The sequence below is a fragment of the Tenrec ecaudatus genome, chromosome 4, assembly GCF_050624435.1.
Source record: "Tenrec ecaudatus isolate mTenEca1 chromosome 4, mTenEca1.hap1, whole genome shotgun sequence".
Lineage (NCBI taxonomy): Eukaryota > Metazoa > Chordata > Mammalia > Afrosoricida > Tenrecidae > Tenrec > Tenrec ecaudatus.
The window spans coordinates 199,855,151-199,975,611 of NC_134533.1; the positions used below are offsets into that span (position 1 = coordinate 199,855,151).

The window sequence follows — 120,461 nt, forward strand, 5'->3', positions numbered from 1 at the left end:
GGGAAAATGAGGAGCTGATACCAAGGACTCAACTAGAAAGAAAATGTTCTGAGAATGATGATAGCAACAAATGTGCAAATATGCTTGACACAATGGATGGATGCATGGATTGTGATAAGAGTTGTACAAGCCCCCAACAAAACGATTTAAATATATATAAATATATATATATATATCTTCAGCAAAATTTACTTGTGTGTGATATTAATATGATTATAATATGACATTAATGATAGGGTTTAATAATTTACACATTCTGTGGGTCCCTTTTCTTTGGACTGAGAACACCCACGGATTCCTTGTCGATCGGCCAGGTCTTGGAAATTGCTCGGCATAGAGAGTGAGCACCCGGAACACCCCGTCAGTGTGTTGAAACTTTCTCCTCAGCACCTGGTCAGCGTCCAAGTCTTGGGTTTTTCGAATGCCTTCCTTGTCGCTTGGCCTTCTTCCTTCAGCACCGTTGGTCCGTGGTCACGTGGCCTTTGGTGGGAGGGGTGCGGAGAGGAGGGCTGCCCTCCAGGCCTTTGGGTGCAGGGCCTGCCCGTCATCTTCCTTTGATGATCAGGCTGGGCTCATCTCACACTTTATCAGACAACGTTCCACTGCTTTTCAGAAAGGCTTTCAGTGGGGTTTGTTTGTTTTCAAAAGTAGCCCACCTTTCCCGTCTTCCTACTCTGTCTCCGCCTGGAAGCTCAGCTGAAACCTCCCACCATGGACGACGCTGCTAGTACGTAAAACACCTGGGGCCCTGCTTCAAGTAGTGCGGCAACACGCAAGCCACAATGAAACGGCGGAGCAGTGGAGAGAAGGGACCTTGAAATTTTCCTTTCACAGATGAAGACAAGGCCGGACAGAGGCAGAGTCACATCTTAGCTTCACCTCCAGGGTCCCTTGCTTCCTTGCCCCCTCGACCCCTCAGGAGTAAAATTCACCCCCAAGATACACAACCAGGAGGGGGCTGGCATCAGAATCAGCATTCTGCAAGAAAGGAGGCCCTTACGTCTCATGATGGGCATCACCATGGTCCAGCAGTAGCCCCAGCTGGATGGCCCGGTCACACACACATTGCTGTTCAGCCCAGTTACAGGGTGGTGGCCCCATTGTGAGCTGTGTGGGTTTGCTCACTCTCTGCATCCTGGACAGCAGAGTGGAAGAGGAGTCCATCCCCACTGACCCTCACTCTAGCCCTTTCTCCATGAAGCCAGCCTCCAAGGACTGGCCGCAGGCAGCCTCCACCCTTCCTGAGCCATGTGTATCCCTTGAAGCCTACGGACATGCCTGGCCAGACATGACTGGACTCAGTAGCCTCTTTCTTAATATGTGTGTAAGGAGCCCCCCAAAAAGTCTGGCCCCAAAGTATCTTCCCTCTGGCACTGCCAGGGTACCTTCTCCATGCCCATTTTCCTCCAGAGAATGACAGGGAAGGTTCTGGTAGAGTGCCAGTGTAAGCTGGGTGACTCACTGACCGCTGCCCATCTCAGCAGCCAGCACCCAGATCAGGTGCAGACAGGGGATGCAAACGGGCCGACTCAGAAAGACGCAGGCCCAGCCCCAGCCAGCATCGTGTCCCATCGTGCACAGTTGTAAACGAGGCTCCTGAAGAGGAATCGCCAGGGAGGGTATACTTGCTACCATCTACAGATCCATGTCTTACCACGTGGCTCAGGCTCCCAACACACTGAGCAAATACTCCCAGAAGCTGGGCCAAACAACGAAGACACGGCATCCAGATCGGAGGAAGACTCACTGCAAGACTGACGCAACCTTGCTTGAATGCCAACAGGAGTTAAAACACCTATGGACAAAGAGCCCTGGAACTGGAGGAGCCCCGTGGAGACCAACACCAGCACTGAGAGGCTTCCACTGCCACTGGATCCACAAGACTTTCCACCCACTGGTCTGTGATCCTCCTGCATTCAGCATCATTGCATGGCTGGGTGAGTCTAAAGAATTTATGGACTACTATTGACATATGGGATAATATTGGGCTTATGGACTTGATCTGGACTGGGCTGGGATGTTTTCTTAATGTACAATTGCTCTCTGATATAAAGTTCTCTCTTACACTTACAAGTCTCCCTGAATTTCTCCAGTCAACTCAGACTAACACAGTCACGGTTCGGAAGTACAGCCAGAGCTTCCTTAGAAGTTAGGACCGATAGGGAGACATCATCTCAGGTACTTTGGACATGCTGTCAGGATGGACCAGCGTCTGGAGAAGGGTATCATATTTGATAAAGTAGAAGGCCAGCCAAAATGTCAAAGACCCTCCCTCCGTGAGGCGGTTTGACACAGCGGCCATATCAATGTACTCCGGCACCACGACGTCTGTGAAGACAGCACAGGACCAGGTAGGGGTTCCTTCTCTTTCCCGTGGGGTCGCTGTGAGATGGAACCAGTTCAGTGGTACCTAAAACAACACCATGCCCTTCACAGAAGTGGATCTTCGAGTCTTCTCTCATGGAATCCCACTGAGGAGGTTCGACTAGCCAACCTCCTGGGAGCAGCTGAGCACTCAATCACTGCACCACCAAGGCTCCTCCGCACTACGTGCTGCCACATACATAACACAGATCCACCGCTGGTCTGTCAGTGGATTGCCCGCGGTGGCTTGTGTGCTGCTGTCATGCTGAAAGGGATGCCAGCAATACTTAGTAACTTTTTATTTCTTCTTCTTCAATCATTTTTATCGGGAGCTCTTACAGATGTTGTGACCATTCCTAATTCTAAGAAATACTTCAAATACCAGCAGGGTCACCCTAGGGGAACAGGTTTCAGCAGCGCTCCTAGATGGAGAACAGACTGCCCATTTCTGAGGGATCAGCCACTGGGGAGCTTTATGAATAACAGTGACAGGTTATCAGAGATAGAGCCAAATGATGGGATAGACTGTCCACTTCTGAGCAATTAGCCGCTGGAGACCGTACGACCAAGTAAAACATTGTCCAAGATAGTGCCCAAATATGAGCCCCTCAAAGCAAGCAAACCTGAGGAAGAGCTGCCTCCGCAAGGTAGAGCTGACCATAGTGACGGGGCTGGAGTCAAGCCAGTGGTGATTTCAAATAATTTAACAACTGATTTGCAGCCCTAATGGCCATTTTAAGTAGAAAACAAAAGATATCAAAAGGTTGTTTATTATTTCATACAGGTAATACTTAAAGAAGAACAAAAAACAGAGGTAGGCAAACGAGATTATTTTATAAGAAAGAGTTTTGAAATATTAATGAAAAACATTAACTAATACCTCACAAAAATCAATAAAGCTGCTATTTTCTGTAGACAACTGGACATCCCCTTACATAAGGGTCGTGGGGAGGAGCCAGTTGGGGTGTAACGTAGCAATGATGAAACATACAACTTTCCTCTAGTTCCTAAATGCTTCCTCCCCACCCACTATCATGATCCCAATTCTACCTTACAAATCTGGCTACACCAGAGGATGTACACTGGTACAGATAGGAACTGGAAACACAGGGAATCCAGGACGGATGAACCCTTCAGGACCAGTGCCAAGAGTGGTGATACCAGGAGGGTGGAGGGAAGGTGGAGTAGAAAGGGGGAATGGATTACAAGGATCTACATATAACCCCCTCGCTGGGGGACAGACAACAGAAAAGTGGGTGAAGGGAGACATTGGACAGTGTATGACAAAATAATAATGATTTATAAATTATCAAGGGTTCAAGAGTGAAGGGGCAATGGAGAGGGAGGGGGAAAATGAGGAGCTGATACCAAGGGCTCAAGTAGAAAGCAAATGTTTTGAGAATGATGAGGGCAATAAATACACAAATGTGCTTGACACAATGGATGGATGTATGGATTGTGATAAGTGTTATATGAGCCCCCAATAATGATTAAAATAAAAAGCTGCTATTTATTTCCATATTGCTTCTTTTTTGTGATTAATCACTATGCTTTAATTATGTTTAATTTGTAACAATGAAAATGCATCCTGCATATCAGATATTTACATTATGATTCATACCAGTACCAAAATTACAGTTATGAAGTAGCAACAAAAAATAATTTAAAAAATCATTTTACTGGGGGCTCGTACAACTCTTATCACAATCCATACATACATTCATTGTGTCAAGCACATCAGGCTTGCTGGAAAACAGTCCTAAAGACGAAAAAACAGACATGGAACTATTTATAGGCTTTTCCTTTTTTGTTACTGACTCTTTTTGTTGTTATTTTTTAATGTTTTTTGTTGTTGTTGGCTTTGTCTTTCTTTGTTGTTTGTTTGGCTTTGCCTTGTTTTTGCACTTATTAATATCTCTGTATGTCTATCTAGATAAGATGGGTGGGATAAACAATTCAGAGAAGAAAGCAATGGAACCAATGGTTCCAGGGTGACATGGGAGAAGGGAAAGTGGGAGAAAGGAAGGGGAGGGGGGTAGTATAGCAACCCAGGGACAAGGGAACAACAAGTGAACTAAAGTCAAAGGAGAGAAGGGCATAGGATGCCTAGTGGGGCTTAATCAAGGGCAATGTAACAGGGAGGAATTACTGAAACCTGAATGAAGGCCAAACATGATAGTCGGACAAGAGGGGAGTAAAAGGAAATAGAGGAAATAACTAGGAGGCAAAGGACATTTATAGAGGTCTAAATACAGGCATGTACATATGTAAACATATTTATATATAAAATAGGGAAGTGGGTCTATGTACTTATATTTATATGTTAAGAATTAAGGTAGCAGATGGACATTGGACCTTGACTCAAGTACTCCCTCAATGCAAGAACACTTTGTTCAAGAATCAGTATTTTGTGATGCTCACCTTCCCGACACGATCGCTGAAGACAAATGGGTACATAAGGAAATGTGGTGAAGAAAGCTGATGGTGCCTGGCTATCAAAAGTATAGTATCTGGGGTCTTGAAGGCTTGAAGATAAACAAGCAGCCATCTAGCTGAGAAGGAACAAAGCCCACATGGAGGAAGCACACCAGCCTGTGTGATCACGAGGTGCCAATAACGCCAGGTATCAGTCATCAAAGACCCAGAACAAAAAATCACACCAATATGAATGGGGGGGTACGGAGTGGAAACCCAAAACCCATCTGTAGACAATCGGACATCCCCTTACAGAAGGGTCACAAGGAAGAGACAAGCCATTCAGAGCACAGTATAGCAATACAACTTTCCTGTAGTCCTTTACTGCTTCCTACCCCCACTATCATGACCTCAACTCTAATCTACCTTACAAATTTGACTAGACCAGAACATGCACACTGCTACAGATAAGAGCCTGAAACACAGGGAATCCAGGACAGATAAACCCTCAGGACCAATAATGAGAACAGAGATACCAGGAGGGGAAAGGGAAAGTGGGGGAGAACAAGGGAATCGATCACAAGCACCCCCTCCCAGGGGGAAGTACAACAGAAAAGTGGTGAAGGGAGAGAGCAGACGATGTAAGATATGAAAATAATCACTTATAATTTATCAAGGGTTCATGAGGGAGGGAGGCTGGGGAGGAAGGGATAAAAACGAGGAGCTGATACCAAGAACTCAAGTAGAAAGAAAATATTTTGAAAATGGTGATGGCAGCATATGTCCAAATGTACTTGACACAATGGATGAATGTATGGATTGTGACAAGCGCGGTAAGAGCCCCCAATAAAAGTATTAAAATAAGGAAGGAATGTAACTTTGTGACTTCCGAATTGGGCCAATTAGAGATCGGCCCACCTTAGACTCCCGCCTGGTGGTAAGTGCCATTTTAACAACTTGTTTGCCAAACTTTCTGAACCGGTTGGTGGCAGTTCTGCGGAACTGGTGCAAACCGGCTGAATCCCTCCACTGCGTAAAGCTCTTCCAAACCCTCACCTGCCGATGGGGCACAACATCTAACGAGAAGAAACAGCCGCAAATGCACGTTCCTGACCAATCAGAATGTCGAATCTATGAAAGGGGCATCTAAGACAATCGGAAGCCATCAAAAATGAAGTGGAGCAAATAAAAATCTATATCATAGGCAGGTGTGAGCAGGAGCCCTGGTGGTAGAGTGGTTATGTGTGGACCGCCATCCGAAAGGTCAGCAGTTCGATACCACCAGCTGCTCACAATCTTGGAAACCCCCAGGTGGTCACTATGAGTGAGCTGAAACAGACCAATGTGGGCCATTTTGAATCAGACAATCACAGGGTTTGCTATGCCCAGAAGAAGCCATTTTGAAGTACAACGTGGTCTGTGATCAGATCATCGCTCTACGCCTACCAGGAAGTACAATTAACACAACTATTATTCAATTTTCTGCATCAACTGCAAAAACTCTTCCTGTCTTGGAATTAATTCCAACTCACAGTAACCCTGTGGGACAGAGGAGAAAAGCTCCTTTGGATTTCTAAGGCTATAAAACGTCCCAGGAATAGAAAGCCTCGTGTTTCCCCTAAGGAGCTGCTGGGGGGTTCAAACTGCCGACCTTCCAGTGAGCAGCTGAATAGACAACCCACTCTGCCACCTGGCAGCTCCACAAAAGCTAGCGATGAAGACACTGAGGCATTCTGTGAACTGCTTCAGAAAATGGTCAAACACGCCGTCGAGGTGCATGGATCCTTATTGACTGGAATTAGAAGGTTGGAAACAAAGAGGAAGGGGCAGTGGTTAAAAGACATGCCCTGGGTGATAGACCCTCAAACCTTCGGTTAGCAGCCAACCACACCCCCTTGGATCCCTCCTCTAGGGGAAGGGCCTGTCTTTCCGAAGGAACTTGTTGTGAGGTTCATTAAATACCCAGCACATCTTCTTCCTCTCTGCCCGTGTTGTCTGTGAGCCCCAAGCCTGAGGGGCTTTTCTGGGGGCTGGTTCACAGAAGCCCCCTTGGATAGGGAGGCCCCCACTTTCAGAACCCACTGGGGGCCCTCAAAGAGACTTGGCAGTGGTCTTTGATGTCTTCTTAACCTTCCCAGGATAGATCTGCAGAGAGCAGGCATTCAGGGCACATTTTCATTCTAAACAGAACCCAAGGCTTTATCCTGATTGGGCTTTTTGGGGCTCAGTCAGAACCCTGTAGGAGTCTCTGTGCATTACATTAGCATGAACACAGAATGAAATGTGGGGAAAGTCACAGAGGTCACTTTCCAATCCAGTCCAATGAGGAACGCCATCCATGTGTGTCCTCCAAGTTACAGAGGCTGTGAAATTCCAAACTAGTGGATTAGGCAGGTTTTCTCGGCTTCGGCTCCACCTCCGGGGTGAGTCCACAGGGAGCAGTAACATTTAAGAAGTGTAATCGGATAAGCTTTTTCTTGGAGGCCGGCTAATGGCTTCGATATAGTTTGAAGAGTCTCATGAAACCCGAAGGGCCTTTGCCACATTTAGAGCATCAGTGGAAGGAGGAGGAGAAGATAACCTTTCTATTCAGTTCCACTGTGGATTCTTTTTCGTTTTGTTTTTTAAATTCTTAAGAGGAAAAGGGTATTGGAAAGCTTATAGTAAAAAAATGCTACTATTGCTTTTTATCCTATCTCCTCTGTTTGCCTGTCAGCAGAAAAACACTAAAAGCAAAATGTTAGGTATTTTTATATCCAAATAAAATATACATCAGGGATATGTCAGTCTCCCCTTGGGCATTGTTTCAACAAGTTACAATCTCTTAAAAAATTTTATGAAGAAATCATTTTATTGGGGACTCTTAGCCAATTGTATTCTCCTGAGAGGTGGCCTTTGAACCTAGCAGTGACTCCGCAGGACAAAGATAAGGCTGTTGACGCCTGTAAAGATGTAACGTTTCAGAAACCACTGGGGCCAGTCTGTCCTGTTCTATTGGTTTTCTATGAATGGGAGTCCGCTGGACAGCCGTGAGCTCGTTTCTGAGTTGAAGGGATGGGGTTTTGAAGAGCATCTTCACTTCAGGCCCCCACCATCCCGGTGGGAAAACCTCAGCGGCCTGAGGTGCCTTCCACTGTGGGTGATTACCACGCCTTCCCAGAAGACCTTCCATCAGCTACCCCTCCTGGTCCCCTGGCCCTGGGCCTTTCCGATGGAGATTGAAGCCTGGACTCTGCCACTCCCGTCACTGGAGTTCTCATGGGTGACTATTAGTAGTCTGGCACAGGTTGATGAAGGAGGCCTGGCGGGCCGACACTGTTGCTGACCTACAGCTGCTGGTTCGAACCCACCCGGCATGTCCGAGGAAGAAAGACCTGGCCATCTATCTGTTCCTGTAGAGATTGACCCACTGCTGCCAAGTCAATTCCAACGCACAGCCACCCTAGAGGACCCTGTAGAAATGCCCCACAGGGTGCCCATCAAGGCGGTTCATCTACAGAAGCAGACTGCTACCTCTTTGGCCCAAGGAGCGAGCGGCTGGCTGGTGGGTTTGAACTGTTGACTTTTCAGTTAGTACCGGAGTGCATGTGTTACAGCTCACCTAAGAGCCTTACAAACCTTATGGGGCACTTTGACCTTTCACTACAGAGTCACTGTGAGAAAGAGCCCTGGCAGCAGCGTGAGTTATGTGTCGGGATGTTAGCCACAAGGTCAGCCTTTGAACCCACCAGCCCCTCCTTGGGAGGGAGACAGAGCTTTCTGCTCACAGAAAGGCTGACAGTCTTGGAAATCCACAGGGGGCAGTTCAGCCCGGTCCTGTAGGGCCACGATGCGTCAGGCTCGACTGGGTGGAGGTGAGTCTGGAGAAATCGACTGGGCGTTAGGCAACAGCCACCCAGGTGTGATGATGGCCTGAGCGGCTTGTTCTCCAACAAGGGACCACCCCTGGCGTCTGGCCCACGCACTCAGGGTGCCCCTGGAAAGGACCGGGACTGCTTGCACCTGAGAAAGCTTCTCGGTTTGACATCTTCTACTGGGAAACATCACTGGCGGCCTGTCCCCGGTTCCCGCCTGGAGAGGACTGGGCACTTTGTGACATGTCATCACTGAGCCACCGGAGGCTTAGAGGCTCCAGACAAACAACACCCCTCTCTAAGTCATCCTGTAAGGTGACCCCCAAGTGTGACTTGTCACACCGCCCTGGTTCCGTTACCCTGAGGGCTAAGGATTCATGTTCACACATAATCCTGAGCAGGTTCTAAACACTAACTCCCAGAGCCAGCCAAGTCATGGTCCCGGCAGGGTCTGCCAGAGCAGAAGCTGGTTGGGCGAGGGTGGGGGGGGGTGGAAGCAGGGTTGGGAGCCATCCCTGGACCCCCTCACCAGGAGGTCTCTTGTCTGCCCTGGAAAGAATCCTGCCACTGATCTGGTGCGTGGAGCCCTGGAAGGTGGTGGCATTCTGTAACCCCTGCGCGCCTATAAAAGGCTGAGGCCCTGAGCTTGGCAGGACCCGGCGGGGGGACCTTCCCAGCTGCAAAAAGAGCAGAGGAACGCAGGGCTGCCTTGCTGCCCTCCTTGACATCCGATTGAGAAGGCAGCCGATTCATCTCCCAGGTATAGAATGCTGCCCTTGAGGGGTGCCGGGTGGGAGCAAGCCTGTCTGCCCTCGAAGGGGGTGGGAAATGCCTGCACTCTGGGGCAGCGGGGCCTTTTGCTCGGCCGGGTGCCCTCGGCAGCCCCAGACTTAGCAGCCGCTTGGGGAGGACTTAGGACTAGGAATGGGGCTTTCAATATCTACTTGGTCGGCTTCAATGACGCACCACAAACCAGCTAAACTCTGTGACTACATCGGAAAACAGGGCGCGTGTCCCTGGCGAAGGCCCAGATGAGAGGAAAGGCAGGGAAGTGAAACACACATGTGTATCCCTGAGGGAGGGTAGGGACGGAGATGCTGCTGCTAAGGCAGGCCCTTGCCTTTGTGTAGGTTGTTGTCCTCAGCTACAGTGGACGGTGGAGTAAGTCCCGGACTTGTGGCCCCCACATGATCTCCAGGGTCACTGACTGGCTCTGGGGAGTAGATAGCCAGGCCTCTCTTCCTGGTCTTAGCCTGGAAGCACCACCGAAACTGGTTCAGCATCCCAGAGCCACGCAAGCCTGCACTGGCAGAGGGTCCGGTGACCATGCTTGAGAGTCATAGGCTGAGAATCGAACCTGGGTCTCCCGCCTGGGTGGTAAGAACTTTGCCACCGAACCACAGCTGCCTCACTTGTCTGAGAGCAAATCAAAACCTATTGCTACTCTGGGTGCAGTTCATACAGGCACAGGTTAGGCCAAGCAAAATGTGCTCACGCTGTTAGGTTTCTAGAGTGACCTTGCCGGTATGGGGAGGGAGACCCCCACCCTCGGCCTGCCGCTGACGAGAGCAAAGAGAGAGACTTGACCTTCCCACACCTGTGGCTGGGAAGCATGGTTCAAAGTATTGGCTGATCTTATTGGCTGCGTTTAAACGCACCTGGGTGGTGTCATGGTTCTTGGTAGAGGCTACGCTTTAGGCTTCACCTGTGCTAGGGGGTCCTAGTCTGTGCATGCTCAGTTTGGGTTTTCTCAGAGGTGTCCACAGGCCGCCTGATTTCTTTCCAACCCCTCCACGTGGACCTTTGCAAGCATTGGGGAGACAACCCCCCTTACCCCAAAATCTGTTAGGTTTCTCGGGTGGGAAATACCTCAGTCCTTGGCTTCACATGAGAAAAAAATTCACGCTGAAGCCTGGTTTGTGAGCCAACGGGGTTTTTATCAAGCACAGAAGTTTCAGGCTTTACATTAATGCACGTGCCTTAGTCTCGTTAGCGTGCCTTCAAGGGGGGTAAAAAATGAAATTCAATCAAACAGTGGCTTCAAGGGGGTCAGAGGAAACCAGCCTCCAACAAATGAAGGTCCAGAGGGCACAAATGTGCGGCGATCGTATAGAAAGATGATAGTACAGTCATAGGGGATAAGAAAGGTAGGAGAGAGGGTGAGATAAAGGAGTGAGACCCATTTCATGGGAGCGTGCTCACTTCAGCTCCTCTTGATGGTCCAGGTGGAACTGGGAGGAGGGAGAGCGAGCCTTTCCTGTCTTGGGACATTTATAGGTAGCCTTAAGACATGCATATTCAGTAGTCACATGCGTCACGAGGTGGGCGGTATCTACATTAAGGTCCCTGAGCTCACAGGTGAGAAGACCCAATACCTGTGTGGGGGAAGGTGTGAGGAGGGCTGGGTAGCACTGCTGGGAGGAAGGACCAAAGGATAATGTCTGCTTCTCATCACCCAGGTGCTCACGTGAAGGCAGCATCGCTGTGAGGGGAGAATCTGTGGGAATGGCATTTAAAGCAGGATAATCTACTTGGACTTCACCTCTAACTTACCAAAGCAGAGGCTTTCCTACTCTGGAATACCAGCTTCCCAGATTCCCTCTGTCATAAGTTAGGGAATATAGTTCTCATATTTTCCTCAGGGTTAGTTTCCCTTAAGGGACTCTCCCAGGTCAGTTAGATTCCAAGCAGAAAGGCCAGCTCAGATATTTTTGGCAATCTTTTTATGGGACTCCAAGGGGGACAATATTAATAGATTTTCTCAGAGGACAAAGGGTGATCATGGAACTTATGAGGAAGAAGTTTTAAGAAAACGGACAACAGCCCTGGAGGGAAAAGGGTCCGTCAGGTGACCTTGCTGAACTGGCTTCCATCAGGCAAGGCACCTGCTCATTCCTTGAGCGCAGCGAGGCCTGTCCTCGGACTTTCCTCGGGGCACCTTCCTCGCCCACCCCACAGCGCTGATCTCGAACCTCCACTCTCCTCTCTGTTCCCCAAGAACACAGTTTGAGTCTCAAGAGAAAGCCCAAACTGGCGTTTGGGGAGGGGTCGATTGCAGAGCACAAAAAGGGAAAGCGACGGGGACGCGGCTTCCGAAGTGTCCGAGCTCGCTCTGATCTTTTCATTTGGCAGCAGCGTCTAGGACTTTGTGGTGGTGCTCGCTGACGCGCCCTCAGTGTACGTTAGCCCGCGTGACTCCGAAGCAGAGTTTCTCAAATTTAGTAGCCATGGGAGTCATCTGCAGTCAACTCACTGCATCAAGTCCCTGCCTGCTCATAGCAGCCTGGGAAGACAGTGTAGAACTGTTCCCCCCGCCGCAACTGTGGGTTTCCATGGCTGCAGATCTTTACAGGAGGGAGCAGAGAGCCTCATCTTTTGCCCATCGAGCAGCTGGTGGGTTCAAACTGCCAACCATGTGGTTGGCAGCCCAAAGTGTAACCCACTACACCAGAGACTCTGCTGCTGCTGCTGCTGCTGCTGCTGCTGCTTTTTCTTGACAAGTCCCCAGGGGATGCCAATGCTGCTGGTCTATGGACTGAGTAGCATTCCAGTGGTGTTTCTGTGACACTAATTAATCTTTGACACTTTTCCGTGATTTGAACCTTGTCAGATCCGCAAAAAGTAAAAAGAAAAAACAAACCCACGTTCCTAAAACGGGCGTCATTTCCACTTCTGTGACAGTTAACGCAGGAGTGGAGATTCACCATCTCCATCAGGATACCGAGCAGTTCCATCCTCCTCCAAAAATTCTCTCCTGCTCCGGTGGCAATGTGGGTTATGTGCTGAGGCGCTCACCACAAGTTTGGTGGTTCAAACACACCAGCTGCTCCACAGGAGAAAGATGAGGCTTTCTGCTCCCGTCTAGAATGACAGTCTCAGAAAGTCACGGGGGCAGTTCTAGCCTTGGGAGTTTGAATTTTTGGAGTCCTTTGTAGGAGGTCCTGGGCAACGCAAAGGGTTCGCATGCTTAGCTACTAGCAAGAAGGTTGGAGGGTCAAGGTTCAAGTCCATACAAAAGTGCTTCAGAAGACAAAGTCTGGCCATGTCCTTCGGAAAAAGATCAACCATGGAAACTCGCTGTATGTTCCTGGGATGGCGAATAAGCCACATGAAACCATGAAGCACGTGCGTGTGAGCTATTGAACAGAAAGGAAATTATCTCATGAGCCTGCATTCACTTTGGCATAAAGCTGAAAGATAATTTTTCATAATGACCGACCGAATTCAACTCGGTGACGTGCATGAGGTTGACGTGTGACAGAGAGGACCCCCAGAATCTATTTTCAGTCCTCGGGCATCATAAGCTCCCCCGACTCCCACTCCATCCCATCGCTGCGTGTCTGTTTGAGACTACGGTCTGGAGGCAACCTACAGCTCATCGCTCTGAGACGCGCTCTTCCACTGGGCACGACGCCAAGATTCAGCCAAGCGTGCGTTCCTCATGGTTAAATACATACACAGGGTAGGGCATTTAGTAAAAAAGTCAGATAGTGGATAGATGGTTTTATATATATAATTTTTTTTTTCTAAATGGCCGAGTTGTTTCCCAGAATACCTGTGCTGCTTTGTAGGCCAACGATGTAAGGAGGTTCATCTGCGTCTAGAACTTCCTGTTGCTAACAGTCTTGAATTGGCCGTTTTCTCAGGGGATCCCGTGGTTTTAATTTGTACTGCCACAACGGTTAATGATGGTCGACACTTTCCTGCGCTTATTTGCTATCCGTTGTGTCCTGTTGGGTGAAGTGTCCATTTGGATATTTATTTGGCCCATCTTTTGATTGTTTTCTTATTGTTGAGTTTTGAGAATTCCTTATATACTTTGGCTTCTAGTCCTCTGTCTTACATGTGATTTGCAAAAAAAAAAAAAAAAAAGAATTTCTAACAGCTTGTAGCTTGCCTTTCATTTCCTCTACACAATCTTTTGCAGAGCAAACCATTTAAAATTTTGAAGTCAGCTTTATTCACCAGTTTCTTTTATGGAGGATGCATTTGGTGTCCTGTTTGCTTAGCCCTAAGCCTGGGAAAAGACGTTCTCTTCTGTTTTTATGACTGTAGCTTAAAAACAAGTTTTAAAGTCAGTGTGATTCCTCCATCCCAAGTCTTCCTTTAAAGGTTATTCCAGTTCCTTTGCTTTTCTGCCTTTGTTTTAGAATCCGTGGGGGTTTATCTGCAGTGATAATTAATTGATTGGTGCACCAATGTTTTTCAGCATAATTAGTTGGAATTGTACCTAAGGAATTCACTTTTTGGAGCTGTTGTACATGGGAGTGTAAGTGTGAAATTTTTGTTTCCAATTGGTTGTTGCTGGGATAAAGACACCCAATTAACACATGTCCTGATCTGGTAAAGTAGAGGGGTAGCGAAAAAGAGGAAGATCCTCAACAGGTGGGATGGACGCAATGACAGAACAATGGGCTCACACATAAGGACCACCTTGAAGGGGGTGCAGGACCAGGCAGTGTTGTGTCTTGCTGTACATAGTGGGGTGGGGGGTCGCTATGGGTTGGAACTGACTCTACAGAACTGAACAGCAACGTGGAACCTTCGCTCCAAATCAACACACCCACTGCCATTGAGTCCATGCTGATGCACAGTGAGCCCAGGGGGGGAGTTGCTGAGAACATCACTGTTGACGGGAGTAGAGAGCCCAGTCTTCCTCCCTTGGAGCTACTGGTGGTTTCGAACTGCCGACCATGGGGATCACCGCCCAACATGTAACCAACCACCACATCACTAGGGCTCCTTGCTACACTTCATTGATTCGTTCTAGGAATTTTTTTTAAAATGGCCTTTTAATGATTGATGACACAGAATATAGTCTATCTTGGTGATTTTTTTATGGTTTGTTTTATGATGCGGAATGTAGACTCGGTGAATATGTGTCCTGGACGCTCCTGCTGATGGGTACAGTGTGTAAATGACACAGAGATCCAGTTGGCTGACAGTGCTGCTCGGCTTCCCAAGCCCATAACGACCGTCTTTCTACTCGTTCTATTCATTGCAAAAGGGGGTGTTGACGTCTCCAACTCTGCGAGTCTGTCTGTTTCTCAAGTCCATCTGTTTTCCCTGCTTATAGTTTGAAAGTCTGAATGCTTACAATATTTGTCTTTCTTTGTCTTCATGTCCGGCAGTTTGGTGACCATGGGGTCTGGGTATGCATTTCTTTGGGCCTATCCTGCTTGAGGTAAACTCGCCTTCTTGAATCAATAGAATTGTCCCATTTTTGCCAAATCTGGAGACATTTCAGCCATCCCTTGTTTGTTTCTGCTCAGCTTTCTCTCTCTCCTCTCCTTCCGGGTCTCCAGTGATACCAGACCTTTGGGTGCTGCTCGGTGGTCCCTGAGGCTGTTTGTCCATCTTTTCTACCTGTTGCTAAGATCAGGTCATTTAGACTGGTATTTCTCTCTCCTCGGCCATCTCCATTCTCCTATTGAGCTTATCAGTAACATGCTTTTCCCCCCCATTTTCTCCCCACCATGCTATTTTTCTATTCTAAAAATGCCATTTTGTTATGTCTTAATATCTTCAATTTCTTTGCGGGGATTTGTTCCCTTTCTATCCACTTTAAGAGGGTCGCCCTTCTTGCAAACACATTATTAGTAGTATTTTAGTTTTTCCTCAAGAAAATATTTATTGCATATTAGTAGTGATTCTAGCTTACAGTAAAATCTACCGACATAGAATAGGAATCAAGGCTCCTACCAAATGCACATGCCGAGCCAAAGTCCTGACTCTGAAAATCCAACAGTCAATCATCTTCTACAGCGGAGGGTGATGAGCCCAGGATTTCAATCGTTGAGAACTTCCCGGGAACTGCAGCCAAGGCTGCCTTGTATGTGGCCCTAAGCCCTCTCTGGGGAGTAGATATGCCCATTGTTGGAAAGACCTTTTGCCCTCTCATCTCCAACAGTATCGCCCCTTTTCCAGATGGAGAAATAGAAGCGCTCTGCAGGATTGGGGGCTCCACGGTGCAGCGTTTGGACATCTGCTGGTATCAGGTTGTGCCCGTGTCTGAGAAAGACCCCCAGCCTCAGGAGCCACCACTTTTAGATTCACTTTTTAAAGCCTTTGTCCGCTCACCACAACACCAGTGCCACCTCAGCGTCGGTATGTGTTGATGGTTCTCTTTCACGCTTGGGGAGATTTTTCTGCTTCTTCGTTTGCTGGGTGATTTTGAGTTCTAGCCTAGACATTTTGGGTACTGTGTTCTCACCCTCTGGGTCTTTGTTTACGTCCTTTGGGGAAGGATGACATTTTTGTTCCAATAGGCAACCTATGTGGCTGGATTCAGACCTCCAGTTCCAATCAATGCTCTATGGGTTGCGATTTCAATGTCCATTTCATTCTGGAAGCTTCTGCAGTGCTATTCCCATAGTAGGCATTTCTCCCAGGGTCCACTCTGGGACATCGCAGTGGTCTGTCCCTCAGTTCAGCTCTACAGATAGTGGGTACATTGTCTGACATCAGATGCACACAGGGAACGCTTAGAGCAGTGTCTCTCAAATGCACTGTCATTGAGTCAATCCCAACACAGAGACCCTGAAGGACAGAGCGGAGCTGCCCGTGTTGCCCGTGTTAGACTGTGAATCTTTGTGGGAGTAGAAAGCCTCCTCTTTCCCTGGAGTAGCATCTGATGGTTCTCGAACTGCTGACCTTGCCATTAGCAGCCCAATTCTCAACCACTCTACCACCGGGGCTCTCGAGTAGTGCTTAGGCAGTTCTTTCGCTGAGATACCCACATCTCTGTGATCGCCCCAGGCTTTTCCAGTTCCTTGAACTCACCCTTTCATTTCTTGGACCCCAAGCTTGAGGAGTCCATCCCCAGCCCTGCTCTCTGTACACTTCCCACGACTGCAGCCATGTCTAGGGCCAAGTAGCAAGCGTTCTGGGTGAGGAAAAAGCCAATGGCATTCCCAGCTCCTCCAATGGATGGGAATGTGAGCTTTCAGACCCTGGTGGTTTTGTTTCCGCAGGACCCGCTGCTTCCCGCCCTGGGATTGCCTGGAAGCATGAAGGAGTAGAGAAGGGAAAACAGATCATTTCCTACTCTCCCTGAGTGGGAATCACCCTTCCTGCTCTTCACCCAGAACAAGACAAGACTTCTCCTAGAACTCTCCCTGTCCATGGCCCCACACTTGTCTTGGGCTGCCTTGAGTTCAGCCCAGGTAGTTAAAAATACACCGATTCAAGCAAGTTGCCATCAAGTCGATTCTGACTCACGGCCTCCCCATGTATTTCAGAGCAGAACTCTGCTCCGTAGGGTTCTCCAGTGCCTGGCACCTGCCAGAAGCACAGTGCCACGTCTTTCATTCGGACAGCCTCTAGGTGGATTTGAACCACCAACCTTTCGATGACCAACCAAGGATTTGACGGTTGGAGCCTCCCTACCTCGCCAACTCACTCACCACCATCAAGTCAATTCCAACTCATAATAACCCTGTAGGACAGGGGAGAGCTGCCCCTGGGGGTTTCTGAGACTGTGAATATGTTTTTTGCCAACAAATGTTTAACCATCTGTTTATATGTTCTATTTCCATTATTCCGTGTTTGTAACATTTCATGGAGGACTCTGACAGCTCGTGTAGCAATCCAGACAGCAATTGTATCAAGCACATTGGCACATCTCTTGTCATCACCATTTTATTTCTTTTCTATTGAGCCCTGGGTGTCAGCTCCTCTTCCCCTCCTCCCCCCCCCCACCCGCTCCCCGTCCTCCACCCGGCTGTTAACTCTTCACAGGAGTAGAAAGCCCCGTCTTTCTCCTGAGGAGTGGCTGGTGGGTTCCATTTGCTGACCTGGGCAGTTAGCAGCCCAACACGTACCCCGATACGCCACCAGGCCTCAGAGACTCCCAACCCAGGGAGTCCCCAAGGGACAATGGGGCAAGGGGCAATGGGACTTTGGACTCTGATCTTCTTCCTCACCCCACAATTGGCTTTGCCACGTCTTCGGAGGGCTGCCACCTGCATCCCTTCCAGGCCTGAGAGCTACAGTCTTTGAAAGAGACAAGGTGTCCAGTGTGTCCATGCCTGGACACTGGCCACAGCTGGAGCCCCGTGCTCTGTTTCCAGCGATGCTTATAAAGACCAAATATATAAATATATGTATAGTGATTCAACAGTACTTTTAGAAATGTGGTGAGAAAATCTCACAAAATAGTTGCTTTGATGAAATGTTAGACACATAAGAGGTGCCTCGGGAGCATGCACAGCGTCGTGAGCCATGCCAGCCAAGAAGCCGACAAATGGTCCGTGTAAGTCAGCCCTCCGAACAAAAAGCACCCACATTCCTCGATTTGGGCTCCATGCTCTGAGCAGCCTGAGACTAGGGGAAGTGAAATGGTTGGCACAGCCCTCAGGGCTCGTGAAGGACAAAGGGGCCTTTGTGCGCGATGGACGTTAGCCGACCCCGTGGACAGCCACGTTCCACAAAGATTATTGAACTGAACTGTCGTGACGACGTTACACACGGCGGCTCTCTTAAGCATTCGCTTGGCGAACTGAAGTTCATAACTGGCCTGGAAATGGATGTGGTGGCACGGACTCCCTCTCCAGAAATGTGACCTGGTGGATAAGCGGGTTTTGCTGAGGAGATGCAGCGCATTAGAGTCCCTGCGACTCCGCTGGCTCTCCCACCTGCTGGCACTCTCTTCGTCACACCTGGGCCAGGTGGAGCAGTTGGCCTCATTTTAGAAGTGAGGAAATAGAAGCATAGATATTCCAAGATATTCCCAGGAGCATAGATATTCCCAGTGCAGGAAGCAGCAACTAACCCCTTAAGCGACGCCGACAGAGCCTCCCAGAAGGTTAGCGTCAGAAGGAGCCTGGATGAAGTGCATTCCAACATGGGGCGCCCCCGCGTGCGGAAGGTAGAGGGGCTCCGCTAGGATTTCACGGCTGCGTGACCTATCAGGAGCAGACTGTCCCAGCTGCCTTCCCCGGTACCCCCAAGTGGTTTGACCAACTAACTTTTGGCCGGTGGTTGAGCACCTCCATGCTAATGCTCCCCGGGGATTCAAGTCACCCATTTTCAGTGTGCCTCTGGATCAGCCTTGACAACCGTGCCCAGCTGTGCAAACCATCCTCTCAATACAAGATGGAACATTTCCCTACCTGAGAGGCCCAAAAGGGGCCCTGGTGGCACAGTGGTTAAGCACTTGGATGCTGGCAGAGAAATCGGCAGTTTTAAGTCACTCGCTGCTCTCAGGGCATCATGGTTAAGTGCTGGGTTGCTAACTGCAAGGTCAGCAGTTTGAAACCACCAGCCGCTCCTTGGGTGGAAGACAGCTTTCTACTCCTGTAAAGAGTTAATATAGATAGGTGGGTAGGTAGGTAGGTAGATAAGGGGTGACCGCCTTGGAAGCTCAGGAGGCAGGTCTACCCTGTCCTGCAGGGGCATCGGCTGGATGCCAGTGAGTTGCTAGTCAGCCCTTCAGAGGAGAACTGGCAATGGGCTCAGCCTCGGGCATCCACGCTGTGCTCTTGGTCTCCGCGAGGCGGCTTCGTCTGGACAGCAATAAGGAAAGTTTCTCAGCCCACACCTTTATTCACCCCTCCCCCCTTGAGCATAATTTTTTTTACTATGAATGAGGTAGTGGTTTACGTATCAGATCATGGTTTTACTGATCAGGCCATCACTTTTATATTCACTCTTGTAAACAATTGATCCAACCTCCCGATGGCTGCCTCTGTTTCCCTGCCCTCTGCCCCCCTTTCCACAGTACAGGATCTTCCCCTTCACCCAGGTGAACCCCTGTCTGCCCACTCCCCTGTGGCTTCTCCTCCCACCCCCGTGACCATCAAAGTCTGTTTCCTTGGAGGGCATCTGGTGTGTCAAGTGCCTGCCGACACACCGACGATCCCAAGGGGCAGAGCAGAGCTGCTGCAGGGCCCTGCTCCCACAGCCTTGGTAACGCACCACAGGGCCGCCATGAGTCGGGATCCACTCGACATTGGGGGCTTTAATCCTCACAGAAGCAGGCCGTCAGGTCTGTCACCCATGGAGCCGCTGCCAGGTGGGGCCCAACCATCAACCGGTCCATTCGTAGGTGAGCCTGGAACCCTGGCACCACCAGGGGCCTCCTTCCAGTTCGATCCCTTTAGAACCCAGTTGCCGGGGAGCAGTGGCTCTCAACCTTCCTAATGCCGAGACCCTTTCATACAGTTCCTCATGTGAAGACCACCCCCAAGCAAAACATTATTTTCGTGGCTACTTCATCACTGTCATTTTGCTACTGCTATGAATTAGGCGACGACAAAGAGGTCGCGACCCACAAGGTTGAGAACCGCTGCCATAGAGTCAACTCTAATTCGTGGAAACCCGTATGTGCCAAGTAGATCGGTGCTGCAGACGGTTTCAAGCGCTGGGAAAGAGCTCTCTAGGGTTTTTCCCAAGGCCCCCAGTGAATTTGAACTGCCAATCTTTTGGTGACCTGCCAATTTGCTGTATCCGGAGACTCGCCCCGCCATATGTCGAAAAACCAACTCCAGGACAACCGTTAACCCTTCTAGCATCTTGCAAAATGCAAATCCAGACCCATCACTCACTCACCTGTAGGATCCTCTCCTGGTGCCCTCGGGATATGCTCCAAGCTCCTTTGAGGTCAGACTCCTCTCTTCAGTCTCCTCTGCAGAGGTGGCCCCAGCAGAGGGCGGTTCCTGCCTCTGCCTGTCTGCCAGCCCCACTGTTGGAGTTGGGAGGCGCAGGCAGTCCCTGCAGGTCAAAGTGTGAGCACTGTTGGGTGTGTGACGTGAACACACGTGCCCCTACAAGTGCACATACCGCACGGGTGCTTTGGGTGTCAGACTTCAGGACCATCTCGGTGCTTGTTGTTAGGTGCTGTCGGGTTGGCTGGACTCATAGTGACCCGCCCCCCCCTTAACAGAGAGAACCCCATGGGGGTCTGGGACTGTGGTCTTCACCAGAGCAGATTTCCATGCCTCCCTCCCAAGGAGGCTCTGGGTCAGTTCGAACCGCCAACCTTTCCATTAGCAGCCAAGTGCTTAGCCATTGGCGCCAGGATTCCTTCTCTGTGAGTCATTCCTTTCAAAAGGGCTGGCAAGCTTGGGAAGTTGGCAGCCTGTGTGTGGCTTTCGGTCTGTGCTCCGCCGGGCGAGGCAACCTCGGGCAGGGCCTTCACCTCCTCCAATTCCTCACCTACACAAGGAGGGAAGTGAGGGCCATCTGTCCAGATTATCTCCCTAACTAGAGGGACCCAGGGCGCACCCAGCACAGGCCATGTGCTTCCGACAAAGCTGAGGAGGAGGGTGGAACAGAGCCCCAGGGGACTGCTGTCCATGTGTGTCAACAAGCAAAGAGACCCTCAGAGGTCTGTGGCTGGCCGGGGCCTCCCTCGTGTGCGTGGCAGACTACTCTAGAGGGAAACATCTGTACCCTCTGAGTCTGAGGGATCCTGGGTCTTCCATGGCTTCCTTGCCCTCTTCTACCCCTCCCGCTCCTCTCCCTCCCCCTCCCCCTCCTTTCCCTCCTCCTCCTCCTCCTTCCTTGATGCTTTGAATCTAAAGGATTTTTTAAAAAGTTTTATTAGCATATAATTAGCTAGTTTGATCCAATTAAGAAGAATTGCACAATCATCGCCACAATCAACTTAGAACGTCTTCTCTTTTCTTGTTCTCCTTGTTGGTAGCCCCCCGCCCCTACCAGCTTCCCTTGCCGTCGTGACCCAAGGAAATTATTAATCCAGTTATTGTCTCTGTAGATTTACCTATCCCAGATTTCACATGCAGAAAAGCAAAACACAGACCCCAAAAATGGACAATGACAAACTAAAACAGAGAAACCCCAAGATAGGAAATATTAACAACTGGGACAAATTGAAAATGGGTCCAAAGGGAGCTCAAACGATAAGGTGCTACCTTTCAACCCAGCTACACCTGCCTCCATCACCTTTTTGGGGCTCTGTCAGACAGCAAGACTATTCACCCCCTGGACTGTGGACAGAGGGGACTCACTGGAGGCCTCACCCACAGGGGGACCTTGAAAATGGACTTGCGGCCTTCCGCGGTCATCCATAGCCTTCTGCAAATGAGGCGTTCAGAATTTAAGCTTTAATCCAGTCCCTCCTCTAGATTTGGATTTTATTGTTTATAGTCCGAGGATCACACAAGCTGGTGTGCTTCCTCTGTGTGGACTTAGCTGATTCCTCGCTTAGTAGGCAGACTTTTAAGACCAACCTTTAAGGCTCCAGACACTATTCTTTCTCATAACCCGGCACCACCTGATTTTTTCACACTTTGCTGCATCCAGCCGCTATTTTCTTTTCCAGAGGATGAACAGTCAGTACGTCCGCCGGGAGGTCTTCTGCCGGGACACCTGTAAGGAGCTCAAACGCTTCTGGGAAAGGGAAATTGGCAAACAGACTTACTACCGAGAATCAGAGGAATATCGTCTCGGAAGGAGTGCACTGAGGAAGTATGTAGCTTGTTTGTCTGAATTTTTTTAAAGCAAAATTGTCTTCTGAAGAAGAAATACCAGATTTTTTTCCTTGGTGTTTTAGAGGACAGCTTAGAGGGCTAAGTCATGTTACATTTCCATGCACACTGGGAGTTCCACGACCTATTCCAGGTGCAGGCGGCAATCTGTCCTCACCCCCTCGGTAACAAGTGTATTCTCTATTTAGCTTTATAAATCTCTCTCCTCTCCTTGTGGCCGTTTCTAGCACATGAGGGTTGCACCACTGCCACGACCACCACCACCTCTACCTCCACCACCACCTCCACCATTACTGCCTGTGCCAGCCCACCTGTTCTTCCACCATCAACACCTCTACCTCCACCACCACCACCACCACTAATGTGCCAGCCCACCTGTTCTTCCACAGCACCTCATCTACCACCACCAGCATCGGAACCTTAACCACCCCACCACCAGCAGCACGACCACCCCTACCAATACCACTGCCACCAGCACCAGCACCTTAACTACCACCACCACCACCACCACCACCACCACCACCACCACTATTACCACCATCTCAATCACCACCAGCACCCCAAACACCACCTCCACCACCCACTGCTAACTGTGCCACCCCACCTGTACTTCCACAGCACCTCATTTACCACTACCACCACCTCTACCAACACCAACACTTCAACCACTACCAGCACCTCTACCAACACCACCCCCACTCCCCAAACGTGGGGTAAGAGATGTGTCTGTGGGAAGCAGCTGAGCAAGGGAAACCATGACCAAATGTCAGTGCTTATTGGGCTGAAGACAGAGGATGCCCGGCACGGTCCTTGGAGGAGGGCAGATGGGCATCTCTTCCCGTTGGGTGAGGACTTGGCCAACCTGTCTGTCAAGAGGAGAGCAGTCACTCAGGGTGGGAAATGGAGTCAGACCCTGCCCCTCACGCAGCCTGCCTTGATGAAATCACCACGTTGCAGGCCCCGGGTGACTGGGCTGAGTGTGGGCACTCACACACGCAGGGTTTCAACCCATGGCTGCCGCCCAGCACCTCCTCCTGAGCCCCAATGAGGAGCCAGCCCCTCCCATGTGCACAATCCTACCCAGGTGGACCGGCAAGCCAAAGCGGGCTGTTGCATCTGCTGGAACATTGTGTCGGGGGGTGGGTACCGGCTCGGGAGTCTCAGAAAACCCATGGGTGGTCAGTCATTTTTCCAGCTCCCCCATCTCCTCTCTCCTAGACCAGGCTAAGCGGCTGCATGCTGCAGGACAGTGGGCGCTGTCCCCTGCGCTCCCCTGGGGAGCTGGCAAAAGGCTCCAGCGGTGTCACAGGCCAGGGGGTTAAACGGGTGGGACCTCAGCCAAACTGTGCACGGCATTGAGGCATTAAAGCAGCGGGTCCGTGTTCACGGTTCCTGGGAATCTCTGCCCTATAAATCCTCACCCCGAAGGGAAATATGGGGCTAGGCTCCTAAGGGCCTCGAATCACCACACTGTCCTGACATGATCAACACACAGCCTTGTTTTCTATTCGTTTCTGTTTGTAAAACACCTTAATTTCTTGACCGACTATTTCAAGCCCAAACTGCTCTAATATACTGTGTTCAGGCTTACCAACGGCACACGCTCACTTAAGGGCAAACACGAATTGTCTCTGACCTGGTAGCAGCCTCAGGAATGGACACCGAGTATGCAGTGCATATCCTTCTTAGGACTACTGATCCACTGACATGCACAGAAACCTGGCTGACAGACAGCCTCTTCTTTCTCCCTTGGAGGGGCTGGCGGGTCTAGACCACCATTCTTGCAGTTAGCAGCCCAAGACCTCCCCCACCACAGGGCTGGCTGATTCATCAGTGCTGAGCACCTGACCAGCAGCGCTGTAATTCAGGCCTGAGGAAGCACGGCTAGAAACCCAAACCAAACTGACTGCCGTTGAGTCGATTCTAACCCATAGCGATCCTGTAGGACAGAGTAGAACTGCCCCTGTGGTTTCTGAGCCTGGACCTCTTTACTGCAAGACTAAAGCCTTGTCCTTCTCCCTCTGGTGGTTTCAAACTGCATGACTCCACCAGGGTTCTCAACAAGCCCACCCAGCACATGCCTTTCTCCCTGAGGCCCATCACACCTTCTCAGGCATAGGAGGCAGCAGTTAGGCACCATGCTAGGGGGCTGTCTTTTCCATTTTTAAAATGAACAGTTTTATTGGCATATGATTCACAACCTATACACTTCAGTAGGTCGATCATATTAACAAGAGTTGCCCAATCAGCACAATCAATTTTAGAACATTTTCTTCATTTTTATACCCATTCTTAGCTCCCAGGTTCCCCCAACCTCCCCTGCCATGACTCAAGAAGCCATTCATCCGGTTACTGTCTCTATAGATCTACCCCTCCCTCCAGGAGTCCATATGCAGAAAAACATTTTTTTAAAGAAAACAGCAATGTACTAACATAAATAACAGAGTAAAAAGAGAAAAATCCCAACCAGAAAGAAATCAGAAAATACTAAAAACCAGAACAAATTTAAAATGGGTCTAAAGGGATGTCACAGGGTAAGGTGTTAAGGGTTCACCTAGGTGCGACAGTAATAATCCCCTTTCCAGTGCATTCTGCAGGATAGCCACGCTATGCACCTCTCTCAACTAGGGCAGAGGAGACTCACCCAAGGCTTAATCCAGGTGTTCACCCAGCAAATGGCTGTTGAGCTTCCACTGTTATCCACAGCCTTCTGCAAACCAGGTGTGCACTATTCCCTCCTTTGGGTGTTATCATTTACAACCCTGGGATCACACAGGCTGCTTGCTTCTTCCATGTGAAACTCACTGGGTGCCTCCTTTAGAAGGCTGCTGGTTGGAAAACAAGCCTGCAAGACCCCAAATGTTGTTCTTTCTGATAGCAGTCTCGTTTCCTCACCACTCTCGAGGTGGCCATATTTTCAGCGATCTCTTCAGGAGGATGAGCACCAAACCAGGTCCATGTCATAAAAACTAAGTGCTCCTTGATTGGGGTTGGAATTAAGTGCAAGCCCCCAATCCATTCATATATCAATGACTTATCTAGATCTCTGGGCCACCTTAGAGACTTCGTCGTTTTATGTTAGAGAATACGATCAATCACCCCTCTGGGGCATAAGGTAATTCTATTAGTATTAATGACATGAGATTGTGCCATTATTTAGGCAACGATATGGGATCTAAAATGCTGCCGAGAAAAGGAAATTATGTAAGGTTAGGCCAGCGATGAACCACAATACATGGATTGTTGATTTGTACAGACCTAACACCACTGGATACTATGTACACAAAAACAGGGTTTGGTGACAGGTCAGATCTAATATTTATTCACAACAGCAGCTCCACACCTGCCAGATTACTACATGTCATAATTAAGCAAAGAGAGCATTACAATCGTAAGTAGATGGTAGTTCGGGGCCACCTTTCATTGAGCACCCTCAAGGCAAGAGATCCCGAGTTAACTCAGGAACCAGGACAATTCCACTGGCTGTTAGCCAAGCGATGGCTCAGCTGCCCCCACTTTAATGTTTAGGACTCGTCTAGTGCTCTCCTGGGAGAGAGACGAAGCTTTCTACTCCAGTGTGCGTGGCAGTCTCAGAACCCCACACGGCAATTCTACAGTCTACAGGGTTGCTCCACTTGACGGCAGTGGGGGAGGAAGGAGCCCTGACTGCAGGATGGATCAAGCATTGGGCTGCTAACTGAAAAGTCATCAGTTGAACTCCCCCCCAGCTGCTCTCCAGGGGAAAGATGAGTCACTGCGAGTCAGAAGCTACTCGATGGCAGTGGGTTTCGTTTTGGGTGCCCTGGATTATCTGAGAGTTTAATCTACACACAGGGGTCCTTGTGCTCGGCTTGAAGGACTTCCTTTGACTCATCTGATACTGCCGGTCTGCCGGGGAGTCCTGCTTTTATTTATTTATTAACAAGCAACTTCTCTAATGTCTGGCAGACCTCAAAGAGTGTTGTTGACATGCAATTCCCAAGCGATGCAATCCAATACCTCAGTCCCGTCAGAGGAGCTATCAGCATCGCCACCATCGGCTTCCCCACACTTGCTCTGTCCTTGTACTCTGCTATTCGCTCCTCCTTTCCATTGTGTTTGCAGTTTATTTTTAAGACTGTAGGTCAACAGCTGGTTTTGTTAGCTTCCTCGATTGAGAAATACCTCGCTCCTTGGCTTCGCATGAGAAGGAATTCACGTGGAAGCCTAGTTTGTGATCCGAGTAGGTTTTTATCAAGGATAGAAGCAGTAGAGAGAGAGAGAGAGAAGAGGGAGATGGGGAGAAGGGGTGGGGTGCGGGGAGAGAGAGAGAAGAGGGGGGCAGGGGATGGAGAGAGAGAAGGGTAGGGAGAGAGAGAGAGAGAGAGAGAGAGAGAGAGAGAGAGAGAGAGAGAGAGGAGAGGAGAGGAGAGGAGAGGAGAGGAGAGGAGAGGAGAGGAGAGGAGAGGAGAGGAGAGGAGAGGAGAGGAGAGGAGAGGAGAGGAGAGGAGAGGAGAGGAGAGAGAGAAAGAGAGAGAGAGAGAGAGACCAGTCTGTGAGGAGCAGCTGGAAAAGAGCACGGTGGTCTCAAAGTCCCAGTCTTGTGAGGACCTCCCACTGGTGCTGGCTGACTGGTGCAGCCCCATTGGCAGAATTAAGCCCACCAGGCCTAGATGGGGCCCATTAGGTGGGGCCTTCCTAGCTCCAGGGCCTGAGGTGGCGCATGCCCTTTAGCCTTTTTCAGCTCCAACTTCACATCGGGGGTCCCCTAGGCTTGGAGAGGAACAACCCTCTATCCAGCTACCTAACAGTTTTTTTGGTTGTGTTTTAAAATTCGTAGGAGCACTTTAAAGGTACTGCACTTCCAAAGGAGAGTTCGGAGCACTTGAGCCAGAGTATGAGTCCCCACAGAGACCCAAGACATGACGTCTGTATTTCAATCTGCAAGTCCTCTGCGTATCTTTTCCAGTCTCAATACAGGCTCGGTCTTAAGAAGAATGGGCGAGGGCGGTAGGGAAGCTGCTTCAGAAGCAGGGTACCAGGTCTTTCCTCCAAGGCGTCTCGGGCCAGTTTGAACCACCAACGTTCTGCCTGGTGGTTAAGCACATACCTGTCCCTGTCACCCTCTCTGGATGAAACAAAGCTCAGGCTGCGTGTTTGGTTTCTCGTCCCAGGCTCCGAGAAGAGTGGAGGCAGAGGCTGGAAACGAAGCTGAGGCTGCGGAGTAACCCCGATGTGGCAGCAAAGGGGACGAGAGTTGGCTGAGCTCTTCTTGCGCTGGCACAAGAGGACCTGAAGCCCCAGGCTGCTCTGCTAGAAGTCAATGCAAACCCTGAAATCCCTCTGCTTAGCCAATAAGATCCGGCGCTATTGTTTCCCCACCTGTGAAAGGATTTTCCTAGGCACCCTTCCCCAAGGCTCAATGGGAATTACTATTCAAGTCAGTCCTCTTGCACACCTGGTACAGTGGATTACGGGTTGGGCTGGTAACCACAAGGTCAGCTGTTTGAATCTACCAGCCCCTTCGAGGGAGAAAGATGAGGCAGGGGCAGTTCTACTCTGTCCATTCTCTGTCACTGTGAGTCAGAATTGTCTCCATGGCAGTGAGTTTGTTTTTTTGGGTAAAGGCAAAGTTTCTTCATATCAAAGCTTCATGGAGTAGACTTTATTTACTTTCATATCTTAAAATGTTTAAGTCCATTCTAACAGACCCCAATAAAAGGATTAATTTTTTAAATGGTATAAAAGAAAGAAATATTTAAATTCAAATAGCTTAACTTCTAAGTAACTTAGCCATTTTGCAGTCATTACTTGCTTCACTATTTCTCCTGGTTTCATGTATTTCTTGTGTGGGAGGGGGGATGGGGGAGGAGAGAAAGGCATCTACCTGCATAAAAAGAAATGTAAATAGTCCTCAGAATAAAGTTTGGAAACAAGTTGAGCTCAGGCTAACATTCATTGGCCTTCACGTGAATTTATTTGACTTCTTCAAAAACATAACCGCCTAGAACTATCCAATAAAAGTAAGTCTCTGGGTGGCACAAACAGGTGTTTGACTTTGAGTCAAACGCCCACCCAGGTTGTGCCCTGGAAATCTGTTTCTGAAAGTTCACGGTCTTGAAAACCCAATGGTGTGCACCATCCTGAAACAGATGTTGTTTCCAGGAACTGGAATCAAGAACAATGGTGCTGAGAACTGCTAGACCCAGGGGAGTGGTGCCAAGATCCGTGGAGAACGACAAAGAACGTAGGGCCCACACCTACTGAGGGGAGGCAAGGACCTTCCTTCAGGGTTGGCATGGAGAGGAAGCCTTCCCCAAGAGTCGGGGCTCTGGATTTGAACTTCTAAGCCAGCAGTTCTCAACCTGTGTGTCGAGACCCCTTAGGGGGTCAAACGGCCCTTTCACAGGGGTCGCCCGATTCATCACAGTAGCAAAATGACAGTGATGAAGTAGCAATGAAAATAACTTTATGGTTGGGGGGGTCACCACCATATGAGGAACTATATGAAAGGGTTGTGGCATGAGGAAGGTTGAGAACCACTGTTCTAACCCATGTGACTGCTCACCACAAAGTCTGCAGTTCGAGACCACCAGCCACTCCTTGAGAGAAAAAATGAGGCTTTCTACTTCCAGTGACTGTCTTGGAAACCTACAGGGGTAGTTGTACTTTGTCCTTCACTACCAGTCAGAAGTGACTCTAAGGCAGTGAAATCTATGAAAGAATAAGTTTCTACTCCATAAAAGCCAAAATAGACAAACTATAGCTGGCTTGGGGCAACAGTTTCCAAGCGGGGAAAATAATGGAGAGATGTGTGGTGAAACTCTGGCCATTTGCCTGGTGCAGGTAGGGGCTCTAAGTCCTGACGTACAGGAGATGCGGAGAACTGGTGGGGTGCTTCTGGCACACTGGTAGGTGTGGCTTTCTAGACCTCTCTCTATAAAAAGCAAAAACTCACTGCCCTCGAGTCAATTCTGACTCAGGGTAACCCCACAGGACGGAGTAGAACTGTCCCTGGGGGTTTCTGAGACTGTCATTCTTTATTGAAGGAGATCAATGTTTGATCAATTTCAGATTGTAGGAGTCGGTAAAAATCTTTACTTGTCTCCTTCTTGGCTTTAGTGGGTACTGTGTAAATCTGATCAGTGATCATATTACCTGGCCGTTCGTGTAGGTATGTGGAGATGATCCTATCACAGACAGCACTGTATTTCAGCAATAATTACACTGAATGTAAATGGCCTAACCGGGCTCACTGAAGGACAGAGACTGTGAAAGGATAGACGGTCAGATGAACACTCTCTAGGTAGCAAAGTCGGGATTTGACTCCTGGACTAAATTATTACAAAATCCCTTGTCTATCAACAGCATCATCTTGTCGATGATATTTGACACACAAAAATGTTGGAGGCAAAAAACTAAAAACAAAGACATCTTCCAAGCTCTGAGAGATGCACATTAGAGGCGCTGAGGGAAACCAGAGGACACAAACTGTTGGCAGCCTCACTGGAGGCTCAGAGGAGGCGATGCAGGCGCAGGCGCAGGCGTGCAGACTGACAAGGAGAATTGAGTCCATTCAAGGGGAAAGATGGGAGCGGGGTATTGCACCTTCTCCCATTGGCTGGGTTTCCCTGGAAGCCGTCGTCTCGACACCAACAGACTCGCTTGATTGTTGGCCTGCAGTTGGGTTCAGCCTACAGAGGAGGGAAGGAGCCTGGAGCATGTGGGTCATTGCCAGTCAATTCACAAGGCAGGACCATAGCTTGTAAGGCGGAATAAGTGCTAGGGAGCTGAGGGTGGGGAGGAGGGTGACAGACAATCTCTAAGATGCCTCTTCTCTGTGCGAGCAGAAACTTGTAACTTTTTTTTTTTTTTGCTAGAAAGTTCTCTTTCCGGGATCCCCACAACCCACACAGTCTGGACAGGAAGCCAAGGGGAAAGGCATTTGTAGGAGAGAAGACAGGAAGTGAGGGGAGCGGGTAAGGAAGGGTTGCTTAGAAGACGTACGTCATGATTGAGCCATACGGAGTTAAGAAAGCCTGCAAGCACAGGGACTGAATATTGGGCATTGGCGGAAGCTTGGACCTCCGCAGCGCGCCTGGCAGATGCCCAACGGAGGACTACCGCACGGTGTGCTTTTAACGTCAGTCATGCTTGGATTTGGAGCTCTGGAATGAGTTAATGATGTTCAACTGAAGTTAAAATGACATTGATCACTTGGGCGAATGTGTCCAAAGAAGTTGTTTGTTTGTTTTCCCGGCCCTGACATGCATACTATGGAGATTGTCTAATTTGTAGGAGAATGGGAGTATCGTGACCGAATGATCCAGATTGGTCATTGCCAGTCTTGCCATGTTTGCTTCATCAGCTACTGTCCTGTGTGAGTTTTCAGACGACAGCCCCGCTGACATTCCATCCCTTATGATCTCCAGCAGCGGACGGGGTGTGGTCCAGTATAACCAACCAACGGGTGGCACTCAGACAGCACCGGTCATTTGCTTCTGGCGCATCTCAGTGAGGAGTCATTTCCCAAGAATAAAACACCTCCCTACGGTGTGCTTTGGCTCAGCTCTTTAGAGAAACCACCTTGTTCTCTGGTGTGTGTGCTTGCTAGATAGCTAGCTAGCTAGATAGATAGATATCAAGGAAATGGCTCTAGACTTCTGCTGACTCACGTAGCTGCAGGGGCAGGTAAGCCCACAATCAGCGTCAGCTGGCAGCCTCCAAGGTTAGCAGGTAAAATGACGGGCTGATGACAACTCCCAGGATCGCCAAGCTCAAGTTCAAGGAATCAGAAAGCAGCTGACTACCCAGATGCAGAGTCTAGACTCAGCCAAAAGCAAGCAAGCTGTTTTGGAGCAGACATATTTCGTGGAAGCAGGCCACATCTCCAAGGAAGCTTGCAGTCAATGGACTGACTGTTCCTAGCGCATTTCATTCATGGGAGTGATCACATTGTACTACATCCCATCATGGGATGATATCTCATCCTGTCTCATCATGGATCGCATCTCACTCATCATGAGGAATGTCTACAGCTTAACCGCGAACCCACTGAGAATCCTCCTCCGATCTATCACAGTGGGGGAGCGGGCTATCACAGGAGATGACCCGGAGATGCCACATTGATAGACGCACCCCCGACCATGGAGTGAATTCCAGTTTGCAGCAACCCGCTAAGATCGGATAGAACTGCTCCTAAGAATCCATCATCATTTTCATGGGAAAGAAGACAAAATTGCCCCCCTACAAAGGAAACCTATGTTTAAAAGAAATCATTTTGTCAGGGGAAAAAAACCCCAAGCCGTTAGGCAGTGACAACATAAAATCACTCATTGCATGCTGGCATCTGTGTGGCATCATCACGGCCACTGTGTCCACCTACCCACAGGTGACTGTGGCTCTCTTGGGATCTGTAAGTGTTCCTGGACTGGAGAGCGCACAGCTCTGCCCTCCTCAACTGATGCAGACCAGTGTGGGGAGTGTCCAGATTCTCGGTAAGCGAGCACACCCTGGGGTCACTTCCTACCCCCAGAGATGCCTCTGGCCTACACAACTCTGTGCCTCTCTGCCCTCGGGCTGTGGCGCTGGGCATCTTTGGGAAGCACCTCACGAGACACTACTGTTGTCCACAACTGGACTCTCCCACCATCTTTCCCTTGTTCCTTACTGTCCCAACACAGCTCCGTGCATCCTTCAACAAATGGGTCTGCCATTGTATTTGCTGTGGCTGTGTTCCCTGTGGTCTTGCCTTCTAAGACTACTGTACCAGGAGAAAGCACGAGAAAGTGGGCGAGAACGGGGGTCGTCAGCTCTGGTTGTTCCTTCCGTGCCTTGATTCGAGTCATTATCTGTGGAACCTGGCCGGGCACCTTCCCTTCACTAAAACGGGCGCAGGCTCTGAGCCTCTGCACATTATGAGCATCCGTAGACGCAACAAGAGCTCTGTGTCACTGCCCTCTACTCTACTGAGTCCTAGCATGCCCGGGATCCTCGGATCTGGGACCTTCATTAAGACTTGGCTGGCCAAGAATCTGCCAGCACCTGCATCGAAGCCAAGTTCCTGACATTCAGCAGGCTGGTGTTCTGCTGCGTTGGGGTCACCTTACTTCTTGTGTACCACAGCATCCACGGAAGGTCATTGTGGCGGCAGGGACACTTCCTTCACCTTGGCCTCCAGCCTAGGGCAATGAGGCTGTAGCTTTGTGCTAACGTGCTGTGTTATTCTGGGAAGGCCTGAGAAACACACTCCACAAAGAATACAGAGGAAAACAGGTCCTGGAGTCAAGAAGCAGTCCAAAGATTTATCTCCAACAAAGGCATGACAACCACGGGAACATTAACCAACTTTTTTGGGCAAAGAGCTAGTGGGCCAACACAAAATTGAGCATTTACCTTTGTCAATGAACAAGGGTTTTATGCTGTTGTCTAGCGCACCAGGAGCACAGTTACCCTCAACAAACAGCTCCAGGTTATCTTAACTACACTGTCTCTCACATGAAAGTCAGTGGATAAACTCTATGTGTAAAATTTCATTTTATGCTTTGTCTTCACTTCTTGGGGCCATGGTCACAGAAATAGCAAGAGCGATGGCTTCCCCACGGAGAATTTTACTCCCTCACCGTTTAGGAGGTGAAAATTCTGAATTCAGGGCGTCAACTCCGAGGGGAAGGCTTTCCCTGGAGGCTCCGGGGGAAGGTCATTGTGTCCTTCAGCTTGTTTCTTGGCTTCTCCGTGGTCTTCTTGTGGCCTGGCACCTCTCTGCCCCATCTCTGCTTGTTGCTTTAGCGTCTCTGCCTGAGGTTCTCCTCTTATGTCTTAAGGGTGGTTGGTTGAAGACACAGCCAACACTGATAAGGCCTCATCAACCTAACCAAGATGACCCTGCTCCCAAGGTCAAGGGGCGAGGGTTGGAGGACACGTTTTTGTGGACCATGGACTCCATTTCTCACAGCTGTCTTCAGGCAGAGGTACTGAGGGGTGAGCAGCCTGCTTCCTCAAAACTCCACTCAAACCCACCGCCACGAACTTAGATCAACCTGATAGGGTCGAGTGAGAACTGACCCCGTGGGTCTCCCACACCGTGACTCCTTAGGGGAGTAGAAACCCTCGTCTCGCTCCAGTGGAGCAGCTGGTGGCTTTGAATAGTTGATCTCGGGGTTAGGAACTTGAGCCGTAACCCACTGTGCCACCAGGTTCCTTGGCCCCTTTAAATACAATTCTAATGCTGGGACTTAGTTCGGTGTCTTTTCTTCATATCTATCTATATATATATTTCTTTATATTTAACATTTTTTGATGTCTTATGGAGACTTATTTATTCGGGTGTAAATCTTACTCCATGATCACTCGTTCCGATGTTCGTCAAACAGAGACGCTTGGTTGAGTGACCCATCGAGATGTCCCCTTCAAAGCGACTGTCCCATTCACCAGATCCTCCTTTGGCTGACTGGTGTGGGGGCAGCCTGGAGGGGCGTGGCTTGTCCCCAAGACTTAAGCTCTGCATGCTGTATGTAGGTCCACAGACCCCCACGGAGCAGGGGAGCAAATGGAACGGGGCCTCTGGTTTTGTTGTTTCCAGATGGGCTTGGGCAGCACTGGCGTGTTCACCACATTAAGCTTTCTTGTGCGTCACCATGGGCTCTTCTTCCACGTGTGCTGGGCTCTCTCGATCGCCGGTACTAGGGTGCCATGGTTAAACTTCGTGCAAGGCAAGGCGCCCCTGCCGTTTGAACTCAGCAGCTGCCTGACAAAAATGCTAAAACACAGACCAGTGGACGCCTGCTTTTGGTGACCCTATAGGACAGGGCAGAACTGACCCGGGGGTTTCTGAGACGGTCACTCTTCACAGAAGTAGAAACATCCTTCTGTCCCCGGTACCTAAGCAATGAAAACCCACACCTGCAGGTGGAGTGGATTCCTCAGGTGGAATGGCTTCTTCGGATGGAGTGGATTCCTCAGGTGGCATGGACTCATGCCCACCCTACAGGACAGAATAGAGGGTCCCACTCGTGTTTCCAAGGCTGTAGTCCTACGAGTCGGCATCGAGAAAGAAAAAGCCTCTTCCCAGATGCCGGCTGATATGCCTTTCTCTCTTGGAGCGGCGGGTGGGTTCACACCGCCGACCTAACAGCAAGAGTAACTAAGTGTCAGAGTGCCGATCCGTCGCACCCCCGGGGACTCCAGGCTGTGTTATTGTCCTCTTGGTGACTATGTCTCTCCTACTCCAATGCTGGCACTTAAGAGCGGGCCGGGTGTCTGGGTCCCTTCACAGCCTGGGCCCAGGGTTGGCGCTCCCAGTAAGCACTGTTCCAAAACCCGTGGGACACCAATCCCAGCAGACTTGTAAGTGCACACGTAGGTAAGCCTCGGCAGGTGCATCGCAGCAGTGGGGGAGTTGGGGATGGGGTCGCCCCAACCGCAGGGAGCTGGCTCCATGAGCCCCGGGGCATGGCCACCCGGCTCCAGCTGTCCTCTCTCAGGTGTCCATGTCGACAATCTGACGTAAAGGACCTCTATCCTGCGGGTTGGCTTCCTGGGCTCCGTGCTGCCCGAGGCTCTGCACAGAGGTCCCAGCTCAACGGGAATGGGGTGGGAGGGCCCTGGCCAATCTGACCTGCAGCAAGGGATCCTCGCCCCAGAAGCAGTGGGGCGTAGCTGGGCCCCTGGAGTGTGGGCCATGGCCCTGCACAGGCTTGGGGCTGCCTCTGATGTTGGGGTCAGACTGTTGTCATGCTTTGAGGGACAAGAGTCAGACGGTGGCAAGTGGCACGGGGGCCCAGGTAATCGTCAGTACCCAGGGCATCTCTTGGGGCCTCACTTCATCAGTTCATGCCCCTTTGGAGGATCTTCATGGGACTGCCACATTGGGGGGTGGCCAGAGGCAGCAAACAGAGGCACCCACGATCTGTGCCTCCCCCCACCCCCACCCCTGCTACTCAGTGTCACTGCGGCATGGTGGTGCCACCTGAGACTCAGCCACGGACTCAGGCATGACCAGACTTCTCAGTCTTCCTCATGGGCTGAGGTACAGCTTCCTTATGGAAGAGATACCTGGAGCCAAGAGCGGTGGCACGGTTTGCTTTGCTTATGGTCCAGAGCATGTGGGTGACAGGAGGGGGCTCAGCTCTGGGGCGGGTAGGTGACGCCACCTACCATCACATCTCCAGTGGGTCCTGAGGAGACCTTGCAGGCCACCTGGCCCAAGCCCTTTGGTGTGCAGAGGAGAAACTGAGGCCTGGTGGGGTCAGAACTGTCCCAAGTTCCAGCCCCAGAATCTCTCAACCCCACACTAGCACCCGGCCTGGGCCTCAGGTGAGCTCGTTCCCTTGCACAGGTGCACAAAGGTCCCAGGTGTGTGATTCTCGCACCAATCAGGCCTTGCCGGCAGCAGGTGAAGCAAGGCTGTTTATTCCCCTCCTGCGCCCCGTTTACATGATGGGCAGTGAACAGCAGTTCAGGGACTGTCCCCCACATCCCACCCCCTCAACTGAAGGTCACCCCACGGCTTGTCAGCGTCAAGGACTCTTTGGGACGAATACCCTAGAGGGTGGTCCTCAGGAGACCATTCACAGTAAACAGACGTGGTCAGTGGAGCAGTCCTCAGCTGCCTGGAAGCTTCACGCAAGGGCGGAGAAGCAGGGAGCCAGACCTATGGTGTCTCAAGAGGTCCCGTCAGTCCCCCTTTCTCTGCTCCCCCCAGATCCAAGTTGGACCTCAGGAATTCAGCCAGGTGCACACAAAGCCTGGAAAGGCCCAGACTGTCCAGTCCAGCATCTGCATGTGGTGACACCGAGGTGCAGAGGAGCTCTGTGCCCCAAGAGCAAAGCTTGGGCAAGAGAAGCCAGTCCTGCGCCCCCACTCCCCACCTCCCCCCCAACCCCCCACTGCCAGGGAAGAAGAGTAACTGCTTCACACCCACAGTAATCTGGCCAGCTCCTCCCGGGGTCCGGCCTGCCCTCTGCACTGTCCTGGGCAGCACAGAGTCCGGCCTGCCAGGCTTGCTCCCAGGGGGAGTCTCACGGTCAGTGTGAGAGGGGCCAGGTTACCAGGCAGTCCAGCGCCTGGGCACGCGGTGTAGCTGCATGTCTTCCTTCCTGATGTGTTTGTAGCAGGACTGGTGGGAAACAGGCAGGCAGGGGTCAAGCAGGCCTGACCCCAGCCGGCCAGACACACAGGCTCTGGGGCCACCCCCAGCCTGGACCAGCCACGTCTCCAGCTCACCCCTCAGTCACTGTCTACAGCCCCTGTGTCTGCACTCAAGACCCCCCTCCCCAGGCAACAGCCAGGAGCTGGGTGTGTGAGGGCCCCTCCCACAGAGCGAAAGTGAGCTGGGCCCGCCCCACCTCCATCAAGGCCTCGGCCCCTCACCTCCAGGGCTGTGAGCAGGAAGTCGTACAGGCCTCCTGTGTACGTGGGGTCCATCATGTCCCGGATCAGGTGGATCTCTGCCCCCAGGTGCTGGATTCTGGGGATCATCCCCCCTCCCAGAGGGAGAGGGAGAGATGTCAGGGGCAAGGAGAGGGGCTGGACCCTGGGGGTAGAACCCCACAGGACCAAATAGAGTGCCCCTCTCTGGGCCTTAGCTTTCCCATCTGTCTCCATACTCCCATCTAAGACCCCACCAAACCCCGGAGCTGCGAGTCGCCCAATTCACCAAGCGAACAAAATGACAGTGATGAAGTAGCAACGAAAATAATGTGATGGTTGGGGGTCACCACCACATGAGAACCTGTATGAAAGGGTCGCGGCATGAGGAAGGCTGAGAACCACTGGCCCCAGACGGTAAGCTGGAAGGGCGTGGGGTAAGTGGGAGGGCCCAACCTGCACACTCCGCCTCTCACCTGGCCCGAGACACCACGTAGATGAGCAGGGGCAGCAGGTCGTCCATGGGCAGCTTGTGCTCCTGGCCCAGCACGCGAGACACAGTGGCCTCGATTTCTCCATATGTCCTCTCCAGCACCTCCAGCTTCTCTCGAGGGTCCACTGTGGTGCTGCAGAAGCCGGGGCTCCGGTCAAAGTTCTGTTTCAACACTGCTGCCCGCTCCCCCCCACTCCCCAGGGGGGACTCACATCATCTTCTGCAGGCACTCAATGGCAGACAGGAAGCACTTGTCCCTAACCAGGGAGTCTCTCTGCATGAGGAGGAGAGCTGGGTAGGGCAGGGGCAGGGCCCACATAACTCCTGTCACCCCTTCCTGAACCCCCAGCTACCCACCCTCTACCCTGTCACTTAGCTCCGGCCCTGCCAGCCAAGGCCATGCTGCCACACCTTCAGCACAGCCCTGACCCTCATGGCCAAGGGCAATGGGCCTCAGTTTACTCCAGGGTAAAATGGGGTGAGTGATCTTACCTCGCCCACCATCGCGCAGCCCAGGCAGGCCTGCAACCGTGTGCCCCAGCCCCTCCCCTCCTGCATTTCCACTCCCAGCAGTCAGTAGGCAGGGGGTCCCTGGAAGCCTTGGGCCCTCTCTCAAGACTCAGGGGTCTCTGGCCAGCTGGAGGACCTACTCGGGGCCTCGGCCTCCACTCTTGGAGAGACATGGTGGGCCCACCTGCTCACCTGATTAGTGGTCAGTGTGAGGTCCTTGAGGGGCCACAGGTGCCTAAAAGGCAAAGCAAGACAAGGAAGCCTTACAAGTGATAGGGCAGGGCCTGTGCTCAGGAGGGAAGGCGGGATATGGGGGTGACAGGGCGGGGCCTGTGCTCAGAAGGGAAGCTAGGGCATGGGGGCATGGGGGGAAATGCCTGCCCCTGCTCTGCAGTGCTGCACCAGCAATGGAAGGAGCTGCAAACTCAGGCGGTGATACTGGCTGCCAGGGGAGGAAGGGGACTGTGATGTAAAGTGGGGGCAGAGGGTGGGCAGTCGGAGGGTACAGTAAGCCACACCACCAGTGATCAGGCTGAGGGACTGCACTCAGCGGCTGCAGCAGGACAGGACAGGCAGCAGCCAGCTGGTGCAGCCCTGGCACAAGCTTGGCCAATGTGTGCAGATGGAAGGGAAAGGGGGTTGGGAGTGTGGGCAGGCGGGTGCCACCCGCAAGGAGCGACAGGGGGCCCTGTGTGGGAGTGGTGAGGCGGGCATCAGTCGGGGGCTGGGTGAACAGAGGGCCTGGGGTGTCTGCGCTTCCCCAGGAGCGGGGACTGCCCAACACCTCTCCTTTCTTGGGGCAGCGGTGGGGGGGGGGCTTCTCCACTCCTGACTCAGTCTAAGAGCAGAGTGGTGACCCTGCCCCAGAGGTAGGTACTGCAGCAGGCCTGGCAACTGAGCCACAGCCAGGGCAAGGGCCGACTGGAGTCCCATCCAGAGCTCTGCTGGAGCTGTGGAGTAGGAGGAGGCCCAGTGGAAGCAGCTGGGGTGCGGGATGCCAGCCAAGCAGGAAGAGTGGGAACACTGCTTCCCACCATGAGGAGGTGCCAGAGAGAGACTGAAGCATCCTCTGGTTATGAGTTTAAGCTCCCCAGACTCAGCCTCCCCTGAATGCGCCACCCCTAGAACTTCCCAGGTACACGGACCCGTTTACCCCACCTCCTCCATCCCACCTTTTTGTGGAAGGGAGCCTGCATGGGGCTTGCAAGGCCTGGAAAGGGGGCGGGGCTCACTTCTGCACGTCCAGGAACTCCAGCAGCCTGGTGTCGGGGAAGAGGCTCAGGCAGGTGATGCCCTGGCTGTACAGACTGTCCTCCCGCTCATGGAGAAGCAGGTAGAGGGTGAAGAGCTCTGGGTAGAGGCTGGGCAGCAGGAGAGGCAGCATCAGCCCGTGCACCTGCAGGTCCCTGAAAAAGAGAGAGGTGGAGGGTGTTAGAATGGGCAGGGCGGGCCTGGGGGATCACTACGTGGGGGCCACCCTTCTAGGAGCCCATCGAACCTCTCCCCCCACAACAGATGGGATCCCAGTCTTGCCAGAATGCCCCTTCTAGTGCCTGTCCCCATCCATTCATTGGCTCATCCAATCGGCTGCCTCCTCTGGGGACACAGATGGGGCTGTCTGTGCGCCCCAAGATCACTGGGCGGCCATGGCTTTGGCTTGGCTGTCTCACCCTCTCACTTGCCTTTCAGAACCAACATGGCAGGTGGGACTTCGATGCCTGTTTGCCTGGCTCCCAATGCCTAGCTTTCAGGCTACTAGCCATGGCCAGCTAGTGCCATCTTCCCCCCGGATTGCTGTGCTTCCTGGAATACTGGAGGGATACTCCTGGCATTCAAACCCCTCCCCTCCATGACCTCTCAGTGTACCCTGCAGGGCCTCACCAGAGAGGGTCTCTGACCAGAGCATCGCAGCCCGGAACCTGAAGGCCTATTTTCCCTCAGTCTCCAGATCTTGGGGTGGGGGTGGGGGAGTGCGCAGATGGAATGGCCCACCCAACTCCTGATCTCTCTGTGGGACCTCAGACCCATTCCTCCCTGGCCTCAGTTTTCCCTTGTGTGTGCAGGGAGGAGGTGGGTGCCTGGGAGTCACTCACTCTTCGTGCACATGAGGCTGGGGTGATGCACTTAGAGCCGAGATGCGGTCCACATTCTGGGGCAGTGTGCCCTCCCCGGAGACCAGTGGGGCAGGGGCCCCGGGGCATTCTGACCTAATGCTCCGGGAACAGTGTCTGACCAATAGCAAGAACTTCCTGTAACACTCCCCCTAGAAGCAGCCCTGTGCCCTGAGGTTCAAGGCCTGCTGGGAGGGATCCAGGATGCACCAGGGGAGAGAACCAGTGAGTGCCTGGGCCAATCACCTGGTTTGGGCATCTTCATCCTCCAGGGCCTGGCCCCTTTGCTGTAAGGCGACCTGCAGCAGACCCCTGGGAACCAGGGAGAGAGGGATGGCAGGGCTGGGGCACACAGCTGCCCTATGCCATTGACGCAGGAGTGCCGCCCCGTCAACCACATGCTGCAGAGTCCGGTTTCCCGAGACCTGGGACCACACCCATCAGTGTGGAAACCCAGGAACCCCCGGGGCTGTGGCATACAGCCCGCAGTAGGGCTCAGCCCACAGTAGGGCTGCAGGTCCCTAGGACTCTGGATGAGGACTGCAGTCTGAATGAGGCTATCACTCCCCCTCTTTAATCCTCAGGCCACTCCCATCTAGAGCTCCAGGCAGAGTGGATACCTGGAAAGGGGTGAGCCTGTGCCAACCCACTCCCCGCCCCGGCTCACCGGTAGGCAGCCCAGAGCTCCCGGGCATGCTGCTTCACCTCCTCCTGGGCCAAGCCCTGCAGGTGCTTGTTGGCACCCACGCCCGCGTAGGTGGCCTGGAAGGTCAGCGTCAGGGTCCGGAGCAGCTTCCCCAGGGGGTGCAGGGAGTTGCTCAGAGCCTGCCAGGGTGAAGGTCGCGGGGAGACACTCAGCCCTGCTGGGGCTGAGCACGGCAGGCCAGAGAAGACTGCCCCCATCCATGGACAAGAACCCGCAGGCCCTCGGCAGAGGAACCCCCAGGCTGCTCTCTCAGTCTGCACCCTCCCCAACCCCCAGGTGGGTTTGCCCCTTGGCCCCTGCATGGGGCCGCACCTTCTTGAGGTATTGCTGCAGGGCCCCGGGTTCGCGGTGCTGCAGCAGCTGCTCCAGGATGTCGGCGATACTGTCCATGCTGTCCTCAGGGGGGGTCCTGGACACCACACACAGACATCATCCCTCACCCACGTCCGGCCCAGGCCTGTCCCTTCCAGAAAGCCTTTCTCCCCCCGGCTCTCTTAGACCCCAGTCACCGCGACACAGCCCCTTGGAAGCCCCTGGGAGACCTCACCTCTCACAGCACAGGTACTCCTGGTACCTGCGCAGCTCCTTGGAGCTCTGCACGTGGAAGCCCAGCAGTGCCTCCTGCAGGTCCCCCGGGCAGCCAGCCTGCACAAAGTCCTGGAAGGGGCCGTAGACGCCCTGCCAGCGGCTCTCCACAGGGAAGGCGCCCAGGCCCAGCTGCCTGTGAGGACAGAGATGGAGCTGAGGAGAGCAGGACCCTGCCTGGGCCCTTGGAAGCCAGACAGTGGAGCCAGGGAAGGGGGAGGGATTGGGGGAGGCAGACAGAGTTGGCCTTAAGAGGGAAAGGCAGAGGCAGAGAGGGACAGAGAGCATACAGAGACAGAGAGACAACACAGAAGCCCTGGGATGATGGAGAGCTGGTGCCCGAAGTGCAGATAGTGGGCCAAACGTGGCCCGTGTCCAAAGCCCGGGAGAGCTCAGCCTCAAGGCCCTGCTGCACCTTCCTGCCACACCGCTCTTTCCAGACCCAGGGGCGGAGGGGGGTGGGGGGCGTGCTGCCCAGTGGAGGACTGGTACTCCTCTGGTCCACTCAATTATTGCCCACCTGCCCCCAGAGTTTTCACTCCCACCTCCTGTCTTCAGGGTGGAAAAGCACACTGGGTCGACATGGGAAGTTTGTCTGATGGTGGAATTAAAAAATGCCTCCCTCCGCACATACCAGGTCTTTGTCTACAAGGCAAGTCACCACGGGACTACAGTTCTCTGAGGAAGGACTCTCCCCACAGGGGAACAGAAGCCTGTTCCCCACCCGCCAATTCCACCTGACAGCTAGCAAGTTTTCATCTTCACCTTGGCTGCCAGGGAACTCAGGGCCAAGCTAATGCTCCATCCTAAGCGCCGTGTGGCCTATCTGCATCTCTCTTTCTTTGAAACCCAACTCGCACCTTTACTTTCTATTCTGTCCTTATTGTGTCCATGGCTGTGGACCCTTCCTGGGACAGAGAAAGAAGGAATGGGAGAAAGAGCAGAGTCTATAAGCCACGTCCAATGAACAGGGTTTCGCTCGTTCTGTGGCATGGTAGTTGTCGCCACTCAGTCCAGGGTTCCAAGGGTCAGTTTCCAACTGGGCGGTTGTTTGCCCCGGGCTCTCCGAACCCACTAACATGGTAAGAGGGGTCTAGGAGCAGAGCCAATGAGATGGGAACATAAGACACGTCCTCACAGACACAGGAGTGGGGGCGCATGGCCAGCCAGGCCGGGCTCTCACCGCTGATGGATGCTGCTCGGGTCTGGCGGGAGGCCAGCTGTGTCTAGCACCCCCTGAGTCTGCAGTCCTCTCCCCGTCCCACTGCTGAAGGAGCCCTCCAAGGTGAAGCCATTGGCGAATGTGATCTTGCCCTGGAAGCAGGAACAGCTCTCTGTCCACCCGCGTGTCTGTCCAGCTGCCCTTCCACGCAGCCACAGCAGGCCTCATGGTCCACCGTGGGGTGGGTCACAGCGGCGAGGGTTTGGCAGATGGGCTTCCACCGTCCACCCCTATCTGGCCCATCTGAGGGGCGCAGAACCCTCCACCCACCAATAGCTGTGCCCACTGCCCGGGACCTCAGCTCTGAGGTGGGAGAAGGAAAGGGTCAGGGAGAAGACCGAGTGGGAGGAGCAGCCATGGGTGGGTTTGGCTCGTCCAGAGGTGGGCAGAGGCGTGGGGAGGGACGCTGCCTTGCTACAGGGGCTGCCCCATGCAGAGCAGCCCGGCCTCCACTAGACAGCAGTCTTGTTCCGCTACCCCAGCGTTCGGACACCTTAACAGTCCCCACATTTCCAAAGGCCCCAGAGTGGGCACAGCTGACTCCTCCTTGGTCAGCCAGGGGAGGGGTACACCTGAAGGCAGTGATTCCTGGGACCCCTGCCCAGGCACTCACTGAGGGAGGGGGGCCCTCCAAATGAGGTGGCCAGTGTGAGGAGCATAGCAGGGGGACCAACAGCATTTGCTGGGCCCGGGGGTGGGAACGGGCCGGGGGGGGGCGCGAAGCCCACCCACCTGTCAGCTCTCTGCTCAAAGGGGAACCCTGAGGTGGGGGTGGTAGCAAAGGCCCTGCCCCAGCCTCCCCCTACCCCCACAAGTCAGCCTAGTCTCCCCCAGGGAGATCACCAACCCTAGCAGGGGGCTCGACAGGCTGTTGCAGAAGCCCAGGGCCCTCACCTTGCCCACAAGGCTCAGGTCCTGGGTAAAGGTGCCCTCATAGACGGAGTCATCTTCAAAGAGCAGGACCCCTGGGCCCTGCAGGAGGAGGGGGCCAGAGGTAAGAAGAGGGCAGCAGGAGAGGGGTCCGGAGGCCTGTCCTACCTCCCACGACTGTTCTGAAGTGGGACGCCAGCCCCACACAGAGCTCACCCCTTGGGTCCCCAAAAACTATACCCTCACCACAGGCACCTCACCACAGCGGAGTCTCAAGGAGCCTGGAGCATGTGGTGCTTCTCCCAAACCGCCCCGCTTTGCCACCCCTGCCTCTGGGGACAGCTGAGCCGGCCAGGCTCCCTCCTGCACAGGCTGCCTAGCAGCTCAGTGCCAACTGGGAGGCGAGCAGTGCATGGCTCCTTTCTGAGTTTCTATCCCGAGCCCCCTCCCGCCTTCTCTGCCACTTTCTTTCAACCTCCCCAGAGCCCAGTGGAGCATAAGCCATCATGTCAGTGACACAGCCTGACTCTGCCCCAAGCACCTGGCTCAGATACAGGTGCAACAGAAGGCGGGTGCTGAACAGCCAGGGGGCAGGGCACCCCCTCTGCAACTCGGCAAGGTGGCATCGGGCAGTATGGTAGTGATATCGGTTTGTGTCAACTTGAAGATAATAAACGTGCGGGGGGGGGGGGGGAGGAGGTGGTATTCAACCTATCAATCAGGTCACACACTGATGGTGCCTCCTTGTGGGTGTGGCTTTCTCATGAGGGCCCATGAAGCCCCCACCCCACCCCACCCCTGCCTCTCTGCCTTCACCTTACTGCTGGCAGACCCTGGTGGCTGCCTGAACCCTGAGATGTTACCAGGGCCATGGGGATCCACATGGCTTTGCACCCACCGGCCTGTGATCCTCCTGCATCCTCCAACCCTGCCTGTGGCTGTGTGAGTCTGAAGAGAGACTTACAGACCAGTATCGGGTTTACGGACTTGAGTTGGACTGGGCTGGGATGTTTTCCTGACAGACCCTGCGTTCTTGATATAAAGTTCTTTCTTGCACATAGAGGACACAGAATCCCTGGCCCTGTTACCCTAGTCAACACAGCCTCACACAGGCAGGTCTGTCATTCACACAGTAGGGACAAGGGGGATGACATGAGATAACCCCAGGAGGGGGTCGGCTCAGGCAGGAGTTTGCTGGAAACCAGGGACACCAGGGGTGTGTGTTCCACATGAGGGTCCCAACAGGGGGAGCACAGCTAGCCTGCCAGCACCTGCTGGGCTAGGGGCAGCATGTCGCTGTACCCCTGATTCTTCCTACTTCCCAGGTCTCTATGGCGAGCACTGCCACCCCGAGTCTCCCATGGGGAAACTGAGGCAGGGAGGAGCAGGAGCTTGGCCAGGGCCAGCATAAGGGGAGGTGGATGGTGGAAATGGATGTCTGCCTAGGTGGCAGTTTCTCCCAACACCCAGGAACCCAGTTTCCTGCCCCATCCACCCAGCCTCAGCTTGGCCTTCCAGGACCCGGAGAAGGAAAGTTCCAGAACCTCAGCTTAGGCAGCCCAGGACACAGGCAGGTCACCCCACTCACCACCATCTTGTCCACCTGGAAGCAGCCCTGGTAGCAGACGCCTGCCTGGGTGACCAGGACGCCCAGGCCATGGCGCCGGTCAGCCTGCCACATGCCGATGTAGTGCTCGCCCCTGGAGGTGTGGCCAGAGTGGGTCAGGGTCAGCCCTGCGGGCCTGCTGCGTGTTCAGGTGGCCCAGGGTGGAGTGCGGAGAGCAGGGAAGGGGCTTTGCCACATCTGAACCACTCGACTCAGACACGGGATGTGTGCGGCTGAGGCCCCAGACGGAAGAGGAGGGGGAGATGGACACCCCAAAAGCTTCCTTGGGGAGGTGGCCAGGAGGACAGTCAAGAATGCATGTGGGATGCTTGCTCACGTGGGCCATGATGTGGAGTGGGGAGGGTGTGAGGCAGATGGGCGGGTCTAGAAAGGCTAGAAGGATGCATGCAGATCCTTCAGGGCTGAGGTCACAGGAAAGGCCCCAAGGACCCGGCTTTGTCTCAAGGCCAAAAGAGCCTACAAGGGCCGAAACCCTCGGAGGGGACCGACTGGCTCAGAGACTTGAAGGGGGCTGGAGGGGAGGGTAAGCCCTGCAGGTCGGGGGGCCAGGGCTCCCTTGGTCTGTACCGCAGCAACCAATGAGGGAGTGGAGGGGATGTGGGGAGCTGAAGGGATTCTGGTCCATGGTCAGTGAGGGTCCTGTCTGCCCCTCAGGCCACCAGAATAGGCCCCTGTCCTCTCAGACCCTATCACGAGGCCATAGCCCCGCAGATCCCATTGCAGGGCTATATCCTCTTAGACCCCAGGACAGGGAGTGGCCCCTCTCTGCTGACCGAGGTGCTGACCTGTCTCTGTCCTCCCCGATGCCGTAGCCGCTCCTCTGCCCGAACTCCCAGTGACCCGTGTACTTGCAGGGCTGGGAGGCCATCAGGGAGCTCTCAAAAACCCCAAATCCATGCCGGAGGCCCTCCTGGAAGTAGCCCTTGTACACATCGCCAGTGCTGTACCTGCAGAGTCCAGAGAGCAGGGCCTGCCTCACAGAACGTGGCCGGGAGGACAGGCCCAGCCCGGACTCGGACCCGCCCACCGGGCCGCGGGGGCACTTACTCACAGACGCCGTAGCCGCACATGCTGCCCTCCCACCAGTGGCACTTGTAACAGTCGAACTTGTCCTCATCGGCCTGGGGCACCAGGCAGATGCCAAAGCTGGCCAGGTGGGGCAGGACAGGGTGGAAGTCATCTCCCTGGCCTGAGATCCCATCCCACCTCCTCCTCCCTGCCACTGCAGTGGCCCTGTCCCCAAGGACCCTTCTCAGATGACAGGACAAACCTCAAAGGTGCTCAGCCCCTCTCTTCTTCCCAAGAGCGCCTCTCAGGATACCCCACCCTTCCTCCTGCCCCCTGGCAACCCCAGGAGCAGTTTCTGGGGCCTACACCACCCCCATTCAGCTCCTTTTGTACAACGAGGGAGCTGGCCCTGGGGTCTGGAAACTTAGGGTGGGACCAGGCTGGGGCCCACAGCCGGGGAGAGCCAGCCCCCTGTGCATGCACCTGCTCCTGCAGGAGCCCCAGCCTGCCTTACCCATGCTCCAGGCCCTGGGAGAAATTCCCCACGTGGTTCCGCCCATCCGGCCACTTCAGGGTGCCCCTAGAAGACAAGACAAGGTCCCCATCCATCAGGTTTGTCAGATCCATGCCTCCACCCACCAAGAACCCCAGCCAACCTTAGCCTCGGACTTCCTTAAGTCCCAAGAACCTCCTGGACTGGACTCCCCTCTTTTCAGCAAGGCCTGTGCCTCAATCTCAAGCCACCATGAAGAGCTCTGCACTCCACTCAGCCCAAGGCCAGTGAGTCTAGTCACTGGGACTCTAGGTCCAGCTTTCCGACACTTTCAGCTTGACAGGAGCCAACAGCTTCATGTTTCTCCAGCAGAGTGTCTAGTGGGTTTGAACCAGCGACCTACGGTCTTCTTTACTGCCATCTGCAGCCACTCCAAGTCCATCCACCATACCCCACAGGGAGAGCCCTGGAAACCCCTAGGTCGCCCCTTTCCCTTGACCAGGAAGACGCTCATAGCTCAACTTGGAGCTCCAGTCAAACGCTACTACCCTCATCCCCTCGCAGAAAGCACTATATTTTTTCTTTTTATCCAAGAACCTTCTCAAGGTATTTCTGGAAGTAAGTATAGGAATATCAGACACTATTATCAGGAGCTTCTTCTGGTCTCTGGGCCAGTTTCATCAGGTGGGGCATGGAGCGGGCCCTGGGGGCCTTTGAAAGCCTGCTTCCTTTGTGGGGTTCACGTGTACCCGCCACCACTGAGACGGGTGAGCAAGGCTCGCCCTCCAACCTGCCCGGAGACCTCAGAAAAGGCACGCCGGCCTCTGGGCTTCAGTTTCTACATCTACGAAATGGAATGCCAACCACCCTCCACCCCCCACTGCCCCCTGGCTCCCCCCCGCCACCGGCTGAGGGTCTTCCTGAGGATCAATATGTGGACTCCACAGACAAAGCTCTGTATGATCTAATTATTCTCCATCTGCCGCACCTGAAGTGGCACCTGCGGGCCCGGGCCCTGAGGTGGGCCCCAGGTGTCCTGGCATCACCGTCAGGAAGACTCCCCTGTTGGCAGGACTAGGTAGCGCCCAGCTACCATGACTGAAGCATCGGGTCAAAGAGTCCCAAGAGGAATCCTGATCAAAAGGGAGGAAATCTAGGACCGATTCCCAAGTGCTTCTTAAACCCAGAATCTCTGGATCCACAGGGACATGATGAACCCCTGAGACTCTTGTCTCAGGATAACCTTTGAACCCTACACCAGAAGCGCCCTCTGAAAGCCTCTTGAAACCAGAGTGTAGTGTTCGCTCCGTTCGGGTTGGATGCCTGCCCTGCACACTGTGCTCTTTCCAGAACTGCCGACAGGGACCCAGCAGCCGGGTGGACAGCGACTCAAAAGGTTCGATGAGCGTGTAGACGCAGCCAGTGCGCAGTGGGTCCGTGGGAAGGAACAGGTCCAGCGAGGAGAGTGAGGATTGTTGCCTAACCAGAAGGGTGGTACCACTGTCACTGGATTGTGGGCGGAGACACGGAAGCGGCTGGTGCTCTGCCGGGCATATACTCAATCACACTGAGAAGTCATTTTTTTTTAGGAAGAACAGGGAGCCCCAGACACTCACTTGCCATGCGGCCTGCCCCAGCGCCACTCGCCCTCGTAGGTGGCCTGGCAAAGCCGGCCCTCCTCTTGGAAGGTGTACGCCTCGCAGCGGCGGGTGGGAGGCTCAGGCAGCTCCGGGTCTTCCCCCAGCACCGGGAAGTCCTTCTTTCCGCACAGGGCTTGGCGCACGGCCTGGGTCACCTTCCTTTGCCAGACCACCTGGTGGGGACGGGAGAGACACAGGGAGTCACTGGTGCTGGATGCGTCCCTCCAGGAAGGGAGGGGTTGGCCCCCGGTTGCTGAGGGCCGCAGGAGCCTGAGATCCCCACCTGCAGCTTCAGGGCTGTCCAGAGCGGCTGGACAAGCCCACCAGGAGGTGATCAACACAGGTCCTCGGCCTGCTTCCTATAGCAAAATGCCCAGTTCCCTACAGCATCCTGATGCCTGCCCCCAGGCTGACCCCTAACTTCAAGCTGACCTAGCCCCTGCCCCAAGCCCAGCCACTGACCCCAGGAGGACCACTGGCTCACATTGACCATGGCCCCAGAGTCCTGGCAGCCTCTCTCCCTGCACTCCCATAGAGCCCCCACCACACACACATAACGAACGCCCTGGGATCTCGACACTCCAGTCCTGGCCCCTTCCCTCCTTCTCCCATTTCACAACCTCACTCACCTGGCCCTGTGGGTCCTTGGCACAGAAGGAGAACTCCTCTTCAGGTGTGAGGATGTGAAATGTGTCCCTAGACAGACATGGAGGAGTTGACCAAGCTCCTGTGAAGAAGGGGGTGGGGAGGGCCCCAGGGATTGGGGTGAAGGCAGCGAGGAACCCGAAGTGACCACCATGGAGGGGGCTGCTCACCTGTCCTGCCCAGGATCCACCCACACCAGCTTCAGATCAAAGGAGTGGACATGATGGCCCTAGAAGAGGTCAGGGCACAGCTGACTTCTGGATCCCCAGCCAGATGTTCACCTAGACCTGGGGCCCAGGCTGGTCCCCAAGCACCGGCCCCACCAGCACCCCTTGAGAACCTCCCCAGGCTGCTCAGGCCAGCATCCCACCATGGAGTACCTCCCAGCGAGTTCCTTTGTCACCTGCTCCTAGTCTCTGAGTGGGGCAGCTGCTCCTTCCCCTCCCACCCAAGATCAAGAACCAGGTCAAAGTACCCTTCCTGCCTTCAATCCTGCTGGCCACCTCTCTAGGGCTCCCAGCACCTGCAGACAGAGCCTCACATTCAAGGCCCCCACGGGCCACTCCGGGCTCACATACCCCACACCCCCAACTTGGCCGGTGCATACCTGTGCACACCTGCCCACAACTCCCTGCCCCTTTGCTCATCCACACCTTCTAGTTGAAGCGCCACCCCTGTCCCAAGAGACATCACCCCTCTCTTCCCGGAGGTGAGCCTTGTTGCCCAGCCTCGGCAGCTTTAGGGGGAAGTACCAGACTTAGGCCTGGAGGGTGAGGAGGAGCTTGGCAGAGTCAGACCAGGGGCAAGAGGGGCTCAGGCAGAGAGAAGTGTGTGCGTGGAGACAGGAGCCTGAGCTGCGCAGGGCTTCCCCGCTGGGCTGTTGTGTTTTCCACTGGGGCCTCCCAAACTAGGTGTCGATTTGGCTGGGCCATGGTTGTGCTCCAATGTCATGGTCCTCCACGCTGTGATGCGTTGTCAACCTTAACCTCTATGTGCGGAGGAGGCAAGATCAGTGTGGGGCATTGCCTGGCGTCTCAGGAGTCGCCACTACTGTCTGATTAGCTCACAAACAAACACCACCACCACCACCAAAAAAAAACCCCAAACCAGACTCAATTCTGCCTCAGGGCAACCCTCTCGGGCAGGGCAAAAAGCCCATGGGGGTTTTCAAGACTACATCTTTCATCTTTACTCTGGGAGAGGGAAGAAAGTCTTGTCCTTCTCCCGTGGAAGGGCTGGTGGTTTTGAACTGCTGACCTTCTGGGTAGCAGCCCAACGAATAACCACTACACGAAGGAGAAAGACGTGAGCAGAGAGGAGAGGGGCCTCTCTTCCACCACGAGAGCCAGGAGCAGAGCTCATCCTTGGCACCCAAGGGTCCCGTATTGGAAACCTCCTAGATCCAGGGGAAGATGGATACCCCAACCCACAGGGATCTCCAGGGAGTCCTGGGCCCACCCACAGATATTAAAAGATGATGAGCCTTCCCTTAGAGACGACACCCACCCTGGATTCAGATTCCCAGCCTCCTAAACTGGGGGAGTCCAGATGTCTGTTTAGAAGGCACCCACTTGATTTCATGAAGCAGCGCCGTATAACTACAGCAGAAGTGGGCACTACCACCCCTCCCCGGCCTCAGTCTCCTCGTCAGCAACATAAAGGACTTCCAGGCTGGCCTTCTGCCTGGGCAGAGAAGACGGTGCTGTGAATACCACAGAGGCAGTGAGGCCCTGGGTGGGCGGAGTCTGAGCACAGTCACCCCACACACACACACACACACTCCCAAGCCAGACTCCCTCCTGCCTGGTAATGCCGAGGTGCTGACTTCCACAAGGCACTTTTCTCTGGGAGCTCTGTGCCTGCCTGCCCTGAGAGGCTCACCCACCCCTGCTCTGCCTGCAGGCCACCTGTGCCTTCCTGAAGGGAAGAAGAAGGGGACTGATGGCAGGCCTCCGCCGGGCTGTAGACCAAGCTCACTCACAACGCCCAATGGGGAATGGAGGCAACCACACAGAACCAAGGACACGCATGTGCAGCCTGGGAGGGCTGCCACCAGGGTGCGTCTTGGGCCACCCTTCCAGCAGCACTGCCAGGAAGGGCCTGTGGGCAACAGCCCCACGCTGGCCACGCGTCCTAGTGGACTGGCCCCTGGGCCCCAGCACTTGGCCTAGGTGTCCCCACCAGCGCCCCAAGGCAGGCTCCTGCTCCCAGCCCCACCGACCTGCAGCAGCACAAGGCTGTCTCGGAACAGCAGCACGCGATCTGCCCGCAGCGGGGAGACCTTTACAGGGATGTCCCGGCTGTCCTGCAGGAGCCGCCGGTCAGCCGGTTTGCAGAGCTTATCCTGCAGGTGGGGGGCGTGGAGTAGCGAGGGAAATGGTGGGGGGCAGTGCTCAGGCAGCTGCTGTGCCACCTGCCCTGCCCACCGTGCTGGGGTACCTCCTGGAGGCTCCTTCAGAGGAACCCCAATACCTTGCTGGGTCAGTGGGTAGCACAGCCCTTAAGATATGGGTCTGTGGTCTGGGTGCAGGGCGGGGCAGGGGGAGCTCATTCTTGGCCACCCACAGCAGGGCAGCACCCATTCTCTCTTGAAGCTGCACAATATCCATCAGCACCCCACCCTCACCCCCACACCACGCCCCTAGCCGCGCACCCCCAGGAATCTTCACCCTTCAACCTGCCCTCCCTACTTCTCTACCCTGAGTCTCTTCTGCCCTCTTGGGACACGGAAGCCTCCTGTCCTGCAGGGAGGACATGGGCCACAGTGGACAGGGGCAGCCCATCCCACCCCAGTGGGAGCCTCAGGGGCGAGAGTCAGTCTGGCTGACCGCTGCTTCCCCCGAGCCAGACAGTGCTCGGGAAGGCCACCTGAGGACAAATGCAGCCACCCGGCGAGGGAAGCTGAGTAAAGCAAGGAGCTGGGCTACCCAGAAGCCCATGGGCAATGCGGACCCCCGTTCCAAGACTACCCGAGGGCCCCACACTCACCCTCAGCCGGCTGCTCAGGGTGGGCCAGAGGGCCTGCGTGGCCTTTGCCTCATCCAGCGCCTGGCTCATGAAGGACTGCAGGTTCCCAAAGAGGGTGGCTGCGTGCACCACCAGCTCCCGGGCGGGGTGATTCTGCTCGGGACAGGCAGCCAGTGAGTACGTACCCTGTGCTGGCTGCCCCCGCCCTGTCTGGGTCAGGCGGTTTCAGATGAGGCCAACGGTAACCCCTCTCTGGTTAATAACCCTGTGGGGAAGTTCTACCCTGTCTTAGAGGCTCCAAGAAGGGGTCCTGATGGTAGTGGACTGTCAGACTGCTAACCACAAGGTCAGCAGTTCGGACCCACCCATGACTACTCAGGAAAAGATGAGGCTTTACACTCCCGTAAAGATTTACAGCCTCGAAGACCCACAGGGCCAGCTCTACCCTGTCCACAGGTTGCTGTGAGCCAGAATGAACTTTGGTTTCCTTTCTTCAGCAAAGGGGTGGGGCTTCTAGGGGAGTCAGGACTCTCAGATGGGGCAGAGCAGTGATCCACTAAGACCCCTGAGCAGACATGACCCCCTTTGCCCCTCAGGACAAGGCCAGGTCCCCTCAGGCTCTCCTCTGGCTCCCCTGTGTAGGGTTATAGCCTTTCCCGGCTCAAAGCAGGGCTATAACTCTTAAGAGGCACCATGCCCCCTGGTACCCACCTCCAAGATGGTGTCCCCGAGGCTCAGCAGGAGGAGCACATACTGCTGCACGTGATGGGTGAGGGGCTGGCAGAAGGTCTGGACCAGCAGGGGGCCCACCGCACCCTCAGAGCTCACGGAGCCCACATCCGACAGGAGCCGCTGCAGCACCTTCCGCTGGTCTCGCCAGTATGCCCTGAGAGAGGGTCCACACGTCACCTTCGCTCCCGGGGCCCAGGGCCAGCACAGGGCTGGAGTCGCCCCCGGGGACACTGAGCGGCGATGTATCTGAGTCTGGGGGATGCAGTGGGAGACACCTTCCTTCCCTGCCCCCCAGTCATCTGGAACGCTGCATCCTGCCCTCAAGCCCCAAGAAACGTCTCCTCTTCCTCTTCCTCTTCCTGTGGAAGAGAGCTCTCAGGGTTCCCATCAGGGTTCTCAGACAGAGGCCGAAGTACTCCGGGCCTTCTCTGGGGACTGGGCTTCCCAGACACACACACACACACACACATGTACATACATGCATACACACAGAGACAGACACACACATACACACATACATACAGAGACAGATGCACACAGACACACACAGACAGGGATAGACATACAAACACACATACACACACAACACATATACATACACACAGAGACATACACATACACACAGATAGATATACACACATACATATAAACAGATATGCACACAGACACACACACACAAAGACAGATGCACACATATACACACAGACACACAGAGAGACAGACACACAGACACACACAGATACATACATACACACACAGACTTACAGACACGCACACATACACACAGAGACAGACAGACACACACAGACATGCAGTTATGCTTCGGGGCCCCCGCAGGACCCCACGCTCACCTTCTCCGCTTCGCTGCCTTCTGGAAAGCCTGCGCCACCACGCAGCTTGTGTAGCACTCAAGGTACCTGTGGGCATCATGAAGGGCGCCTCTGAAGCCCCGCCCCTTTCCTACTCTGAGCCCTGAGCCCTGGGGACCAAGACACTGCCTGGTGACCAGGTTGGCTTGAGCCCTACCCCAACTAGACAGTGCCAACTACAAAGTCTCCTTTCTGTGGAGGCCGGGGACCGGGAGGGGGAGGGGGGGCACAGCATGAGGGTCTGTGTGGACCACGGAGCCCACCACCAAGCTGACTCCTAACCTCCGGCGGGGCCAATGCCAGGCAAACCTGACCTCAGGATGAGTTCCCCAGCTGAGATAACCCAGGCCCCTCCACTGAACCCTGACCTTGGCCTAAGTTCTGACCTAGCTGAGTGCCAACCCAAGGTGAACCCTGACGCCAAGGGCAACCCCCAGACCCGCTTGGCCAGCCTTACTCAATGTGGGCCTGCACCACACGCTCAGCTCCATGAAGCAGCAGGAGGGACTCCAGCCCCGTGGAGGAGGAGTCCTGGTGGTGCATCCTCTCCCGCAGAGAGTGCAGGCTCTCCTCAGTCACCCTCCACAGCCACTGGGAGCTCTCGTGCAGCTGTTGCAGGAGCTGCAGGCACTCTCGGGTCCAGGCACCGGAGGGCTCTGGGGCAGGGGGCAGGGGGCAAAGCCACAGATCAGGAAGGAGCACCGGGGTGGGGGTCGAGCACCAGCACCCCACAGTCCTGGGGCCCCAGCCTGATGCCTGCACCCCTGGAATCCTTGGAAAGGGTTGGAAGCAGATAAAAGCATTTATGTCCCCCGGAGCTTTGCAGGGGACCGGCAGGCTGGAGCAGTGGGGTAAGAAGAGACAAGGGTCGGCCTGTCCACTAAGCAGGGCCAGTGCCGACCATCCTGAGCAGCGCAGTGTGGATGAAGCACACACCCCTGCCCACCAACATCAACACTTAGATCAAGGGGTTTCTTTACCCTGGACTCCTAAGAAGGTGGCCTGGTGGCTCAGTGAGTTAAGCCAGGACCATGGACCCCAAGGGTGGCAGTTCAAACCCACCAGCTGCTCTCTGGGAGAAAGATGAATCCATCCACTCCCATCCAGATGGACAGTCTCAGGGACCTACGGAGCAGCTTGGCCCTGTCACTCTGAGTTGGAATCAACTCAGTGTCAGTGTTTTGGGGGCTGGACGCCTAAGATCCTATTGGGCCCACACGGACAGTCAGCCCTCTGCCACATCTGCGGTATAAGCAGAGGCCCAGGAGGCAGGCGCCTGCCCCTTCCAACTATACGTCCACGCTGGAAGCATGACTTAGGCCACCTGCCTTCCAGCCAGGCTTGTGTCGAAGCACCACCAAATGCCAGGGCAGTGCAGGGAACAAGAGGAAAACTCAGGCCGAGGGTCAAATCCAGGCCTGTTACCAGGCAAGGTGGAATGCAGTGTCAGTCGGGTCTGGGCTGGGCTGTGGGTTCAAGGGGCCCTTGGAGGGGAAAACAGCCAACAGTGGGCACAGGGGCCCCTGTCCCATCAGAGGACACCAATGCCAGGAATTACCACTGGACATTGAGAAAGCCTCAACTTCCCAGGAGGCTAGCCACCTGTCCAAGGAACCCAGCAGGCTGGGACTCCTGGCCCTGGGACTGCTGCTGGACACCACCACCCCCCTCCCCAAGGGAGAGCCTGCACTCACCGGTCAAGAGCAGGGGCTGGAGGACCAGGCTGTTGATGCCGGCAAGAGTGGCAGAGAAGATCTCCTCTAGCCGCAGCAGGGATGCCTCCTCGTAGGTCCACATGACCAGGGCGCCGGGTGCAGAGCCTCCTGGATGGGCACCGGGTTAGAGGCAGACAGCACCAGCCCTTAGTGGGCAGGGTCAGTGTCATCCCTTCCAGGGCAGGTGCCCAGAAGCAAGGACCATGACCGTCCCATGTCAGAACAACCGAATGAGCATAGGATGTCTCAAGGGGAGGCCCCAGAACTAGCCCCTGAGCCCCCACCCCCCGCCAACCCTCCACCACTACCATCTTGCTCTCCACCTAGACCAGCTGAAGGAGTGGGAAGCACGCAGCTGCCCATCGAATCCAGTTCTGGTCTGCTTACTGTTCTACTCAGACACCCCCATGGCTCCCCAGTGCCCAGAGAAATAGCTAGTGGTCTAACCCCTTCCCCATCAAGCCTCTCTGTTCAGCCTCTGCAGTCTCTGGAGACAGGGCTATGTGGTCAGATGGACAAGCCCTCCCCCGGCTGTGGCTCTGGGCTCCTTGCCACCCAACAAACAGAACTATATCAACAAGGGGAGAGGTTGGGGAAGGGGTACCTGGAGGCTTCCTGCTGGGTGTGGAAGACAGGCAAGAAACAAAAGGGCAGGAAGGAGGCCCCAGCACAGGGGTAGGGGCCCTGAGAGGAAATGGCCCAGCCTGTGGGCTAGGGTCCCCATGCAGTGCTCCACAGGGAGCCATGGAAGACTATTGAGTAAAGGAGAGGTTGGGTCCCAAACTGGGACTGGGTGACAGGTACAGAGAAGTTGGCAGAGCAGTAAGAGGGAGAGGCCAGCACGGGGGAAGCCTAGACACCCCCCCATGCCCACTGCCAACCTGGCTGAACCTCCACAGGTGTGGGGGGGGGGTGTTCCCTGGGGCTGTGCAGGTGGGCTCGGGCCTGTGGAATTCCTGGCTTGGAGTGAGAGAACCTATGAGCTGGCAGGGACCACCTGGGGAGGAGCTGCCAGGGTCTTGAGAGTTCAAACCTGCCCAGACCTCCAAGGGGTGAAAGTCAGAGTCTTTCCTCCCAGCACCCCCAGCCTGCCTATCTTTCTGGCAGGGGGCAGGGGGAGACATCAGGCAGCCTAGGCCAAACCCTAAGGATGAGCAGATGGCCCAAGAAGACCCAATAAGGTCGCCTGAGCCCATATAGCATCTAGACCCCTGGCAGAACCTATGTCATCCTGGAATTGTGTCTGGGGCCCAGCAGGCTGAGATGAGTGTCTCAGGATTCTGGCCAGGCATTCCTGCCCCACCTTTCCTGCTACTGCCTCAGCGGAGGGTGAGGCCGAGGAGGAGGGAGAGGCAGGAAAGGGACTCGGCCGGAAGCCCAGCTTCTGTCTCTGCAGGAACCTGAGGCAGCCCCAGCCCCTGGGGAGGCAGGGGGCTTCGGGTAAGCCCAGACAGGCCAGGAAGAGTCCAGTGGAAGGGGCAGATGTGGGACAAGTAGGGCTGGGACCCAGCTGACCCTCACCTAGAAAGGTCCCTGGAGGCTGATCTTTTTCCACCATGGCTGCCAGTCAGCCAGAGGTTTGGTGTGGAGAAGCCAGGACACCCCAAGCAGACCAGGCGTGGGGAGCAGCCAGGATGGGAAGAGTTGGGTCCAGACCTGGGTGAGGAGAAAAGAAACCACAGTAAACAGCTGGCCAGGTGGGAGGCCGTGAATCCCAGCACCCTTCCACCCTCTCACCCCACGCTAGCCAGCAGGACATCCCAGGCAGGGAGGTGTCTCTGCCCCCTCTCCCCAGGGGTGGGGGGTGGGGGCCTGGTCCCTGCTAAGTTCTGTCCCATGGCTGCCTGTAGCTGTTGTCCTAGGCACATCCCCCACAGCCCCTCAGCCCTGGCTGGGTTCCCCAATCTGAACATCCTCCGCCGCTGCTAACTTCTCTATCGGGGGTCCCAGCTTGAGCAGAGTGTCCCGGACTATTCTAGTCCTCCTCAAAAGGACAGAGTGCCAAGGGCGCATTGCTGTGGGTGGGGGGTCTGATCCTCAGAGCCTCCTCTACCATCAAAGTGGCCCTGCGGCCCCTCCAGGTGAGTCACACAGACACAGTTTAGCAGCTACTGCTCTGGGGCTCTTCCAGTTCTGTGGGCCAAAGGGAAACTGAGTCATACTGCTCTGGGGAAAAGCCAGATGTGTAGTCTGTCTCTGGAGTGGGGGCAAGGGGCAGGGGAAGAAAGAAGGCTGTGGACTGGGCTGGGCAGACACATCTAGGGGTCCCCAAGGAGCTCTGCTCCAGGTTAGGGTGTTTGGGACTTCATTCTGGAGGCGATAGGAAGATTATAGGGGCAGGGACAAGGCCCCAGTATTGGGAGGCAGGTATTGATGCTTCATATGAGGGGGACCCAACTCCTAGTTCCACTGTTCAACGTAGACCCCTCTGGTCATGGGCATCCTCTGTCCAGGCCTCAAAGGTTCCTTCATGCAAGCTGCACGTGATATACATATGGGGAAACTGAGGCCCAGGGGGCCAGGAGACACTGCAGAGCAAGAACAGGGCTTAGGCCCAGGTCTCTCTGGCTCCAGCCTCATCAAGCTCACGCCAGCTCCGTGGCTCTGAGAGGCTATGCGTCCCACCTGAGGGCACACAGCTGTTCCTGACAGCTCCCAGACACCTACCTTGTCTGTAGGTGGCCTTGAATCTCCCCAGGGGTGGGGTGAGGACAGCCCTGGCCAGTCTTGGCGTGCCCAAGTGAGTCAGTCAGGTGTCTGTCACTGACTCGGTCAGACCAGCTCTTGCCCCTGCATTCCTGGTACCCCCCAGGGGAAGGTCACTGGAGGCTTTCCCCTGACCTGTCCACTCAGGTACCTGGGCCACACCCTGTCACGGCCCTCACTCTGGTATTTCCTGGTCTGACCCCGCCAGCAAGCTGTTTGCAATGGAGCTTTCTCCAGGGCTGCCCTGGAGGCCGCTGGGTCAAGCAGCGTTGGGACAGGGCTGAGTGGTCAGAGCTGTGCCCTCAGGGTCCCCAGCTGGCTCCACCCTCCGCACCTCTGGGCTCCAGCAGTCCACCTCCAACTCTGGGACCTCCCAGCTGTCCGGCCCCTCCCGGCCCGGGCGCACGCAGGCGGCTCCCAGAGCCGCGATCCTGTTTCGGCCGCCACGCTTCGGCGCCCGCGGCTCACTTCGGGCACCAGCACCTAGAGGCGCCCCAGGTTCCAGCCCGTGCGCCCTGCCCGGCGCGGCGTCCGTCACCTCCTCCTGACAGCCCGGCAGGCTGGGCGACACCCCGCAGCAGCGTGCCAGCCACGACCCCGGCTGCTGCCCCTAAGCCTGGGCCGGTGACCCGAGGGCTGGGTGGTCCCTGCTGTGAACGCCCATTCCGTGGGGGCCCCCAGGGGCTCTTCGGACGGCCGGGCGCGAGTCCCGCACGGTACCGAAGAGTCCGGGAGGGACGAGGACGCGGCGCCCGAGGGGGAGAGAGCCCCGGGGCCGAGTGGGGGGCACGCAGAGCGAGAGAGCCTGCCCCCAGACGCGCCCCCTCCATCCCGCCCTTACCTGCGCAGCGAGGGTGCCCGGCCCGGCGCTTGCTGACGCTCCTCGTTAGCCGCCGCCCCTATTCCTCCCGCCCGCCGCGCGCGGCGCCCCCACCACGTCCCAGCGCCAGCCCCGCCCCCGGACGCCCCGCCCCCAGGACGCCCCGCCCCCGGAGGTGCTGCAGGGCGTGGGCAACCGGCGGAGGGCCGGCCTTGGAGGAGGCGGGCTGCGGGGCCAGGCTGCGCCCGCGCCGGCGGTGTCGCCCCAGGTCCCCCTCTGCTCTGACGTCCTCTGGCGTCCCAGGACTTCTGGGACCCGGCGGCGGGGTGAGGGTATTTCGGAGGCCGGACCCCTCGGCCCAACACCGCACGCAGTCAGTTGCCTCTGCCGCCTCGCCTCCCGTCCGCAGGTCCCGAGGAGAGGGAGGGGGCGTGTCTGGAAGGCGGCCCCACCCCAGTTCCTTGCGACCCCCCTCGATCTTCGCCCCTGTGGGCCTCCCGCACCGAGTCTCCGGAGCGCTCTGGGTGGGTTAGCGAAGCGTGGAGCTAGCTGACCGAGGGGTAGACCGCCGCCCCTCCGGTCGGGGTGACCTTGGGGAGACGGACTCCCCCACCCCCATTCCCGAGTCCCAGCACGGCCCAGTGGACCGTGAAGCCCGCGGGTTTCTGCGCCAGGGCCCGCGACCTTGGAAGGGTAGCTGAAGACTATTCGGGACCTCCCGGGAGGGGGAGGGACCTGGGCTCAAGCCTCTGACAAAGAAGCCCGCTGTCTGTGCCCCTGTCCCCCTCTGGCCCACAGTCCAGTCCCCCATCACTTTCCCTGGCAGGCAGGAGCCAGGGACTGACCGGCGTCGCTGGGTCGCGGCTGCCTCTCTCCTGGCTGACAGCACCGAGACATAAAGATCTAGATTCACAGGGGTTGGGGGACGGTGGGAGAGCAGAAAAGGCCCATCAGACCCTTGCTCAAGTCCAAGGCCACCCCCATCCTGCCCGCCCTGAAGAAAGATCTCAACCGAGGTAATGGGGGCCTGGGGCTTGCCAGCTTCGACCCCCTTGGATGATCCTCAGGTCCGGTGACTGTTGGATACCACCCTTCTTCCCTCTCCCCTTCTCCAGACCCAAAGGGACCTAAGCTGGCACCTGGCGTAGTTTGAACGCCCCCTTTCCAACCTCAGACTCCCTACCCCAGCCAGCACCCCAAGGGAGTGCTCACTCCCCAAAGTCCTCCCACCCCCATCCCTGGAGCCCCAGTCTGCTGCCTGCCCTTTGGCCTAACAGCCCACCTCTCAGGTGGGATGGCCCCACACACAGACACACCCCTGTCTTTGCCAGCCTTTCCTGAGGCTCCGGCAGCCTTTCCTTCCTACCTCTCTGGCTCCTCCCACTCCTACCTTAGTTTGCCTTCCAGGACTGCCTCTCAGCCCCTGACCATAACATCCCAGCTGCATCGCACATTAGCCTGTCCCCAGCTCATAACCCCCATGGCCTGTGGACACTTGCTTTCTCTGAGCAGACAGCACAGCCAGGCAGGGCCACAACCAGAGCAGAACCATGAAATGCAGCCTCTAGGTGCTAGAGAGGCCTCCAGGGTCTTCCCTGGAGAGCATGCTGGAAAGGGGCCTGCTGGGGAAACTGGTGGGGCTTCCTTTTGCTGTGTGACCCTAAAGAAGTGTGCAGCCTCTCTGAGACTTGGTGTCTCAGCTGGTGAGAGGGCCTTAGCAGTGCCTTCCCCACAGGGGTTAAACGGGGCTCTGGAGGGGTCGGGAGGCAAAGTCTCCGGGGGTCCAAGCGACTCGTTCAAGGATGAACAGGATCTTGGCAGGTCATTTGGGCCCCTGAGACACGGTGTGGATGGGGTCAGGGGTGAAGAAGGGGAGTCTCTGGGCTTGGGAGGGAAGGCCAAGGGTGGGAGGATGACCATGAGTCTATGCACAAACAGGCCCTGAGCAGGTGAGCTCTGATCCTGTGCATCTCTGGCCAGCCTGAGGGGCCAGCCTGTCACTGACGCCGCCGACGACGGAAGGCAATGCTTCCTTCAGGCAGGAAGGGAGGGCTCCCTCGGCTTCCTCCAGAGAGCCCTGACTTCCTGTTTGGTGACGTCTAGGGGAATTGGAAAGCTGTCCGAGTTCTGGGCTGGGGGCCAGTCATGCTCCACCCACTCTCCATCACTGGGCAACACCATGGGCACTGCAAAGCCCGTTTCATCATCTGCCAGATGGGGTGAAAACTGCCCAGCCTCTTTTTCAGCTGGTTCTTGGCTTGGAGCCAGCTGGACCCTCAGGGGCCTTGGTTGAGGCTCCAGTGGGTCTGTCTACCCTTGGGTCCCTGCACTTGTTAGGCCCTGCACCCGGACCTCACACCTCTTACCCAATGGCAGGGCGACAGACAGGGACACACTCACCGGAAGAAGGACAAGGGAGTTTCTTTCTAGTCAAAGGTCAAGGGGAAACAAGAGTACAGATGAGAGCTGGAAACACAGGGAGTCCAGGACAGATCAACCCCTCAGGACCAATAATGAGCGTAACCAGGAGGGGAAGGGGAAGGTGGGGGGGAGGAAGGGGGAACCAATCACAATAATCTACCTATAACCCCCTCCCAGGGGGGTGGACAACAAATAAGGGGGTAAAGGAACACATCGGACAGTGCAAGACATGAAAAAAATAATTTATAAATTATCAAGGGTTCATGAGGGAGGGAGGGGAGAGAAGGGCAAAATGAGCAGATACCAAGGGCTCAAGTAGTAATGTTTTGAGAATGATGATGGCAACAAATGTACAAATGTTCTTGACACGGATAGATGGATGGATGGTGATAAGAGTTGTATGAGCCCCCAATAAAATGATTTATTAAAAAAAAAGAACAAGGACACAGCTGCGGGCTGTTGCCTAGCCCCACAGGTTGGTTGAGAGCAAGGAGCCCGGAGGTTCTTTTAGTATGCAATTGCTACACTTCTTTGAGAAAAGAAAGAAAAATGGGGTGGGGGCAGTATAAGGGGCTTTCCAGGAATTGGGTTTTCGTCTCGCAGGGTTCCAGGATGACGGCTCAGGAACCAAGACATCCGTTAAGGTTGGACTCCAGGTCCTCAGTCCTTGTTGAGACCCGGGATGTGGGGCCCGAACACCTGCAACCTGTTTACAGCTCAAAAGCATTTGGCGGTCCTCGCTAGGAGGACATGGGGGCCGCTATCACAGGTGCAAGCCACACGAAGAAAAAGGTTCATCTGTCTACTAGCAAAAACTAATTAGGGTACCTGCCCATCTCACGCTCAAGCCAAGAGCCCCTATGCCACCCAGCCACATGTACTCACCCACTGGCACCCTGGTCTTGTCCCCTGCACACACATGCGTCCTGCAGTGGTGGGAAGGTGGCATGGACCCACAATTGAGCCAGTGGGCAAGGCCTCCGTGCAGCACAGCTCTTGTTGCACATTCACCAGGACAGACGGACATGTTGCTCCCAGGAACGCAAGCATGCATGTGTGGGCACGAGGTGCCTTTGCTCTGGAGACACAGAGCTACACACACAAGTGCACACACACTCCCGTGTACCTGAGTGCCGGAGCTCACATGCCCATGCTCAGGCATACACAGGGTCCGACCTAATCTGGGCCCAGCTCCAGAGCTATTCTGGGCCGGGCCTGGGGCCAACAAGGTCATACAGCCAACTCCCAGCAGGCCTCAGGCTGTGTGACAGGCCCAAGCCTCCCAGCCCCCACCCCTACTCCAGGCTGATCCACAGCAGTGCCTCAGATCTGCCCCTGTCTGACTTCGCTGGAGCTGGACCTTAAACTTGGGGGTTTCAGGTTCCAAGAGCTTCCCACTGTTTTAGTTCAGGGTTACAAGCTGGGCTGGTCCCTAAGGACTCACCGTGAAGCAAAAAATACTATCAGTAAAGTAAACAGTACAGCTACTCGGGTTCTGGTTCATAACGTGCATGGGCTTTTCCCAAACAAAACGTGTTTAAGCATGCCTCTGCTATCAGTGGGTGGCTGTGGACAAGTTCTTTCAGGCATACCCCTCTCTCAGGCTCGGAAGAGAGTGCGTTCCAAAAGACCCCTAGCGGCTGCTGCTCAGTGAAATGCAAGACAGAGGGGTTAGCTCAGCAGGCTGGGGGGTGGGGGGTGGGACCAAGGGGGTCATCACAAGATAGATTTTCATGGGCAATACAGGATGATCACAGGGACCTATTCTAAAGAAGTTTTCGGGGAATGGAGAACTGCATTGGTAAGACCAGATTTTTTTTTTCTATTACAGTGCTATACATGGTGTCTTCTTCAGGCATAGCAAGGGCTGGCTGTCCTATGGGAATTTGATTGAGAAACCTTTCCCCATCCACCCTACCACCCCGCTCTTGTCCTTCACATTGCTTTTTGGTCTCCAAACTCTAAGCAGGTTTAAAAGGAACACGATTTTAAAAGAGGCCGGGCTTCCAGGTTGGATAAAGATTGGTGGGGACCCCCGCCCCTCACAAGACTATGGACCTTGATCTTCAAGTGTGGAACTGAACCCACCCCCGTGTTAGAATAATCAACGCTTTAAGAGCAAAAGGGCAGTGTGGCAGTTACATAACCTCCTGTCAACTTGTGAAGGGGTGGAGTCTAGTCTGTCAATTAGGTCATAGCCAATGAGGCTCTGGGTGGGCGTGGCCTTCTGTTGAGGATTCTGGAGGTGGGACAGATACTCTCTCTCTGTTATACATTCTGGCTGACAAGCCACATGGAACGATGCTGATGGAGCCAGAGCTCTGGAACTGGAAGAGCCACGTGGAGACCCACGCCAGCACTGAGATGCTTCCACCGGATCCACGAGATTTTCTACCCACTGGCCTGTGGTCTTCCTGCATTCAGCATCATTGCATGGCTGCGTGAATGAATCTAAAGAGGAATTTATGGACTAGTATCGACTTATGGGGTAATACCAGACTTATGGACTTGATCTGGACTGGGCTGGGATGTTTTCTTAATGTACAATTGCTCTTTGATATAAAGTTCTCTCTAACACATATACGAGTGTCTCTGAATTTGTTTCTCTAGTCCATCCGGACCAACACAGGCAGCGTCTCCCCAAGGACAAAGTTCAGCGGGTGGGGAAAGAGGGAGGAAGGGAAATGGGAAGCCCAGGGAGGGTGTGGGATCTGTATCGTGGCACAGTGATCACAAGGAAAGAGCTGGATCAGAATGCGTATGCGTTGCTGCCTGTCACACTAGGATAAGGTGACCAGATTTTAACATTGGCAAAGCAGGAAACCATTGACCAGGGGTGGGGTGGGGTGGGGTGTTCTTGATTAAAAATCTGGTCTATATGGAGCAACAAAAATTTTCATAGGATGCAAAAATAATATTATAATATATATTTTAAAATTTCAACATAAGTACAATTTATAAATATAATACATTTAAAATTATATATAGTATTATTTTATTCTTTGGCATATTTCTCATTTGAGTGAAATTTTTTTTAGTAGATTGCTGTCGTTGTTTAAAAGGTCATGAAATTTTTCACAAGAATTCGTTATATTATATTTCACACATAAAATGTCTTTCAAAGTCTCAACACTTAATTGTGATTTTTCTGATGTCCACACTTTATTTACCGTGGAAAAAACACATTCGGTCGCAGCATTAATTCCTGGTAGGGACAGCACGTATTCCACAATTTTTAGTGCACTATTGTATGGAACGTGGTTTGTTTCAAAATGATGAAATATTTCTAACCATTTGTTCTCTATTGTGATTTTTGCTGATGCCCAAGATTTAACCTTTTCCTTATCAATATAATTTTTAAATAATGATACCTCATTAAAAAGATCATTTTCAGAAATATTACTATATGGAAAATTGCGAGTAATATGATCGAATGATTTTTGCACATCATTCCAATTAAGTTCTTGTTTTAATGTGACCCATTGAAAATGTTCAATACCGTCTACTCTTCTAAATAATCTATGCAGTTACTATAGAACTTTTTAACATGATTCATGATATCTGCATGATTTATTGCACCTTGTTCTTCTAACTGGCTTATACTATTACTGATAGGTAATGGAAGAAAATTATTTTCTAACCGCTCTTGACCCTGAAATTTTAAATTATTAACTTCATTTGCTACTTTGATTACTGAAATGTTGTCATCTTCCAAAAGTTTTATAGCATTTTGAAAAAGAGCTGCTTGATTGTATACAAACTCTAGCCAAATTTTTGAAGATACTTTTTCAAAAATCTCTTCTAAAATTCTAGGACATTTATCCTGTGATAGAAAGTAGGATTTCAAAGGATCGTATATTTTCAAAATTCTCTCAACAGCTGGCAAAAGAGCTAACCAGCGTGTTTTACTGTATCCAAGTATTTTCTGATATTCAGCTTCCTCAGTTTCACAAAATTCTTTAAGCATTTCAATGCGCACAGTGTATATATAGAAATAAGAATATATTTTAATAACACTATTTTGCACATCTACGGGCAACAATCAGCAGCTGTTTGAATGGCGTTATGTATTATATGCGCTGCACAACCAACACCAATAATGTTTTGATTAAAGTTTTTGTTTAATTTATAAAAAATATTATTTGTACCTCTTCTCACTTTACCTCCAAAATTTGCGTTCGTGTTGTCTGTACAATATGCAATCATTTTATGTTTTAAATTGTTTTTTTCCAAAATATTAATAATGGAACTGAAAATTATTTCAGAAGTCTCGCCGGGCACAGAAACGAAATCTAAAATTCTAATTTTTATTCGCTTCTGAATCAAAAAATCTAATAATGGTTGGAAATAACTTTATATCCTTATGATTAGATGTGTCAGAATATATGGATATAAAATTAATTTTTTCTAGATTTTTTGTTTAATTCTGAAAATGCATATAGGGAAAGCACATTACACATAATTGCCTCAGATTTTGTTCTAGCACAGGCAAGTTTTTTGTTGATTAACTTTTTGACAACTTGTGATGTACAGTCCATAGATCTGAAGGAATGATTGTGATTAATAGCCTGAAAAGACATACGTCCTTCTGGTAATGCTGATTTCTTTTCTTCGTCTCCATAAGTTGTTTTCTGGAAAAGTTCCTGTATTTTGGAGGAAGATGCAGCAGTATTTAAATATCTTTTATCTTTCTGTGTCTCCAAGTGCTTTGAAATGTCATTCTTCCCACCGTGCGAAATAGAAAATTCACCATTACATTTCTCACATTTTACCATGTAATCATTTTTGGTTTTTTTAATAAAAGGAAATTCACTTCTTAGATCATCGTTGAATTTGCATCCTCTTTTCTTACTCATTATGTTAACAATTTAAAAGAAATCATTTAAAGCCTCCCCTGGGTAGAGACTGTCCAGGAGCTACTTTGCCCCCCCCCCCCCCCGTTGAACGCAGGCCTCCCCCATGGGAGGGGAGGATTCTACTGCTGAGCGCCAACGCCTCGGAGGTTTTGTGGCTTGAAGGGGTCGAGCCCTTAACAACAATCACAACGATCATGATCATGACAAGTATGCCCGGAAGGCTTGTGACGTCCTGGTGCCATGCACGATTCAAAACAAGACAAACCGTCAGGCCATTTGCGGCTGAGTCAATTCTGACTCACCCTGACCCCATGTGCTCCACAGGTTTGTCTTTGATCACATTCAATTATGCTTTAGGGTAGCAGTTCTCAACCTGTGGGTCTGGGAGGGGGGATGTCAAAGGACCCTTTCACAGGGGTCGCTCGATTCATAGCAGTAGCAAAATGACAGTGATGAAGTAGCAACGAAAATAAGTTTATGGCTGGGGGGCGGGGCGGGCGGTCACCACACCATGAGGGACTGTATGAAAGGGTCACACGGCATGAGGAAGGTTAAGAACCACTGCTTGAGGTGAAAGCGGACAGAGCAATTTCCCCCATCAATAGTTCCTATACAGATGCAGGGGCTGCATCCAATGCCCAGAACAAAATGGCCTGCACTCTCCTCCTCCGGTTCCCTGCCCCGCTCACCTGTTTCCCGGCCTCTTCTAATCTGCTCATCTTTGGTTTGGGGCAAGCGCTGCCCCTCGCCTCCCCTATAGTTGATTCTTCCAAGAGGCGCGTTCATCCCGTTGCTTTCTCGGCCCATTTATTATCTGGCTGGAAGGTGGCCTCCAGGAGCTCCTTCAGCTTCAGGTTAGAAGCTTTACTCAGGACCAACGTCTCGGGGTTCCCGCTAGGTCTTCCTAGCTAGTAGTAAGTTTGGTCCTTTTTTGACTTTGAACTATATTCTACTTTTTATCTTTCTTTAAACTCATTCCAACCAGGACCTTCGATTTTGGTCCTGGTCAGAGGGCTGTGGTCACGGCAGCCAGGCCGTCTAGTTCCTCTGGGCTTTTAGAGGAGGCGTGGTTCACATAGGGCGTCCCTGGGGGCACAGTTGTTGCACGTCCAGCCACGATCTGCCAGGTCAGTAGTAAGAAATCGCCAGCCAGTCTCTGAGAGCGAGAGAGACAGTCTTTCTACTCCAGTGAAGTCTTGGAGTCGCAGAAACTCACAGGAGGGCAGCTCTACCCTGCCCTCTAGGACCAGCATCAACTCGATGGCAGTGAGTTTTTATTTTGGGAGGTGGAGAGGGAGTTTGGTAGTTCATGTGAACCATCAGTCCTTTGGACGAATAGCTTCCCAAGGTTTCCATTTTTCCTTGTTCTCCTGTGCTCCAGACGGGAAGAGGCCCATGGCTGCTTCTTTAGCTGGCCCCTCGCAAGGTTTTAAACCCCCAAACAGGAATCACTAGAGCAGGTAGAACACAAGCTTTAGGAATGGGGTTTCGCCACTGAAATGGACGTCTCCCAAGGTCCCCAGGGTTTCAAGGTCGTGACCTTTGGGCAGCAGGTCAGCAGACTCTTTCAGTGGAGAGCCAAGCACTTCACCATTTATCCCTCCCCTCTGTACCGTGCTCCCACTCATTGGCTGACAGAGACAGATGCTTCCACGGGTTAAGTAGCCCACCTGCGAGCTCACAGCTGTCCCCGTGAATGGGGTTGAGCTGCTTGAGGCCAGGAGTCCATCAGGATAGAGAGCTACTCATTTATAGAAGACACATCAATTGAAAGCTTCATTATTTGCATTTCCTTAACACTCATTTCGTTTTCTGAATTTTGAATCACAGCTTCCTAATTTGGTGTGTGTGTGTGTGTGTGTGTGTGTGTGTGAGTTTTTAACCTTTTCCAGAGAGCAAAAAGAACATTAAAATGATTAAGCTTTGAAGCGACGATGCTGATAACTTCTGAGGTTATTCGCACAACGCTGTACTAAGGCATGGGGAATCCTGCCATGTTTGAGGTGGTGTCAGCTGGACTCTGCAGACAGCGTGACATGAGAGGCAGTGGCGTCAGACACTTTAGACACAGGAGGCACCGAAGACAAGCGAATCAATTCCTACTTAGAGTGACCCTGCAGGGCAGAGTAGAACTGCCCCATTGGGTTTCCAGACTAAATCTTGAGGGAACAGACAGCCTCATCTTTCTCTTCTGGAGCGAATGGTGGATTTGAACTGCTGGCATTGTGGTTAACAGCTCAGTACACAGCCCACTACGCCACCAGGACTCCCTCTGGGTACAGAAAGTAGATGATATATTGTACACAGGGAGATCTCGGATTCCTTCTGGGGCAATGCAGGGGCTACCTCAGGGGACAGGTGAGATCCCCTCCTCTCCCCCCCAGTCACCTCTTTTCAGATTTCCTCCTGAGTCCCTCTCTTCCCCTTCTTTTAAAGTATAGTTTCTATTTTCGTTTCTGCCAGGTCCATTTTCATCAGCCTTTAAAAGTCCAAACCCTTAGCTATGGTGGAGCTCCTCAGGGCAGGGGAGGGGGGTGTTCCTTAACACCCTGCTGGGAGGAACACAGCTCCCCGACAGTGTCAGACATGGCGGGCAGACACTTGCTTCAGAGGTGGTTCTGACTCTTTAGAATGCTCCCTGCCATCGAGTGGGTGTCTTGTAAATGGCAGAGGGTTGCCAGGCTGGTGGCATGGCCAGCACTTGCTCAGCATGCCCACATTCCTTCTTGCAGAGAACCTTCACATCAACACGGTCACAAGGGTGTATGGCTCTTCCCGGGCCATAAGTGAGGAAACCGAGGTTCTGTGGAATCATGATCAGCCCAAGGTCATAGGCTGACTTAACCCTGCCCCACCCTATCCATAGCTTCCCAGACCCCTGGTCCCAAGAGTGACCTTCCTGCCTGCCCAGCATGACTTTCTCTAGCCTGGCCTGTGGACGATGGTCATGAAGCAGCGAGGGGTGGAGATGGCTGGGAGTGACTTTAGTGAAAGTCCTGGTTTCCTGGCCAAGGCAAGCTTAGGGAGGATGGACGGGGAGGCCCAATCTACCCGCTTCAATGCAGTTCAAAATCACTTGCCTCTCCGAGGGAGAAAGAGAAGATTCCCTGCTCCTGCAACGACAGACAGCTTCAGAAAACAAAAGAGGGTTGCTCGACCCTGTCCTGCAGGGGCACCGAGTTGGCATCAGCTCAATGGCAGGGAGCTGGGTTTGGGTTTGGGTGAAGGAGCATGGTTCCTATGGCCCAGCCCAGCCTCCTCCCTGACTAGCTGTCCTTTGCTGGCAACTACAGATCCCCTCCCTCAAGGCTCCGAATCTATAGCGTCACCGGTTCAATGGGTTGGCCCAAGGAGGGGCCAAGGGGGCCTTGCCAGAGAGAACCAGGCCACCACAGCCTGTGCAGGTCGCCACTGTGTGCCCATCAGTGGGGAGAGGGGAGGAGCTAGCTGCAGGGTCCAACTCCTGGGCTGCCCTATCACCCAGCAGACAGGAGATCAATCATAGTGGAAAGAAGAAAGGCAAGGAGACAACAAGAGGTGATCGTGGCAGTTACCTGTCTCCTGTCAACTTCCAAAGGGGTGGAGTCTATCCTGTCAATCAGGTCGCAGCTTGATGACCTCATTTTGGAGGTGTGAAAGAGATAAACAGCCCACTGGAAGCCAGATGAACTCTCTGCTTCGTATTTCTTCTGACAAGCCACGTGGAACTACACCGATGCAGCCAGATCTCTGGAACTGGAAGAGCCACGTGGAGATCCTCGGCAGCACTGAGATGCTTCCACCGGATCCACAAGACTTTCTACCCACTGGCCTGTGATCCTCCTGCATTCAGCATCATTGCCTGGCTGTGCGAGTCTAAAGAGGAATTTATGGACTAGTATTGACATATGGGGTCATAACGGATTTATGTACTTGATCTGGACTGGGCTGGGATGTTTTCTTAATGTACAATTGCTCTTTGATATGAAGTTCTCTCTAACACACATATGAGTGTCTCTGGGCTTGTTTCTCTAGTCCACCCAGAATAACAGTTCCTAATCGGACACTTTTGAAGGAATTTCTATCCAAACCTTGGTGACCCAGGACGTGTACTATATATATAGACTCCTAGGAGTTTAGACCCTGTCCTTTCAAGGTGCACAGCATCCTTCCTAGGCCACATCAGCAGGACTCAATGTGGAAACCCCACTACGTGAACTGGGCTTTACCTCAAACTCACCTGTTGTCCTCGGTCTTGAGCTGAAATTGCCCTGTGTGAGAGGAAACAGATGACTGCTGGCCCAAGGGCACAGAAATGGCTGCAGCCCCCCACACGCCCGGGTCTGCAGGTAGGAAGAAAGGCAGCAGGCTCCTTCTATCTTCCCTCCACTTCTGAGTTCCCCAGGCTCGCCCTGGGGTCAGGATCAGAGTGCAGAGTGGGCTGAGTTCAATCTGAGAGAGGGGACATAGGTCAGATTAGGGTCAGGGCTCAGGTTGGGCTAGAGGTTAAGGGTCAGGCACAGTCAGAAAGTGGTCCTTTCTCGACCCTCCCTTGGGAGCTCCTGTGCCCCAAAGAGCGGAAGACGCTGCCTCTTCAAGAAGCTGGGTGCTAACTCTACCATCCAGCTCTGCCTGCACTGCCCCCACCTTCCCAGCTCTGGTGTCCAGGGCGACCAGAGCCTCCTCCGGGCAGGAAGCCAGCCTTGAAAGCCCAGGACATCCCTGAGCGCCTGTCGCCATGACAACACCCTCCCCCCCACCTGTGTCCAGCAGGTTCTTAAAATGCAGAATGTCAGAATCAGGAGGGTTTTCTAGGCCTCTCTCCCTTGTCCCAGATGGAGAAACTGAGGTCCCGGTGGGCAGGGATTCCTGAGCCCACTCTGCCCTCCCTGGACCTCCAGCCCAGAGCGCTTCATTGTCTGCGGGTGAGGGCTCAGAGGTGTTGGGGGGGCTGGGCGGGTGGGGGGGGCACCAGGAACCGGACACCGACGTTGAATAAATGATATCCTCTCGTCGCCCAGCGGCTGGAGCTAGCCTCCCGCTGCCTGCCGGTTGCCCAGGGGGCGTCGCCGGGCACAGCCCGCCCAGCCGTCCGTCCGTCCATCCATCACCGGCACCGAGACCTGCAGCTGCCGGCCCCGGGCGCAGCGGGAAGATGGCGGGGCAGCGGCGGGTCCCCGGGCCCCTGTGGGCGGTGGGCGCGGCCGCGCTGGGGACCTGCTTCACAAGGGTCGCCGCGCAGCTGGTCGAGGTGAGTTTGGTGGCAAGGGCGGGGGATTGTCACTGTCCAGGAGGGGTAGGGATGGGGGGGCTCTTTCTGATCCGAACAGCATTTTCTTTTACTTGTCCTAGTGGGGGACCCAGCCCAAGGCTGGCTGCTGGGGAGACTCAGCCCTTGATCGACAGTCTCTGGTCTGGCAGGGACCACAGGGGCTGTGGTGTGAGGAGGAAGGTTCAGGCCTGTCCTCCAGCTTCCAGTCTGCAGGAGGACTGGGACTCTGGTCTGAAGGGCTGATGCATTTCAGGAACGCATGCTTGGCCTCTGAGATCCTCCGCTGACCCATGTCTAATGAGAGGACCATCACCTTGGGAGGAGGCGAGGGCACCCCCAGAAGGACCCCTGGACGGATGTGGATGCCCTCTGCCAATTCAGTTCTATGTGGAGCACCCAACCCAGGAGGGCCCTGATGGTGGCAGGAGCTGGGCAGAGGTCCCACAGTCAGAAGAGCTAGGCGGGAGCCACTGGGGCCCCCAAGGAAGTCAGGAGGAAGGGGAGCCTGGCTGGGGAGTCTGGCTGGGTTGAGAAGGGACTGTGGGGGTCGGGGAGCCATCTGCAGTTGTCCTGGGCCCCCTTTCAGCCCACGCTCACTGAGCCTGGAAGGGGGAGCAGGCCAGACTCAGAATTCTGGAGGCGGAAGGCCAGGGCCAGGGCCAGGGAGGATTAGGGGATGGAGAAGAGAGAGCAGGCAGGGACTGAACAGAAGCAAGCCCAAGAGCCAGGGAAGGAGAGGGCACAGGATAGGCAAACCTTGGGCAAGGGTGGGAGTGGGGGCAGGTCTGAGGGAACACGGTTGTGAATTGGAGGGTCTGCGGAGAATGCACGTGTCCAGAGATCGGTACCCGGATGTCACCCCATCCCTGAGGCTGACGAGGGGGAGGGCATGACCAGGAGCCAGGGCTGGCATCAGGTGTCAGCTCCAGTGTGCCTGTAAGGGGAGCCTGATGGCTTCAACTCCAAAGGTCCTCTGTGAGGGGCAGAAACTGAGCTGACCTGAGAAGAGGCAGCTGACAGCTCTGAGCCAAGGACTCTCCCCACCTCCAGGAACTTGTGTTCCCCCAGCTCATCAGGAAGGAGCAAGTCAGGAGTGCATCTGCCTGCTGTATGCCTACAGCCAGATCCAGGTGGGGTGTAGCCCCAGAGATTCAGGGAGCACCAGAGAGGGGCAGGGTAGGGGCTCATGACACCCCACATGCCAGCCCTACAGGCAGCATCCTGTCTTCAATCTGTGAGCCTTGGGTGGAAGTGGGTCCTCCAGGCTTCAGACCCACAGCAGTGCTCATGAGGGGTTCAGGGATGGATACAAGGGATGGCCGGCCCTTCCCATTGGCCCTACACCCAAGATCCTGGCCAGGGGGCAGATCTTAGACCCAGTTCCAGACTTGGACCAGACGTATTGGAAGTGAGCTCTTAGCTTCCTAGGCTCAGCATGTGAGAGCTTTACTTTTGGTCTTTGGGGTCTTCCAGTCACACGGCCCACCCAGGACAGCCCACTGGGCTTTCAGAGTCAGCAAGCCCTGCCACTGTCCAGACCCTAGACCAGACACCACCGACTTGTGCTCCATCCCAGGCACGTGCCCCAACCTGCACCCAGGTGGCTGGAATTCACCAATGTCTGCCCAACTCACACAGGTGTACCTGAACCACATGTGCCTGATCCCACACTCGTGTTCACCAGCTCCACACACATGTGTGTGTGTGTGTGTGTGTGTCGGAGCCCATAATGCCACCTCAGTGTGGCCACCCCAGGCAGGGAGAGGGAGCTCCCAGACATGCCTGGGACCAGCCCACTTAAGTTCCAGATGCAGAAAATGAGACCAGAGCAAGGAAGGCCCTCACCCAGCTCACCCAGGTGAAGAGAAAAGAAGCGGGGGGGGGGGGGCACATCTCAGTCCCAGGCACGCAGACCCTCTGGGTTACTTGGGACATGTTCCTGGTCCTCTCTGAGCATCTCCCACCCAAGCTGAGGGGTGGTGGTCCTTAGAGGGGGGAGTACCTGGATCTTGGTAGGTGCTCGATGCGTGTTTAGATCCAGAGCAGAGGAATGAACGGGAGATGGCTGGACTCTGGGTTCTCTCCGTGAGTGTATTTATTGAATCAGCAAGGGGCACAGTGTATTCCACAGATACCTCAGAGTTCTCGCTCCTTCTGAGCAGACCGCCAGCAGAACTTGGTGACCAAGATAGGGTCAGATAGCTCTCCGCTCCACAAGGGCAGGTTCAGATCTAGCTTACATCCCACCGGGGCTGGGCCATGTCGATTCAGACCTTGGTGCAGGATTTGTCTCCTCCAATCCCCAAGACAAAGCCATGTCTCTTCAGATCACCATGGTAAAGCTGTGTCCCCTCGGACCCCCAGGGAGGACCGTGTCCCCTCAGACTCTCAGGAAGGGATGTGTCCATCAGACCTCCAGGGAGGACCATGTCTCCTCACACCTGGGCTGAGATATAACCTCCTAAAGTACCCTCAGAGCTCAGCCCAGGGCCGGGGACATGCCTCTACCCACTCACAGGATGGGGCTGTGTCCCCTCTGGCCCCCAGGGCAGGGCCCTGTCCCCTTAGACCCAGACACCACTGTGTCTTCCAGACACCCCCCCCCCGGCCCAAGAGCAGGGCCATGTTCCCATCCAACCTTCTCAGACCCCAGAACGTAACCCTGTCCTGGCGGGCTATGTTCTCTGACACTTCCAGGATTGGACCATGCCCCCAGGTAGGACTTATCCTCCAGGGCAGGGTTTTGTCACCCCAGACCCTCAAGGTTGATCTGTGGCCTCTCTGCACCCCAGGGAAGGGTCTTTTCTCTCCTGACCCTTAGAGTAAGACCATCAGCTCCCGAAGCCCTGGACTAGGGCCCTGTCCCCTCTAAACCCCACAGGATAGAGTAGGGTAAGGTCGCCGCAACCACACTTCCATCGTTTGGCCTCCAGGTGTCACTGCCGCATAGAGGCCAACTTACTGTTCTGGGAGCACTTGGGTCCAGCCTTTCAGGTCAGAGGAGAGTGACTCCCAGGAAGACAGGGACTGTACAAAGGCACCTGGTGGTGGTCCTGGTCAGGTGACAGGGCTGTGTGGCTCCACGTACTCATGCCACCGGGAGACAGGAGGCCAAAGCCAGTGTCCAGCCCAGCAGAAGGCTTGCTTTGACTCTGGCCTTGGTCCTGAGACACCCCCCACCTGCGCCCCCAAATCCATGAGCGTGGGGCCCAAGGCAGGACCAGAGGAGCTCCCAAGCCTGCTCTGACAGGCCGCAAGCTGAATGCCCACATCTGCCCTTCCCAGCCATCACTGCCCCCAGCATCAGCCATGCAGGCTCTCTCTACGGGTCCTTGTGCCTGTGACTCTGGGGCTGTGCTCCGTGCTCCATGCTCTGGATTTGCACCCTGAATGTCCCAGGGTGTAGGGCGCTGGATTCTCGGGGATGCTTGTTCAAATGCTTGAACGGAGCCCTCTCTGGGGCCTGGGTAGTCCCGACCTTCGACTCCCTGTCTTGCTCACCCACCCTCTTCTCTCCGGACCCCCTGCAGCCCAGTACGGCCCCGCCCAAGCCCAAGCCACCCCCGCTGACCAAGGAGACTGTGGTGTTCTGGGACATGCGTCTGTGGCACGTGGTGGGCATCTTCTCACTCTTCGTGCTGTCCGTCAGTGAGTACCGCCCCTGCCCCGACGCCACCCCGCCACCCCGCCCTAGGCCCTAGGAGCGGTGATTCCGGGCAGTGCGAGCAAGAGGCCCCTGTGGTTCCTGGCACCTTCCAGTTCACACAAAGTCCCCATGGAGGGCTGAGGGGCCCGGGTGGGTGACCCCAAGTATTTGTTGCACCAGGAAGGCAGCTACCTAGCAATTATGGTAATTACAGGGGACTCTGCTGAAGCAAGGACAACAACAACGTGTCATTTTTCCCTATCGGAGGCCTCCCGATGCTTTTCCTACAGTCTGGCCCACTTAAAGGGCCCACACCCAGGGGCCCCAGCCAGGCCTGGGGAGCCACAGCTCAGCCCAGAGGCTCCCAGCCTTCCAACAACAGTGCCCGGATCACATACCATTTCCCGGGATGACTCACCCCCTCCTCAGTTAAAAGCAGGAGATCTGCTCCTCTCCTGGGGATAAGGAGGTGGGGTCACTCAGAGAGGAGTCTGGGGGTGGGACAAGGGCCGTGGCATAGAGCGGGGTCTGCTGCGGGTCTCCATGGGGCACAGGGAGCGTGTGTGCCGGGGAGGTGTGGAGGGAGCCTCAGTAGGGGTCCTCTGAGCTGGGTGCATGGGTGGGGTTTGCCATGGGGAGGGCCGCAAAGGTGGTCCTTTGCCACTGGGGCAGAGGGAGGGTCGGAGCAGAGGCTGGAAGGTGCCTGGGGCCCCTGTGGGGCATTCATTGAGTGCTGCCTGCCTGCCGAAGCTGCATTTATTTTAGGTTCTGGCTGGAGCTGTCCTGAGATGAGGCCCCAGGAGGGCAGGGCAAGGCCCAGAGGATTCATGGAGGCATGGACATCTGATGTGCTTCTCCAGAAGCAAGAAACAAGCAGCCCCCTCTCCCTCTACCCCCTGCCCTTCCTTCACAGCTGGCGTGGGAGCTGGCATTCAGCTTTCAGCCAAGATTAAGAGCCAGTAGGCCCTCTCAGTGGTGATCCCTCAGCCCAGGTGTCCTGGGAAGGGGACAGCTCCCAGCACCAAGAGGCAGGGCTGGGGAAGGCATGTGGCCTGCAGGGACCTGGGGTACTGTCTAGGGGGTGGGCCCAGGAGCAGCTCTGGGTCCCCAGGGAGCAGGGATGAATTTGGGCACTGTGGGCTTCAGGACTCGGCTGGCTCAGTGGCTGTGGCCGGTTGGGCATGCCTGGACCCCCATCAGAGAGTGGTGGTCCCGAAGAGACACTTGCACACAAGCCACACCCACCACCCTTCCCTTAACCTTACTTCCGGGAGGGGAGAAATAGGTCTCCCAGTCCCCTGAGCCATAGGGAAGCAGTCACTGCCCAGGACTCCAGGAGATTCTAGCGGGGGGACATCAACAGATCTTTCCCGCTGCCCATCGGCTGGGCACTGGGTGGATGGCTCCTAGTGGCCACCCCCACAGCCCAGGGCCTGAGGGGCTTGAGGGGACATCTCGAATCTCAGGCCCCTGCCCAGGCCCTAGAACTCCTTCCAAGCCATGCGGTGTTTTTACTGCTCTGCGGAGCAGCAGCCAGGCCAGGCTGAGGGGGACAGGCCGGAGTGTGGGGGGTCTGAGCCCCGCTCTGGCTGCCCGCAGTTACCCACTCAGTGGCCTCTGGGAGGCGAGCCCAAGTGGACTGGGGGCCAAGAGGGCACCGAGTTAGGTGGCTGGGGGAGGGGACAGGCCACAGCAGCACTGGGCTCCCTGCAGTCTGCCCACACCGACACCCACACAGTATTCCTGTCAGGCCTACCTCCGGGCCCCAGCAGCCCCCCTCAGCGGGCCAGGGTGCTGGGGGATCCCCATCCAGGCATTCAGGAATCCTATCCTTAGCAGGCAGCTCTGAGAGCATTCTGTCTATTCACGTGAAAATCCCATACATCTGAGGGAGCCCCAACAGGGCTATCCTGTTTGCTGAAGTGCTGCACAGAATGAACCTAGAGCAGTGGTTGTCAACCTGTGGGTGGGGACCCCTTTGGGGTCACCCGACTCCTAATAGTAGCAAAAGGACAGTGATGAAGTAGCAACAAAAATAATTTTATGGTTGCGGGGGATCACCACCATATGAGGAACTGTATGAAAGGGTCACAGTCTGAGGTAGGTTGAGAACCACTGCCCTAGAGGGTGCTCCAGCCCGGGCGACATAGCTCTGGGCCAACCTCCCCAAAATAGTCCTGGTCTGTCCTGCCCCCAGTGGACTGCCAGGAAGTTATGTCTGGTCATCTGATTTGGAATAGAATCCAGCTTCATCCCCTCCCCAGGGGCCAGGGCCAAGGTGGTCAGACTGGGGGCCTTAGGAAAATAAACCTCCTCCATCCAGGTCCTGGAAGCCCTGCCCTGTCCTGCCCATCACCAGACAGACCAGCTCCATGCTTTGGCACAACTAGCGTGGGTGCAGCTGTCCTCGGTCGGAAAATCACTCCTAGAATAACTTCCTCTGGGGTGAACGCCCAGGGCAGGGTCTCTGCCCTCTCCCCAGGGCCCTGCCCAGCCCGGAGGCCAGGCTTGTCCTCAGCCACATGCTTACTGGGACAGGAGGCTCTGGCCCTGCTCTCAGGAGCCTGGGAGGGAAAACCAGGGTGCGCCGAGAGGCATGAGGGGCCTCTAGGAAGTTTGGGCCGGGATCAGGATACGGCTCCGTCTGTCCCCTGGCCGCCAGGAACCCTCTCATTCTAGTCAGATGAGGGCTGGCTGCGTGACTGTCGACACAGAACGAAAACACAAAACTCCTTGTTCCAAAAGTTGGCGGCAGAGTTTTACGTTGAGTCCAAGCCTTTCCGAGCACACTGCCCGGAGGGTGCAGCGGACGGTTGAGGCCAGTGTGCTCAGGATGCTGCATCTCCCACCACCGGGGCCTCTTAGCTGGGGTGTCCACTGGGGTGTCCGAAGCGCAGTGCCCAGCCAAGCTTGCTCTGTCCTCCTGCAGTCATCACTCTGTGCTGTGTCTTCAACTGCCGCGTGCCACGGACCCGGAAGGAGATCGAGGCCCGCTACCTGCAGCGGAAGGCCGCCAAGATGTACACGGACAAGCTGGAGACTGTGCCGCCTCTCAATGAGCTCACGGAAATCCCTGGAGGTGAGCGGGCCTGGCTGAGGCAGCCACTTTCCTCGCCCCCTTCCATCAGCCCCCAACAGGTTAATAGGGGTCCCTGGCCCTGCCCCGGGAGAGAGCCCTCCCGAGAATGGGTAGCATGAGCAGGCGAGACTGCTCCGGGAGGCAGCTGGATGGGACAGAGGTGGCAGGCCCGGGTTCCATTCCCTTCCGAGCCCCCCCTTGCCTCCCTGCTACACCCTGGTCTCTTCCCCCTCCCGCAGAGGACAAGAAGAAGAAGAAGGAGGACAGCGTGGACACAGTGGCCATCAAGGTAGAAGAGGATGAAAAGAATGAAGCCAAGAAGAAAGGGGAGAAATGAGGAGGGCTTCCTGGAGGTGGCAGCCGGGACTAGCAGGCCTCAGGCTCAAGGCCTGGCTGGCTAGAATCCAGGCACCGAGGACTCCCAACTCAGATGGGGTTGCTGAGGTAGCAGAGCACCCACTCCCTGCCCAGAAGGGTAGCGGAGGCCCCTGGGCCACCAGGGACAGGGACAAGACTGCTCCAGGAGTCCTGCCTCCCTGATGACTCTGCTCCATGCACCCCACCCACGTGGCTTTGCCCTCGGGGCCACTGTCCCCCTGAAGATGCAGACTGCTGGCACCCTGCTCTACCCCCTTCCGTGCCAGGAAGTGGTGGCTGCTGTGGGAGGAGGGCCGACCTGGGCGGGTCGTGAGAGGGTTCTGCCCAAGGTCAGGGCAGCAGCAGGTTCTGACTTTTCTTGAAGCTCGGCTGGTGAGCGGGTCGGTCCCAAGGCTGGCAGGGTTTCTAGCCCTGGGGGAGTGAGCAGAGGTGACCCCAGAGGAGAGCCCTGCACCCAGCAGGATCCACTTGTGCCAAGGCTGCTGGGAGGCCGGTCATAGAGCCTGAGGCTGGGGGCTAGAGGCTGAGGGGTGTCAGCAGAGGGCTGAGGGAAACCAGTGAGAAAGCTGCGGCCTGGGGGCTGTCCTTGGGAATCTAGCAAATGTTTAAGAAACCAAGGAGGGGTGGGCTCGGGTTATTCTAGGCGACTCTTCCTATGCCCAGCCGTGGGTGGTCAGGGCAGGGGTGGCTGAAGTGGCAATCAGCCTTCCACCCAGTGGAGAAAGTAACAGCGTCCTCTTGTACCATCTCAACTACCGGGGCTTAGAGCAGCACCACCAATCTGAAGGCAAAGGCCAAGCCTCCCCCCCACCCTCTGCCTACAAGGTGGCTGAATCCTGGAGGAGGGAAGATGCAGACCCCCCCCTCCTGGGACAGCCACCCAGACAGCATCACATGTCCAGCTGTGGAGCTCAGACCAGAGCCCCGAGACCAGGGAGCCACCAAGAGCCCCTGAGCCAGGGGGCCTCCTGGGAACACTCTCGCTGCCTGGGGGGGGGGGGGGGGGGAAGGGATCTGTAAATAAGGCCCTGCATAGCTCGGTCTCTGAAGCGCTCATATGAAGGGGATGTGGCAGTCTGCGACCGAGGCCAGTGCAGGCCAAGCTGAGGCCGACTGCCCCCTCTGTCTCTCTCCGCAGCCTGAATTAGGATGAGATTCGGGTAGCGCAAGGGACACCCAGAATCAGGGCATAAGGAGCGGGGAGGAAGCTACATGCTGGACTGGGCTGACGAAGCCCCTCGGACAGTCTCTGCCCCACCTTTCAATAGGCCTCCACCTGCTGCTCTGAAGGTGGGTGGCTCAAGCCTTCCCGGTGGAGCTGTGGAAGAGAGGCCTGGCCATAAAGATTCCAGCCAGGAAATCCCAAAGGGCAAGTCTGCCCTGCAGCATGTGGGGTGGCCTTGGGTTGTAACCCAGTTTCCAGCAGTGGGGTTGTCTGTTTCAATGGTCTGTGCCTGGGCTGGGAACACAGCGGAGTCCAACCTGGATTCAGATCATTACGCAGGTTGACAGGAGGTGGGGCACAGGATCTAGGAGCAGGGAGCAAGCGGGCAGAGATGACAGAAGGCACTGCCGGAATCTGAGTACACCACCTCTAGGTGGCAAGTTGGCTGAGCTGGGACAACCTAGCAGCCCCTAATTTGCAAAGGTGTGGCAAAGGTCATTGCACCCATCCCAACCTGAGCCCCCCTGTGTGGTGAAGCAGTTAAAGCCCAGGGCTCACACAGAGGCAGGGGTGTAATCTGGGGAAGGGCCAAGCCTGGGCTCCCTCTGCCCGGGCTGCTGCCTCCCTGGCCTGGGGCCTCCACTCGCCCTTGATGGGCGCCTGGGCATGGCTGAGACTGGTGGGGATGGTGTCCCCGTCTCCAGCAGGAGGCAGGGCTGGAGGGTCAGAGCTGTGGAGCTTCTGGGACAGTGACAGGGTGTGCTCTCGCCACTGAAGAGCCTGATGCTCATAAAGCACCGCACGAGACACACCTACCCTTTGGGGCCAGCCGGAGCTGGGACAGTGCAGTCTGGGCCCTCCATCATGGGGCCCCAGTGTCACCCCTTCCCACTCTCTCCAGGGAGGAAGGCAGATCCGGGAGTGGGGGGGTGGGGCTGTTTCTTTTTCAGTATAGACTGACTGAACTCCCCCTCCCACCTGCCTTAGGCTCACCCTTCTACCACTAGAGCAGGCGCCGGGCGAAGGAGCCTCGGGGGCCTGGGAAGAACGATGCTGGGGGAAAGAAACATTTAATTGAGCACCAAGTCTCTGCCTGGCCCTGTGGGGCTGTGAGGGCGATGAGGGGGCTGGACGGAGGAGTGCCATTCCGGGGACAGCATGCGGAGTGTCAGAGAGTGGCCAGGAGACTGAGGGGCAGGGGGAGCAAAAGGAGCAGGGCCCTGGACGGGGCTGGCACGGCCAGGGGCTGCCCATTGAGGCGGTCCCAAATCCACTGTTGGTAGGCGGAGACCTGAAGGTAGATGGGCGGAGCATCACTCTTCTCGCAGCCGGGGCCCCAGCTCACCAGGCCCACCAGGTACCACGTCTTCTCCACCGGGCAGAGCAGGGGCTCGCCTGTCTTCTCCTGTCGGGAAGGGATAGGCAGACAGGATCAGGAGGCCAGGTGTGGCTGGAGGGACCAACAAGAAGCCCTCACATGGGATCATTTGCTCCACAGCTGAGGGAAACCAGCCCCACGAGATCTTCCTCAAGGGGCTTCACCTCCCATCTCGCTTCTCCCAAGCCTCCAACCCAGCTCTGTCCCGCACCCCCAGCTCAGTTGTCTCACCCGCACTGAGCCTCTCCACCCATCCCTCTCCGGGCCCTCCCGACAGCCTCAGCTCAGTGCCCTCTGGGAGGCGAGGGCTGCAGGGTGGGGGCAGGACACGCTCACGTAGCAGAAACTCTCCCTCTGGGAGTCCTCTGCACAGATCATCTGGGAGTTGATGATCCGGACGATAGTGGGGATTTTGGAGAAGCGGTGGTAGAATTGGTCACATTCCTTGTTGCTCATGATGGTGACTTCCTTCTCCTGAAGGGACTGGAACTGGGGCCCTAGGCCTGTGGGAAGGGGGCTCTCATTCAGACTAAGCTGCCTGCCCACTGCCCACTGCCCTTGCCTCCACCCTCCCTCTGCTCTGACCTGCTGCACTGTGGCCAAAGTAGCCTTCCCAGACACAGCCCACCAACCATTCCCAAGGGCCCAAGGGGCAGAGACCCTGGAGCAGGCTGCCCACCACCCACATGGCAGGCCCGAATCTTGCTTCCTGCAGGCTCCCAACACCCCGAGCCCACTAGGTTTCCTCCTCAGTCCCCCTCCTCTTACCCAGCATCTTTGCTTTGGTCATCCTTTCCACACAACTCTCTGCCCACCTCGCTCAGGTCCATGACCCTCTCTTTCGAGAGCTCTTCCTAAAGGGCACTTGCTCCTCCGATTCTCTCCTCCACCCCCTGCCAGGGAGCCCGCTGGGCATACAGCTCCCCCCACCCCATGTGTCTCTGTACCTGGGCTGAGCTCTTGGGGAACCAGAGACCGCAAACGATTCCCAACCAGTCCCTAGACAGGCCACAGCGGGGATGACAAAAAGTCACCCCACCTCTTCCTACCTGGGCTGGGACCCTGCGGCTCCTTGATGCCACAGGGCAGGGTGCCACCCTTGTGGGAAAGGAACGGGGGCTTCCTGAGGGGCACCCACCAGAAAAAGGACCCTCGGATAAGGTTGAGAGGGCATACTTGCTCCTGGCGCCTTGCTTCTAAATTGGCCTCACCGAGGACTGAGGATGAGGGAAAGTTGTGCAAAGTCGTGAGGGGGCTCTTGAATGATCCCCAACCTTGGGGACAGATGGCCCCTAGCCAGCCCTAGTAACAGGTTGTTACTGTGTGCCCCTCTGCCTTCAAGGGAGTTCCAGCCAGGACCCCCTGAAGTCAGTGAGAAGCAGGTCCAAAGAGGAGAGGTCAACAAGGAGGCCCCGGGGCAGTGGGCACTTTTTAAAAAAATAAATCATTTTTATTGGGTGCTTTTACAGGTATTTTTTACGGTGCTGCTTACACTTTATTTATGTACTTATGTTTTATTTTAAATTTTTATTTATGTATTTTAAAATCATTTTACTGGGGGCTCTTATCACAATCCATACATCAATTGTATCAAGCACCTTTGTACATATGTTGCCATTATCTTTTAAAAATCATTTTCTTTGAGCCCTTGTAATCAGTCCCTCTTTTGTCCCCCCCCTCACCCTCATGAACCCCTGATAAGTTACAAATTATTATTATTTTCATATCTTACACCACTCGCTGTCTCTCTTCACCCATGTTTCTGTTGTTTGTCCCCATGGGGAAGAGGAGGGAAAGTCAGACGTCAATCATTGTGTAGTCAGTTCCCCATTTTCTCCCCTTTTCTCCCTACCTTCCCCTTATCCTCGTGGTATCACTACTCCCAGTATACTGTTCCTGAGGGGTTTATCTGTCCTAGATTCGGTGTGTCAAGAGCTCTTATCTGTACCAGTGTACATGCTCTGGTCTACCTGGATTTGTAAGGTAGAACTGGGGTCATGGTTGGGTAAAGGAAGTGGTGTTAACAAACTCAGGGACAAGAGAACAACAAGTGATTCAAAATCAGTGGCAATGAGGGTGGAAGAGGCCTGGTAGGGCTTGATCAAGGGCAGTGTAACCGAGAGGAATTACTGAAACCCAAATGAAGGCTGAGCATGATAGTGGGACAAGAGGAAAGTAAAAGGAAATAGAGGAAAGAACTAAGAGGCAAAGGGCTTTTATAGAGGTCTAAACAAAGACATGTACATATGCAAATATATTTATATATTAGGATTGGAAAATTGATCTATGGGCATATATTTATAGGATTAGTATTAAGGTAGCAGATGGACATTGGGCCTCCACTCAATGCAACAATACTTTGTTCTATTAAACTGGCCTTCCATCATGCTCACCTTCCTGACATGATCGCTGAAGACAAAGTGGGTGCATAAGCAAATGTGGTGAAGAAAGCTGATGGTGCCCGGCTATCAAAAGAGATAGCGTCTGGAGCCTTAAAGGCTTGAAGGTAAACAAGCGACCATCTAGCTGAGAAACAACAAAGCCCACATGGAAGAAGCACACCAGCCTGTGTGATTACGAGGTGTCGAAGGGATCAGGTGTTGGGCACCAAAGAACAAAAAATCGTATCACTGTGCATGGGGGGAGTGTGGAGTGGGGACCCAAAGCCCATCTGTAGGCAACTGGACATCCCCTTACAGAAGGGTCTCGGGGAGGAGAAGAGCTAATCAGAGTGTAGTGTAGCAACGATGAAGCATACAACTTTCCTCTAGTTCTTAAATGCTTTCTCCCCACCACTATCATGATCCTAATTCTACCTTACAAATAGAGCTAGACCAGAGGATGGTACACTGGTACAGATAGGAACTGGAAACACAGGGAATCCAGGACAGATGATCCCTTCAGGACCAGTGTTGAGAGTAGTGATACCGGGCGGGTAGAGGGAAGGTGGGGTAGAAAGGAGGAATCAATCCTAAGGATCTACATATAGTCCCCTCCCTGGGGGAAGGACAACAGAAAAGTGGGTGAAGGGAGATGTCAGACAGTATAAGACATGACAAAATAATAATAATTTATAAATTATCAAGGGTTCGTGGGAGGTGGGGTGGGGGAATGACTAGCTGATGCCAAGGGCTCAAGTAGTAAGAGCATGTTTTGAGAATGATGAGGGCAACAAATGTACAAATGTGCTTGACACAATGGATGTATGTATGGATTGTGATAACAGTTGTACGAGCCCCCAATAAAATGATTTTTTTTTTTTTTTGCCATTTTTATTCCATGACAACCATCCTTGAGGTTGCTTATGGTCCAAATTGACCGGACTCTGTTGGAAGCAGGAGAAAGCTGATCCGGCTTAAAACCTTCTATTATATCTGTTAGGGAGACCTGGTGGCACTGCAAGGTCAGTGCTTCAAACCCCAGCAGCCATTATAGTGGAGAGATATGAGGCTGTCTCAAAATGATTTTTTTTTTAAGAAGAACTAGAGGCATGTTGTGTGTTCTGTAGGTGCTGTGCTGCACCCTGGCTGTCTTGTGCTTTCCTTGTGACCCTTCTATGAGGGAATGTCTAGTTCTCTACAGATGGACTTTGGGGCTGCGCTCAGACCCCCACCATTTGTATCTATATATTTGTTTGTTTGGGGTCTTCTGACTCCTGATACCTGGTCCCATGGACACCTCATGATCACACAGGCTAGTGTGCTCCTTCCATGTGGGGTTTGTTGCTCCCTGCTAGATGGTCGCTTGTTTAACTTCAAGCCTTTAAGACGCCAGATGCTATATCTTTTCATAGCCAGGCACCATCAGCTTTCATCACGTTTGCTTACGCACCTCTTTTGACTTCAGCAATCGTGTTGGGAAGGTGAGCATCACAGAGTGCCAGATTATTAGAACAAAGTGTTCTTGCATCGAGGGAGTACTTGAGTAGAGACCCCAATACCCATCATTAGGGGCAGTGGGCTCTTAGAGGTAGAAGATGCCTCGGGATGCTGGTCCATGGCCAGGCCCCAGCCTGCACCCAGGTCCTCTCCCTCACCCCACAGCCTGGGAGGCTTCCAACTCACCATTAATGCTGGCGAGTCCCCAGCCTATCACAGTGCAGATGGAGCCATCCTTCACCTCAAAGTCCAAGCCAGGCAGGCAGATAGGCCAGATATACTGGCTGTACTTGATCGCCGACTGGAGCTTGAGGAGGCCGATGTTGTGCGCCTTGCCGATCCATGACCAGTACCGCCGGGGCCGGAACCCTCTGTTCACAATGACCTGGCGCACAGGGACACTGTGGGCATATTTCACCGGCTGGTCCACCACGGAGCTCCCGATCAGCACAGAATAGGCAACATTACGCCTAGGGAATCACAGGGGAGTCTGCAATCAGCTCCCAGCACCCTGCCCCAGCCTCAGTCCCTGCCCTCCTCCCAATGTAGCCCTCGGGAAAATCCCAGCAGACCACCTGACCCTCCTCTTCCTCACAACAGATGTGAGTAGGGCCCTGCACACACTTGTGGTCCAGACCTCACAAGAGCCCTTCAGGTTATGGAGGAGGAAGCGGAGGCTTGGAGAAGCGCAGTGACCCATGTAAAGCCAGGAAGTGATGTCCTTGGGGCCCAGATCCAGATTTCTCTGCTTCCAAACTCTAGCTCTTTCTAGCACCCCATGTTGCCCCTAGAGGGAGGCTGAGGCCCCATTGGATCAGCCAGGGTCCCTCTGAGTCTCCATGCTGGCTCTTAAGCTAGAGCATGCTTCTCCACTGACCAGACCTCCGGGTCAGTACCTACCTGTCCCCAAGTCACTTCGCCAGCACTGAACATCAGGACACCCACTCAGCTGTACTCACACCGCTCAGCTTCTGTCTGCCCCACACACCCCAGAGGGGTGATGCGTCCCTTCTCTGCTCCCGGCACCCATATCGGGGCCAGGCTCCACAGGGTGCCCAAGACTGTTGGTCAATGACCGAATGAATAGGAGGGAGCAAAGGCTAAGGCACGAAAGAACTGGGGTCTCTGTGGAGGAGGTTAAATGATTAAGGGGCAGGGCCAAGAAAGAACGAGGCCTGTGTGCTCCAGAGGACGGCAGCCAGCTCATGGGCGTGGAGTCAGGTGAGGTGAGATGAGGCGAGGCTGGGCTGTGGTACTCCACGGAGGTCACCATGGCAGAGTGACATGCTACCCCTTCGTCTGCCCCTCCACCATCCACCTGGGCCCCGACTCACTGGACCAGGCAGTGGGCCACGACCAGCACCCACTGGGAGGCAATGAGGGTGCCGGTGCAGATGTGGGTGCCGTTGGCCCGCACGCTGACTATCCATGGCCACCGCCGCGTCATGGCCAGCGCGTCCCTGAGGGTGGGGTCCTCCTCGAAGGAGAAGCCACAGGCTGAGGAGAAAGCGGTCACGTGGTGAGGGATGGACTTTACCACTCTTCCCTTCTTCTCTTGGACCTCCTGCCCTGCCAGCCTCGGCCATCCAATCACCCTCCTTTGCCCAATTTCACCGGGGATCATGCTGCCCGTGTGCACATGCCCAGCCCTGCCCAGATGCCCTGGGTCCCTGTTCCCAGGCCTCAGCCCCAGGGCATCCCCACAAGCCTAGGCTGGTGCACCATCAGCCCCTCCATCCTGGTCGAGCACCCTATGGGCGTCCACCCTCAGCCCCCTCTCCCACGTGCCCTCTATGTCCTTCTCCCTTCTCCTGGAAGGCCCGCAGGTGAGTCCTGTGCTCTGAGCACATCCATTTGCCCTCCCTCACTCACTAGGATGGGAAGACCCCAAGGTCTCTCCCAACAGGTGCCCACTGGGCCTGGCCCACAATCTGTGCTCAATACATACTTGACCTCGGGAGGTGTAGTCCAGCGGTTCTCAACCTGTGGGTCGCAACCCCTTGGGGGGGGGGAGGGTTGTCCAACAACCCTTTCACAGGGGTCACCGGATTCATAACAGTAGCAAAATGACAGGGATGAAGCAGCCACGAAAATAATGTTATGGCTGGGGGGGGGGGGGTTACCACAACATGAAAGGGTCATGTCACTAGGAAGGTTGGGAAGCACCGATGTCTCAGGGGCTTCTCCCCACCCCTCTGTCCATCCCAAGGACTCAAGGTGCTCACGGCCCCTGCACCGCCGCCGCCCCTACTCACCGGGGAGTAAGTCTGACGTGTGGTTTGTAGAATTGTGCCCCGAGTGATCTGGGGCCTCCACCTGGGGGGTCGGGGCCGACTCCTGGGTGATCGGTGTCGTTAAGACCGGTGTGATGGTCTCCGCAGGCGTGGTCATCGCAGCAGGCGTGGTCACGTCCTGCCGGGCCACACGAGGCCTGGCGCCACCCGGGTCAGGGTGGGCCAGAGCCGCGGGCGGCAGAGCGTCCCTGGCTTCCCCTACACCCAGGCAACCTGCGGAAGACCACCGGGCGGTCAGAGGAGGGCAGGGGGCGGCCGGAGGGGGCCGGGGGGCGGGCAGGGGGTGGCACTCACCCGTGAGCCTCAGCAGCAGTAGCAGGAAGACAGCACAGCCATGGATGGCGACAGATGGCCCCAGGCTCGGGAAACCCTGCCTGCAGGCCCGAGTCCGGCGCCAGGGCTCCATCCGGGTACTGTGGCGCTGCGGACGGGGGGCGGGGCTTGGCCTCCGGTGGCGCCCCCCAGTGGTCGCCGGCGCCCGAGCTCCCGGCGTCCTTGGGGTCTGGCCCGCGAGGACGCCGCTCGTGACCAGCCTCCTGTGCAGGCCTCTGGTCGCGATGGCGGGTGCCCTGTGGTGTCGCCACGGCCGCTGCCCACCTTGGCCCTTCTCTCCCGCTCGGCTGCGCCACGCATTTTCCTGAAGCTGCTAACCCGAACCTGGGGCCCCCACCTTCCACCCGCCACAGCCCGTGGCCCTGGCTGGGTTCCTGTGGCCTCGCTCGAAGCCGAACCTCCAGGATGGCGGACGACAGGATGGCAGGATGGCGCCCGGGATCCGGAAGTGGCCCCAGCTTCCCGCCAGCCTGCCATCTACCTCCGGCCCAGAAACCCTGAGAGAGAGTAGACGACCATGCTTCCAATCCCGCCTCATCGCGATCGACGCCCCATTTCCCGCCCCCTCCTGCAGGGATGCCTCTGCTCAGGAGCAATCGGGGAGCCCCCCTCCGAGGGGTGGTGGTGACCGTGGCGCGGGTCTGCGAGCAGGCGGCCACTTTCTAGCGGTCGGAGTTCAGGGAACATGTCAGGGGTTCCGTGACCCTCCTTGGAGGACACACCTCAGAGGTCATGTGGGACATAAGTCCTGCCAGCACCCTTGGCCCCGCGCTGCTGGAAAATGCCAGCCTGATACAGTGTAAGCTGAAGCAACGGAGGAAAGGCCTGGTCTTGGGATGGAAGCAGCGCCCGGAGGCACAGTGGTTACGTGGTTGGTTGTCCCTCAGAAGGTCGGCGGTTTGAACCCACCAGCCTCCTCTTGGGAGAATGATCGGCCGTCTGTTTTCATGGAGATTCACAGCCTTGGAAGCCCTGTGGGGCAGTTCTGCTCTGTCCTAGAGAGTCTGCCAGGAGTTGAAATCCATTCCACAGCCCTGGGTCAAGGTCTCAGGAAGAGGGGAAGAGTCCCGGGGTGGTGAAAGTGGCTCAGGGCTCCAACTATTATAACCCAAAGGTTGATGTTTTGAACCCACTCCTAGGGCACCTCAGAGGCCTGGAGATGGACCAGCTTTGCCCACGTGCCCCATGCATCTGAGAGTGGATCCTTGCAGATGCAGTTGGGTTACAGTGTAGCGCGCTGTCATTTACTCTCCTGGATGATCCATGAAAATGCGTTCTAGCTTTTCATATTTCCCGCTTTTCTATTGAGGTTTTGATGTCTTCACTTTGTTATTCTTGTGAGTTGTTTTTCTGTGTAGGAAATCCAGGAGCGGTAAAGAGAGATAGTACCTGGATTAATGGAGGGGAAGCTGGTGGGGGTGGGGAATGGGGAGCTAATAAGGATGAGTATGAGACTGAGAAAATGCTCCAAACCGGGACCGTGGTGAGGACTGTGCAGCTCCCCTTGCTGTGATTGCCCGCTGCATTGTATGAGATGTGAATTAGATGCCATGGAAGCCGCTGGGAAAAACAAGGGTTTCACAGCAACTCGTTTGTGTTTGGGGGGATCTTGAGGGAGACGCCCTGGCTGCCCAGATAGCCCTCCACTCTGAGAAGGCAGTGAATCATGTCCATGAGCTTGATGGCCCCGGGGGGTGGGCATGGGTGGCTGACAGCTCCTTCAAGTGTGGGCAGCCCTCCTTGCACAGGCACACAGGAGGCAGGGCTCCATCTCCTTGCAGCTTGGGTCAGCCTGTCTTCTCTCTCCAGCATCTGACTGATGGGTACCAAGGCAGATCAGGAGTTCCGGGGCCATTTGCCATATACAATTCCTCCACACGGGCCCCACACCTCCCCTGACCCCTGCCAGGACGTGAGGTTTGGGGGGAGGCAGAAAGAGCTGGCAGGTTGTGCAGACAGACCCTCTCAGGACAGGACAAGGGGCTTGCACCCCAGAGCACAGGCACTGAGCAGGATGGCGACTGAGTTGTCCGGAGCTCCCCGGCTAGCCCGAAGAGGAAGTGTGTGTCAGAGACCCATGAGCAGGCCCTTGGGACCTGGGGGCTTGCTGGCCTGCTAGGATGACTGAACAGACACAGGATTACTCAGCCAGCCTCCTCTGTACAGAAGAGGACACTCTCCGAGGCCCCACGATGAGCAGCAGACCAGGCACAGGCTCACAACCCAGGTGCCCCTATTGGAGAAACTCGGCACGAGAGGACAGCAGGTCTGGTAAGTGGAGGTACACCAGGCTGGTAGCTGAACACTTCCAGGGATACAGCCCAAATGGAGAAGAAAGATGACTTCATTGGCTTGGTGTTCGAGGGCATCTTCACAGACAATAGAGAAGACAGAAGCTCTGGAACCCTCCCCCATGGATACCTTGCCCTGATGGCCCATGTCTCTCTGGTCTCCCCTTCCTTCTCCTAAGGACAAAACAGAGGGGAGAGGGAAGTGCCCCCCACCTCCAGGAGTGACTCCTGCTCACAGGAGCCATAGGGAACCCAGGGAGACCAGCAGAATGTAGCCCGTGAGGATGATGGGGTTCAGGAAGGCAGAGCCAGCTCGACTGATGAAATTCACGTCGTTGACCTGGCTCTTGATCCACTGGTTGAAGTGGGAAGTGCTGGTGTAGATGCTTGGTAACCGGGACCTGCTGCAGCTGAAGCCCCAGCTCACCAACCCCACTTGGATCCAGGTGTTGTTCTCCTCACACACGAGGGGACTTCCAGAGTTACTCTGCAGAGGAGAGGAAAGGGAAGTTAGGCCGCTAACAGGAGGGCCTCCCTGCAGGCCCCCGGTGACCTGTCCTGCAGGCTACCGCCACGTGTGCTGTATTAGGCCTGTGCTAGCCCCGAGGAGGCACATGGTTAATCTGATCAGTGGCCAGTAAGCTCACCTCTGGGTCCCAAGCCCCTCCCCGTTCTGCTAACACTCTGCCCTGGGGGGCCTCCAAGGGGCTGCTGTTGGTCTCACCTCTCCTACACTCCTGTTTGCAGAGAGAGTAGCCACAAAGCCAACCGGCCTCTTTGTGCACCTACATGTGCGTGCAGGAGAATGTGACTGACAAGGACCCATATCGTAAGGCAAAAAGCATGTTCACGGCAGCGTTACTCACACTAGCCAAAGAATGGTAACAACCTGAAGATCCGTCAACAGATGAATGGACGTCCAAGTAGGGTCTTGGCACAGTGGAGCATGACTTCATGGTAAGGAACAATGATGGCTCAGCATGGGGGACCCTGGACAACATGGTGCTGAGCAAAATCAGGCCTGTTGCAGGACGACGGCTAGTGGGGGAGCTCATGTGTATGCATGAGCTCATGTATGTGAAGCTATAGACAAACATACCGAAGTTAAAGGTGATGCAGAGTTGCCGGGTGTGGGGGGTGGGCGAAGTGGGGGCGAGAGGGCGTTTATGCTTAGGGGGCATTGTGTTGATGTTCATGGAGGAGGAACAATTCCAAGAGAGGGCTGAAGATGGCAGCACAACTTGAAGAAGGTAATCCATCCCACCGAGTCATCCATCCGTCATCGTGAAGGTGACCTGTATGTGTTTTGTGTCGATTTTCACTGAAATAAAAATCAGTCCATCAAAGGTCATCACTGCGAGTTTTCATGATGGTGAATTTGGGGTTGTTTCGTTCCTCCATTTCCCTTATACTCGTCCAGATTGTTGACAAGTTGTATAAATCCGAGAAGGGTCATGATTTGTTTTTGTTGGTTGCTTTTTTTTTTAATGTCATACAAGCCAAGAGTTATGAGGTATAATTTACATACTCCAGTGAAGAGTACATAAGATTTTTAAGGGAAAAAAGCCTAAAAGTTTACCTAAGAACATAACTGATGACCCACAACCCGTGCAGGGAGAGCACAGAGGGGACACAACCCAGTCAGAATGACAACCCTCAGCATTTGGTTCCTTGCAGAGTGGAAGACGGGATCCTCTAACCTTTTAATTTTCCCTAAAGAGAATTTAAAACATTGCTTTTTTTTTCTTCAAGTGTAATTGTAAACACACAGGTACGCCGGCAAGAATCCCCTGGGTTTCAAACTGAAGCATCCACGTGGGTAGGGCACAAGAGGCAAAGCCTAGATCTTTCCCAAAGCCACCCATCAGGAAAAGGACGACGCCCTCCGAGTGAAGAGAGCCTAGAAACCCGCCTCGCCCTGTGTGCCCCACCCAGACTTGCCCTCACAGCCAAGAACACTGTGGAAGGTAGTCCTGGTATGGTTGTGGTCATGGTTATGGGTTGAACTATGTCCCCTCACCCTCCACCACCCCTCCACGAAGAGAGATGCTGCAGTCCTAACCTCATGGTGCCTGTGAATATGTTCTCGGTGGGTAGAAGGCCCCTGAAGATGTTATCAGTTAACAAGACATCATACTGAAGCAGTGTGGACCTTAATCTATTATAACTCTACATAACATAGCCTCACCTTCAAAACATCACACAGCCAAAAACTTTACCCACCATGGCACAGGGCTCTATAGTCCCTGAGTCGTATGACAATTTTGGAAAAGAAGAATAAAGATTTGGGAGAGTCAGAGTAGGATGGTTTCGACCCACCAGGCCGTTAAATCTATTTCGAAGCTCTATTTGTAGAAATAGTGAAACAGGAAAATATACCACTGGCTGTGTGTGTGTGTGTGTGTGTGTGTGTGTGTGTGAGAGAGAGAGAGAGAGACCTTGGGTGGTACAAACAGTTAATGTGGTTGTCTGAGAACCTAAAGGGTGGAGTCTACCCAGAGGCACCTAGGAAGAAAGGCCTGGTGATCTACTTCTGAAACAGCAGCCATTGAAAGCCCTATGGAGTACAATTCTAGTCTGACACACATGAACTCACCCTAAATTGCAGTCAGTTCATTGGCAAGCCAAAAAGAGTGGGGGCATACTAGGATGGCAAGATGGAAACAACGTAAATCCTGTCCGTGGAAGAATAGATAACTCCACGCTAACACACACTCACAATGGAATACTCCACATCCTTAAAGAATACTGATGAAGCCATGAGACACCTGGTGGCATGGGTGGATTTGGACATTAAAGACCACCATTTTATATATATATAATTTCAAGATATATATAATTTTAAGATATATATAATGTATATATATATATACATATAATTTCAAGACAAAGGTTTTCATCCCCAAATAAACAGACTTTGATGGTTACTAGGAGTGGGAGAGAAAGGGTAGAGGGTAGAAAGGGGTTCACTTGGGTGAAGGGGGTGATAGTGTTCTATAAGAGGGAGCATAAAGTGGGAGGGGGGCTGGGGAGGGTGGGAGCCAGGGCAAGCCGAAGGGAGAAGTGACAAGTAATTGAAGTTATTGAACGCAAAAGTGATGGTCTGCAATGTCAACCTCCACATAATTCAAAATAAAAGAAGTATTTTTTTTTTAAGTGAGGCAATAGCGACCTTAGATCCTGCCAACTGCCCGCAGGGCAAATTTGAGCCTACCCAAGGAAGTGCTGAAAGTTAACGAGCAGAGAAAGAGACTGAGGAGAGAAGCGGAGGGTCCTCCCCTCCCAGTACCACTCGCCACACTATGAGGCAGGGATGAGGTTAGACACGAGGTAGGGTTTAAACCTGAATCAGACGTTCAGATTTTTAAAAGGGAGATGGTAGTGCTCCGCGTTGATTCTGACTCCCAGTGACCCCGTCCGTGTGCAGGGTCAAAACTGCTCCAAAGGGGTTTCAAGGCTCTGCCCTTTTGGAGCTCTGCTGGTGTAGGGGCTACATTTTGGGCTGCTGACCTCAAGGTTAGCAGTTTGAAACCACTAGTCATTCCTCAGGGGAAAGAGGAGGTTTTCTACTGTAAAAAGCTGCAGTCAGAACCCACTGGGACAGTTCTACTCCATCCTGGAGGGTCACTATGAGTCAGAATGGACTCAATGGCAGTGAGTTAGACATTCTGGAGCCAGATGGCCAGATCTGTCAAGGTACCTTTCGGTGGCAGTGGGTTTGAACCAACAACCTTTTAGCTAGTAGTCATGGGCATTTAAAAGCAACTAAAAATTATGCACTCTACCCAAATCAATGTTGGCAGGACTGGGAAAGATTGGATAGAGAGCATTTGGGGACAACGACTTAAAAGAATAAAACCATTTAATGTGAATACCCTAAAAAAACGGAGACACCTCTACAAATAATTAAAGAAGGAATGATGTAGCACTGTATGGTTTATACAAGGCCACGCGCACACACAGTGAAGCACTTTGTTTCTTCCAAAGACACAAACACCTGTAAGAACGTATATGACATCCATTTAAGTAGGTGTCTTTGGGGAGGAAAGGAAGTGGAAAGTTGGGGGGAGGGGGGACCCAGCTAGTGATGACTGTATCAAGCTATGACCTAAGGTATGTGATTGGCTGGCCTCTGAGTGCCCAGAGGCGGCGATGTCAGAGACAACAAAAGAGAGTGTGCCCCCCTCCAGGTCAGTTTTGAAATGCCAACTTTGGAAAGGGTGTTTTTGAGTGTTGCTGGTTGAGCTGATTCTGGATATTGTCTTCCCAATGCGAGATAAAACCAGAACCATACGCTGGGAACTTCCTTCTGAATGTAGAACAGTCTTAAATTTAAAATATGGGGAAATAAAATCTACAATTAGAATGCAAAGCTAAATGAAATGGTAGAAAGCCAAAGGCAGCACCACACATCGAGAAGCCCATGACGTGAGGAACTCTCAGAAAGACCCCGTCTAGCATACTGGTGCGATCAACAAGAAAGAAAAAAAATAAATGATTTGTGATCGAGAAGAAAAATATTCTAAACTTGATTGTGGTAATGATTCTACAACTCCTCTTGATATGATTGAGCTATTGGATTGTATGATAGGTGGATTACGTGCAGATCAAATTATCTAAAAAATGATTGCTTGTCATCATCCGTTGTCTTCATTGCACGATCAGCTTAAGACACAAAATTGGTAAAGGCAAAGTAAACATTCATGCATTAGAAAGCAGAACAAAACAGACTGGAGACGAAAAAATCAATAGCTTGCGCTTTAGAAATGAGATGGCAAGCATTTTGTAAGTGCAACCCAAAATAGCACACACACAAATGAAGGGAACGGTCTAAAACATCTCATGGTTTGAGTGGGAAGGAGACTAGAGCCACCTCCAGGGAAAATAACACTTTCTCAGCATCTAAAGAGTGCCTACAACTTCTTGTTTACGAACTTAACTTCTGGGTGAAATGAATCATTCCTAAGAAATTCATGGTTTCATTTAAACAAAGTCAAAGAGTGATAAAAAGTCTAACAAGTCCAATAAATACAGGGCAAGAAAACAAATTCCCCAAGAAGCCCTCAAAAAACAAGCAGGCCTACATGGGTTTGTAGGCAACTTCTATCTTAACACTGAAGAAGCAGATCATGTTTTTTACTTAAATTTTTTTTCATTTATGTTATTTTAAGCTTTCCAGAAAATGAACTGATAACTTGCTAGTGAAGCAGAAATCCTGACAGACTTGACAGAGAGATGCCTTCCTCCACACACTTTCCAACAGAGTCCAGCTTCAAAGTGTGTGTGTGTGTGTGTGGGTGTGGGTGGGTCGGGGGGGGGTGCAGGATGTGTGGCCATTGGCTTGTGCTGCCTGAGACTGTCCGTTCCTGGAGGCTAGTCCCTTCTCTGAGATATGTTATCCCAGGCCTGGCCCACTATTCCTGCACAGTGTATACTGAGTGAACAAATGGATGGACACCCAAGAGTTCTTGAAAAAGGCATTATGAGCCTGAATCTAGCAGACTAAGGAAACAAGAGTACACTGTGACCAGGGAGCAATCATTCCTGGAATGCAGGGTGGGTGGACACGAGGAAATCAGTTCACAGAACTGACTCAGCATATTGAGAGCTTGCAGTGTCATGTGGACAGATGGAGACAACACGGTTGATCAAACGGCGCATTCCCAAGAACACACCATAGTCAGATAGACAGGAGCAGCTCTCTCCTGGACAGACTGCCCGCCCTACCAGCACCGTGACTCCAGGTGACTCGTGAGAAGCAGGTCCATGGTCACTGACAAGAAAAGCCACAGATATGATTCAAAGTCATTTTACTGACGGATACCCAAAGCAGTGAGGGGAAAGAGAGGCAACGGAGGAGCTAAAAAAGGCAAAGCACTCCTAGTTCATATGCGGTCCTGGAAAATCTAAGAGGCAGCTGAAAACTCTTCGACACAATCCAAGGGTTCAGTAAGCTGAACACTTAGACGTCATCAACAGGAGGATGACCCTGGACAGGAGGGCCGGTGGAGGGAAAATCCAAGACAGTGGAAATCAGAAGAGGTTTGCAGATGCGACTGAAGACACTGATTAAATCTAGGTGAAATTCAAGTTTCAATCCGTGTGTGGAAGAGATGAGGTGGCCGCTGTCAGGATGAAACGGAAGTATGTAACTCCTAAACCACCCAAAGAGAAAGAAGTCCCTGAATAGCACTTTTAAGCATTCAGCTCCAAGCCCAAAAGTTGGCGGCTGCAACTCACAGGCTCTAGCGCAGTTCCGCTCGCTACCGCACGGGGTCTCCAGGAGCCAGAGTCAACTCACCACCAGCTAAAACAGGAGGAACGTAGAGTGAAGGAAAAGTCAAATCAGAACATGCAATGGGGCACAAAAAGGGACATTATTCTTGGGATGTGGATTTGAAAAGATCCTCAGATGTGTTGAAGAAAAAGAAAACAAAAAACTAGCATCTAGCCTTAAAGCTGCCCACAAGAGAGACCCTGAAAAGGAAAGAATTGCATGTATTTGGGAAGACTGAACAATGCTGGAATGTAATTCAATTGCAATGCCTTGCAATTCAGCAAGAAAAAGAAATGAGGCACACATATTGAAAAGACGGAGGGAAATCTCCCATTGTTTGTAGAGGATAGGTCTCAACAAAAGGAAATCAACTATCTCTAGAATGGTTGCTGGTTACCAGATAATATTTTTAAATTTTAATCAATGTACAACACAAACAGAAAATATAATGAAAGAAAATAGACTTCAGAATAGGGAAAAAATATGTAACTTCTAGGAATAAACACAAGAAGCAAGCACAAGGCCCAGCTACAAATTCATTCCAGGGACACTAAGAAACAGAGCCAAGTAAAAAGACATCTATTTTTTCCCTAAATTATTTGTCTATTAATTCCCATCAAAATCGCCACATGATTTTCTTTTAGACATTTCAAGAAAAAGAAAGCTAGATTCTCTTTCTTTCAGCCTTTCAAATGAATCAAAATTGAATTAATAAAAAAGATTAGAACCTGTTTGAGTAAATAATTTATATTCTTAGGGTTTAAAAAGCATGGCTAAGTACAGTTCCAAAATTGATAATAGAAATGATGATAAATGAGAACACAAAAAAATTTAATAATAATATAGGGAAGGAATGCACACACACAAGGCTAGTGATGGACAAATGGGGTAAAAGATTGTAAAACATCTTACAAAGGATTACAATTTCTAATATCTATTCATATCCTAAAATAGTATTTTGTAGTTTCTTATTTTGAATTAATTTCAGATTTACTTAAAGTTGCAAGAATATTATTTGCCAAATGAACTAATTAAGCAAACCTCATTTTTGCTTTGCTCTCTCATTATCTAGCTATCTTGACATTTTTCATGATCTATCATGTAGATAACTATGATACACACATGCATACATGCATGGAGGTCTTTAAAATATGTGTTATAAGAAATGTATGTGTAGATTTCAGGGTTTTAGTTTTAGTTTCCACCAAAATAAACTCCTACTAACGTTATAACATCTCTGCACAGGATGTAGTTTAAGACACTGAGGAGGATAAGACACATAGTGATATAGTATGTGGGGTCTTAAAGGCTTAAAGTTAAACAAGTGGCCATGTAGCAGAGAAGCAATAAGCCCACATGGAAGAACCACACCAGCCTGTGTGATCATGAGCTGTAGGCAGAATTAGGTAACAGCCACCAGAAGACCCAAAGCAAACAAACAAAAGACATCTTGTTGAGAATGACAGGGTCAGAGCAGCGACACAAGACCCTTAGACAATAGGACATCCCCTCACAGAAAGGTCACAAGGAAGGGATGAGTCAATCACAGCAGTATAGCACCAATGAAACACAAGATTCCTCTGGTTCTTTGAGGCTTCCTCACTCCCTACTATTATAGCGCCTGTACACTGGTACAGATAAGAGCTCACACAGACAAGGAATCAAGGTCAGATAAGCCCCGCGGGAACAGAATTGGGAGTAGCAATACCAGGTCGATAGGGAGAAGGTAGGGGGGGAAGGGAGTACTGATCACAATGATTGATGCATAATTATAGTCCCTACCCACCAGGGGAATGAACAACAGAAACGTGAGTGAAGGGAGACAGTGATCAGTGTAAGACATGAAAACAATAATAATTTACAAGTTATCAAGGGGTCACGAGGGTGGGAGTGGGGAGCGAGGGGGAAAAGAGCTCATACCAAGGGCTCAAATAGAAAGTAAATGCTTAGAAAATGATGATGGCAACATATGTACAAATATGCTTGAAACATGTTTGATGTTATAAGAGCTGTTAAGAGCCCCCAATAAAGTTATTTTTAAAAGAAGGATAAGGCATTGGTTTGTGGGAAAGATCATTACTTACAGAAACACCCAATGGGAGAATACACCTGGTATTATGTTCCTAAGTGGGTACTTATGACCTAAGGTTTTTAAAACAGTTTTATTGGCATATATAACACAATTCAATAGTTCAATCATATCAAGAAGAGTTGTACAGTCAACTTTAGAACACCCCCCCCCAATGGTTAAATCACTTTTAAAATGAGTTGTGCAATCACCATCAGTTATAGTGCTCTCTCTCCCCTCCCACATGCACTGTTTGCTCCCCCAGTCCCCTCACCCTCCCTGTCTCCCACCCGCACCCCTACCTCCCCTGCAAACCCTTGCATCAGTTCTTATTCCTATGCATCTACTCCTGTGCTTCACAAACTGGGAAAGACAACAGAAACAAGGCGGTAAAGATCAAATAATAATAATAATACAGAGATACAAATACAAATAGTGAGTAAGATAGAAAAGACCTCTCTGAATATTTAAAAGGCCAGAGAAGAAGTTTTTGTCATGGAACCAGCAAGAAATTTTTGCACCTAGAAGAATTTCAGGTTGGGTCAAGGGGGAGGTTAACTGTCCAAGTTATCAAGTTCGATCCAGGATAATCACAATTACAATGATCCCTATCTGGTAGTGAAGCTGTTCGAGACCCTTCACTGTGGCTAGAAGGGATCTGCCAGCAGCTTACTCTGTAGGTGGGTTTGGGGCTCCCACTGTCCGTAGCCTTCTACAAATTGGGTCACAATTTATTCTCTGGCACTTTTCCCTTTGCCATATTTGAATTTTGTTAATTTGACCTGGTTTCTATTCAGACCTTGCTGACCCAGACCACCATGCTACAGACAATTGAGACGTTAGACCCATGCTTTTGAGGGTCTAATATTGAAGAGTACAAGAAAAGAGAATATGCTCTAAAATGGATCATCATGAGGATTGCATAACTCTTTTAAATATGACTAAGCCATTAAATTGTGATTATGTGAATTATACATCAACAAAACTTTAAAATAAAAATTTAAAGCATCGATTTGAAAAGAGTCCTTAGCAGAGCAACATGAATTCTGCTAAAACTGAAGCAAGAACAAACATCAAATTTGTGATGACACTTTGGTGGAAGACGATGAAACCCAGAAATCATCAGCATACAGACAACTCATCTTTGATAAGGGCCAAAAAAATATCCAATGGGAAGTAGATGCCCTCTTTAACAAATGGTGCTGGGAAAATGGATATTTACCTGCAGAAAAATGAAGCAAGACCCTTATCTCACTCTGTGCACACGAATAAACTCAAGGTAGATCACAGATCTTGAAGTTAAACCCCAAACTATTAGGACCATTAATGAAGGAACTGGGACCAACTTGAGAACTTTGACACAGAGAATACATAGGCTATCACAAATAGGGAAGGACACAAACACAGAGGAGGCACAAATTGACAAATGGGATATACTGAAGATAAAACACCAGTGTACATCGAAAGAATTCACCAAGAGAGTAATAAGAGAGTCCACAGACTGGGAAAACATCTTTAGCAATGACACATCAGACAAAGGCCTTATTACTAAAATCTACAATACTCTGCTAGCTTCCAAAAAGAAAAAAAACTAATTGCCCACTGAGGAGGTGGGCAAAGGACCTGAACAGAAATTTCACAAGGGCAGAAAATCGAATAGCCAACAAACATATGAGAAAATGTTCCCGATCTTAGCCATAAGAGAAATGCAAATTTAAACAACAATGAAGTACCACCTAACACCCTCAAAGATAGCCCAATTAAAAAAAAAAATCAGAAAGCAACAAGTGTTGGAGGGGCTGTGGGGAGACAGGAACTCTCATCCACTGCTGGTGGACCTGTAAGTATGTACAGCCATGATGGAAATCGATCTGGTGATTTCTAAAACAGATGGAAATCGAGTTACCGTACGACCCAGCAATCCCCCTACTGGGCATATACCCAGAAGTGGCATGAAACAAACCGATGCCAGACATCTGTGCTCCAATGTTCATTGCGGCACAGTCTACAATTGCAAGGAGTTGGAAATAACCCAAATTTCCATCAACTGACGACTGGATTAAAAAGCTGTGGTACATACATACAATGGAGTCCTACGCATCGCTAAAAAGCAGTGATGAACGTATGAAGCACATGGTAAGTGAAGTAAGCTAAGCACAAAAGGACAAGTACAACATGAGTCTGCTTTTAAAAAAAATTCAAAGGGGGTATAGGGAAAAAGCTACTGTATACAAACATTCCTAGGGTGAGGACCAGGTAGTATGGCAGGGACCAGACCAAATCCAAGGATACATATGGTAGCCAATTAAAAAGGAGGGTGGGGGGGATATAATAATAAAAAATAAATGGGTAGCGGGGGCACAGGGCAATAACCCACCCAAGGGAAGGGTATTGTTTATATCTCCACAGGGAAATAGAGACCAGACTTCAACCCAATGCTCCAAGATGTGAATGCAACACGCTGGCGTGGAGTGGGGAACCAGTGGAGAGGTCTGAGGGGCAGGCCCCAATCCCCACTACTATGTGGACACCTGCCCCTCCCCACAGAAGAATTTATTTCAAAGGATGGCACTGAATCTGCAACTCCGGGAGATAGACATATCTGATCAGAGTGTGTGGGAGCAGATGAAGGTGATGGAGAGAGTGGAGCACATTCTGGTCCACCAGGTCTTGAGGACGATGTTCCCAATTACAGCAGCCAGTCCACAGAGAATAGACCACATGGCCGGCCCCACTATGAGACATGATGTTCCTCACTGACCCATAGCCCTACAGGGGACAACACCGGAGACACAGTGTGGGAATTGCGCCCGATCTAATCCCGCCACACCGAGGCAAAACACTAAGGGGGTGCAACAGAACAGCAAGGGAATGGAGTGGCGAGGTCCCCATGGAATGCTGAAGGTGGACTTTGGGGCCAGGGCGTGGTGCCCCAACAGACTGGACTAGAAAACACGCCTAAAGGCCAACAAATAGTCCTTGAACTAACTACAAACTTTTCTTTCTTGTTCTGTTTTGTTTTTTTGTCATTGGTTTGTTGTTGTTGTTTTATTGTATATTGTTGCTTGGTTTTGTGCATGTTATTATCTCTGCAGGTCTGACTAAATAAGATAGGCTGGATGAACAATCTGGAGGAGAAAACAATGGGATGAACAGTTCTGGAGGGACATGGGAGAGGGGGAAGTGGAGGGAAAGGTAGTGGTGTTAACAAACCGAGGGACAAGGGAACAACAAGTGATCCAGATCGGTGGTGAGGAGGGTGTAGGGGGCCGGGTAGGGTGTGACCAAGGGTAATGTAACCAAGAGGAATTACTGAAACCCAAATGAAGACTGAGCAAGATAGTGGGACAAGAGGTAAGTCAAAGGAAATAGAGGAAAGAGCTGTGAGGCAAAGGGCATTTATAGAGGTCTAAATAAAGGCATGTACATATGCAAATATATTTATATATGAGGATGGGGAAATATATCTGTATGCATGTATTTATAGGTTTAATATTAAGGTAGCAGATGGACATTGGGCCTCCACCCAAGTACTCTCTCAATGCAAGAATATTTTCTTCTATTAAATTGGCATTCTTTTTTTTAACATTTTATTAGGGGCTCATATAACTCTTATCACAGTCCATACATATACATACATCAATTGTATAAAGCACATCCACACATTCCCTGCCCCAATCATACTCAAAGCATTTGCTCTCCACTTAAGCCCTTTGTATCCGGTCCTCTTTTTTTTTTTCCCCTCCCTCCCCGCTCCCCCCCTCCCTCATGTGCCCTTGGTAATTTATACATCGTTATTTTGTCATATCTTGCCCTATCCGGAGTCTCCCTTCCCCCCCGCTTCTCTGCCGTCCATCTCCCAGGGAGGAGGTCACATGTGGATCCTTGTAATCAGTTCCCCCTTTCCAACCCACTCACCCTCCACTCTCCCAGCATCGTCCCTCACACCCTTGGTCCTGAAGGTATCATCCACCCTGGATTCCCTGTACCTCCAGCCCTCATATGTACCAGTGTACAGCCTCTGTCCTATCCAGGCCTGCAAGGTAGAATTCGGATCATGGCAGTTGGGGGGAGGAAGCATCCAGGATCTGGGGGAAAGCTGTGTTCTTCATCAGTACTACCTCACACCCTGATTGACCCATCTCCTCTCCTGAACCCCTCTATGAGGGGATCTCCATTGGCCGACACTTGGGCCTTGGGTCTCCACTCTGCACTTCCTCCTTCATTCAATATGGTATATATATACACATACACACATATATCTTTTTTTTTTTTGCATGATGCTTTATACCTGGTCCCTTTGGCACCTCGTGATCGCACTGGCTGGTGTGCTTCCTCCATGTGGGCTTTTTTGCTTCTGAGCTAGATGGCCGCTTGTTCACCTTCAAGTTTTAAGACCCCAGACACTATCTCTTTTGATAGCCGGGCATAAATTGGCATTCTATGATGCTTACACAACACAATCGCTGAAGACAAAGTGGGTGAATAAGCAAATGTGGTGAAGAAAGCAGATGGTGCCCGGCTATCAAAAGATATAGCATCTGGGGTCTTAAAAGCTTGAAGGTAAACAAGCAGCCATCTAGCTCAGAAGCAACAAAGCCCATATGGAAGAAGTGCACCATCCTGTGTGATCATGAGGTGCTGAAGGGATCAGTTATTAGGCATCAAAGAACAAAAACTCATATCATTGTGTGCTCACCTCCACGATATGATCGCTGAAGACAAATGGGTGCATAAGCAAATGTCACGAAGAAAACTGATGGTGCCCAGCTACCAAAAGATAGAGCGTCTGGGGTCTTAAAGGCTTGAAGGTAAACAAGCAGCCATCTTGCTCAGAAGCAACAAAGTCCACATGGAAGAAGCACACCAGCCTGTGCGATCATGAGGTGTCGAAGGGATGAGATATCAAGCATCATCAGAACAAAAAATCTTACCATAATGAATGAGAGGGGGAGTGCGGAGTGGAGACCCAAAGTCCATTTGTAGGCCACAGGAGATTCCCTTGCAGAGGGGTCTAGGGGAAGAGATTAGCCAGTCAGGGTGCGATGAAGCAACAATGAAAAATACAACTTTCCTCTAGTTCCTACATGCTTCCTACACCTCCCCCCACCCCAACTATCATGATCCGAATTCTCCTTGTAAGTCTGGCTAGACCAGAGGATGTACACTGGTTCGGATAGGAACTGGAAACACAGGGAATCCAGGACGGATTATCTCTTTAGGACCAGTGGTGTGAGTGGCAATACTGGGAGCGCAGAGGGAGGGTGGGTTGGAAAGGGGGAACCGATTACATGGATCTGCATGTGACCTCCTCCCTGGAGGATGAACAACAGAGGATTGGGTGAAGGGAGACATCGGACAAGGCAAAATATGACAAAATAATAATTTATAAATTATCAAGGGTTCTTGAGGGAGTGGGGAGTGGAGAGGGAGGGGGAAAATGAGCTGATGCCAGGGGCTTAAGTGGAGAACAAATGTTTTGAGAATGATGAGGGTAATGAGTGTACAAATGTGCTTTACACAATGGATGGATGTATGGACTGTGTTAATAGTTGTATTAGCCCCTAATAAAATGATTTTTAAAATCATTTTATTGGGGGATCGTACAATTCTTATCACAATCCATACATCCATCCATTGTGTCAAGAACATATGTATATTTGTTGCCATCATCATTCTCAAAACATTTGCCTTCTACTTGAGCCCTTAATATCTGCTGCTCATTGTCCCCCTCCCTCCCCACTCTCCCCTACCTCGTGAACCCTTCATCATTCATATATTATTATTACCTTGTCATATATTACACTGTCTGACGTCTCCCCCTGCCCTCTTCTCTGCTGTCCCTCCCCCAGGGTAAAATGATTTTTTTAAAAGAAATTTCATAGGGACAATGCCTCCAAAGAAGTAGCAGTTTACAAACGGAAGTCTTGTTTTAAGAAAGGACTAGATAACGTTGAGGATAAAGTTTAAAGCAGTTAACCATTCACACCAGTTCTGGGGACAGAATTATTCGTATTTGTGCTCTAATTGAAGAGGAGTGATGATTAACAGGAGAAATAATAGCCAACATCATACACATCTCATTTAGCTCAATTTACACAGTCCTGACTGTGTTAGTCTGGGTTGAATAAAGATAAGAATTCAAAGACACACTCATATGTGTATAAGAAAGAACTTCATATACAAGAGCAGTTGAATATTGAGAAAACATCTCAACCCAGGCCAGAACAAATCCATAAGTCTGATATTAGCTCATATGTTTGATACCAATCGATAAAGTCCTCTTCATACTCACAGAACACATGCAATGACACCGAATGCAGAAAGACCACAGGCCAGTGGGTGGGAAGTCTTGTGGATCCAGTGGCGTTTTAAGCATCTCAGCACTGGCGGGGGTCTCCACGTGGCACCTTTAGCTACAAGGCTCTGACTGCCATCAGCCTCTCTCCATGTGTCTTCTCAACAAGGATGTCTCACAGGGAGTAAGCCAAGAGTGCGTCTCCCGCCTCTAAGGAGGACAAACCAGGAGTTCCCCAAATCCTCAGGAGAAGGCCATGGCCACACAGAGGCCTCATTGGCTGTGACCTGATTGACAGGCTAGAGTCCATCCCTGCACTCTTAATCCTCAAATCGACACCAGATTATGTAACTACCTCACTGACTGAAAAATTAAAGCTGAGCAAACTTTATGCTCGATAGGTACTCAAACTGTTGCGTTCAATTCAGCTGCAAATAAGGGTAGAGATTTCAGTGGAAAGTTTAAACAAGTCATAGATACTAAGATCCTGAAGCGGGATTTGGAAGTATTGTAGCAGGAGATAAAATGACTTTACCAGTACGGTCCTGAAGACAAAGCACCGGCTACCAAGAGGTGAGCGTGATCCAGTCAAGGGCCAGGGTCACAGTAATAGATTTCTTGGTATCCTTAGGGCATTTGGCTGTTCGTTTGCTGGAGGGCCAAAGAATGGGACCAGCTGCATGTTCTGAGAGCGCTTTGAGAAAGTTAGTCAAAGCCTTAACAGAAAAAGGCCTAGCAAAACTTCACCAGAAAGTCTGTGTTCACCACGAAAATGCTCCTGCTCATTCTTCTCATCAGAGCAATTTTTAAAGAGTTTTGTAGACATAGGAGGGTAAGTCCACAAGCATTGCTACTCGGGTTCCAGTTCATACATGCACCGGTTTACTTCAAGCGCCATGTCTAAATGGGTCTTTGTGGTCAGCGGCTGGTGGCCGGCACGTCCTCCAAGCAGTTCAGTTGTCAGACTCCCACAAGGGCGTCTTCAAAATAAAGGTTCAATTGAAGCAGCGGCTTCCGAACGGATTTGCTAGGTCAGTTCCATTCATGGCCGAAAGGTTGGTTTAGAAGATTAGGATGACTGTTTCCGGGGATCCCCAAGGGGTATTCTTGGTAGATTTATCTTTCCATGAATACAATTCACCCACTCAAACTTAGAAGGTAACGGGGAAAAAAGAGGACCTGATGCCAAGGGCTTGAGTGGAGGGCAAATGCTTTGAGAATGATGAGGGCAATGAATGTACAGATGTGCTTTACACAATTGATGTATGTATGGACTGTGATAAGAGTTGTATGAGCCCCTAATAAAATGTTAAAAAAAAAAAGGTAACACAGCTGTGCTACAAGAATCTTGCTGAGAACCCTTAGCGCACCCCTCCTACAACCCTGATCTTGCCCCTTCAAACGTAGTTTTGTTTCCAAACTTGAAGAACACTTCACAGAACCACAATTTGAGTCCCTCAAGGAAGCCCAGACTGCTGCTTTGGCATGGTGTCAACAGAAGAGCACAGAATTCAGTAGGGGAAGATGAGCGAGACGGAAACGCTACCTTCAGAAGTGGACAGACATGCCACTGGGTTGGCCTCAGCTCATAGACACCTGAGAACAAACACTGCCTGATCCTGTGCTGTTGCCACGGCATTGCTTCGTCTGAGCCACTGATGGAGTCAATCCATCTCCTTGATGGTCTTCCTCTTGGTCACTGATCCTCTACCGAGCATGGTGCCCTTCTCTATGGACTGGTTTCCCCTGATGCCATATTCCACATACATGAGATGAAGTCTTGCCATCCTACTTGTAAGGAGCATTCTGGCTGTAATTCTTCCAAGACACATTTGTTTGATCTTTTGGCAGGCTATGGTACTTTCAATATTCTTCACCAACACCATAATTCAAAGACATCAGCTCTACTGAAATCTTCGTGAGTCATTAGCCAGCTTTCAAATGCCTATGAGGCAATTGAAAATAACATGGTCGGGTGATATATCCAGATGACATCTTTGCTTCTTAACACTTTCAAGAGCTTGTTCCACAGATTTGCCCAATGGAATACATCATTTGATCTCTTCAGTGCTGTTTCCATGAGCACAATAAATCCTGGATCCAAATAAAAATGAAATCTTTGACAGCTTCACTCTTTTCTATTTATCATAGGGTTGCTTTTCAGAGATTGGAGCCGTGGGGCCACTCAGTCCATGGGCATCATAAAATTTACATCTGTGTTCTATAGCTTAGTTTGATGAGTGATGGATGGGGCCTTAAAAGCCTGCGAGTATCTCCTTAAGATACAAATCTCAGTGTCTTCTCATCAGGAGCAAAAAGAAAGAAGGAAGCCAAAGACCTGAAGAATAAACTGGTGCGCAGGACTAATAACCTACAGAACTGCAGGTTCACATCGCCCTGAGACCGGGAGCCCTAGATGGTGCCCGGCTGCACTAACAACCATCCTGATCAGGCCCCCGTAGCGGGATCTTGAGAGAAGAGGCGAACAAACGAGGAACAGAACTTAAATTCTAAAAAGTCCATACTACCAGACCGGTTGAGACTAGAGGATTCCCAGGACAATCTCCCCAAGATATTCCATAAACTTTGACCCCAAACTATCCCAACCCCAGCCCGAGTAGTAAACAATTACTTTTTAGCTAAATGGCAGGTCAGCTCATAAAACAAAGAATATTACCAACGAGTGACATATTGGTTGTGCTTTGGGCTGCAGTACAAAACCACCAGCAGCTCCAAGGGAGCAAGATCAGAATTTCTACTCCTATCAACAGAAGCACATAGGGGCAATTCTACCCTGACCTGGAGGGTCCCTATGAGTCACAATAGACTTGAAGGCAGTGAGGGTTTTTTTGGTTTTGTTTTGGGGTGTGGGGGGGTAGATTAGACCAAAATGATAAAAAAAATCACTCTAAAACAAAAAGGAAAGAATAAGGTGGGAGGGAAACCATATCATTGGAAGCAAAATATCCAGAAGGGAATTCAGGACCCACTTGGAAATTGAACCAGTGTCTCTGAGTAATTTGTGTAATGACTGTTCATTGAGAACATCACTGACTGTGTAAACCTCCCCCCAAACCACAATAAAATATTACACCATGAGTGTGTGTATGCATATGTATGTATGTATGTATGTATGTATGTATGTATGTATAAAAGTCTATGGAGCACAGTTCCTCTCTGATGGCCGATTTGCCATCAACTTGACGGCACTTGGTTGTACTGAAGATGGAGGTATGCCCAGCCCTTGACCCACCATTGCCTGAGGAGTCACCCTACTGAGACCCCCTGACAGCTACACACAGGAAGGTGTGTGTGCGAAAATGCAAAGCAGCAGGAACTATGATATAAAACAAAAGATCGGACTGTTTACAGACAAGAGAACAGCTAGACGGTGGCATATTCACAACAGATAATGCTCAGCATTGTGAATGAAGAACTTTGAGCTGCATGCACCCAGAAGGAGGAATCGACAATGCACAGCACTGAATGGAAGATGCAAGAGGCCGGCGCGGGTTTACAGAGTGATGCTGCTTACGCAAAGCTGCCTCTGCCGGCCCCCGTGGGAGGAGCCCTGGTGGGCGTCTCGCCTACAAGGTGGGCTGCTCACCACCAGGTCGGCAGGTGGGCAGTTTGAGACCACCAGCCGCTCGGGGGGACAGACACAAGAACGTGCTGTTCCGTGGAGAGGGTGGCTGTCTCGGCAAGCCCCAGGGGCAGTTCTACCTGTCTCAGCGGGGGCTCTAAGTCAGAACCAGCGAGCGGCAGTGAGTTTGAGTTATTTGTTGCTCGTTTGCCCCCAGCCAGTCGTGGGCAGCTGTGCGGGCGTTTTCAGATGACCCGATGACCGGGGAGTGATCATTGTGGACGCCCTCGGGGCATTCTCCCTCCCGGTTCACTGACTGGGAAACTGAGATCTAGAGGAAGAAGGAGCCCCAATGCTATTCGACAAGGAAGACATGCCGCCCCCAATCCCTCCCCACCCTGGGCCCCACGCTCCGCACCTGGCAGTATTTCACGCCCCGCTCCAAGCTGCCGCACAGCATGTCGTTCCCGATGAACTTCTGCTGGCCCCTCTTGACGAGGAATTGGTATTTCTGATTGCACATGTTGTTGGGTAAGATCCTGACAGACACCTCGTGAAGATTGTAGAGGGTGGGCATCTGGGTCGCTGAGGGCAGCGCTGTGGTCCCTGAGGAGAGAGACACCCTGCCTGCCATCCCCACACCCACTCTACAGCCCACCTGCTCCTTGAGCTGGGAGGCAGGTCCGTTTCCTCCAATGGTCATTCATAAAGGCCTCCCCCCACAGCCCGACTTTGTGAAAGCCCCAGCTCCTCAGAGAACTGAAGTAAAGGTTCCCCAGGCGGTCAGGCACCGAATGAATGGGAACCAGGAGAGATGTCGCCCCCATTTCAGACTCTGTGAGGGTAGGGTGAAGGGCCAAGCACCATTTCATGGCCACCCAACCAGGGGCAAGATCCCAAAGTGAAATCCCCAGGGTGGCACCCAGAGGGGCCAATACCCCAGGAATGATGGGTGCCTTGAGAGACCAGTGGGCACCCTGCTTCCTGAGAGCGTGGCTTTGTGCCAGCTGCATACAAAGACCCGGCAGTGACCGAAGTGGTGTTTTTTCTTGCTGGTGTTGCAGTTGGGGGCTTGGCACTGGATTTAACTTTAGGACCCGAGGCCTGTGCAGGCCACAAGCATCCTTCCCACAAAGGTCGGGGCAGTGCAAGGCAAGGGAGATGCTCTGCAGGTGGACTGCGGGGCCGGGGTGGGTGGAGACGCTGCGCTGTGAGGGGGCAGAGGTCCTGGGCCCGCCACATGCCTCCACTCACCTTGCTTCCCCGCCTTTCCCCATGCAATGACCCAGCACAAGGAGCCAACAGGTGGCCTGTAGTTGGTACTGGGGAGGCAAACGGGCTGGACCTGCTGGGACCAAGCCACGGGCTTCTGCAGCTTCAGGAGGGCAATGTCCTGGGAGGCAAGATTGTCGAACCCCCGGTGGATCACGATGTGAGTGACCAGGAGCTGTGTGCCATTCTCAGAGAAGTGCTGGGTTCCCACTTTCACCAAGTAGTTGCTTTCATTCTTGGATCTGCAGGGTCACGAATGCGAGGCCGGATCGTCAGCAGGCTGGCTGGGCGGCCAGACATGGCTGCAGACACACGGACACCCAGCCAAGACCCCTACTCCCAGAGTGTCAAAGTCATCAATCCCCCTAATCCTCTCTCCCCAACTCCCTCCACCCCACCTCTTCTCCCCACACAGCAGGCCCAGGAGCCGCCAGCCATGGACTGACCTTTGTAAGCAATGGGCAGCTGTCAGGACCCACTGCTCGTGAAAGAGGGAGCCACTGCAGACATACACGCCCAGGAAGAGGATGCTCACTTGCCACGGCCACTTGCCTTCCTCCACCACCTTCCCCTTCACCACCCTGCAGGAGATGCTGGTCTGACCGCAGACGCCAAACACGGGCACTGGGAAAAGAGAAGAAGGGGGGCTGTGCTAGCCCCCCCACCCCGAACCTCGTGGTCAGTCCTCAGACCCTACACACAGTTAACTGTCAGGACACAGTCCCTTTCCAGCCAGTCACGACAAGTGGCCACTGCCACGTGCACACGTGGGGAAGGGCAGTGAGAGTCCTATTGAGAAACACCTGTACACGGCACCCCTCTCGAGCTTGTGAAGAGGTGAGGCATTACCAAGGGCTGACCCCAGCCCCCATTCATATAAGCAGCTAGTCGGGGGTGGGGGGTGGGGGTGAGTGGCAGGACTCCGTGAGCAGAGCGGCCTGAAGGGTGGACAGTGGTGAAGGGCCGGTTTCACAAAGACCACAGTCTCTGTGCTACACAGGCAAGGAGTCGTCGTGCATGTTGGTCCACCGCCTCCCCGCCCCTCCACAGCCCGCCTTTCAGCGAGTGTCCGAGTGTCCGTGGAGTGGGGTGCCAGGGGAGGAGGCTGCACTAAACCGGATGTGCGATGAGAAGGAAAGTGAGAGAGCAGCTGGGGCAAGATTGGAGGGAAAGAAAGGGGTTTTCGAGTAGGCCTGGTGACACTAATCCAGGGGTCCTCAAACTATGGCCCGCAGGCCACATGCGGCCCGCCAAGGAGATTTATCTGACCCACCGGGGTTTTTGTCCAGTTTTGTTTTTTACTTCCAAATAAGATATGTGCAGTGTGCACAGGAATTTGTTCATATTGTTTTTTTAAACTATAGTTCGGCCCTCCAATGGGTCTGAGGGACAGTGAACTGGTCCCCTGTTTAAAAAGTTGAGGACCCATGCACACTGTTAGGGAGGGACTCTGGACCTCCTCACAGAGGGGTCACCAGTACCAGGTTCGCACCATCACCAGTCGTGCCGGCATGGAGTCTCTGTCTCATTCCAACACTCAGGGTACCTGTAGGCCAAGCGTGGCACTGAGAGGCTTGCCCTTCCTTCCCTGGGCGCATCCATGGTGAGGACAACAAGAAACAGATCAGGTGACCCACACGGACCAGTGGGATCAACCACCCGGTGCTCGGCACTAGCACAGTGTCGCCCTCCACAGAGACAGGCACTCTGTGGCTCAGGCGGATTTGCCCTCAGACCAACTCCACCTGCTCCATGGAGGCCCAGAATCGGAGCTAGGAGCTGCCGGGCACATGTCCATCCCCGACTCCACGTCGTGACAGGCACAAACAACTCGCTCAGCCCGCCCCTTGGAGCAGCACGCCAGGAGGCCACCCTAAAAGGCCACTGATGCTGCAGGGCAGTGGAGCCTCGTCCACCTCTTCAGAAGAGACCATTTCAGCATCCAAACGCATCCATTCACTCGCTGATGCGCTGTTCTGAGAGGACGGCCACATGCTGACGGGAAAGGGCAAAGTCCCTGAGTTGGGAACACATCCCCACTCCCAGCCACGGCCCCCTGGCATGTTGTCACAACAAGCAGCAGAAGGGGAAGCTGTGGCTCGGTGGGCAGTAGGTGACACAAGCCACAACTGCCACCCCAAGATTATGTGTGGTGGTCAGTTAGGGTGGGGGACTGGAGACCCTCTGTTGCTTGGGGCCCTAAACTCTTCACCCACCAAGAGTCTATGGAAGTCTGCTGTGGAGGTCATCATTGATAAGTTGGGTGAACTTTCTGGGCCTGGGTTTCCAACACTGAAATATGGCTACCGCTCAGGCCCACCTGCTCGGCTTTGAGACATCAAGTCAGCTGAATGGACTGCAACACAGGACATGCGGTCAGTCCCACTTCACCTCACCCCCATCCTCCATCAAACCTCACCCCCATCCTCCATCAAACCTCACCCCATCCTCCATCAAACCTCACCCCCATCCTCCATCAAACCTCACCCCCATCCTCCATCAAACCTTACCCCATCCTCCATCAAACCTCACCCCATCCTCCATCTCCTAAGATTGCCCTCCCGCACCAGCCCCTCCGTTCCACGGATACTAGTTTGCCTCCCATCCTGAATGAGGCTCCTCCCTGATGTGCTCGGCTGCCCACAGGTTGCAACAACCCCTTTGCCTCACACACTCTGGTGAGGACATGCCCACCAGGACCTGGGCACTAGAGCCCTTCAGGCATGGGGATACAGGCATAGGCCTCCAGACAGGAGAGCCTCCTTCCTCTCCCCACCTCCTTGAGCTCTACCTTCACGAAGGCTCCCATGACTGGCAGAATAGGCAGGTGAAAGAGGGCCCTCCTCACACCCAGACCCAATTGACATTGCAAGCTGGTGCCCAGCCCTTAATTTGTCCTCATAATGGGGCTGGGGAGGGGGGTGGGGCAAGGACAGGCAGGAATCTCAGCAGTGCAAGGATTCTAGAACCCATGGTTTGTTCAATCGAGGCAGGGAGTGGCCCTCTGCTCCCTGTGGGCAGCAGAATGCTGAGGCGGCAGTAAGGCCATGGTAAGGCCTGTCAGGTCCATGAGGTGGTGAGGCTGCTGGACACCTCCCTGATGGTGCTCCTAGTGCCCAGCCTGGACCCTGTGACCTGGCATCTGTCCTATGACGGTGCCCCTTGGACTCAGCCCTCAGCAGCACCTCGATGCCCCGCCCTGGCCCTCGGCAACGCCCCTGGACCCAGCTCTGAGTTGGCCTTGGACAGTGTCATGTGTCTGGCCTGTGTCAGCACCTGATCCCTGAAGCCCCTCAGGAGACGTGGAAACGTAGCCCTACAGCGTGTGCCTGAGAGGGGTGGCTTCCTGCATCCCAGTGGGTTTGGTAGTGAGGTTAGGTGTGTGTTTGGCTTGGGAGGGTGGCGTTCCGAGAGGCAGGTGATTGCCCGCAGGGCCTTGTGGGCCTGGATTTCATAAATCAGCGGGAATAAAAACATATCTTGGGGCCCTTCTTCCTGCTCCTCCCACACTGTCCAGACGGAACAGTTCGTCCTGGTTTCTCTCTGGTCCCAGTGTTGGTCACGGGCTGGACTGGCGCAAGCTGTTGGAAATGGCTTTGAATCCTTTCGTAAAGGAGGAGGGGTGTCTACCTGCCGCCTGATGGGGCTTTGCCTGAGTGTGTGCCTGGAAACATGTGCAGCAGGAAAGGCATCCAGGTTGTCCAGAAGGGCCCCAGTTGGAACTTTCCAGTGACCGTCAAAGGCAGGGCGGACGCAAGAAACACTTGCCGGGCACCAGGATGGACTGTCTGCTACAGGGCTAAAGGCCATATGGACATGTATCACATCATCCTCAGGCCATACTGGTCAGACATTTAATTCCCTCTCCCCTCTAATGTGATGGCTGGAACTGCTGCACTTTGGTGAGACATGTGCTGTTAGCTAGTATTGATTTCAAGCCCCCCCCCACCGACCCCCACCCCAACCCCTGACCTACTGCTACACATAGCTATGTGCTGAATCTCATGAACATGTCGAGTGACACAGATCCTGCACAAACGGGTACATATTGGGTGAAGTTCAAAGACAAGCGAATGAACTCGTCATGGGGAGCCACGCTATAGTAACACAATCGGGGAATAATTACCCGAGATCAGATTTCCTCTAGGAGGAAAAACAGGCAGAAAGAGAGATGTCAGTCTCCTGCACTGTAGCCACTTTAAGGGGCTGCAGTGGTGCAGCGGCTTGTGCATGCGAGTGCTAATGGCCAGGTCAACAGCATAAAACCCGCAGCGGCTCCAGGAGAGAAAGATGAGGCTCTCTGGTGCTGTACAGATTCACAAGTTCAGTCTTGAGAAATTCGGCCAAAGTAGATGCAGAGGGAAACTTGTGGAGTTAAATGAAAATGTTAGCAGCCAAGAAGTCTGAAATCATGAACTAAGCATAAGGCCCAAAGAATGAGAAGAACATTAAAATAATTCCCCCAGGAAAACAGAAAGTTGGAATTGCTAACACCAACTAAAGCAGAAAGGGTTTTCTTGGGAAACGGAAACAAAAATAAAAGGCAACAGATTTGGGTACAATGTTAGACAGGGTTCTCTAGAGAAACAAAACCAGGACACTTATGATTTTATATCTATGTATGGATACATAGATATAACATCAGAAATAAACATCTAATTAATCTACAGAGCAGTACAAATGACTCAGTGCAACTCACTTCTGTGAGACAGCCAATACACTGTCAGTCCTTCAAGTCTTGAAGGCCGCTGGGTGCAAGTTAAGGAAGCAGACAGCTGAGTCCTCTGTAGGGAAATTCAGGCAATCTGGCCACAAGCAGCAAATAGCAAGGCATGTCAACAGTCAGTCAGATGACAGGGTCGGACAGTCCCCAGCTCTAGTGATGTATACTCCAGTAGCGTGCTCAAACTACAGTGGCACAGTCCACTGATTAGGTGTCCCACAGGTAGGTGGTGTAGCTTGCAAATTGAGGCAGAAAACAAGCTAAGGCAGCCGCACACTGGTCCAATCATCAAAGAGCATGAAACCAGAAAGGCGAGGCTCACCCAGCCATTTATCTCTCTACCCCTCAATTAATCCCACATGTGTTCATTGGCCAGGCTGGCCCAATAAACCTACCTATCACAGCTACTAAGCCCAAATGTTAGTCTGTCCCACCAATGACCACTCAAACCAGCTAACATTTTCTGTCTGCCCTGGTGGCGGATTCATCAAAAATTTGTTCTTCTGCCCGCCTCCTCATCCACATTCAGAGAGTGGGCGCCGACATGCCAGTCTCCCCTCTAACCATGCCTAATGCTCACTGGGGCCACCTACTTCAGCACTTGATGGGCCCGAGAGGCCAGGGCACTGAACTAGGCCAACTAGATCAAGCCAGTGAGCAAACCCTTGGGGAGCTGGGGGGTGGGGCGATGGCAACTTCTCCCGAAGACCTCGGAGCAGGTGGTGGTGGTGGTGGTGGTGTGTGTGTAGGGGTGGGTGGGGTACAGGCGGCTGCCCACAGAATGGGGAATGCCAGGCAATCAGAGAAAAGAAGCTGCCCTGTTAGCCAATCAAAGTCTACTGCATGGCTCTTTGAAATGATCTACAAAAATGTGGCAATTCAGATCTTGACTTCTGTAAAATAGAAAAGGGAGCCTACACATAAATTATACATCAACAAATGGAAAGACTTAGGTTAAACAAGTGATTTTGTAGGAAAACCCAAAAAATTTACTCAAAAAGCGGTAGGAGACTTGAATGGGCCAATAATTACAAAGGCAAGTTTAAAGCAGTCAAAGAGTTGCCTCCGCAAACAGACAGCAACCCCCCAGATGGTTTATGTGCAGAATCTACCAAGCTGAAGGAGCAGGCAGAGGGCTGGAGACAGACCGGGCTGTGAGTGTGTTATGTACTGGTCCACCCTTCTCAAGGTCAGCAGTTGAAACTCAGGAAAAAGGTGAGCTTTCTAGGCTCATAAATAAGAAATCTCAGAACCCGCAAGTGGCGGTTCTGCTCCATCGTCCAGGGTCTCTCTGAGTCAGAATCGACTTGATCGCAGTGGCTGGATTTTGCGTTCTTTGTGTTTCGGATGAGCAGATGATGCGGGTGCTGTGGAGATGCTTCCAGAGCATAAGGCGGGACTGGAAGCTTTTGAACACATTCTGAGAGGCCAGAATAGCAACAAACCAAGTTTGAACAAAGGACAGCACAAAAAGAAACGGGGTGAGGCAATTGATTCTAACACCGGAGGAAAATTCTAAGCAAAATGAGTCCACGGTGCATGACAGCATTTCCACAAGACGGCCATTGATCTTGTGACGCCACTCACTTTTTGAACAAAGTAACACAGATCACGTCACCAATTCAATAAATGCCCCAAATGCATCTGATTAAAAACAGCACTTGCTCCTAATGAAATGATCCAAAAGACCCACATAAGCTAGAAACAGAAGGAAACGTGTTTAAGGGCAATTTTAAGAATAATATGAAAATTAGCATTCTTACCGGCAGCAAGGCCTTCTGTTCATCAATACCCCCAGGGCAGATGTCAGTCACTGTGGAATGGAGGGAAGGCTGAGTCAGGGTCTGTGCTGGTGAGCTCAGAAAGAGAGCACAAAAGAAACCCCCAGGAGGGTTTCGCGGCCAGGCGAAGCTGGCCAGTTTAGGTGATTTGAGTTTCCGAAAGTAAGCTGAAAAACTGTTGGAATATGAACACGACGGCTTTGTGAGACCATCAGAATGATGGTCGTCATGTTTTCAAATTTCATCTAGTTTTGTAATACTTAGCAGGTAGAATTAGCACAAGAGGGCAGGGAAAGTTATAGTGGGGAAGGGAATATATCATTCACCACCAGGGGTGGATAACCCAAGAGGCCAGGTTAGCATGTGCTTGGGGCCCTAACTAAAGGGTGCCAGTCATCCAAAGCAAAGACCTGTAGATGCCAAGCAGACGGGATAGCAGGAAACGGGAGCGACACCGTGCAGGGAGCTGTCAGGGCACTGCAGGAAGCGGACACCCACTCCGGTGCACGAGAATATGCAGGCCAGAAATGAAGTTCATGCAGGGTCACAAGGGTGCCCACGGGACACGCTGTTCAAACTGTGAGGCTCCTCCAACTTCAACCCTCTAATTGACATCTGTCTCCTACTGTCCCTCTCCATGCGACTGAAATTCCTTGTGGTGGTGGGTCTCCTGGGAGTATGCGATGTCTTTCTAATTAACAAGAGGTCGGGCTGGGTCCTGGAGGCTCACCCTGGCTACATTCACCAGTATGCAACTGGATCCAGGGTGAGTGGTTTCTGGACTAGGGTGAATTACATTAATAGCTAACAGATCGCTGGCTCATTTTGAGAGAATGGCTTTATACATTGACATCTGCGGATCCAGCAACGCCAGCAGGAGGGCCGGCAACACTCGTTGCCGTGATGCAAACACTATGGTATGCTCTCACACATGTCCTGGAAATCAACCAACAGCAGCTCCAGCCCCAGATGTCGCCCCCAAACAAGGGAACTCAAATAAAATGACTATTGCAATGAATTCAATTCGTTTACTTTTTAACATGTACAGCGTTATGTCCTTGGGTTTAGAAACACTCGTATTTATAACTTTAAAATCTATTTGTCTACGTGCGATGCAATCTCGCACACATTCGATATACCACTAACATAGTTAGTAATTTGATGTAATACTAGCATAAAGAATGTCCAAAAAGCACTGGGAATGTTCGTGGTTGGAGTGCTCTTTCTGTAGTAAAAGTCTTAGTACCCTGAACCCACTAAAAGATTTATCATCTACAAAATAAACATTCAGATTTATAATCCAGTTAATCTCATTTCTGATTTCAATCACTAATATAGGTACATTTAAAAGGAAGCCACATCATCATAAAACCCAAGACCAGAGGAGGGAGCAGTATTAGAGCTTAAATTCGGGGTACCCAGTTTGCAGACAGATGGCTATGGATGACAGTAAAAGCCCCCAGACCCCATGTGGATGAGACCCCTGGAGAACCCCTCTGACCATGGACCAGGGGTACGAATAGCTGGCGATCAGACAGCGTCCATTACAAGGACTAATGCACATGTAGTTAGGTTAAAATTTAACACTGGATCATTTGTCCTCCCTTATGATCCATTTTTAATTCATTCTAATTTTTATTCATTTCTGGTTTTTTTCATTGAAGGTTTTCCTCTATTTCATTTTGTTATTGTTGGGTTGTTGTTTTTGTTTACATCATGGATAGCTCACACACACACACACACAGCCACAGAGTCCATTTCGACTCCTAGTGACCCGCGTAAATCTTGATGGGCGCACACAACCTCATGAACGGCCACCCTGTGGTTAGTAGTTCAGTGTTTGCGTGACTGCGGCCCCAGGGTTATTACATACGCAAAACTCACATATCCCATTCAAGTGTGTGAGTATGCGGAGGATGGGGGGCCCACCGATGATCAGTCTTTAATTCGGCCATGTTCACAAACTGCAAAACGTCGAAATAAACTTAATAGGATATTTTCTACAAACACCATGCATAAACATAAGACTACCGAAAAGACATTGAAGAAGCGCTATATGAATGGAGATCCATAGTATATCCCTGGACAGAAACTCAGCACTGAAAAATTACCATTCTCAGAGTAATCTGTTTAATATAAACTCAATTCAGACAACAATAGGGTTTTTCATGAAAATTGGCAAACTGATTGTAAAGTTTTATGAAAAGCAAACTTGGTAGAATCGGCGATGTGTTTTATAAAAAGGCAGGAGTTTCTGTTGCCATGTGACAAAAAAATAACAGAACATTCAGCTACTGCAAACAGCACAGCACTGGCCCAGGCCACAGTCACGGGACGAGAGTAGAGGGTTCAGATCATGCCCACGCACACGTGGATATCCACTGCTTTAAACGTCAACTTCATGCCAGCAGAAAAAGGACGACTCCACAAGAGACTGGCCCCGACATGTCTCTCCACCTCTCTCCGTGCATCGAGAGTTTCCTAAGGCACTGCGGAAATATCACAATATCTTGATCACAATATTAAAAGAAGTGTAGGCAGGCAGTTTTGACAACTCGGCCTTGAGAAGGCCATCCTGAGCAAGACAGAAAATCCAGAAAGAAGGTAAGGATGGTGAACAAGTAAATGTGGTGAAGAAAGCTGATGGTGCCCGGCTATCAAAAGAGATAGTGACTGGGGTCTTAAAGGCTTGAAGATAAACAAGCGGCCATCTAGCTCAGAAGCAACAAAGTCCACATGGAAGAACACACCAGCCTGTGTGATCGAGTGGTCCCAAAGGGATCAGTTACCAGGCATCAAAGAACAAAAAATCATATCATTGACTGCACACTCCATGATAGGATCGCTGAAGACAAATGGGTGCATAAGCAAATGTGGTGAAGAAAGCTGATGGTGCCCGGCTATCAAAAGAGATAGTGTCTGGGGTCTTAAAGGCTTGAAGGTGAACAAGCGGCCATCTAGCTCAGAAGCAAATAAGCCCACATGGAAGAAGCACACCGGCCAGTGCGATCACGAGGTGCCCAAGGGACCAGGTATAAGGCATCATGCAAAAAAAAAAAGATATAAGTGTGTGTATGCATGTGTATATATGTGTATATGTATATATGTATGTATATATATGTATATATATATCATATTAAATGAAGGGGGAAGTGCAGAGTGGAGACCCAAGGCCCAAGTGTCGACCAATGGAGATCCCCTCATAGAGGGGTTTAGGAGAGGAGATGGGTTAATTAGGGTGTGAGGTAGTATCGATGAAGAACACAGCTTTCCCCCGGATCCTGGATGCTTCCTCCCCCCAACTACCATGATCCGAATTCTACCTTGCAGGGCTGGATAGGACAGAGGCTGTACACTGGTACATATGAGGGTTGGAGGTACAGGGAATCCAGGGTGGATGATACCTTCAGGATCAAGGGTGTGAGGGACGATGCTGGGAGAGTGGAGGGTGAGTGGGTTGGAAAGGGGGAACTGATTACAAGGATCCACATGTGACCTCTTCCCTGGGAGAGGGACAGCAGAGAAGGGGGGAAGGGAGACTCCGGATAGGGCAAGATATGACAAAACAACGATGTATAAATTACCAAGGGCACATGAGGGAGGGGGGAATGGGGAGGGAGGGGGAAAAAAAAGAGGACCTGATGCAAGGGGCTTAAGTGGAGAGCAAATGCCTTGAGAATGATTGGGGCAGGGAATGTATGGATGTGCTTTATACAATTGATGTATGTATATGTATGGATTGTGGTAAGAGTTGTTTGAGTCCCTAATAAAATGTAAAAGAAGAAAAGAGAAAAAAATGATTAGGGCAAAGACTGTACAGATGTGCTTTATACAATTGATGTATGTATATGCATGAACTGTGAAAAGAATTGTATGAGCCCCAATAAATTGTTAAAATTAAAAAAAAAAAAAGAAGGTAAGGATGGGTGCACTCACTCCATTTTAAAGTCGTCACGGCAAGTACCTGTCTAGTCTACATCATCGACAGAGATTAATACAAGTCAGACAAGATGAAGAAGGCCTTCCAGACAAGAAGTTAAGCAGCACAGTAGAAGAACAGGCAAACTAGATAAACAAGGGCTTCACTAGGAATAAAGGAGACTTCTAAAAGCAAATGCATGAAAAAATTTTCCAATTAAAAATTGCAAGCTAAGTTAGCAACAAGATTAAATTGTAATCAGTCTGAAAAACATTTCAAATATGAATGATATGCACTTTTAGCAAAAGGGGAAACGTTCATTCTCATAGACCATAGGCAGCAATAGCCTGCATTATGCAGATGACACGACCTTGCTTGCTGAAGGTGAGGAAGACTTGAAGCACTGGCTGAGGAAGATCAAGGATCGCAGAAACCTTCAGTATGGATTAAGACTCAATGTAAAGAGGACCAAAATGCCACTTCCCAATCTGGGCTAGACGGGAGCACGTGCATAGGTATAGGCAAGAGATAAAACCCACAACACATGGAACCTAGCAACAGGACTGGGAATAGAGACAACAAAGGGTGGGGGGACAGGCAGTGAGAGGTGGGGAGTGGGGGGGGCACCAATCGCAATGAATGGCACATAACCACACACCCTGTGTTAGTCTGGGTACATTAGAGAAACACATCACAGAAACTCATATGTATAAGAGAGAGTTTTATACAAAGGGTAAGTACACATCAAGAAAACATCCCAACCCAGTGCTGCCCAAGCCCACAAGTTCAACATTAACCCATTAACCCATATGTCCAACACCAATCCACAAAGTCTTCCTCCATCTCACAAAACACATGCAATGATGCCGACTGCAGGAGGAAAGCCGAGTCATTGAACATGTAAGCATCTCAGCGCTGGCAGGGGTCTCCATGTGGCTGTTCCAACACCCAGGGCTGCATCGGGGTAGGTCCACGTGGCTTCTCCTCAGGGATGTCTTGTAGGAAGTGAGCCTTGCCAGCTGAAGCAGGGAACTGACTAAGGCAGCTGCACCTTAGTTTGATCACCACAGAGCAAGAGACCCGAGAACTAGAAAGACAAGGCCCACTGAGCCATTTATCCCGCCATCTTTCAATTAACCCCACATGTGTTTATCGGCCAGGTTGATACAATAGACTAACTACCTCACGCCCCCATCCAGGGAGAAAAACAACAGAAATCAGAGGGGAAGGGAGACAGCAGTCGGTGTGAGATTTGAAAATAACAATCTACAATCTATCAAGGGGCCATGAGAGTTGGGGGTGGGGAGAGGGACAAAAAGAGGAGCTGATCCCAAGGGCTCAATGGAAAGTAAATGTCCTGAAAAGAATGATGGAATAGATATATACTAATATGTCAGATACAATTGATGTATGGATTGTAA

The 120,461-nt window shown here is 52.6% G+C and overlaps 5 protein-coding genes across 5 annotated transcripts; 2 read left to right on the forward strand and 3 right to left on the reverse strand.

Moving 5' to 3' along the window:
* Positions 1-18,477: 18,477 nt before the first annotated feature.
* On the forward strand, positions 18,478-27,328 carry FAM240A (family with sequence similarity 240 member A). Its single transcript, XM_075547904.1, has 3 exons — positions 18,478-18,501; positions 21,919-22,064; positions 27,238-27,328. Exons 1-3 carry the CDS (start codon positions 18,478-18,480, stop codon positions 27,326-27,328), a joined length of 261 nt encoding a protein of 86 aa, XP_075404019.1.
* Positions 27,329-35,975: 8,647 nt separating this feature from the next.
* On the reverse strand, positions 35,976-54,705 carry ALS2CL (ALS2 C-terminal like). Its single transcript, XM_075548974.1, has 25 exons — positions 54,614-54,705; positions 53,366-53,581; positions 52,891-52,956; positions 52,019-52,193; positions 51,329-51,460; positions 50,562-50,684; positions 48,511-48,569; positions 48,325-48,391; positions 47,672-47,868; positions 46,077-46,142; positions 45,602-45,700; positions 45,340-45,501; positions 44,516-44,627; positions 42,952-43,029; positions 42,019-42,149; positions 40,798-40,971; positions 40,563-40,659; positions 40,212-40,369; positions 39,791-39,856; positions 38,666-38,839; positions 37,626-37,668; positions 37,136-37,197; positions 36,907-37,056; positions 36,434-36,530; positions 35,976-36,179 (listed from the first exon to the last, which is right to left on the reverse strand). Exons 1-25 carry the CDS (start codon positions 54,703-54,705, stop codon positions 36,108-36,110), a joined length of 2,868 nt encoding a protein of 955 aa, XP_075405089.1. The 3' UTR covers positions 35,976-36,107.
* Positions 54,706-70,560: 15,855 nt separating this feature from the next.
* On the forward strand, positions 70,561-77,739 carry TMIE (transmembrane inner ear). The gene is made up of 4 exons (XM_075548975.1): positions 70,561-70,656; positions 74,208-74,325; positions 77,253-77,402; positions 77,642-77,739. The coding sequence occupies exons 1-4, from the start codon at positions 70,561-70,563 to the stop codon at positions 77,737-77,739; spliced, it is 462 nt and encodes a 153-aa protein (XP_075405090.1).
* A 2,374-nt stretch (positions 77,740-80,113) lies between these two features.
* On the reverse strand, positions 80,114-87,128 carry PRSS50 (serine protease 50). The gene is made up of 7 exons (XM_075547905.1): positions 87,093-87,128; positions 86,790-86,916; positions 86,457-86,708; positions 85,536-85,698; positions 84,388-84,671; positions 80,660-80,826; positions 80,114-80,350 (listed from the first exon to the last, which is right to left on the reverse strand). The coding sequence occupies exons 1-7, from the start codon at positions 87,126-87,128 to the stop codon at positions 80,114-80,116; spliced, it is 1,266 nt and encodes a 421-aa protein (XP_075404020.1).
* Positions 87,129-89,351: 2,223 nt separating this feature from the next.
* LOC142446162 (serine protease 46-like) lies at positions 89,352-111,426 on the reverse strand. Its single transcript, XM_075547906.1, has 5 exons — positions 111,351-111,426; positions 109,064-109,241; positions 108,600-108,859; positions 107,764-107,930; positions 89,352-89,606 (listed from the first exon to the last, which is right to left on the reverse strand). Exons 1-5 carry the CDS (start codon positions 111,424-111,426, stop codon positions 89,352-89,354), a joined length of 936 nt encoding a protein of 311 aa, XP_075404021.1.
* Between the last annotated feature and the right edge of the window lie 9,035 nt (positions 111,427-120,461).

What these genes read in the sequence shown, in the direction of transcription:
- FAM240A (XM_075547904.1), top strand. Translation starts at nt 18,478, where the DNA reads ATGGGGCGCCCCCGCGTGCGGAAG. An exon ending in GGCGCCCCCGCGTGCGGAAG is followed by an intron (nt 18,502 to 21,918) that starts GTAGAGGGGCTC and finishes TTTCTTTTCCAG; the next exon opens with AGGATGAACAGTCAGTACGT. An exon ending in GGAAGGAGTGCACTGAGGAA is followed by an intron (nt 22,065 to 27,237) that starts GTATGTAGCTTG and finishes TTCTCGTCCCAG; the next exon opens with GCTCCGAGAAGAGTGGAGGC.
- ALS2CL (XM_075548974.1), bottom strand. Translation starts at nt 54,705, where the DNA reads ATGTGGACCTACGAGGAGGCATCCCTGCTGCGGCTAGAGGAGATCTTC. An exon ending in GTGGATCCTGGGCAGGACAG is followed by an intron (nt 48,392 to 48,510) that starts GTGAGCAGCCCC and finishes ATGTCTGTCTAG; the next exon opens with GGACACATTTCACATCCTCA. An exon ending in TCCTGCTCACAGCCCTGGAG is followed by an intron (nt 36,180 to 36,433) that starts GTGAGGGGCCGA and finishes GTTTCCCACCAG; the next exon opens with TCCTGCTACAAACACATCAG.
- TMIE (XM_075548975.1), top strand. Translation starts at nt 70,561, where the DNA reads ATGGCGGGGCAGCGGCGGGTCCCCGGGCCCCTGTGGGCGGTGGGCGCG. An exon ending in TCGCCGCGCAGCTGGTCGAG is followed by an intron (nt 70,657 to 74,207) that starts GTGAGTTTGGTG and finishes GACCCCCTGCAG; the next exon opens with CCCAGTACGGCCCCGCCCAA. An exon ending in ACTCTTCGTGCTGTCCGTCA is followed by an intron (nt 74,326 to 77,252) that starts GTGAGTACCGCC and finishes GTCCTCCTGCAG; the next exon opens with TCATCACTCTGTGCTGTGTC.
- PRSS50 (XM_075547905.1), bottom strand. Translation starts at nt 87,128, where the DNA reads ATGCGTGGCGCAGCCGAGCGGGAGAGAAGGGCCAAG. An exon ending in CACGTCAGACTTACTCCCCG is followed by an intron (nt 85,699 to 86,456) that starts GTGAGTAGGGGC and finishes CTTTCTCCTCAG; the next exon opens with CCTGTGGCTTCTCCTTCGAG. An exon ending in AGAGGGAGAGTTTCTGCTAC is followed by an intron (nt 80,351 to 80,659) that starts GTGAGCGTGTCC and finishes CCTTCCCGACAG; the next exon opens with GAGAAGACAGGCGAGCCCCT.
- LOC142446162 (XM_075547906.1), bottom strand. Translation starts at nt 111,426, where the DNA reads ATGGGAGCCTTCGTGAAGGTAGAGCTCAAGGAGGTGGGGAGAGGAAGG. An exon ending in GCTGCCCATTGCTTACAAAG is followed by an intron (nt 108,860 to 109,063) that starts GTCAGTCCATGG and finishes GTGACCCTGCAG; the next exon opens with ATCCAAGAATGAAAGCAACT. An exon ending in GGGGCGTGAAATACTGCCAG is followed by an intron (nt 89,607 to 107,763) that starts GTGCGGAGCGTG and finishes TCTCCTCTGCAG; the next exon opens with AGTAACTCTGGAAGTCCCCT.